This window comes from Rhodamnia argentea, chromosome 4 (genome assembly GCF_020921035.1).
Source record: "Rhodamnia argentea isolate NSW1041297 chromosome 4, ASM2092103v1, whole genome shotgun sequence".
In the NCBI taxonomy this organism is placed as follows: domain Eukaryota; kingdom Viridiplantae; phylum Streptophyta; class Magnoliopsida; order Myrtales; family Myrtaceae; genus Rhodamnia; species Rhodamnia argentea.
The window spans coordinates 14,990,883-15,129,052 of record NC_063153.1 but is presented as its reverse complement, the minus strand read 5'-3'; the positions used below and the strand labels follow the sequence as shown (position 1 = coordinate 15,129,052).

Sequence of the window (138,170 nt, the reverse complement as noted above, 5' to 3'; positions counted from 1 at the left end):
AGTAATCGGTCTAGTAAACAAATGCCTCGTGAGCCCAAATCAAATTAGCTTTATATAAAACTATCAATTTCTTGAAGCAAAAATCAAAGGGAAAAAGTACTAGAAAAGTCATAAACCTATTTGTTGGTACTAATTCGATCATAAACATTTTAGTTGAACTAGTTTAGTTCTAAATCTTTTTTTAATTTTATCAATTCAGTCCATCCGGCTAATTTTGACTAGAAACCTCTAACGTAGACGATGACTGTCTTACATGGCACGACCGGAGCCGGCGTTAGTAATTTTTTAATAATATTTTATTTTATTTTATTAAAATTTTTTTTCTTTCCCTTTTCTTTTTGCCAATATTCAACCGGCAAGGGTCGACCTTGCCGGTCCACGCTTGGGTGAGGATGAGGCCGGATGTGGCGAGGCTGACCCTCGCCAAGGCCTGGGCAGCCTTGCCGAACTTCGCTTGGGTGAGGGTCCACCTTGCTGATTGTGCCTGAATGATTGAGGCCAATTTTATCTTTTTAGAGAAAAGGAGGTGCACTTACTCATATGGTGGTAGAAATGGCACCGTCCTGTGTAAATTGATGGAAAAAGATAGAGAGAGGCACACGGTGCAATGCTTTGTTTGTACCTAATATCTCACATTTTAAGCAGCGCGATGTTAAATAAATTTATTGGACGGAGTTAACGAAGTTACGTTCGATTCGAACTGCTTCGATTTATTTGATGTCGGAGTCCTGATATGTCGTGTGGACTATGGATTCTGTTAAGGCAGATTTTGGACCTCATTGTTCGACGTCTAGCGTGTGAAAACGTTGTTTACTAACTCGAAAGACAAAAAATATGATACAAGTGATGACTCTCCACATGATAACAAGGGGGAAGAGGATCAAACTTGTCTTCAACATTGTGTGGCATGATAAGGATTTGTAGCCGAGCGCTGTATGCATTCTTCCGAGTCCTCTAAAATTTCTCTCTCACACACGATGAATCCCTACCGGCCCATTCCTTTCGCTGCCCATTAAAAAAAAAAGAGCTTTTTGAAAAAAATTAAAAAAAACTACTCATAAGATTTATCAAAAGATATTTTTTTTTTAGATGCTAGCCCGATAGTCCGACAATATTATTAGTTATTTCTGACCATACAATCTCTTAATCAATGATGCTTTATGCAAAATACGCGATGATGATATGTGAGTATACGATTGAGATTGTACCGTTCTTGACGACACTGTTAGAAAAGCATTTTCCTTTTCTTTTTTTTTCTGTCCAAAGAAAAGTTCATTCATTTCCAAAATGGTAGACGAGACACACATAGCAAATTGTAGAAGGCTGCAAAACAAAGCAAAGCTTAGACTCCGTTTGTTTCGCGAAAAATAAATAATTTGTCAAACACCATCCAAAAGATGATCTTTGTATTGCTTAAATTAATAAACCAATGAAAAGATATTTCCATTATCGATAACTATTTATGTCTAGATATTTTTCTTGAGGACAAAAATATTTTTTCCGTCATTTATTTTTCTAAGCGATACAAGTGATTAATTTTAGGAAAATATTATCCCTTATTTTTGGTGAAACAAACGGAGCCTTAGAAAGCTGCAAAACAAAACAAAATCAAGAGATCAAAGAGGATCATCATAGCAAAGTTAATAGGGGTCTCGTCTCATAAGAACAAATCCGAGACCGCATCAAAGGAAAACGGTCGGCGGTCGATCACCGAATATGGCACGCTTAGCAGCGATAGCCACATGCCGGGTACTCCCTCTCCAGCTACGGCTTTGCCAATCGGCGGTGCGTGCCCATGTTAAGCGTCCTCAACACCATCGTCGTAATGAGACAATCAAAATGGGTTGAACAAAAACAGATCTGATTCCTATAAGATCGAGCCCTTTCGCAAATACAAGATGTTAAAGCTTTTGCGATCACTATTGAAACTAAACTTTGTAATGGACGGAGCACAAGGAAATTGAATCCCAGAAAGCATAAAGAAGGAGAGCTCCTAAATCTAGATCGTAAGGAAGATAAGCAAGAACAAAGAGAAAAAACAACAAAAGTAAAATCAACAATAGAGGGAGAGACCTTATTACCATAGCTCAAACCCTCCCCTCCATGACAAAAAGTTGAAGAAAACGAAAAGAGCAGAGAGAGAGAGAGAGAGAGAGAGAGAGAGAGAGAGAGAGAGAGAGAGAGAGAGGATTGCAACTGTTTGACATATTACATATTTATTTTGAGAGGCTTCGCGTATTAATAAGCGGCAACATAACAAAATTCAGCAGACGAGGGCAACACGTCCGTCGAGGACCATCGTGGAGGCAGCCACCGTGCTACGGCAGTGATTTGGCATGTATATGGTAGAGGCGAAGCGGCTAACGGTGGCAGAGTGTTGCCGAGGTGTCGTAGGGTCTAGATAGCCGACACAGGATGGATGGCCAAAAGCTTGAACGAGAATAGCGAGTTGCTAAACGACGGAAACAAGAAATCCGAAAACAGAGGTTGTTGGTCCGGTTCACGGAAATGGACATCAATGGCCGTCCGTGGTCGGACATGGGTTGACGATGATGGTGATGCCATTCCGGAAGGCTTAGCTTAGGACCCCACTACTCATCGTATTTGGTTTGGTATTGCGACCGTGGCGAGCAAACTCAGATTTGAACGACTCTCGCTTTTGTTTTATTTAATTTTTTTTATCTGATTCTACCCTATTTTTATTTTCTTTTTTGTCTAAGTAAACCAATCTCATTTTAGAAAAATGTACTAAATGCCTAAGTAATTTAAAATTGCAAGAACTTGACATTTAATTAATGAAGCATGTTTGGTAGGAAAACAAGCTTCGATTGTTGGAGAATCAACCTTCGAGCAAAGATTTGGGGGTCAATCTAATTCTTACATAGAGCAAGTTTTGTCAATAAATTGTCAAACAGGATCTAGAAAAACTTTAACATAGATGATTTTTCAAACACAGTGACTTGTTTATAAACTTTCTGTGTATATCACCATTAAATCTTGTAGGATGAAACAAAAAAAAAAAAATCAATAAAATCACATTTATGTTCTGAAATGTTAAACTTTAAAAGATAAAATTTAATTAAATTGAAACATTGCATATAATAAGATTTTTTTTAAAGTACCAGTTAAATCTCATCATTATGGATTGAAAAAAATTTAACATCATTCATGAATTGTTTACTAAAAATAGCCTAATTATGGATAACTTTTTAACGTTGATTTTGTTAGTCTATTCGTAGATACTCCCATAAGTCTTAGATAATATGTGTCAACATATCTTGCGAATAGAACAGAAAAAAGACAAATTCTTTGAGGTAGTAAAGTACTATACTCAATATATATTATCTTCAAAATTTGTCTTTTCGCGTTTACAGAAGTTGACTCTAAAAATTTAAAAAGAGAACATAGTGCATTTAACATAAATAAGACACGCAGAAAAAATAAAATAAAATAAAACTATGACAAAAAAAAAAAAACATGTGAAATGCTTAGTTATGACAACTAGATCCTAAATAGAAAAAAAATAAAAAGAAGCAGTCAGGCCATCACTTTAAATTGCGACAGAATGATTGAGGATAAATTTATTTTTTTTAGAGAAAATGAGGTGTACTTTCTCATATGGAGGTAGAAATGGCATTGCCTTGTGAAAATTGCATAAAACTTTATTGCTTTTGATCTGCATAGTCGTAAACTTATTGTACGAATGCCTTTAAGTTCTAAACCTTCTAATCTTGTCAATTTAGTTTTAGACTTTTGTGCAAAACTCAAATGTGCTCTTTTCGGTCAATTTTCTCCAAAAATCACTGCCATGCCGATATGCCGCGTAGGGCGGCTGTCGATGATTGGATCATCATGTTAGCAATCTTCCAGTAAAAATTAATCGGAAGGACCACATTAGAATTTCATTTACAGGTTTAGAAATTAATTGACAAAATAAAAAAAAATTATGATTGAATTGCCATTCGTTTAATCGATTTAGGGTCGATTCGATAATTTTTCCTTCTTATTTTCTAATAGTCTAAACTTCTAAAACTTTCAATAAGTGTTGGTGAGTGTTGACCCGGTCCGACAAGGGCGAGGAATGATTGTTAGGGCTAGAGGGTCTGGACAAGGAACGACTCCTAAAGCAAAACTTACTGTTATGTCAAAAGACTCGAGTTAATTCCAGTTTTTCGTAGTTAGGTGTCAAAAAATAATACTAAAAAAAAAGACTAGTTATGGTAAAAAAAAAAAGACTCGTAATTTTTTTTTTCTCAAAGTAACATATTGGTAGCTTACCAAAATATTTATGAAAATACCAATATCTTTTATAGTACACAAACTAGCAATTTTTGTGCTAGCTTACCTAGCTTAATTTGCATAACTTGCTAATGCTTCAAATCTACTAACTCTTATATGGAGTTACCAACTGAAATTAGATTGATTTATCAAAATTTTTTTATTTTCCTTGGTTAGTAACCATTTACATTTACTAACTCTTTTAAGAGATTACTAACCTAAATTAGCATATCCCACTAACTCTTTTACCATAAAATTAGCACATAATATTTTGTTAGTAGCTCTCACTTAAGAGGCCTTATCCACGTATATGTGGATACTACAATTTGGCACCTTTTCATTGTTTACAAGTTTTAAGGTCATTTCTTAGCGATGCCTTGAATCCTTTAGTTTTAGAATTGACAATCTCAATTATAGTACTTACGAACTTTTCCCTAATTAAGTTACTGACAAATTTTGTATTAGAAAATTTCATTTGATATATTTAATGAGTTTATCTTTCTTTTAAGTAACTATTCCTCTTATTTTGTCACTAACTTTTATTTACCTTTTTAATTATGCCTTAAATTTACAAACTTTTATATGAAATTGTTATTTAATCATTAATTTACTAACTTTTCTCCAGTTAAGTTATCAATCCAAATCTCATTTGACTTAATTACTGTTTTTTTTTTCCAATTTACTGAATTTCTATTTGGATATTTAGTGGGGAATGAAGTTGATAAGTCACCCAAATATAAATTAATAACTTTATTTACTACTTGATAAATTTAAATCATAGGTAAGCATGATAGAATATTTCAATATTGAGCTAGCTTTCATCTAATGGCTTAAGCTTTTAGAACAGTTAGCGATAACCCCATAAAATCTCATAAAAAAATTACCTAAAAATCGATAAATAAAGTAGGTAAGTGACCAACTCGTTTGGATCCTGGAACATCTCTACTCAAAACTTGATACTTAAATCATGATATGAATTTTGTCATCAATTATTGATGCATAACACAACAACTCTTACAATCAATAAACATGAACATCCTAAGAACACATGAGTGTGCGTGTGTGCGTTGGCGGGTGGGGGTTCATCACGATGAGAACAACAAAGCAATGAACCTAAGAAGAACATCCACTGCATTCTGGACAGCCAGGGAGGCGAAGATGGAGGCCTCGTTGGAGAGAGAAGACCCACCACCGGCCAAATCAGAGAGAGACCTGATCGCGATGAACGGCATCTTGTGTTGGCGACAGACCCGAGCAATGGAGGCGCTCTCCATGTCGATGGCGGTCGCGTTGAACTTTGAGTACAAGAACTGCCTGTAAGCACTGTTGTCCACAAGCACATTGGCGCTCACCCCTCTCTCCACTCTCACCACCATTGGTGCCCTTGGCAAGCATGTTGAGTTCACACATTGCCCAAGCTTCAATCCCTAGTTGTGCCAATGAGCAAAGTATTAGCATAGCCAGAGGATTCATCCGGTCCGGTTGGTACCGATTTCCTTGATAGACTTAACTTTGAAAACTAAGATCGACTTAATGACTTTGTGAAACAAGATAGTTTTGAGCTTATGTTAGTGATGAAACCAAATTCATTTCGTTAAGATGAAACAAGAAAAGTCTATCCGTCTCCTTCTCTTCCTCGAGTTGGGTGGTTTGTGAGTGTTTTCCCCTTCAAATTATCCTATCAAATGAGTGGCTCGCGATTTTACCTTGATTTTCTTCGAGACAGCGAAGTAGTGCCTGTTAATGGGGACCCGGAAGGCGTGCTGTCGGACTTCGGGGACACCATCGACCGCGAAGATTTCCTCGGGTTGGTACCAAACATTGTTGAGGAGGTTCGGGTCAACCTCGCCACCGCTGGTGTGATTGTTGAAACCGGAGATGTTGAGGTACCCAATCTTCCGGGTGTAGTCCCCATCTGATTCAAATGCTAGCTCCGTGCCAGGCCCATCTCCAAACCTCTGGTTTCATTCAGGAAACAGGAAAGAGATCATAGGATTGGGGCTTAAAGTGACGAATAGCTATCTCTATATTGAGAATTTACCTGTCCAATTTGAGTAAACCCCACAATGTGTTCAGATCTGCTCCTAACATTTTAAGTGTGTATAAAACATATGCTTTTTTCATAACAACTATTATCGAAGCGATCGTCAAGGATTTACTCTACAAATAGAGGAAACTTTAGATGTCAATAAATTTACTCATCTACTTACTTTTAATTGTTGTTACCTGCATCTCGGTCCTCGATTTCATTGGTGTAAGGCCAAGTTTCTAGGAACGAGAAGAGCGGAATGAAAAATGAGACATAAAGCTCCGTTTATTTCACGAGAAATAAATGTTTTGAAAAATATTTTTCTTAAAAAATAAATGCTTGCTTGGCTCGAAATGATTAGTTAACGAAAAATATTTCATTATCGACAAAAATTATTGTCTAAATATTTTTGTGAATGATGAAGATTATTTTTAAAAAGATATTTTTCAAATAATTTATTTTTCGAATTTTTTTTTCTTCTTGTTGTTTTGGGTGTTGGGTAACTTAAAATAGTTTCATTATGATACTCTTATAATGTTTTTTTTTTTGGGGGCCCGGGGGGGTGGGGGGGAAGGAATAACTAGACTTGATAAAACAGACATCCCATAAACACTATTTACGGCAAAAAGAACAACAAAATCAAGAAATATACCATAATATTCTGTCATTCATTTTTCCATTTTCCTTTCTTTGGTAACTTTTAAAAATAACTTTCTACCACCCCCCCGTTGGTTGTTATGGAAAATTTTGATCATGTCTCCAAATTATTATTTAAAAAAAAAAACCCACATTCCAATTTCAAGATGGTACCAAACTCTACAATTCGATTTTTTTTCTATCATTCCGATTACTCAACATTCATAGCAAATTCCTTCAAATTCGTCACGATTGTTTCATTCCAACTAGTCAAACGGGGTCTAAGCGCATGCATCTACCATCGAACTTACACGACGCATGTGCTTGTGACATAACCTAAATTGCTTACGAGTTTTCTACCAAATTTGTGTCCTCTATATGTAAAGAACTTTGCACTTTCTTCTTCTTCTTTTCATCCAATCTGCTACACCTTCCCCTTCCACTCAGCACCATACATCTAACAATCACTCAATTTCCTATGAGAATTTTGCTTGGCTGACCGTCCCCCAATGTCAGACGGTGGGACGGACATGCTATAGCCACAAATGAGATTTGTGGAGTTTCAGCGCTATCACTCCCCATTCTTTTTTTTTTTTTTTTTATGTATTTTTAGTATAAGCTAAAATTAAAAGATAAAACAATAACAAAGTGATCGCACAACCCGGTATAATCTCAAACATAGACCCACACATCATCACCGTATGTTTTGCATAAACAAACTCATTAATTTGGAGGTCGCGTGGCTATTTGATTTGCAACTTCTAAAATTGATTTTATTTGCAATTAAGAAAGAATCGGATGTTTTTAATCGTTGCTGGTACTTGTTATAATTTTGTCTTCTAATTTTAACTTATAATAAAAACACATAAAAGTAAAAAAAATAGAAAAAAAAATAGGGAAAATTTTGTTTGTGGTCGTAAGCTGACCGTCCCCACCGTCTGACTAGCTTAGCAGATGTAATAAGGACTCAAATGGAAACAATAAAAGGTTGGGAAAGATCAATAGTTGGAAATAGACCTGCCAATTCCAAAGGCCTGTGTGAGCCCAATACCGTGGGATTGTCACATCCCCAATCTGGAGATCTGGATTTGCATTCCCTGCAATTCCATAGTGCACCACACCTTTCACATTGAACAGAGTCAAGAGCAACTCTGTGGTTATACCTGCATTTAGCTTCATACAGCAGCAGCAACTTCTCATCAACCCTCTAAATTTTCCGATATCGAAACAAGAAAAAGGAACATATAGGACAAGCGACGATCGAAATCTTGCCCGCACCATGCTCAACCCCGTCATGACGATGATCACTTTCTCGTTCTGCAGCCGTCCGATCCGAAATCTCCTTCCTGTCGAGCATGATGCAAATCATACCAACTCGTCGCAAGAAGAACGATGTTCCCCGAAGGAGCCGACTAGCGGCAATGTCCTTCGGACTAATGACATTAAGGATTAGAACCAGAGACAAAAAAGAGATGACTCGATCCATGAACAGCAGACACCATATTTTAGTATTCATGGGCTTCAGTTACCAGAAATGTCCAAGTGAGGGAGAGTTCCATTGGGGACAAAGCTTGGAGTTTGGAGAAGAGGGTTCATCTCGAAGGAGTTGGGCACTACGATCCCCAAGAACGGGCCTTCCTTGTTCACTCCATCCACCATTCTCATGGAACCATGGGGAACTGCACCAAAGCTCCTGTTCATCACGCCCATCACCACAGCTAGGAGGAGGACCACCTCCTTCAAAGGTTGAAGATGACCCATCTTAGAGAGAGAGAGAGGAAGCGATGATAACCAAAGATAAGGAAGGGTATCTTGATGTGAAGAGGATCTGAAAAAGAGAAAAACAAGATGAAGTCCGTATAAAAGTTTGGAAAAAATCCAAAAAGGGGTCCGAAATCCTCGTGTTTTCTCAAATAAGGGCCTCCAGTGAACATTGTTTCAAAAAAAGGCCCGAAGTCCTCATGTTTTCTCAAGTAAGGGCCTCAAGTAAACGCTGTTTCAAATAAGGACTTTAATTTTTTTTCTTTTTTATTATACTTTTTATTATCTGTTTTCTTAAATAAAAAAAAAAGGAGAGAAAGTGGACGTTCATAGGCGGAAGGGGTAGCCCTCCAGCCTGTGCATGGTTTTTTTTTTTTAATCAGAAAAAAATGAATAAAAAATTAAAATGTGAAATGACAAAAACGCCCTTTAGGCCATACCCTATTTTGAAACATTATGACCACTTCAGACCTTTAATCGAAACGTCTTATTTCACTTTGAGCCCTTATTCGAAACATAGTTCATTTGGACCCTTATTTGAAAAAAAAAAAAGAACTTTAGGCCCTTTTTCGGATTTTTCCCTAAAAGTTTCTCGGAATTGACTTGACTTGTCTGAGGGAAGTTGCATTAACTAAGATTCCCACCTCGTTCTACCTCTCTCCTCCCCAAAAAAATAAAAAATAAAAACAATGTTCGAACAATTTAATCGACACGTGATGGGCTTAACGACGACTGGACTAAACACTTCTCTAGAGGATGCTAGTAAAGAAACGAAGTCAAGATCCATTGCATGGACATGGAGTCAAACAAGAAGAGTCGACGAGAAGCCAAGGCGTGAACAGATCCACGGAATTGATTGGTCGACTCAATAATGGTATCGCCTAAGATTTCTCCATGAATCGTGGCCCGTTTGTGACTAGAATTTTACGGGCACCGCACACGAATCCCCTAAAGATTCTGGTGCATGTAATTTATTGCGACTGTTAGGGAATTAAAGATCCATTTATATATAGTAATGTTACCCTAAGTAGCACCGACATCGACACGGGACACGACACAACACGACACTCCGACACGTCATTTTTAAAAAATAGAGATTTTTGACATATTAGGGACACGTTGTATATTAAATATATTTTATATAAGTACGATATATTATTATTTTTATAATTTTTTATAAAATAGAAAATTTATCAAAAGAGTTCTTATAATCAAAGAAAGCTCACACCATGAATACTCCAGTAATTTGATCCTAACCAGCCTAGAAAATAAATAAATAATAAAAAAAATCCTGTTATCTGCACACTTCCCCTCCTCTCTCACGTCTCCTCCCCTTCTCTCTTTACTTTTTAAAAAATCTCTGACACCTTTCTCCTCCTCTCTCTCTCTCTCTCTCTCTCTCTCTCTGTCTCCCCTTCTTTTATGTTTTCAAACTTTCACGTTCACCGAAAACCTCTCTCTCCTCTCTGCTGCACCCCCTCTGCCTCTTTACTTCCTGAAAAAATCTCCCCCCCTTTTTCTCTATCAGTCCTCTCTGTCTCGCGAAGCCAACTACGGCATCGACCACCATGATTTGTGCTACTGGCTCTGTCCTCCGGCTCGTTTGCTCTCTCTGCTCCGGCGCACACGAATGCCGTTCTCTGCTTGGGCGCTCGCGTCACCGGCTCCCTCCCTCATCTCTCTCATGGCCCGAAACGCTCCTCCCCCTTCCCCCACTGTTCTCTGCCCTTCGGATCTGCTTTTCCCCGCCCTCTTTCCTCACCGACTCGCGTGTCCCCGGCGTGTCGCTGGCGTTGACTACGTGTCGGACCTCCGACACCCGTTGACCGCGTGTCGAACGCGTGTCGGACCGTATCGGACGCGTGTCCGTGTCCGACACCGACACGCTGAGGGGTTTGGCGTGTCGGTGCTTCATAGATGTTACCTCGAGTCGAGAGCACAACTTGGCCGACAAGGTTATAGAATTGAGATACTTTATGTAGGAAGCTTGTACATCTATGACACTCATTTATGCATGCATATGTATTTAAAGCAAGCTGTTTTTGCCGGCTAACGTCAACGGTCGAGTTACAATTATCAAGACGCGAAATCTCCATGCGGATTGCTAAAGGTTATTTGGTTATAGGGAATGAAGTCGGTGACAGTAGACCTGTCAAAATAGATCTTAAATCCATATGTCTCAATTTTTTTTTTCTTTAAATGGATCGTACATGGATTACTTCAAATTTGAGGAGCCTATCCGGAATCTTTTAAAACCTAAAATAAATGGGTCTCCAAGCCTCTACGGATCATACTCTCTTTTCTCTCCCTCTTTGCTCTATCCTTCTCCCTAGTCATGGTCATCCTATCCAGATGGTCGCTTCCATCGCCATATGGCCTGTCCTCAAGCCAATCGACTCGCATGACCAGGTAGGGCTTCATGCGGAAGACATAAGTGACTCGGAACCGCTCTTGCCCCTTGCAGATGAGGAAGAACCGGTCGTTCGGGAGGCGCTCGCGGTTGACGACCTCCCCGATACCCGTAGTGCTGGAGGTGGATTTGGTGCACAACATGTAAGCCACGAATTTGGCATGCCCAATGATCGCCGTAATGAGAACTAGAAACACAATACATCATAGAGGAGAGTAATTGGCGCACACCTGATTTAAAATCCATCATGACTTGATGTGAAACGACGATGAACTCAAGCGTTTCTCCTATATTCCCTCTTGAAGCGCTGGCCGAATGAGACAGCCCATTTATGAACGAAAAGATATGTTTTGTGTTCTGCTGATTCAACCTCTGAATCTGCTTCCGCTATCGTGGGGTAAAACTATTTGTGTCGAGCCTGGGCCTTCTCATTACGGGCCGAGCCTAACTCGGCCCACACTAGTCAACACATATTAAATTGATTAGGAACCCTTATATTTTATCTTAATATTTTATCTTACTAGACCAGCCCATAAAATGGTAAAGAGAAATTTCAATTAATGTAAACCCACATAGAAAAACTCTTACACACCACATCAAAGTGGCGGTCAGTATGGAGGAGCGTGTGCTGCATCATCCGGTAATGGCACTTGGAGAGGGAGGATCCCGCCAAGGAAGAGGACGAGGGGGAGGGGGGAAGAGCGGGAGCTCGGCGGCATTGGAAGAGGACGCGGACCAAGCATGCAGTTCTCCGGGAAGGAGGAGGCCTAGAATAGAAGAGAGCCCAATTTTCTTCAGCACCGCCGATGGCAGGAGAGGCTGACGTGAGGAGGAGTCAGAGAGGAGAGATTAGGGCTAGGGTTTGGGGAGGAGGAGGAGATGGTGGTGGCCCCGGTGGGTATGGCGAAGGAGGTTTTAAGAGAATGAGAGAGTAACCAAAAAAAAAGAAGTTGTGTGGGTGGATTTGGGTTGGTCCTGGGTTGGGCTGGGTAGGGCAAAATAAATGAGTCAATGTAAGTTAAACGAACGAATTCAGATTGAACCCATTTTATGATCCATCCAAATTCAATTCAATTCACCCATTTGTCACCAACAGCGAAACATGAAAAGAGGACATGATGTTTCCTTTCTCGACACCGGTCTGGCTAATTAGATCGGGACCGATTGAAACGAACACCGGAAAAAGAAAAAAAACTAACTGTACATGGGATGAGAAGGAGTGAGTGTGACGTTAAGTTGTTCAGTGTCCTTGCTCGGATTGTTGGGAACGAGTTAATGAAAAAGACAAGTAGACACGTACGTAGACCCTGAACTTTGCATGTGGTAACTTCTGAATCGAGAAATTTATAATGGTAAGCACCCTGTGCTAATCTTCTTGTATACATTGGAAATTGGAAATACTAAAATCCAAACCATATAAACATAAATTTCCAATTACGATGTGCCGGAAAATTCAGTATGGTAAGCATGAGTCAGATTTACAATCAAAGTGTGTCAAGTTTGCTAAGAAATGCCTATGGCTCTATGAGTTTAGGAAATTACCAAAAAAGTCCTAAATTTCTTATAATTATGCCAATTCATGCCTAAACTTATTTTTTTGACCGATTCAGTTCTAAATATTTGGCAATTATGTCAATTCAGTCCATCCTACTAAATTTAGCCGGCTAGCGCTGATGTGGACGCCGACTAACAACGATAATATTTTAATATTTCTTTGAATTATTTCATTTTATTTTTCCATTGCTTTCTTTTCTTTTCTTCTCCCTTCTTCTTCTTCTTCTTCCTCTAGCTGATCCAACTAGGGGCAACAGCCGACAAGGTCAACCTCGCCGACCTTAGGCAAAGCTTGTCCCCGCTAGCCACCGGCGTGGTTGAGCCTCTCCCGGTGATGGCGAGGTCGGCCCGCATTTGGACCTCACTATCGCCGGGTGAGGCCGGCCGAGACCTTATTAGTGGCCGATAGGGGACGAGCTTCGCTTGAGGCTAGCGAGGTTGATCTCGTCGGCCGGAGGAAGAAGAAGAAGGGAGAAGAAAAAAAGAAAAAGGAAAAAAAAAGGAAAAAAATCAAAAAAATATTAAAATGTTATGTTGTCGGACGGCCGACGTCCATATTAGTGCCGGCCGGCCAAATTTGGCCGGATGGACTGAATTGACACAATTGTAAAATTTTTAAGACCGAATCAACAAAAGAAAAGTTTAGGACCGAATTGTCACAATTACAATAGGTTTAAGATTTTGTTGGTAATTTTTCCTACTCTTATTTGCTTGTTTAAAAAAAAAATTCAATTAAAAGTTTAAGATAGTAGTGGCACAATTAGCCCTTAAACTGTTTCGCGGAATTTAATTGAATCAACTTTGTCATAAACCTTTAAGGAAAAGTGCAGTTAATTCTTTTCAGTCAAGTCGCGTCCGGTTTATTTGACTTGGTAGTCTAGTAATAGCCGACTGTCCAAGGTACAACGGGGGCGTGACGAGGATTATTATTCTAACTACCAATTTTGTTTTTGCTTAGATGAACCGCGTGATCTCTTGGTCGAGCAAATGAATCCCCATTCCCCAAATCAGTCCCTAAAATTCCAATTCTAGTCTTGGCGGAAAAATTTGGCACGAAGATGAAGATGACCGTCGTCAATTTTTTACAGAACGGGAGGATAAAGTCAAAATAATTAGTCAAAGTATTACTGTGATTGTGGTCTCTCCAAGAGTCTGTTGTCTTTTTGTAATCTATTCGTGTTGATTGTGTTGGTTTCTTCGCATGTGCTGTGATGATCCCTCCATGAAAAAGAAAAAAAATTCTACATTGTCCTTTCAAGTAGGGTCAAAATGAACGACAAATTTAGTACAGGTATATGTCAATCCGATCCATCGAGGCTTCATGAGAGAGCTCGAGATTGAGGTAAATCATGAATTCAAAAGTCCGAATTGGAGGGATTGATTTTGAGATTTGGGCATTGTTGCATTGAATATCAGTCCATCTAAGGCCGTCCCCATTACATGTAGATCGGGCCGAGAGGACTTGATTGCGCTTCTTCTCAAAAGCTTCGGACTAAACTGGTTCGATTACAAAGTTCGGGACTCGATTGAATTATATACAATAGGTTTACGACTCTTTGTGTAATTTCCCCTTGTGTAGTCATAAATGGCATATTCAAACGTTGGCTAAGTCATGCATGTTAAACTACACTGAAAGAACCTTCGGGCGAGCAATTTCTGAAGGAAAAAGAAGTTGGATTGAAAAGAGGAAGGAAAGAAAGAAAAGACTTGCTTGATCATGTCATGACAAAGATGGATTGTTCACTAGTACTAATTACTAAGTTACTAATCCCTGCACAGACTTAAACAACTGCAGGTAAAAAGGTTACATGATCCTACATAATTATATCCGAAAATATCATTTTTTCGAAAAAAAAAAAAAAAAGGAAGGAAAGAAAAGAAGAGAAAATCACACCCGAGCATAAGACAGCAGAGACCACACCAAACCAAAGCATGATATACATAGCATCAAGAGCAATCAGCCTTGGGAAATTTTTGCAGCAGAGTGACTGCTCATGATGTTATATAATCACCTAAGATTCATTAATCTCTCCAAATTTGCTGTCACAGGTTCTAAAATTTAGAGACTTCATGTCCAGCTCAATCATCGGAATCCTCCTCCGATGGTAGGAGCCCAGTAGTCGGCTCCGGTTTCGTTTCCTACTTGCATTGTGCAAGAGATCGGCACCAGACACAGCCCTCGACTCCTCAGGTCCTTTGCTTCTTCTTCATGACCAGTGTCCTGACATAAAACATGGACCAAAAGCTTTAGTTTTTGACAGAAGGGTGGTTCTTTTTGTTCCCGTTTGGTACTCAAATGGCAATGAAGCCGGAAGAATGAGAAGGGATAGGACTATTTTCAAAAGAGATTATTACCTGGTCTAAAGCTCCTTTCCTCTTCATGCAGTTGTCATTCAGCAGCTGCTCCATAGCATAAGGAGGAAGAGGCATTAGGAAGAAACAATGTAGATTATGTACATAGATTATCGAATGGATATAGTTGTAGGTTCTTAGGTGAATGTAGTTATATAAGTGTATGAAAATTAACACAAGGGTGGTTTGAAGTTTATTGTCATGTGCTAGAATCATTATCAAATTCAAACGGAAAATGAGGATGAGACTCAAGCTGCAAAATGGTCTAACATTAGATAACAATTACCCAACTAAAGGATTTGTCACACTACCTACCCATGTAACTCGGTCACATGTGCCTTACAATGATAAATCTTCGGCGATTAGGGGCTAAAATTGTGTTTGTTGCCCGAAATCTAATATCACCTCATCTAAAGATGTGCGCCGAAACCTTAAATCTCAACAGTGATGACAGAAGAACACGAGAGAGTCTAAAATCCAAACCCATCGAGGTACATAGGTAAACTTTATTTCGTTCAAAAGCTTAAACAATGTGTTTAGTGTATTTGTTGCTTAGTGTAACTTTTGTTAACCTTGTTAAACTTCATCTGTTCAAAAGCTCAAACTGCAAATCACTTAAATTTTATTATGCTCAAGATCTTGACAAGCACATGTGCATACCTGACCAGGGTCTTCCGGGAATATACAACTCCTCTCTCTTTGAACCTAAATAATTAGAAAAGTAACAGGTTCTCAATTATTCTACTCAGTAAAGATCTGATAACCTATCTGCAAAAACATGCATGTGCATTCACTTCACACTTGCGTGCGCGCGAGAGAGAGAGAGAGAGAGAGAGAGATTATACAGATTGTTGGTGCCTCATGTTGCCTGATCCATTGTCCAAGTACGGTAAACTAAGTGCCTGTTGATGTTCAGAGGGTATGTTCAAATCAGAACTCCAGCACGCCCAAAACCCAAAATAGAATAAATTGAAGAACAAAAAGAGTAAAGAAAATATTGGGAATGATGCTTTCACTTTCACAGTTTGGCCATAGTAGGGTTTTTATTTTTTATTTTTATTTATTTATGTTTTCCCCTTCATAAATCAATTGGAAAAAGGAAAAAAAGAAAAGAAGAACATCACCTCAATCTGATTTTGAAGGAATCTGATGTAGCCAATAGCCTCTGCCAACACAGAAGCTGTGTCAGTCTGCAAAAGAGAGCAAAAATCCCCCCACACCACAACCCTCCAAAGTCATATTTTTGGCCATCTTCAATACTTTAACTCATAAGTAAAAAGTAGCACAATGAGAAAAGGAAGAACAGAAAGAGAGACCCTAAGTTCAAAAGACTTGCAAAGCCATGGACTCATGTAGAAGGAAAAAGAAGAGCTTTCGCTTGCAGAAAGAGTTTCTCTTTCACCGGAGTTTTCCACCACTAAAGATGTGGAGGAATGAATTTGTATGGACTTGATTTCATAAAAGACATTGAAAGAGAGGAAGTATGTGAATTCGAATTTAAAATGCAACCCGCTTCTTTGGACGGCTACTTCGCAATCGACATATGAGACTCTTTGCTTGCTTTCCCAAACCAGCGGCCTACCGCTTTTTCGGTCAAGCGAATGAAGTGCATTATGCTGGTTATTAAACTGAAAAGGCTTGAGCTTTTCACCTTGCCAAATGGAGAAACAAGCTGATGCAGAGCAGTGATTCTGTCACCTAATTTCTCCTTCCTCACCTGGTTCAAATCAAGCCAAATGAGATCAGTTAGCCCCATGATTAGGGCTTGGTGGTATCCCATTTCACCATCTGATATATATATTTTTTTTTTTTGCTGGATTCTTTAATTTCTGTCCCTTTTACTTATGACTTTCATAAAGACAAGGCATAACGGAAGAGGAATAAGGATTTGAACAAGTCGACAACCGAGAAAGACAACAGTCCACTCACACACATGTAAGATAGCTTTGTGTGCTTTTGTGTGTCTGTGGATGTGAGAGAGAGAGAGAGAGAGAGAGAGAGAGCCCATGGCCATTACCTTGAAGGTGGTAGATTGGGCTGAAGATGGTTGAGTCCTGGCTTTCTTCTGTGCCCCACCTGTTGCACTGCTTTTACACTGACCAAAAACAAAAGGAAGAAATTCAACAAACATGATCAGAACTATTTGTGATCATGCCGCTCCGAAGAAACACGGTTAGCGGAAGTTGCCTTCGAAAATCATGTGTGACGAACTGAAAGTGATAAAACAATGTCATGCATTGCGAGCCGCTTAAGTTATTTTCAAGAAAAAAATTTGCTTTCTAATAGGCTCTAGTTTATATAGTAAAGACATAGGAAAAAAGCGAACGATGTATACACCGTCAATTATTCGTTTCAAACCCTTTTTTCGGCCCCTTCATCCAATTACAAGAGGAAAGGTGAAGACAGATCTCAAAACCCATCCCTAATTCGCTAAGTAATGGAAGAAGAATTCAAATATGCTGCAAAAAAGAGTGAGTCGTACCCACTTTAATCCTGTAGCTTTTTAAAATACTTGATGAGGTTCCGTAAATTCATTATAATAAATGACCTTTCGTACGAATTTGTTCTTCGTCGAGGTACGCGTCCATATTCTTGCACGAAATGGCGTCATAATCTCACCTCGGAAGATTGATCCGGCACCGGATGCTTATTGCTGTCGGATTTCTTGTATGAGAAGTCCAGCAAGTTGCTGCTGAAGCTCGTGACGCATGATTTCGGAGATGAAGCCGCAGTGGTTAGAGTAGCGGTAGGCCAAACAGCTGATTTAGATCCATGGAAGTCGTTGCTTGGTGCATGTCCGTACAAGTAGCCGCTCGAGGAATTCTCTTGCTTCACATCAATTGGAGACTGCTCTAGCACCTGTTGATCTCCCCAGTTCTCTAATCTCTTTGCTTGAAAATGGGTCAAGGCACTCTTGTCTTCTTCACTCATCAATCCACCCCTAGATTTGGAAGGGTCAAAAGGAACATAAGAGATCATCCTCATATACTTTTATTGCAAACTCCATGATCAATGGATGCAATCGTGAAATCACTTGTCGTGGAATGGAGTTAATTGACAATGCGGCGAGGTTGAATTTGCATGTCTAAGTTGAAGATCGATGTAGACAAGGACAAAAGCATCGGTTGACAAGCTAGCTTGCTAACATTAAGAAGAGAAGATTTTGTATGGAGAGCTACTATATATGCTGAAAAGTGTGTTTATTAACATGTAAAATCATACAAAAAAGAAGGAAAAATCATGCGAGGTGGAGCATTCGCAGGGACACATGATCTGCATGCATGCGCTTGCCACCAATAAATTCGGTTTAACATCACAACGTTTCGCAAGTCAAGTCAGCTAGTCTTTCGAAACCGACATGCCGGACATAGATCTGCTCATAAGCTATCCTTATGAATAGCAAAAGAAAGGTGTAGAAAAATCCTCAAGAACACAAACACATATGAGAGAGAGAGAGAGAGAGAGAGATGTTTACAGGAGAAGTTGGCTCCAGGACTCAGCTGAGAGCTGCTGATGCTCCTGGCTACTATTCTCAAGCCAAGATGGAACCAGGAGTGAAGAAGGATTGGTGGCCATGTACTGAGGAAAGAGATTTGAATAATGGTAAGGAGGAATGTTTGGGAAGAAACTAGCAGGAGTGGCTTGTTGTGGACTTGGAGCTCTCAAGCTGTTGACGTTCCACCAACTATTAGGGTTTGCCATCATCTGCTGCTGCACTGGTGATGAGCTCTGCAACACTCCTCTATTCATGCCTTTGATCGATCTCTAACACAAACAATCTCTCTTCTCTCTAAACCGAAACTTTTGCCCTAATTATATATGCCCTTGTCTCTTTTCTTTGCCTTTTCTCTCTCTCTTTCTTTCTTTCTTTCTTTCTTTCTGTCTTTTACTTGAAGCTCCTAAACATGGCCTTTGTAGAAGCAGGAGAGAGAGAGAGATGGGGGTCTTTCTCACCACTCTTGATTGAGAGAGAGAGAGAGAGAGAGAGAGAGAACAAGGGGTTGAAGAAGCAAGAGAATTCAAATCATGGAGGTTTGAGAAACTTTTGTCTTTGTGTGGTTCTCTCTCCTTCTTTTCTTTATTGCCTTTTACCATCTTCCCTTCCTTTTTATTGTTTTTCTTTTTCTCTCTTTAGCTTTTTCTCTACTTTTGCTTTTTCTCAAAGTGGGCAGAAAAAGGTGAAGTGGGAATTTTGATTTAATTATTGTAAGGGGGACACAATTTTATTTTTAATTCGGACAGACTATAACCACTCCGAGTTTATGTTTGCTGCACACTATGTGCTCAGGTGTCATGCATGTGGTGATGAGGCGAGCATCCCAGTTACTTACTTACCCCTATTATTATTATTATTATTATTTTTACCCACAACTGATTTTCTTTTTTCAAACATTTGGTAGAATTTGATTTTTCATAATTCCTATACCTATGATTCATTATGTGTGATACGTGTAGCTCGGTTAAGATCTTCTCGAGGGAGTTATCAAAAAGTTCTGTCAATCGAGTTAAAATTCATAAACTTACTGCAACTTCCTCGAGAAAATTCGTAAACCTATTATGTTTATCTCAATTCAGTCCTAAATATTTTAATTGTGCCAATCGTATCATAAACTTCTTCACGTTCCGCCAATTGAGTGCATCTGGTCAATTTTGGCCGAAAATCGCCGACATAGACCCGGCCTTCCTGCATAGCACAATTGGTGTTGCCTAGACCTATCAAATTGGGTCATGAATCCATATCTTAACTTATATGATGAGCTAAGTTGTTATATCATTGAGTTATACTCAATAAATTGGTAATAAATGAGTTCAAACATAATATGAGTGTAAAATGAGTCATGAATAATTCGTAAATGAGTAATAAATGAATTCACAACTTACTTAGATCCAACTCACTTCTAGGACTCTATTCATTCTCTCTTACTCTCATTCAATCTCACGCTCACTCATTCCGCATTCTCATCTCAATTTGCAAACAAGTTTCCTAAATTAGATTAAATATAAAATATTTTATGAATACAGGTCGGTATGGGTTGGGTAAGAGTCCGTCGGGTCACTGGATTGGCATTGTAATAAATGAATCAAAAAGGGGTTAAATGGGTCTATTTGAGTCGAACTATTTATGATCCGACCCACATATTTTGACGGGTCTACGCTAACCTAATAATATTTCGAATTTTTTTATAATTTTTATTTTCTCTACTTTTTTTTTCCTAGACTTGAGGCCGGTGAGCGTCGCTCGCCACGAGCAAGGGCTGAGACGCCCTTGTTGATTCTAGGTGCGAGCCACGACGCCCTCACTAAATCTGGCCGGGCGAGGGTGCTGCGATCCTCTCCATTTTTGGGTGAGGGCGTCGCAGCCCTAGCCAGCCTTTTAGTCCAGGAAAAATTATGAAAAAAGAAAGAAAAGAAAAGAACAACAATTATAAAGAAATAGAAAAATTAGTACAATATTATTAGAAAATGTCAATGTGAGCGCAGGTCGTGCTACATAGGATCGTCGGTATCTACGTCGGTAATTCCTAATCAAAATTGGCCGGATGGACTCAATTAGAAAAATATGAAAATGTTTAGCTATCAATTGGCACAATTGAAATTGACCAAAAAATTTGACACGATTGAAAGATTTAGCACAAATGCAATAGGTTTAGGACTTTTCTTTTCTGATAAGTTTTTCGATTTTCTTGGGCAATAGCAGTAAGAAGGGCTATTAACCACAACCGTGGAATGCATAGTAATGCTCCTCGTATCACTTTTCCAAAGTTTATGTGTGATTTCGCAAAAAAGAAAAGAAAATCGTACGGATTCTACCCAAAATAAAATGCAAGCGAAAATGAAAGAATTGCAGATAAACCTAAAGAGTTTAATTTAGAAGTATGTGAAATGATGCGGGGCACATCAAGGTGTGATTTAGATCTTTTATTTGCATAGACTTTCTGAACTGTGTATTTATTATTTGTATTTTGCTTGATTTTATAGATTACTTTTTTTTACACTTTTATAGTTATCATGATTGGTTTTTAGTATTTCCTAGTTTATCTCATCATGATTTAGTTTCCGAGTTCAAACTTTTAATTTTAAAAATGATCAACTTTTTGTTATCATCGCCATGCAATAGAGTTAATTGTTGAGAGCAGAGCTTGGTCCAATATGAACAGAATTATCGACAACTTAATGAATCACAACTTGAAGGAATCAACAAAAGGTGGAGTCCCAAAATCTCGGATGCAACGATTAAAGAAGTAACCATCAACGTAGTGGAATAAAACAACCGTCAAGATAGTGGAGTTGAAAAAACCATCAAGGTAGTGGAGTCAACGTAACCCTTCGAAAACCGTTTGTAACTTCTCTTTGTAACCTCCATTAATAACCATCGATTGTAGACTTTAAATAGTCATGTCCTACTCTTTAGAGTCCCTGCGCACAAACATCTATGTTATCTTTTAATTATCTTTACTTTCTTGCACAGTAGTTATTGTTTCCGAACTCTCGTCTATTAAATTTTGGTGTGTTTCTTAGCTCTAGTTTCTAGATTTGAGTCATCAATTAAATTCCGAGGTGTATCTTTGATGTATCTCCTGAGTGCTTCATCGTCGACTAAATCCAACGTTGCATCTTTCCGTTGTCAAGCTTTGTCGTTGATCAAATTCCGGCATGGCTTATATACGTACAGTTCTATTTGAAGTGAAGTTATCGATTTTCTTATCTATCTGTGATATTTACTGCCCGGAGTTGCAACAGAACTTGTCTCTTCAATAAAAATCCAAAAATGATTTTCGATCAAAGATGTTCGACGAGATATTTAGAAGACTGATCTAAAATCTCATCGTCCCCTAAAACCTACTGTTTCTAAATTTCGAAGATTTATTGGTAAGTTCAGCGAGAAAATTGGAGCCACGTAGGATTAGGTAACGCTAATTATAGACGGAAGGCCGACGGTGGTAGAATTGGGATAAAAGTAAAGTTGATGATATTTTATGAGACAAAAAAAAGTTTCGGATATAATTGGGACATATGCTAAAGTTGAGGGTTTTTTTTTTTTTTTTTTGTATTAGATCGATAGAATTGGGACAAAAATAAAAGTTAGTGATTTTTTATGAGACAAAAAAATGTTTTAGATATAATTGTCACAAATGCTAAAGTTTGAGTTTTTTTGGGTATTAGGCCAAATTCCATATGTTCCATGAATCTCCATCTTTCCGGTTTTACAGAAATTGTAAGTTCCATTGCGTAAACAGATCATATATTTAACACCATTTAATTCTTTGGCAATTTCAAATGGTGAAAAAAATTTCTCCACGTGTGCTCTTTTTCTAAGTTTATGTTTAGGAATAAACTTTCTCATGCTCCCAAGTATGTACACTTGGAAGATAAAATCGACAATTCAGACAAAGACTTGTCACATTTAAAGTACGTACTACCACTTTCCAACTACAATGACGGGAACGAAAATTAGGAGAAAACGTGAATAACTCTGAAAGCAATTCGAGGAAAACGAGTACTGCCAACCTCCTTTGAAATCAAAACAGCTCACTTCTCTCAGCTTTTTACGTGCTCTTGTTTCTTTTAGGGTTTTTAAAGGGCATTATGGCGACATTTTCTGTTGTCGTGTCTGCTTTATGTTCATGCGAGGTTGTGTAGAAGGCGACGATGAAACGGAATTGTCGAATCACTAATTGGATCTCTTAATGAGGACAAAAGAGGAGGAAAAATTAGTGTTCTAGGACTGACTAAATTATATGTTGGTTTGATTCTAATTGAAACGTACTTGTTCTATAATAATCTTTCTTCGAAACCGCCAATCTACAATTTGTCATAGATGAATTGGTTTCATTGGACACGCCGTATGTATAGAGAAAAGATTTCACCACCAGCGGCTTCAGTAACGAGTAACCACCGACAATGTCTGTTATTTCGTTACCGCACCTTGCTTGTGGCTTATGTTAGTCATTTTGAAGACAGCGAATAAATTATTGAGGGCAGGCAGAGGTGAAAACCATAACTATGATTGTGAAAGTTGTGATCTTGGTCATGTTCTAGTTGTTGCCATCCACGGGACTAGGGAAAGAAGAATATGCGCAGATATGCTATTGACCATATCCGTTTGTTTGCTTATAGCAGTGTACGGCAAGATAAATTGATGCATGAATGATGTAGAGAAATAATTAACTTTCAGGACATGAAAGTGAGACGACTGATATTAGAGATTTGAAGATGACCCACCACATTTGTTGTTTTTCCAAGAGGTGATCATCTAGAATTTGGATGGTACCAAAAGGGACGGAGCGAAAATGACAGTCGGTTTCGTTAGGGCGTTTTAAATATGAAATCGCGCAATAATTTAGAGGGAAATTTCATCAGACGCCGAAGCAGACCGTTTATAGACAGCACATAACGAAAATATTTTTGAAGAAAAGTAATTTCAATTCATGAGTAATGTGAATGTGGTCTATAATGGTCAAAATGTGTATTATATGGTTTTCTAACCTCAACAATTTGTGCCCAAAATCAAAAATAAAAACCTCAACCATCAATCAACTAATCAGCTAGTCATCAATTTCATAATAAGTCATGAAAACAACCGCCAATTCTATATATAATGTTGGTGAGTGGTTTATACTGTCCATCGACAGGAAAGCACAGGGTCCCGCTCATATTGTTTCGTTGATAATTTGGGCTTGCCCTATGAATAGCTACTTATGTATATGCTTTTTTTTACTTGTAATTGAGTGATGTAACAGAGAGATGCGATGTGCTAATTATAGCCTTAGTTTAAAGGTGAACTAGTTTAAATCTTATGTCGATTTTTTTTTTTTTCGTTTTTTACGCGTTACTTGATTTGTAAACCGAATCCTTACATATAATAATTCCAATGAATAGATGAAATAAAACGAAAATTTCACATGGGACAGCAGCAGCTCAGACCTCAAAGAATCAATGGTTTGAAGTCTATGTTGGCAGGCTCGTCGCATTTCACGAGAAACATTCCCTTGTTCTTCCCTAGGGTATTACAAAAAGACAGCTACGAGACAAATAAAAACATTCCTTCTTGAATTGTTTTATCGTTGTAATTAAATAAATAGGGTTGTAGAATTTTGTTTATATTCCCTATGTAGAAAAGAATAAACCGCGTTTCAATACGAGAAAAAAACAAAGAAACCCTTAAAACCCGAGCCACCCAAAATTATATATATATATTTCCATTAAAAAAAAGATGAATGTTTCTTTTTTTAGGGTTTACGTGGATTGGGGGAGGGAGGAATGGGTGGTGTCTGGTCCGTACTGCCAAATCTTTGTCGGAGCCTCCTTGTCTGTTTTGAGAGGGAGATTGGCCTTTTCTATTCGCCCTAAACCCTAATTTAGTTCGCTTGCCTATGGCACATCCTTTCACATGGACAGCTTAGGATGCAGACAAGAACCCTAAGAATCTCTTTCTCCAACACCCAAACATGGGGTCGAATCTTCTCACCATCCTTGGCTTGATTTAGTCCACATATTGTTTTTTTTAATGAAATTATATGTCCCAATAGCTCATCTAACTTCGAAACATATATAAGTGACGAAATGACCAAAAACATCCTAAACCTATTGCAATTGTGTCCATTTAATTTTAAATCTTTTGCATTTGTGTCAATTCAGTCCATTTAACCGGCCGGAGTTGAAGCGGATAATTTGTAATTATTTGTTATATTTTAATAGCTTTTTTCCGGTCTTTTTATTTCTTTGCATTTTTTTTTCTTAAGGCCGGCTGGAGACCATGAGCCACCGACCACTAGGTGAGGGCCAAGCCCTCGTGAACCTCGCCCAATGGCGGCGAGGGAGCGCACAGCCCTTGCCCTGTTTTGAGCAAGGGTCGTCAACCCTCTCCCAACGGCCAATGAGGGCTTGTAGGCCCTCACCCAGTTGCCGACGACCTCCTACTAGCCCTAACATAATAAAAAGAAAAAAAATTATTAGAAAATATAAAAAATTATTCACATTAGCGCCGGCCGGCCAAATGAACAGAATTGGACACAAATGCAAAATGTTATATTTTGATGTGAGCAAAATGTCATCTTGTTTGAATCACTTGTCATTTTTTGAGTAAGATGGTCCCTTCTTTTTATGATGGTTTTTACATCGCATCAGTCCTATTTACTATTGATGGCAATCAGTGCTCAGTCTTCTTCATGGGTATAAGTCGCTCTTTCTCATGTAACTAGTAATCTTGCCTATGCTTTGCATACATATTATCTTTAAATGTTCTGCATAATTGTTAATTATAACGCATTTTACATTCTACAAAGCGTGATTCTGTAAAAGCCATAATAAATGTCATTGCAATTTGTGCAGCAAAATTAATACTAAATTGGTTTATTATATGACGAAGTAATATATTTCACATAAGAATAATCTACGCAATGCACGAGCAATGAGTGTACCTATAATAAACATAGTATCCTATAGCATAGCATTAGGAAAAGTATCAAAAAAGTCATAAACCTGTTGTATTGGTATCAAGTCAATATTAAACATTTTAATCGAACCAACTTAGTCGTAACATTTTCGCATTGGTACCGCTCGGTTTGTCCCGCCAATTTAGGTTGGAGACGCCGACGTGGATGCTAGCAGTTCTACATAATACGATCGACGCCGAAGTAGACATCCGTAATAATTTTATTTTTTGAAATTTTTTCTTTCATTTTCTTTCCCTTCTCTTTCTACTAGTGTCTAGTCACCAGCCACAAGTCATGGCCGGGGTGGCGAGGCAAGGCCCGACAAGGGTCAGGCCTCACCGATGCTCAACCTCACCTAGGCGCGGCCTGGCAAGTCCGGCCATTGCTTGTGAATGGAAAAAATAGGATAAACAATAAAAATTATATAAAAAAATTATCCACATTAGGGTCAGCCATGCCACGTAGTGAACCAAAGTCCACGTCAACAATTTCCAATCAAAATTGGCTGGATGGACTAAATCGACGCCAATATAATACTATTTACGACTAAATTGATCCAATTAAAATGTTTAGGACTAAGTTTGTATCAATGAAATAAGTTTAGAACTTTTTTGGGTACCGATAGAATCGTACTCCATCATCAACAAAACCTCTTAGCCAAAACCTTGAATTCTAATTTCTTGTTGCTACCCAATAAAGCTGGGTCAGTCTATAAGGTAAATACAAATAATCAATAATTATTTTTTTATCTGAATTTAATAAGCTCTGTTGATATTGAAATCGACGAATTTTTCGAACTTGGCATGTCGATTCCTTTTTTTGGTGGGGCGACATGGAATGATGTTTATCCATCAAAGGGCGTGAAGTTTTGTTCCATCTTGGCCATGCATGCTTCGATCTTCGGATTTCTCACCACAAAAACGCTTCCATAATTTCCCCATAAAAGCATGTAATTTATAATTTTTTTACGATCCCTATGCACCATAATTTAAGATCTCTACTTAAGTATACCTTAACCTCGTGTCCTTTGCTTTAGAAACACTTAACATTGTTTTTCTAGTGCCAAAAAGGGGTGGCTATAAAGAGGCGTAGGTAAAAGTCACCTGTCCTACGGGAGAAAACAAAGAGACAGTTCTAGGGTTTTATCGCGTATAATGCGAAATCTATAGGTATATAATAATATAATATCAACCCCTACCTTATAGGTAGCAAAAGAGGGGGGCCACCTATAACGTTTTTATTAAAACTTAGACGCTCCCTCAATGATATCCCTTAACAACGAGTCTTAAAAAAAACCGTGGTTATGTTTCTTATTTCGTGCATTCGAAAGAGTCTGCTCTCGGACGCTTGTTAAGTACTCATAGTGTATGCCAGGACATATACACAGAGTGGAAGTTTAATATCTCGTAACGGGGGATGGATCACAGAAATGAGAGGGGAAGTTTGGGTCTGTCGACCGACCTGATTCAATAAACTTCATCTTGATAACTTAAGTCATCAAGATATGCGTCGGTTGCATTGAATATGTGAATTGCTCATTTTAGCTGTGGACCTCCAATATAGAATTTATGTTTAATATTCAGTCTATCGACATCGTTTAACATTCGAGTTATCCATAAATTGATCAAACTACCATAGATTTGCACAAAATCCTGAAATCTCCATCTCTCTCCTCTCCCTTCTCCCCTTCCTCCACTCCCTCTGACTAACCTTGAAATATCTCTCTCGCTCTCTCTTCGTCCCTCTCGATGATCCTGCCTGGCCGTATTATAAACTTAACATGAACTTGAGTCTTGGCATTAATATTCAAATGCTAAGGATAGATAATTATAGCACAAGAAGTTAATTTCGCTCTAAACGTGCACTTGATAAGTGGTATTTATAAAGTCAAATCATGATTTGCTTTCACATTGCAGCACCAAAACACGGGAATAAAATAACCCCAACTCCTTTTTCTTCCTTTCCTTTCCTTTCCACTGACAATACCACTAACCCTAATCTTCGTTTCATTATTCACCAAATCAAACCAAAAGGTTGAGAGACCACACATCCACTCTAGCTTTTTCCCTAGTTTCCATGTGATAAAAGTCGATTTTGCATCAATACAGAAAAGTCAAAGGGCATGGAATTGTTTAATCAAGCCCATTTTCATTGGCCCTTCAAATTTTTAAGAGGGCATAAAATATAAACAAGCAATAGATTAGGATCTGTCTATTGCTAAAAGTTCATCACACTTGATTTTGCTTGCATTTGTAACTACTACTATTTTGATCACCACTTTACTAGATTGGTCCCCTATACACATCCAATGTCAATTTTTAACAACTAACATTAAGAAAAAAAAAAACAAATTTGTGCACTCAATCTCCACAAGTTGCTTATCACCTAAAATTTGCCACTAAAGAGAGGAAAATGTTATTCTTTTTTTTTTTTCGCGAAAAGGAGTTCTGGGGGGGGGGCGGACCTGAGCCCAAGAGCCTACTAGCTAGTTCATCAAGTTTATTTATTTTTTTGGTCGGAACTAGTTTATCATGTTAGATAATGAAGATAATGACAAACAAAATCATTTCTGCAATTCTAAATAACGTCAAGATTGCGATTGTTGTTGTTAATTATATTTATTGGGTGGTTGGAGAATTTGTGCGGGTCATGTTAATGTAACTGTCACATTCATTGCACTGTCCAGCGGGTGCGTGCCCGATCGGGTTGTGGACGCTCCATTTGTCTCATTACACTAAACTTTCACAGGAAAAAAATAAATGAGATGGACATTGTTGCTGGCTCTGATAGTGATTAGGAAAAGCCTGATCACCTCATGTTTATTTCTTGGAATTTTATTTATTTATCAGAGCATTGTGATGAGATAGCGGCACATGGCTGAACAAAATCATGTCTAGAAAATTGTAGTCTCGAGGTTTCTCTTTCCACATGCTGTTAACCTAATAAATTCCTACCCAAAAAAAATTACCCCACAAATAAAAAAAATGCAATTTTTTACCAGAAAATTAGTGAAATATGTTGCGCGGAACAAGCAATCAAAACAATAGATAGACAGAACTTAAATCGAACATCGGATGTACGTGGTTCGATCGTAGAGACCTACGTCTACAAGGAGAGCGGCAACGAATTTCACTATAGAATAAGTGATACAATTCAGAAATTACAAATCACGCTCGAGTCACATAACATTATCAGCGTTTTCCAGCTCCAATTACATCTAATAACGTACACGGTGTTTAGCCCTCAATTTCTCATAAAATATTCTCTCAATCTTATAAAGTAATTAAATACGTAAATCTTACGGCAATACTTTCAAGGCTTGAACACTGACTTCATGGAATGTTATTCACGAACGCCGGCAATCCAAAAATCAGACAAAACCCAAACTTAGAGTTCGGTCAACGAAGTCCACGCCGTGTAGAATTAGACTTTCTTTCTTTTTTTTATTTGCTTGTTTACTTGACCAACTCTCACACGGAAATCAATTTCTGTAATCTTAAAAAAAAATTGGACTTCTGTTGGTCTTATAATACTGGCAACTTAATATCCAAATATTCACTTTGTACTCCAACGCCAAATAGAAAAGATTTCCATTCCGAATGTCTACAAGATATCCAATGTGGAATGTTTAGATTTTTGCTTCGGGCTCAAATTTGAGACATAATTTCAACAAAATAATTAAACTAAAAAAACAAAATATGATTTATAGAAGGAGATTAAGTAGCATCAACACCGACACGTGACACGACACGTCACTTCTCAAAAAGAAGGTAATCTCGACATGTTAGGACACATGGTATATGAAATATATATTTTTATATGTACATGATAAATCATCATGTATATATAAAAAATCAGCGGTGAGTTTCTTATTTTTCTTCTCCTGTTAGGAATTTACGATTGAATTTTTTTGGGCTGGCTGGTTATATTAATTTTGAGGTGGTCGGGTATATGATTTAAATATATATATTTTTGATAGATTTACATTTTGAATCCTAATTATTAGAAATACTTAATATTAGCCCCGTTCATGTCAAAATAGCATGTCGGGATGGTGGACTTGTGTATTGCCGATATGTCTGGAGCATTGACCACGTGTCGGTCATATGTTGAAGAGTGTCGATAGAGTGTCCAACACGACACGTAGGCTCCCGGAGAGTGTCGGTGCTTCCTAGGAACGAAAGATGAGATATTTGTTGGATATTTGATGATTATTTTGGTTTCAAATTTAGAAGGAAAAAAAATCTGTTTATTACTTGTCAATTGTTTTGACTGTGGTAAGCTACGATTTTGTCCATCTATAGTTATATGAAGTCATATGATATATTAAAAATACGAACAATTTTATAATTATTTGCTTGTAAAAATTTTGTGGTTAAAGTGATTATTGATTTGTACTTAATTAAAGTATAGGTTAAAAATGGCATGAACTTCAAAACGTATCTAGAGGAAAGAAAGTATTAGAAAAAAGTTATACACGACAATTAATGGATATTAATAAGCCTTATTTTCTAACAAATGCCTGGGGACACTATAGTTAAGATTACTAAAAATAAAAACCACGCACAAGGGCCCCAAAATATTTCTAACACTGACAAATGCAAAAAGAAATTGAAGAAAGATATCTACTTCTTAAAGAGAAATTTTCACATCTAGTAAATCAGTCTTAAAAAATATTACAAGTGCAATTTTTAACATTTTTATATTTAACAAAAAAGATAAACCTTGATTTATCTCGGCGATTATTGTCATTTCGAATTTATTCTTTTTTCCCCTTGACCACGTAATTTTGAGTGTTAATGATGAATTTTCTTGCGATGTATAGCTTTATAATATAATTATCAGTTCTTTTCAAATTTCATCAGCTGTCGTAGAGAACTTAGGACATTCATTTGTCAACTTGTCGCCAGAAAAATTTCCACGTGATTTGTTCAGTGGACAGCTTTAAGGTCCTAAATTAATAAGTTTCGATAGGGGAATAAAATGTACGAGAACTGCTCGGAAAAATAAAATAGTGAATGATATCGTACTAGTAATGTCACATGTCCCTTCACATGTCTTTATGACCAAAATAGAGGACTTTTGACTTGTTTCACCTCCACATATCTACGGGTAGGAGAGAGCAAGATGGATTGCTTATATTGGAAATTGCCAGGACCGGACCGGACCAAATCAAGTATGGTTCTTGAGGTCATCGGTCCTGTCCGGTCCTCAGTTTCTCAAGGTAGAATCAATGTCCGGGCGATTCGATTCCCAATTCTAAAGTAGAACCGGACTGATGGACCGCCCACCTAGACCGACAAATTTTTATTTTTATTCTGACTCTGTGAAAAAAAAGAGAGAGGAGAAAATCTAATATTTCAGAAGACTTCTGACTCATGGCAAAGTTAATCCCCCAAACCAAATTGAGGATGCAATTGAAATTGTGGTTGTGTTTTGGAGCATTAGCAAGACCTTTTTATTTTGGGAGCCATTTGATATGATGAAGATGATGACTTTTCAGTAGGGGCATTTGTGGGAGCCAATTTTAGTGCTTTATGGGGCTAATTGATATGCATAGATGACTTTTCATTTTATGTATGTGGTGTTCCCGAAGGCCCAAACTGTCCTATCAAACTCGGGTTTCTTATTTTTGTTTTGATTTTACTTTTTATTTTTATTTTAATGATTCCAGTGGTCGGTCCTAGAGTTGAATTGTTACCATTGGAACCGATATTCGGTCCGGTCCACAGTTCCTAAAATTTAGAATTGGTACCGCCGGTTCGGTTCCCTCAAGGAGGTTCACGACTCTTGAGGGAACCGAACCAACCCAAACCATGTTCACCCATAACCAGTAGTCCATACCCACCCCCGATTCGCAATTTAATGGTGAACCGAGTTTAGGTAAAGCTTGTTTTGCGAAAAATTCATGTTTTGAAAAATATTTTTCTAAGAATGATTGATTATATTATTTAGAATATGTAGGCAACAAAAATTTTGTCATTGTCATAAATAATTTATGTCTAGATTTTTTTTTATGTATGATGAAATTATTTTTTATTCATATATTTTTTCAAACGATATAAATGATCAATTTTAGGAACATATTTTTTAAAACATGGGTTTTCTGCGAAAGAAATGGACATTAAAGGTGCATTTGGTTGGGGGAAAACTCAATGATGAAGGAAAATGGTTTTTTTCCTTCATTTGGTGATATGTGATCAGAAACGTTTATCGATGTGTGGATCACATTCTTAAAATGATTTAAATTTCATGACTTTATCTAGAGTCAAAAAATTAAATAATTATGTACTTTTTATTTTTTTTATTTTGATTTATTTTTCTGTTCTTTTCTTTTTCCTTCTTTCTTGGCAAGTGGCTAGCCACAGCAACGGCTTTCTGCAGATCGTCGTCGACCATCACAGTGGCCAACCACTAGCTGAGGAAGAAGCAAAAAGAAATTAAAAAATAAATATCAATATAGCAATATGTTAAAATACTGAAAAATTCGAGGGATGTAATTTCAGAAAGTGTTTTCACATCTTTAGATTTAGGAATTCACTTTCTTAATTTTATGCATGAATATTCCATTGATCGGAAAGTGTTTTTGGTTGACCAATCATTTTCAGCAAACCAAACGGGAGAAAGTTCGAAAAACTAATTCCCGCAAAACACTTTTCCTCAAACAAACGCACCCTAAGAATGATTCATATCATGCCGAACTTATAGTTCGATAGCATAGAGCTTTCCAAGGTCAAGCCTGGTTAGGATCCAAACAATAAAGAGCAATTAGATGCTGGCATAATCTAGTAGTTGTTCTTTCTACTTACTGAGATGCCCCCGAGCATTTACTTACGGGATTAATTGAGTAGGCTTGCGTTAATTTTCTGCTAGTTGATGGTTATGTGTGTAAAGACTCGAGTACCCATATGTTTATGAAACAACCTACATGCCTCATACACCATGGTCAAGGTAGGTGGCCTAGTCTCGAGACAGTTTGCACGTAATTGATGAGATTCTATGATCATTTCTTGAATCGGAGATCCACTGGCACCCCAATCACCCGTGTCGCTAAGGGTTAAATTCGTCGCTTTCAGCGGATATAAAACACAATGTTATTCTAGCCGATGATGTTAGTCAATCTCTTTTACCCAGTGAAGTATGTTTTCAAGGTCACGGTCGAAAACATTTGATCCCGCTCTAGACGTCGATGTCGATGTCGATGTGGTAGCCGACACTATAAAAAAAAGTGGGAGGAATGGGAAATGGGGGAGAAATTTTCCTAATTTTCCTCCCTTTTATTCCCATTAAAATTTCAAATATTTCCTCACTTTCACTCGATTCTCATCCCTCCCGTTCTCTCCTTCCCCAAAACAAAAGCATAAAGTGGTGTTCACTTGCAAATTTTGCAAAGTGACGGAGGAAGCGTGAGGACAAAAGTCAATAATCACTACATTACAAGCACGAGTGAAGTTAAAAAGTTAAGATTTCACGTGCATAATCTCCCAAACACACACGGGAATTTAAAAGGCAACTTTTTATTTTTGTTTTATTTTTTATATTTTTTGCTTTTTAAGGTTTAATCATATACGTTGACTGACTGATAGACCATGTCAACTAGATGTCTTGCGGGTTCGATCAAGCATTTCATTTACTTTGGGCTAGTCGAGGAATTTAGTCAATGGCACTTTGGATTGCTCATGATTGCGCCAAAGATTCCATTCTTGTCTACGATTTATATAATTTTCCTTTTAAAAAGTTACACCATTCGTCTTTTCGATTACTTTAATCCCTCAAACAGGACCATCGCAAAGCTGATTTTGCAATGGGAAAAGCCGATGGAAATTAAATGAGTAGAAAAAAAAAAACTTAAAACGATCAAAACTATTAAAAACGTATAAAACAATAGGCAAAAAGGAAAATTGCAAAAACTAGGAAAGCCACCAATGAGATGTTCGCCACGTCCCGCCTTTCTTCATCGAGCTAGAGCCACCACTCAGCAGATTTGGGTGAGGGTCTGCACGCCGTCGCTAGCCACTGGCTGGGGCTCGGCGACCTTGGCCGACCCTCGCCCCACCATCACTAGCCCTTCAGGCAATGGTGGAGGCGGCGGCGGCAATGGCAAGGGCCTCGTCGGTTCTATTCTTGGTATATTAAAAAATTAAATTTGAATCAAAACGACATCATTTTGGGCTTATTTTTCTTATTTTAGCCACGTCAGCGTTACGTAGGAGAGAGAAAGTAGTAAAAAAATCCAAGTCAACATTTTTCGTTAGTCAAACTGGACGGCGTTAATGGGAGAACTTGATTGCACTTTCTGAGAGTTTAGGAATCAATTGTATTTTCGTGACAAATTTTAGAATTTTCGGTAAACATATCCCTTAAATTTAAGATGTCTTTTGGAAGTGAAGTACAAACAACTGATTGATTTTAGCCAAAAAAAGGCTGAGTTTCTATGGACGGAGATGGAACATTAGAGAGAGAGATTAATGGTAACCTGGTATCAACAAAATCCGTCAACGAAACGGCATACGGGAAAATAATGGTACATTTAAAAAAAATACAGTGGCAATTTTAAACTAAAAAGATATAGGGATAGTTCTGCATTTTAAGCAAAAATAGAGAGATTAATGGTAACATCGTCTCTTTTATTACATCGTGTCGCGATTGTCTATAATTCGTTCTCTTTTCTACTTTTGCGTTTTGGCGTCGTCTTTCCCTTTTTTTCTCAAAGGGAAATAGGTATGGCTTTATTGATGAAAATCCAATTTCTAAAAATCATATCTTTTTTTTTTGTGTTCTTGGAGGCAAATTCCGATATACTTTATTATGTATTTCTTAAAATTTCATAAGGCGGCTTGGGAACAAAAACATTAGGACGATTTAAGCATGTTTAATATATAGGTGTATTATCATGAGTGTCCGTGTGTGTGAGAGAGAGAGAAGCGATCTACACATGTCATGACTATGACTGAGGATCCAAAATCGCGGATTCTTTTCTATTGGCCATATTGAATTTCATGAAGACAATTCTGCTTGTCCATCTTCCACCTGAACATTATGTATTAAGATGGACCGACATGTGTCTCTTAATATTTGGTTGATGGTTTTGTCAAGATGATATGAAGATGACCGTCTTACGCGTCGTCACGTTAGCAATTTCCGGTGAAAACTGATCGGAAGGAAATATTAAAATTTTGCTTAAAGATCTCGGGCTAAATCGGCAATTTTAAAAGATTCGTCGCTGAATTGACGTCCATAGAAAAATGTTTAGGATTGACCGGACAATTTTCCCCCGGAGCTAGCCGAGAACAGATCACGACGTGTGCGAATTATTTCTAGATCACGATGTTGATGCTTGGCATTATCATGACGAGTAAAAGCTACGGGAACTGAAGTTTGAAACGTAAAGGAGAAGAGAGTGTTTGACGGGTAACCTTCCCGTGAATGAAAGTTTTGAAATTGATGTTTCGATTTGCGTCCGAAGCCAGGTTGCTGCTAATCCAAACGGACCTTTATTCCACGAGTGGGGTTTCATGATAAAGGTTTTTGTCGGTGTAAAAAGATCGTTTCCACAAACATCGTCAACCAAAGTGGTGCGTGTACTCTCGATTGGAATCATCTCCGCTCTTGAATTGCGCTTGGGAAAGAATTTCCATCCTTCGTCACCGCACTTTCACTACTTTTCTAATCGAGTTCCCGTACCTTTTTTTTTTTTTTTTGTAATCGGGTCTTTTTACTTGCACAAAATGTCTAATCGAGTCTCTCCGACACAGGGTCTGACCGAATCCAATTGGTATGGAAGTTTGATAATGTCCGAATGCGACGGAGATCGAATATTGACTGTGTGGCCAACAACAGTGGGCCGTGCATAATGAATGGATTGATATTTTTCCTAGTCTTATTTCCCCACCTTGTCATTGTCCATGTTGGGTGTCCATGGAGGTAATATTTAGTCCATGTCACACCATGGCATCTTATGAGGGACATGTTGGCTGGATTTTGTGCCAGAGGCAATTGGTTTGATATTTAATGTATATAAAAGAACTTGATTGGAAAAATTGTAAGATTTTTAGAAGATGTAGCTAGAGTACCGAGATAATGTGATTTTCCAATGACACAAGTGATCGATGTCGCTTGAATCTTTAGAAGTCTCGGCACTTAATTGCTACTTGAAAAGTGAGTATCGTACGAAAATTGTGCTACTGTTGTTATCCTTCTCTTGTGCTCTTTAGAAAATATGTCCCTTGTCTAGTATATGTGGTGATATGTTTCACCTCTTTTCTATTTCCACCAAGGTGGTTGGTGGTAAAAGGGTTACTAGTCTTCCGCGAGGTCACAAACTAGTAAAATTCACATCGTGAACCAACCTCCCAAGCACTCGTGCTGTTTTGCCCAATTGCGGCGTATCCCTTGCGGATAGACTTTCTAGTTGTCTGTATCTTGGTAAAATTGCAATGATAAACTCTCCAGCCCAGAACTTTATTGCTAAGGGTAGTATGGAGTAGATATCGCTCGAATCGAATATTCCATAACAAGTGCGGGATCCCTCTACTAAAACCATATGGGTTGCCGGCGATGGCCACCCCTCCCCGCCTTCAATTGAAAAAAAAAACAATAATAATAATCTTGAAATGTAGTACTAAATACTAAAGCTAGCTCGAATCTCGTAAAATCATGCACATATATACATTTGAAACATATCCGAGCACTTCTCTTCCATGAAAACCAACCTGGTTTATGCACGATCTCCTGTGACTTTCTAAACACTTTGTCCCCTTCTTCGAGGTCCCCGATGTCACAGGACTCGATCAAATTCTCCCGAGGGGCCGATGTCACCAGAGCCGTCATGATGACGTCAAAATAGTTAACCGAAAAAAAAAAACTGAAAAAAAGAGCCCCGAAAATTTTGGCCGAATGAGAATTCAAGGAATGGGAATGATTACAAGGTGGGGCCGGCCGTTGATCTTAGGCCTGACACAGCATTACGAGAAAAAAACAAAAACAGGAGAGAGAGAGAGAGTCCCCCCAACTTTTGTGAGAGAGAGGAGACAGAGAAATGGCGAGTGGGGACCACCGGCAAGGGAGGGCCCACTTATGTCCGGGTCGCTATCATTCGGCCGGTCCAAAAGCCCGAGAAAAAGAGATGTCCGGCCCTGTAGATCCTACGGCTGTGGTCTCAAAGACGTACGTCACGGACGTCGGAACGGACGACCAGCCTCACACCCCCCCATTTCCCACTGCGGGACGAAATCTCGCGGCGGAGGAATGCGATGCCGTCGCGGCTCGTGTCTCTATCCCTCAGCCACGCCGCGGTGATCGAGTGAGGCCACCCCCCACACCGACCAGCAGTTTTCTTATCGTGAACAATTGCGATTTTTGTAGATATCAATGGATGTCTTGTTTTTAAGTCGGTAATTAACTAACCAATTTATATTGTGTTGACACTCAAAATGATCAATTTTTGTCGTTATTATTGGCAATACTTAGTTAACGAGATTAAAGTTTGGTCACCAATGAACAAAACAATCGACAACTCGAAAGGCAATCGATAACCCACCAAGGAAGTCATCGACAACACCGTGAAAATTATCAATGAGATGCATCATCAAAAATTGAGAAATCGATGACACGAAGACATAATTGTTGGGTGGTAATGTTTATTGCGGCTATTTTAACTTTTTTGTAACTTCTCGTGAGTAATTGTCGCAAAATAATAGGAGATTGGAACTTTTTGTAATCACATTAGGAAGTTATTTATTTTTTCAATTTCAATAATCGTTCTATGTAAACGTCGATAGAGGTTATAAAATACTCCAAATATGTTTTGTAAGCCCCTTTGAATCAATCACAGAACCCAACACGTCCTCGCAAATGCAACTTTTATCTTTACTTTCATGCAATTTACATGACTGAACACGATTGTCACTTGTCTCTGTACCTTTAAATTTTCTTGTCATCTACTTTTATGTCGAAAATCAACGAAGCTCCCTTCACAACCTTTATCGATTCATGTCAATCCATTTACATTTCGTCATTTTCGGCATTGATTGCAACCGCTCTCGCATCGCGACGATAGCGAATAATTAAAACGTTACGGAGCCCACGACTTTAAAGCTGGGCCCTGTGGAATTGGGTCTTCTTGGGTCGGAAGCCCAAATGACTTCAACATTCCGCCAACTTATCTGGCCCAGTCTTCATCTTTTGGGACTTAGAGACATTGATTGGTGCAGTCTTCCCTCGACAATTTTGGAGTAAAGAGATAGCTTGCTTCTAAGGTGCTTGGCACATGCCTAACCGGTAAGTACTTCGCGGCACGATTACAGCTCGAGCACAATCCGACCCGAAGAACTCTAAGGCTGTGTTTGGTCACTAGGAGAAGGATCGAGATAAGATAGGAGAAGCTATTAAGCGGGATAAAAGAAATCCTCGGACGGTAAGGTTGGATATGTCTTATCTTATATCGGTATACTTAAGATATGATTGAAAAACAGTTAAATAATTTTTCAATAAAATGTTGGGAGAAGGAATTAGGATAGAGAATTGCAGAGGTAGTGGCGGCGGTGCCGCCACACAGCCACCACACAGCCACCAGTCAAGTTTTATCTCCGATGGTGACCTCATCGCCAAGCTCAAGGTGATCTCATTGCAGCCCATCACGAAGTCTCCCATCTCCAATATCCACCCAAAAAATTGTCGCCAAGCTCTTCCCCTAAAAAAGTTGATTTAGATCATCGACATTGAAGAACCCGTCAAGCTATGACAAAAATAGAAAGAGAACCCATCAACCCACATGCTCCGAGACCGCCACAGAGAGACGGGGCGAGAAATCTCAGGTAACCGCCAGCTGCACGGTTGTTGTCGCGATGGTCCAACGCTACAAAATTAGAGCGATTGCCAATTCGACACCGATATCGATCCCTACAAGAGATTGGAATACGAGTTTGGCAAACATAAGCCGATCACAGGTATTTTCCTGCCTCTGATTTCGATCAGAAATCGACGTTCGCAATGCAGCCTGATGAGCCGGAGCTATCTCGATGAGCTCTTCCCACTAGCACAACTCGATCACTGGAGGCGTTGTGCTGCGCGCCACCGTGGCTATCAATGGTGGCACCGGTCATCATAAGAGAAAGCAACAGTTTGTTGCTGTCGTTCTTCTTAAATATTTTTTTTAATTAATTTCTTATTCAATTCGGATCTATCCCACCCTCAGTCCGGATTACTTATCCGCCATTTTATCCGTACGTATCTGGGTTTATCTGGTTCAAAGGGCATTTCCAAACACCGGATATGATAATGAATCGTCTTATTCGGACTCAAATTTGAGTTACTCATCACAGCATAAAGCCCTTATGAAATGCTCAAAGATTGATATCGATAAGATTTATGCCTACGTTTGATTTTCCAATCTTGAAATTGAGATCCTGCACGGTCTTTCTGAAAAAGCAACGTTGGAAGTATTGCTCATTCTAATTGAGATTGCAAGTTTTTTTTTTTGTTTTGGCCAAAAGGCCCATTTGGCACCCTTCGCAAAATAAAATAAGATCATGCATAAACTTTGAGTGACTTCAAATTAAATGTCTAACCCTATATATTTGTCCATAGTACGTCTATTTTATAAGGAAAAAGTATCAAAAAAGTCCTAAGCATGTTGTATTGGTACCAATTTAATCCTAAACCTTTCAATTGGACCAATTTAGTTATAAACCTTTTGATGATTTGTCAATGTAGCTCATTCGATCAATTCTAGTAGGAAAACGCTATCATGGACGCCGGTCGTCCTACCCGACACAACCAACGCTAACATAGATAAGTGTTACAATTTTTTAATTTTCTTTTCTTTTTTTTTCTTTTCTTTTCTTTCTTTGTTTTTGCTTTTGTAACTCAGACCAGCGAGGCCAACATCCTCACCTAGTTTAGGCGAGTGGCTGGCGATGGACATTGGCCCTCCCTAGCCCACAATTGAAAAAAAAAAAAAAGAAGGAAAGAAAGGAAGAAAAAAGGTAATAAAAAATTAAAGGAAAATTAGTCATGTCGGTGTCAATTATGCCACGTAGAACGACCGATGTTCATGTCAACGATTTTCGGTTAAAATTGGTTCAATAGACGATAATGACAAACCGTTAAAAAGTTTAAGACTAAATTAGTACGAGGTTTAGGATATGTTCATGACTTTTTTTTTTTTTTTTGCACTTCTCCCAGGATATAGCGATAGCTGACAAAAGTCCTGATTCAAACTACAATTATCAAAGCAAAAGATGAAAACTTAAAGTAACCACCGTCCAAATCGATTCCCATGCACATAAACATAGTTTCAAGTCTCAAAAGTTCACATTTGGTAACCCATGTGAAACAAATTCTATCTAAAAAACAAATATTTCCACCGGCCAAAGATCTCATTACATAAGAAAGAACATTTCAAGGAAATAAGATGTGACTAAGGCTCCGTTTGTTTCGCGGAAAATATTTTCCTCAATTTCCGATGTTTGGAGGGCGGAAAATGAGTGGTTAGCGGAAAATATTTTCCGGTCAACAAAAAAAACTTCTAAAATTAAGGAAAATGATTTCCTCATTTTGAGAAGAAGAAAACATTTTCCACACTTTTCATTCCTCATCTCTTTCAACTATTTTTTCTTTTTAATTGTTTTTTTGCTTTCTTTTCGTTTTTTTATTTATTTTTTCAAAATTCGAAAATTTTATTTTTTATTTTTCGGATAAAATTTATTTTTTAATTACTTTCTTTATTTTTTTTATTTTTTCATCTTTTTTTTTTTAATATTCATTCTTCTCCCTCGGCTGGTTGTCGCCCACGACCGCGGCCGGTGGCTCCGGCCTCAAGCAAGGAAAGCTATTGTGAGGAACAGAGCCATGACGTCCGTCCCGAACTCCTTTTGCTTCACGCGGAGCTCGGCGGTGGACTTGACGTGTAGGACGACAGCGGCCTTCTTGGTCCCGAGGCTCACCGCCCCGACGTAGTTGACGTCGACGAGTGGGTCGGCAAGGCATTCGACGGCCGATTCCGGGTCGCCACCGAGGGTGGCCTCCCGAAGGCGTTGCGAGACCTCCGCAGCGCAATCAACGAGGACCACCCGCTTCCCGATGAACGCCGGTAGCATCATGGGCCGGGGGGGCACCGGAGCTCCGAGCACCGTCGCCTCATGCTTTCTTTGCGCAACGCCTCTCTCCTTTAGGGTTTCTCTCTTTATCTCTAGAAACGCGAGCTAAGAGAGAGGGGACTTCAAATGAAGTGAGCGCCAAAGTCTGTTTGAAGAAAAAAATAAGACGAATTTTCCTTATCAAACGGCGGAAAATATTTTCTAGAACTTTTTCAAGTTTTTGTCAAACATCGGAAAGGAAGTCATTTTCCTGGAAAAGGAAGTCATTTTCATGACTTCCCGGAAAACATTCTCTGAGAATGTCATATTTTCCGCGAAACAAATAGAGCATAAAGATTGAAACGATAACGCGACAATCATTATTGCCCCTTAACTTTTTGTTGCTTTCTTGATTAGTATAAAACCGTATGCCCAAAGTTAGGTGTAACTCTATGCATGTAATGTCGCCGTCTTACCATATTGTATCAGTTGATGAAATTCGAACGAGTAAATTTTGGAGTTCGCGAAGCATCGTAAATCTTCGACATTTTTATAAACTTATCTAGCACATCTTTGTTAATACATATCTTTAACATTGTTGCCAACATCTTAATAATAAAAATTGTAGAAATTAATTTCTTCAATTTTAATCAATTAAAAATTATAAAGCTTAAATTAATCATCCCAAATGACTTCCACGCATTTCTCTCAAAGTTGCATAGTTTAGCAAACGGGCATTTTCCCAAAGCGTTTTCAGCTAAATTCAATTGCATTTCCTTGAAATCTCTTAGAAAAGCTGAACCAAACCTAGTATGGAGGATTCGGCTGCGAATGGGCCAGAACGTAAAGCCCATATGGAAGGTTCGGCCCAAGACCACTGTTCATGCTCGCTCATGAGCGGAGCGAGCGACTCGAGAGAGATTTGGGACGAGACGATGGATATGATCGACCGGGGGGATTGACCCATCTCGCGCTCTTCGAAGTGGTTCGATTCCTCGCTCGAGTCCATGCAAGTCCGAGAGAAGCCACAATTTGCACTCCTGAGTTCGAGATCTTCGCTGTAGGCGCACTGGCCGCCGTCGAATCGTCGATTACCTCCTGTGAGTATCGTTTCGTCCTCTCTTCTCTTTCCCTCCCGCTCTCTCTGTGATTAAGTTGCGTGTGATGGTATGGCTGCGATGGCGAAAAGCGTAGGGCGAGTCGAGATGCGTCGTTTAGGGGGGCTCTTGCTCTGTGGGAGCCATGGGAATGCTGAATAAGATGTCGAAGAAGCAGCGCGTACTACTTCGCTGAGTTCATGTAGGCCTGGCACGCGATTCGTGTTCTTTGTACTGAGCGCGGTGCTCCGGAATTTCTCTTTTAGTCGTCGTCAACGACTTAATTATTCAGAGTGGAGTTCACTTTGTCGACGGCCAAAACAGTTGCTAGGTAGCGATGAATGTGAGATGCCGAGCTGTTCGACTAAGCTACGGGTGGTGAGATGAGTCGGAAGGATATGGTTTGTAGTTTTATTTTCATGTGGCGGGCAAGTTAACGGGTGAAATACGAATGGCGATGATGGGGTTTTTGGTCAGTTCTGCATTGGGTGATAGCATGTCATTAACTCTTCGACAAGTTATATTGCTTTAGCTCACATATTACAGAGATTCAATCTGCCACTCGTGCTCATACGCCATTTGAGTAGGGAAGAAGAGTGATTTTTCACAGTAGTGCATGTTCCGCTCTCCAAGTTAGTGTATAGATTACAATGTGCGGTTAGTTTGTTGTCAATTGATTGCTTATGGACAATCACTTTTTGCCACTGCAATTTCTGGTGATCTGGCGAAGTACCTAAATAAATGATGAGTCCAGGTCGGTCTTCACCTGAGAATACTGTGCCCTAATAGCTCTGACTATTTTGCGGGGTTTATTCATTGAAACTTTTAGACCAGTTTGCTTTTTGTTCTGCATTATGTTGTCCCATGTATGGGTTTGTTGAATTTCTCTGTCTGCTTTACTCAATTCAATTCCATTTTCCTACAGAGATTCTCAATATGAGGATGGCTAAGGAAGAAACTTCATGTAGTGCTGTCCAAGTAAGACTCTTAGCTGCATCTTTGTGTTCCCCCTTCCCAACCCCCCAACACACACGCCCCCATGCATGTGTGCAACTGCAGCCACATGGGTGGGGCTTGGGAGGTCTTTGATGAGCATCAACCAAAAAGTGCACATAATGGCCAATTGGTTCTGTATCTGTGAACAGGCAATTGATATGATTTCAGCTGTTAAGGAGCTGCATGTGCTTAACTCTCAGGAGCTCAATAAATTATTGAGAGACTCTGACAATTTTGTAATCGACTGTTTAACTGTTAAAGGATCATCAATAAAGGTCAGTAGTCAATCTGTAGGATCTCAGCTGCAGTCCTGTTAATTTTTGAACCTGGTCAATTCTTGATTCTATTGTTTCAGGTTGATATGGAAAAACTTGCAGGCTTTCTCCCCTTGCACCTTATTGCTGTGCTCATGTCAGCTGAAAGAGATGAAGTTATGTTCAGATACCTATTATCTGGTGTACGACTCTTGCATTCCTTGTGTGAAGTGGCACCCCGCCATGCTAAACTGGAACAGGTATTTTCTCAGCAGTCTTGTTTAAATAATTGGTTTCTCCAATGATCTTACTTTTGACTCCTTCCTTTTGTCTGTTCCCATCATATGGTTTGAGCTGTTCCACTTACGGGCTTAATAGTATTTGGCATGTGTTAAACGAATTGTCAGGTCTTGAGTTGACTTGTGCCAGACTCTCTTCTTCATATCTCTGGCGAAGTAGTATTATATTTTTTTGTTTCAAATATTAGTGAAGAGCCTACTAATTGATTCGTTGGATTGTTCTTTTGTCATATCATTCGTTGGATTGTACTTTCCTCATGTCATGGTTTACGAAATTTATTCTTTCTATTATGTTTGGCAGATTTTGCTGGACGATGTTAAAGTATCAGAGCAGATGCTTGATCTGGTCATTTTTTTGCTTATCGTCCTCGGTGGATATGAGCAGGTTTCAATTTAATCCTGTTTTTGATGTCTTCCCTGCTGAACGTCCTTATTATGCAAAAGCTTCTCTTATTGGTGTAGGGAAACAATGATCCAAGTCCTCTGCCCCTCCTGCATTCAGCATTAGTAGCTTGCAGTCTGCATCTCCTAACAGGATTTATATCTTCACAGTGGCAAGACCTTGCTCACGTATTGCTTGCACATCCTAAGGTATGATTTTGGCCTGATATTTTATTTTGACAGTTATCCATGGAGTTAGGCTAGCGACAAGCAATTGCTTATGAAAGTTTTTCTTTTGCTTTTATGTTCATCCTGTTTTATATTACATCAATAATTCATGTGCCTTAGGGTTCCGCCTCAACGGCACTGTACTGATTATGAAAGTTTGTTTTGACAGATTGATGTATTTATGGATGTTGCCTTTCGAGCAGTTTGTATGGTGACTAGATCGCTCAGGACCAAGCTGTCACCTCATAGTAATGATTTTTGTGCAAATGTGAATCTGACAGCAGAGCAAATGGTTACCTACCTTTGCCAGCAGTGTGAGGCATCTCTGCAGTTTCTTCATTCATTATGCCAACAGAAGACATTTCGGGAGCGTGTGCTCAGGAATAAGGTCTCTGAGATAGCAGATTCATGTTTTCAAATTTTGATTTTCCTGCAGGATACAATTTATCCTGCAGAAACAAAAGAAGCTTACATGTTTAGCACCTTTAAACAGGCTTAGGTAGGTAGAGGAGAATATGCAAGTTTGTAGTGCTTGGATTTCAGTCAGGGAGAGGAGGCAACAAGCATCCTTATGGATAAAGCATTACCTTGTGAAACACTTGTACGCTAATTTCACATAATCACATGAAGTCTGAGGTTGTACATATCATAAGTCGGTCGTGATTTCTTATCTTCAAAAACAGAGAACCTAGGACATCGGGGTTTCATCAACGACTCATCGCTGTGTTTTACTTTGATGAGATATTTAATGTTCCCCCAGGAACTGTGTGGAAGAGGTGGCGTTCTTCTTCTGGCTCAAACTATTTTCAAGCTAGAGATTGCTCCATCTTTGAAACAGTCCGCTGCTGTTGTAGCTGCAATATCCAGGCTTAAAGCTAAAATGTTATCAATTGTGAGTTGACTGGAAAAATTATTTGTCTAATATTTGCATGATAATTTATTAGTTGCTCAGGCTATGTCTGGAATTCTTTTGGGCAAATGAGCCGAGATTAATCTGGTGGGTGTCAATCTGCAGCTGCTACATCTTTGTGAAGCTGAAAGTATTTCTTACCTGGACGAAGTTGCCAGCTGTCCACAGAGCTTGGATCTTGCAAAATTTGTTGTACTAGAGGTTGGTTTACATATCCGGGTAGATACGGTTTATATAGGACTGATGTTTTACCAAAGAGTTAACTCTGTTAAATATATTTTCAGTGGATGCACAAATGTCCTCGTTTTTTTAATTGGTGGTGAAGGATATAGAGAAATCTAGTACATCATAAATGTACAAGGAAAACAGGAAGAAAAACCTAAACTAAAGCATGAGAAGATTATCCACAAATGTCCTTACATTCTATATTAATGAGTAATGTGTTTATCTATCTCTGTTGCCATGTTAATCACGATCTTTTACTTGCTGATTTCATCTTTTTGAGAAGTCTTTCTAGCTAATCTCATGACATCTCATATCTTTTGCGCTGTCACTTAATAGAGGCTCATTTTGCAGATGCTCCTTGTTGAAAGAGTCCCTACTTTAGATTTTATTTTGACGCTTCAGTTCTTGAGCTGGGAGTCCTTTCACTAATAAGCTTCTTCGTAACAAAGTGATGGTATCTGTGTAGGTTCTCAACTTATTGAAGACTGCACTTGGCAGAAATTCTGAATATTCTGCTGCTCATTCTGAGAGAAAATATCCATCAGGCCTGTTGCAGCTCAATGCAATGCGCTTAGCTGATATCTTTTCCGATGACTCGAACTTTCGAACTTATATCACAACATACTTTGTAAGATGCCTTTATCAGATCTCTACTGATTATTCAGTTTATATTCTTTCATCTTGGTTTCTTCACATCATTGAGAAGAAGTGTCAGTTTTCTTTGTTGGTGCCAAAAAGTTTCATTTTTCTGGCTTTAATGAGTTCAAACACCAAACCAAATTGAAATATGTGACTGCAAAAGTGCTTTTTATTTATTTTTTTGGGGGGGGGGGGGGAGAGATGGAAGTTATTTTTTTCTTTGCTAGGACCTTGGAAGGATATATTTCGACAACCATGTGGTTATTGTTTGTCCATTACATAACTTAAGTATTATATTGATAAGATCTTGAATGTGCCATTTCCATTATTTTGCAGACTGAAGTTCTCTCTGCAATATTTTCCCTCTCTCATGGCGATTTTTTATCCTCTTGGTGTTGTTCTGATCCCCAAGTGAGGGAAGAGGATGCTTCCCTGGAATATGATTTACATGCAGCTACAGGATGGGTTTTGGATGCCTTTTCACCATCAAACACTTTGAACAAGTTGAATATAGAATATGCATTCATCCCTAATAATATTCCTCGATCTTCGTATGCCCACCAGAGGACATCTCTTTTTGTCAAAATAATTGCGAACCTCCATTGCTTTATTCCCAACATCTGTGAAGGTTAAATCTCCAGCCTTGATTGCATAAAGTGCTTCGTACTCAGTTTATGGCATAATCCACAGAAAGCGCATTATTTTACAGAGCAAGAGAGGAATCTTTTCCTTCACAAGTTTCTAGAGTGCTTGAAGGTGGACATGGACTCGGCTAAGCCATCACCTGAATTTTCTTATACTTCTGATGCTCAAAGAGCTGACACTGTCTTCAGAAATCTGCGTGAGTCAACTCAGAGGTTATTTACTTCCATATATAGTTTTTGTTCCTTATGATTTGTTTTAATTGTTCAGGTTCATTGTTAAGTCACGCAGAGTCCTTAATTCCGACCTTCTTGAACGAGGACGATGTCCAATTATTGAGGTGATTTTAATGTCATCACCACCATCATTTCCTTTATTTTTTTCCTGAAAGCTGCAAATTTGTTTGCATGTTTTTCTGAGTCTCGGACTGAGCATAGTGAGCTACGATATTTATTATACCCATAAATCAATTTGGCAGATGATCTGCTGTTATGTGTATTCTGCATGTATTAGCTCATTGCCTGTAAAAATCCTATCTGTGAAGCCTTGGACCTTTGGCCTGATGCCTATTACATGTACCTTCCAGGACAATTACGACATGTTTAATGCTTGTATCCTAATCCTAGTTAGAAGAAGTTAGTTATCTTAACATAGGTACCAAACGGATGGTTAAACAAAAAAGGGAAGTGAATGGACAGGCTCTGTATATAAATAGTCCACCATGACACTAGAGGATGGACGGTTTGGACTTGATGGGCAAAGTCAACCAGAGAAAAATATGGTGCCTCAAAATAAAGCAGCCAGCTAATATAAATGGGGCACATCCTTAATTTTAGTTTGGTCATCACTCCTTGTTTTGGGTGGTCTCAATATATCTTTATTTTTTGAAAACAGGGGCTGTTGATTTTCTTGAATATCCAGAGAAGCTAGATTACTTTCTGAATTGTTCGGAGAAATCTTGTGTGGGTGGAAGTTTGCTCCGTATGATCAGCTTTGCTGAAGATCTTAACCTGACAGTGCATTCTATATTTTCTATCCATGAGCATTCCCAGCCCTTTACTTCCCTATTAATATTCCGACCTAATAGTGCTTCAGCTGCTTACACTCAGCCGAGCAATTTGGTGAAAAGTAATCACATTCATTTACTTCTCAAATGTCAAATACTTGTCGTATTCGTTCATAATACCAAGCATAAAGAGTTCGTGTATATAGACTGAAATGGCAGTATAATATATAAGGAAAGAAATTAAACCGGAAGAGGAGAGTCAGAAAACATAATGCCACATTTCATCCTTTGCTGGTACTTCTCAACTCATTTCTTCTAATATGTACACATGTATCTATACTCATTGTGATAAGCGCTGATACATGTTATGTACATGTATACCAAAGCGTATGAATGTACTGTATCGTATTCTCGCCTATAGTATTATGGTGATAAATCAATTTCAGAAATTTTGTAGTGTTACTTTTTCTCATTGTCTTTTGACCTTGCATCTTTGCATATTTTCGTGTAGAGTATTCTTTAACCAGTTACAACCATTGATCACACCGAGCATGGTTGAAGAGAACGGAGTTCAAGTGAGAATTAGCTTTTGAAAACTATTTCTTCTTGTTCTAACTCATACACCTTTTGGAAAAGTGCAATAAATCCTTGTTATATTGGAAGTTCTGAACTATGCTATTGGAATAATCCAGGAAAGCAAACTGGATGGGTCCAGATCTTGGGACAAGTTTGCTCAAATGAATATGAGTGACAAATATCAGGTAAATTTCAAGAGTTGATTTAATTGCTGTTCATGTTCTGATTGTCACTTTGGTGAAATGGTTTAGAAATGCCTGATAGTAAAATCCTTCAATAGCAATGTACTGTACTACAGTTAGATGGGACTTCTAATTTAGTAGCTAGAATCTTGAGGTCCAGACTCAGAATTGCAACTAAACCTTGTGAACCTAACATATGAAACATGAAGTCAATACTTCTATTAGGTGGTAGTGACTGAATGCCATCCTGCTATTTGAATGAAATGTCTTGGATGATATGTACAAATACTACAACTAAGCTAATTCGAGATAAGTAATTGTGTCTAGCCCTTCTTTTGAACCTGAACCAGAGATGAAGTAATTTTTGTAGGAAGCTCAGAGTTTGGGGAGACGCTTATATCCTATACCCGGAAAAGATCCTCCTAATAATAATGGTAGAAGCAGTAACCTGAGAGAGGGCATGTCTGAAAACTCCTCTTTCAACGACTTGGACCGGCTTCATGTCAGACGCAAGCATGATGAGCGTAGCAACTTTTTGAGGCGAGGTCGGGGGGAACATGGTAAATTTGGTGGGACTGCCTCTAGAGTCTCAAGAGAAGGCGATGGGGATGTCCAGATTGTGGAAACAAGTGGTTCGGATACAAGCTCCATGAAAGGAAGAAACTCCGCAGATCCCACAGAGAATGGCGATCTTGTAAAGCTGGGCAAGCAGGTCACTGAAAGTGGGTCTGGAGCAGGTCAAGAGGATGAGAAGGTTGAAATTCATCACAGTGAAGAAAAGCAGCGAAGAAAACGCAAACGCACTATCATGAATGAGAAACAGATGAAACTCATGGAGAGAGCCCTCGTGGATGAACCCGAAATGCAGCGAAATGCCGCTTCGATTCAATCATGGGCTGATAGATTGAGTTATTATGTATGTTAACTATTCCTTATGAGTTAAATTGATGAACCATAATTTATACTCTTCTTTTCCTTTCACGAACAGCATAGACTCTTCAAGATTGACGAATTTTTCCTTGTCTATTCACCTTTTCCAGGGTTCTGAAGTTACATCTTCACAGTTAAAGAATTGGTAAGAAAAACTTCTCTAGCCTTTTTTTTTTCAAATATCTGATGCTCTTATGATTGAGAAATTTTAATCTTGTTTGTGCCGAAAGCTTGATCTAATAAGCTTGGGACTCTAATTCTAGAAAATGCACTTGTTTTCTGTGTGGAGGCATTTGATGGTGCTAGATTTTCACTCTGTTCTATATTTGGAAACTAAGCATTGTGACATGAAATTTCACAATGGAGTGAAGTGAAAACAATGATACGGATTTCCTTGAATGGATATGCATTCTCATATCAGATTAATGCTGAAGAGCTTGCATGCTTGTGCAGATTTATATGCAAAAAGAAACGAATAAAGCTTCCTCCATTTAATTGTTGCTCTGAAGTAGCATTCAGGAAACTTATGGTGCTTTTTAATTGGATTAACTTGAGGAAAACTGATTGTGCTGTTGCACTGTGTATCAACAGGCTGAACAATCGGAAAGCTAGACTAGCGCGCGCTGCTAAAGATGTCCGACCCCAGCCAGAAGTTGACGATGCTTTGCCCGATAAGCAGGCTGAACAAGGCCAAGTGTTGCAGCCTGACTCACCAGAGAGCCCAGGTAACGAAGTTCCATCAACTTCGAGAGGTACTTGGGGCACATCAAGAAACAGTGCAGAAAAATCTGGGGCTGCTCAATCAGAAGCTGTCAATCTTAGTCCAGCTGAATTAGCTCTTGAGCCTGGCCAACACATTGCCGTTGTAGATGCGACAGGAGAGGAAATCGGCGAAGGGACGGTGCATCAGGTTTATGGGAAGTGGAATGGGAGCATCTTGGAAGAATCGAAAATGTGTGTCGTGAACATTACCGAGCTCAAGGTTCAGAAGTGCTCCCAACTTCCATACCCATCTGAAACCACGGGCAGCTCATTCGAGGAAGCTGAAGCCAAGATTGGCTCGATGAGAGTTTTATGGGATTTGAATAAAATTTCCCCAGTTCGGCCTTAGCGATTTTTGTGACAGTCGACGAGAAATTTCTGTTGTGAATTGTGTTAAAGATAGTTTTGTTCCAGCTCAAGGGCACGCATCACTGTCTTCGTGTAGATTTCCTTTTCTATTCTAACGAATTGAATTTCAGTTCAGTAAAAAGTGAGTTTCCTACAAAGATAGTTTTGAGCCTCTTTGCCCGTTACTTGAAGTTCCGTTGAACCCCGAGACGAGGAAGAGATCGAGAGACTCGAACTCGTGACGGGGAATTTCAGAGTGTATGGAGTAACTCTGGTCGATCCGTCATGGCTTCTGACAATGTCCATTTTAATTGGTTTGATTTCCGTATTCGTACGGGTCCCAGTGTTAAATATGAACCACGGTAATTTCGTTGGACCAATAATTGCCCGGTGGCCCGAAGAGATCGATCGCAACCAATATGCAGCCTTGGTCAGGGAGCTCCGAACACCTTGGGGGCCTATTGGTCTTGTTGAGGCCTAGTCGGTGTCCGAATCGGGCCCACTGGAACAGTTTCGAGGCCCGGCTCTAGCTCGGCCAGCCTGACCGATCAATGTGCAACCGAGGCAAAATTCGCAAGGTAATCTATTTGAAAAAAAGAGAGGGAAAATTACGTAATCCTACAAAGTTCAAGGCAGATTTCGACCCAAAAAAAGGCAGGCCCAACTGCATCCATGTCTCAAAGGCCCATTTAGGCCCAAATCCCCATTATCATCAGGCCCATTATGAGATCGAGCATTCACCTTCAGACGCCAATTTTTGGATCTTCGGTGCGGCTCCTGGCGAAGATGTCCCTGAAAGTGTGAACTCTTGCCGCTCCTGGAAGCCTAAACCCCTACTTCCCGTCGAACGGTCGCCACCTTGCGTCTCCTGCGTCACGTATCTCGGCGAGGAAATGGCGATGTGTCGGATGATTTTCCTGAGAAGGTTCTCGAGCATTTCTTCGAACCCTCTACGTGTCTGCGTGGTCGGAAGCGGACCGGCGGGTTTTTACACTGCCGAGAAGGTAACTCGCTACCATTACGCATCCGTTGATGTTTCGAGTTTGGTTTTCTGCTCGGTGTTGGTGTACTATCAATTGTGATCGGTCGTTCTTCTCTCGGCGTTGTTAGTTCTGCGCCCGAGAGGTTCGAGACGAGCTATTGGAATTATTCAACGACGGTGAACTAGAAATGATTGTGGTGAGATTAGTTATATAGTTGGGTTTGGAAGTAGACGTGTCCTATTAAAGCTGAGAACAAGCTTAAACTTACAGTACATGTGTTCTGGCCCGTAGTTCGTAGTGAGTTCTACTGGAATCTAAAGAATGATTCACATGGATATGTCATGTGCAGTTTTTAGGGATTTTGGAGCCTCAAAGCGTCCATCTTTTGAATCTCAGCAAGTGTGATTAGCCCATATGTAAACATGAATGATTTGGTCTGTGCTATTAGATGCTGAAGAGACACGAAGCTGCACAGGTTGATATAATTGATCGTCTGCCTATGCCTTTTGGGTTAGTCCGCTCTGGTGTGGCGCCGGATCATCCTGAAACAAAGGTAAAGTTTTCTTTTTAGGTTATCTTTGGTTTATGCCGTGTCATATATTTCGAGCGATGACTGTTAAAGGGGTGGCAGAAACTTTCTGTTTTCTTCTTTAATTGTGCTTTTTTGCTGAAAAGAAACTGTGAAGATAAATACCGTGATCTTTAATTGCATCTGTTGATATTTTTTAGATATGGTTTACAATGATATGTCACCTTGCGAATGAAGCTTTTCATTTTCTTAAGTGCCATTAGTTTTTTTTCCTCAAATTACATGCTGAGAGCCACCTGCTCGTGGTTCAGTTATTCATGAATTACTTTTTATGTAATCTGTCAATAAATTGTTTGTTTGGGATGCAAATTTCTCTAGATTGAGCTTATTCACCAGAGACTTGCAACAGATCGTGGTTAATCAATTTTCTCGTGTTTGCCATCACGAGCGTTGCTCTTTCTTTGGCAACGTCATGCTCGGTTCCTCTCTTTCCCTGCCAGAGCTCCGCAGTCTGTACCACGCGGTAATATTCACTTTAGGTCACATCATGATTATCCAACCGGTGGACTTCATTTTTTTATAACTGACTTGTTTGATTGATGATTGAGCAGGTTGTGCTTGCTTATGGTGCTGAAAGTGACAGAAGTCTTGGCATTCCGGGCGAAGTACGTAATGATAAGTGATATTATGTAACATTCTCTTTATTGTGTTCTTGATATTTCGATAGATTTGCTTATCTGTGTTAGCCTGTGAAGAATTGGAAAGGTTTTTTGCCATCGATTATTTATGGGATAAACATACAAGTGATGATTTTACTTCTTTATCTCTTTGTAACTTTTCTAGGACTTGTCTGGGATACATTCAGCTCGAGAATTTGTCTGGTGGTATAATGGCCACCCAGACTGCAGAAATTTGGAGCTGTATTTGAAAAATACTCAGAAAGTTGTGATTCTTGGCCAGGTATTTTCATGATCAGCGGATACCTGATGAAGTTGTTGATTAGACTGATAGTATGACTGTATGCTAAGTCCCCCCTCCCCCTTTCTCTCTCTCTCTCTCCCTCTGACTTGAGCTTTGTCATCATGTTTACCTAGTGACATTAGTTGGATGTTGTAGATAACAGATATTCTTTCTCTGTTTCAGGGCAATGTAGCTCTTGATGTTGCACGTATTCTACTGCGGCCTACGGTTGAATTAGCAACAACAGACATTGCTAACCATGCATTAGCTACTTTGCAGGAAAGCTCGATAAGGTTTCTTGTACATCTCGAGTCTTACTCTACTTTAGGGACCTGACTTTTTCAATCTTGGATGACCTTGATGATATAAAGTTACTTCAGGAAAGTGTATTTGGTTGGAAGACGTGGACCAGCCCAAGCAGCTTGTACCGCAAAGGAGCTACGTGAAGTTCTTGGTGACTACTGGCATCTTTTTAAATGACACATCACATCTCCTGCATTTTTCCTTTCAAAATTTGGTTTGTGTTTTTCAGATAATTAGCGAAAGATGAACCTATTTTTGCCTGTTGGTCCTGGGTCTAAAGGACAAGTTGTGCACCAATTGCTAGGTATCAAAGATCTATATGTTGGCATTTCGGAATCTGACTTGCTCAAAACCCCAGCGGATGAGGTACTTCTACACATATGTTCACTTTCCTTTGCTTGAGCCAACAGGAATTACTTACATTTATTAAATAGAGATTTATTTGTAGCCATGATTGCAAGATGAGATAGAGTAAAGACTTAGAGATTTTCTCATAATAAAATAAAAAAAATAAAAAGACTTGGAGATTTTAATTGACATTGGTAATTCCTGGTGTTTCCCCCTGATCACACCTTGATGGTGTTACTTGGCAAAGGAAGAGCTGAAGAACGACCGGATAAGGAGGAGGGTTTACGAGTTGTTGTCAAAGGCTGCCACCTCAAATCAGTCAAGTCCGAGATCAGATCAACATGAACTCCACTTTGTTTTCTTCCACAAACCAGATAGGTTTCTGGATGATGGCCATGGACATGTGACAGCTGTTCGCTTGGAGAAGACGGCTCTCAGAGGTAACCTTTTACTGTTGCTTTTTTTTATTTATTTTAAATCTCAGTTGGTTCTCACTCCTCTAGGCTCCATTCCACTGTTGAATGTTGATTGCCTTGCTGTCATTGCTGTGGTAACAGTGTGCAATTTTCGATCTAGCATGGCAGCATGGCCCTCTTATATAGTGATCCGAGAATTAAAGAGTTATTTTGGTCATACAATCTCTTTCTGATGTTTTAGCCTCAAAAGATGGATTTGCTTGTAATCTCTTCATTTATACTGCTTGGCTTTCTGCGGTAATGGACTGAATGATGGCCCCTTTTAACACAGGAGACAACAATAAAATGGTCTAATATTATTGACTCCAATTTGGCTGAAACATGCCAGGAGTAATTACTTAGCCTCACTTAGCCTCCTGACTTTGTTTAATAGGTAATGGCTCTGGAAAGCAAATTGCAATTGGCACTGGAGAATTTCAAGACATTGAATGCGAGTATGTTTTCCTCTTGCTCGTGCTTTAACTGTTTTTCTGGCAGACTAGTAAAATGTAAAAGTTGTAAGGCCAGCTTACAATGTGGGTGCTTGCTCTATTGGAGAAAATCATGCAGAGGCTTCAGATGATGTATACATCACTTAATTGACACAATAAAGAATAATCAAGAGCCTACAGCATGGAAAAGATTACAACTTATTGTATTTATCCTTATATGTGGTTAGTTGAAAGAAAAACAATTGCTTAAACTAGTCCATTATACTTATGGATCTCTGGTGGTAATTGACATGGTTCCTCTGTTTCGCTGTGTGTAGGATGGTACTAAAGAGCATTGGTTACAAATCGGTACCAGTTGATGGCTTACCATTTGATCATCAAGCAGGTAATAAATGAATGAAACTACTGTCGCAGAGTAGCTTGGTACCTGATTTTGCGCAGTAGTTCTCTCTGGTGTTTAAATATGAAAAACATGAAAAAATACAAAATCCTTCAGCCTTCTGATGGATCACTGATATTGAGCACAACCTTGCGGGTTTTGAGAATTTTGCGTTAAACAATTGTTCCCAATTTACAGAAGAAAATGGATAATTTGTTTATCATTGCAAAGTGGTTTCGTCTTTTTCGTTGATTTATTTTTCGTCTGACCCATTTGTGATTAGGAGGATAAGGGATGTTAAACGGAGGAAAATAGGCATCAAATTGCTTTCTGATCATGGGATGATGCTTCATCTCCAGGTGTGGTTCCGAATGTAAGGGGCAGAGTTCTGTGTGATACATCTGGTGAGTCAGCAATCGAGGAAGGTCTATATGTCTGTGGATGGTTAAAGAGAGGGCCAACTGGAATTATTGCTACAAACCTTTATTGTGCAGAAGAAACTGTAAGTGGTCTAATTGAGGTAGTTTTGAATTGAAACCCATTCTCAACTACCAGTTGTCCCTAGCATGGACGATGCTTGAAGTATTCTTTTTCGAACTGGAATTTTCTGAAACACATCTCTGGCATCTTCCCGTAATATTTTCTAGGAGGAATGTCTTTCGGTAGCAATGTTTCTAATTTCCAATGTTATCATAGACTGCATCTAATTCTCATGTGAGTGCTATATTCAACATGAGATGTTCGAGTTTTCTAGTTCAGTGAGCGGAAGCCTGTTCATGTCAATGTGTCCTTTAAAGTTTCACCAATTGATGTGGCAGGTTGTGAGTATATCTGAGGACATAGATCGTGGGGTATTGGTGCCGTCATTGCCAAAGCCAGGGAGAGATGGTCTTCTCCAGTTATTAGATGATCGGAATGTCAGAGTTGTGCCATTCAGTAATTGGGAAAAGATAGATTCTGAAGAAAGGAGGCTTGGGAGTTTGAGAAACAAACCCAGGGAAAAGTTGGCCACATGGGATGAACTATTGAGAGCTTCTGATACTAATCAGCTGTGCTAGAAGATTATGTCCATTTGACGCGGTTGGGCCAACAAACGGTACTGAAAGATAATGCTGATCGTGGCTAACTTCTCTTGACGTGCATTGACAATGCATCAATTAATCAATTTCGCTGCATCGCTTCTGGGTGAATTCTGCGATTGGTTTTCAAGAAAAAGCAAATGGTTGTTGCATAACCAAAGCTGTTTTGCCTTCTGTCATAGGAACAGGAGACGAGAAGCAGTATGTTCATTCGATAGTACTCGGATCGAATTGTTTAATGATGCGTCATTGTCGTGAACTTCAACATTGCATTATTTTCACACGCTTCCCTGCTCATACGTTAAAGCAGTAATAACACAGCATTGATGACAAACGGTGATATTAAGTTATATAGAATTATGCGTCGAGGACCTCCTGAGCATGGTTTCCTCGACTTCTTTTCCGCAGCTTTTTGCATTCCAGTTATGGCTTTTTAAGTTGCGGGAGACTTGTGCTACATTTGTGTTTTTGTTGTTTGCAATGAAATGTGCTTCCAACTTCTTAATTTATTTCTATTATGACTTCACTCGGAAATGATACGTGTATGGTGTATATAGGGTAGTAAGTTATATGATGTTAAGATGACGTCACTGGGGAGAGTATGATTGACTTTTTCCTCGAATTTGAGGTTGATGCTGGAAAATCCTACTGTAACAGTGTTGGATTGCATGAGTAGATGACACAACCAAGCTATATACCTATTTGCATTTCAGTTTTTGACATGTTTACCCATGGACATCTAAGCGCAGACAACATGAGCAGAAGAGAGCTGGATGGTTGTGCCTTTTGCTTCCCCTAGGTCGATTCTCTTTCCTGAACTCCATGCGTTGACGAGGTTTTTGCGTTATTGGTTCTAGTTGGAAATGAAGCCTAGAATTTGCATGATTGGTTCCAGGATATTCGGCTTGCGACCTGATTTTCTGGCTGATCTTTCTTCCGATTACTCCCGCACTGGCTTTGTTGGGATCCCGGCCGCAGTTGCGCTTGGGGCCTATGTCACTAACCTCCCGCATGTGGTCCCCAACCCCCAATTCAGCATTGACGCGAACGCATCGGCCCCGGCTGCGAGTGCTGGAAACTGGTCATTCCCTCCATCTTCCACCGTCATAGACTCTCAGTGCACACAAGAAGTCAGCGGAAAAACTTTTTTAGAGTTGAAAATCGCTAACTCCCGCTTCAAAAAGAGGCCAATTGCAGTGCCTTGAAGACGGTAAAACGATGAAGAGGAGGGAGAACAAAACAGATACACGAGCTGAACAGAAGTTAAAGAAGCTGGAGGCCTCTTCCCAAAACCCACAAGGCAAAATCGATGCTAGAAAGAGGGGAAAGCAGAAGTAACTTGTATGCCAAAAACGTGAGACACTACAAAGGTAAAACGACCAAAATACTGTCTAAAAAGGTGTATTAGTGATAGGAGGAGTGGCTAAAAGGGCAGCCTCTTTTAAAAAAAATATTTATTTATTTTTATTCAAATTTTTTACCTTTTTCTTTCTTTAAATTTTTTATTTCCTTTTTAGACTTTTAAATATTTTCATATGTGACGCCACTTGCCTTGAAAATCTAACGATAGAAAATCACTTAAACTTTTTATATTAGTAAAATCAAACGGAGTCAACCAAGGGACCTGATTGCACCCACACGACAAGTTTTAATACATGGTTGCATTGCGTTGTATGTAAGTTTTGAAGCTCGGCTATACTTTCTTCAAAAAATTTTAGGACTACATTCCGGAAAAAAGGGAGCATGCTGCATTAGTAAGATCAGGAGAGTGGGAAAAAAAGAGAGGAAACAGAAACGGAGGAGAATTGGGATGTGGTTGCTGACAACGTCATCAGTTTTAAGCAGCTTGGTTGCCCGGACCTTTATCGGTATGGACTCGTAATACTGATCGACTGTGGCCGAATTTCTTTCCAGGAATTGTGAAGTTTGTGTAAGAACAGTTCTTGATCCTCTTTACTTTTGGGACTCGGAACAGTTTTTGATGCATGGACCACCGAATATGACAGTTTCTCATGAGTATTTAGAATGTCACTCTTGCACTTATACGTAAAGATTCAGCGCACAATCACAACAAGACACAACTTAAAAGTGAGAAAGAAAAATCGAGACACGAGATTTTATCTTAGTTCGATCTTAAGTTAGGGCTAAGTCTAGCAGAGGATTCCACTATAATTAGCATACCGCACCTCTCGTTACATTACTCGATTATAAGCCAAAAAGATTATATAAAGCAGTAGCTATTCATAGGCTCAAACCCAAACTACTAGTGAAAAATTATGGGCTTAAATTGTAAAAGCCTTCCGGTGTCCAGGTGGCACTACCCCCTTGAGACTTCCGGCCGCGGGACCCACGTATTTTTATGTCGCGGGGAAGTATGAACCATGCTCCAACAGTCTGCCACCCTTTAACACCACCATATCTCTCTATTTTTGTTATATATTACTTTTCTTTATGAATGCGCTTTTTTCATTCCATGTGTCCCTGCTCCCTTTGAAGAGAGGCCAATTGCAATGCCTTGAAGAAGGCAAACAATCAAGAGGAGGGAGAACGGGACGGAGGCTCGAGCCGAACCAAAGTTTTCGAAATTTGACCGCAGAAGACGCTTTCTCGACCCGTAATTCAAAATTGATACTTGAGAGAGGGGGAAGCAAAAGTAAAAAAAAAATCCGTAAAACTCACAATAGATAAAATGGTCAAAATAGTAGCAAAAAGGGGCGTCCCTTTTTTTATTTTTATTTTTGATCTCTATTCATTCGTATTCAATTTCTTATATTTTCCTTTCTTAAAGAAAAAAATTCTTCCTTTCTTTTCAAATTTACAAATATTTTCAGACGTGACGCTGCTTGCTTTGAAAACGTAACGAAGAAATCACGTAAACTTTTTATGTTAGTCGACAGAATCAAGCATGGAGGAACTCGATTGCACCAATACGATAATCTTTAATATATGATTATATCGTACGTAAGGTTTTAGACTTAGTTTTACTTTTTTTAAAAAAAAATTTAGGACTTTTTCTTTTTGAGCACAAAAATTTTAAGACTTCAAATATACTTGTTTTTTGGGGGAAAAGAAAGCACACTACATTAGTAAGAAAAAGGAGAGGGAAAAAGGGAAAAAAAAAAAAAACAGAGGATTATTTGGCGGGAAGATTGGGGGCAAATGTGGGATAACAACGGACAAACGTTTAAGCAAGTGCGTAAAAGACAAATCCAATGAACGGCTGATAGTTGGTTGACTCGAACCGACGGTCCAGATCCGCCGTCCGAAACGCTTCCCGGTCCGGCAGTCAGTACATAGTGCACCGACTGTGGTCTCGTCCTCTCCAAGCCCTAGCCCAAGTCTAGTTTCTTCTTCTTCTTCTTCTTCGTCGTCGTCGTCGTCGTCGTCTTCTTCTTCTTCTTCGCCCAAGTGCTGGCTGAAGTGTCGCTGAGCCAAGTCGACAAGCTTCTGGGTCTCCGTCTGCGGTACTCCGCTATCTCGCGGCGGGAATATGGCTCTCTCGGAGGAGGAGATCACGAGGCTGCACAGGATTCGGAGGACGGTGATGCAGATGCTGAGGGACCGGGGATACCTCGTCGCCGACTACGAGATCGACATGCCCAGGCACGAGTTCGTCGAGAAGTTCGGCGAGGGCATGAAGAGGGAGGACCTCGTCATCAACAGGGCGAAGCGGAACGACAGTTCGGACCAGGTAAATTGGCTACGGTCCTCGTGTTTTTGGGTGGGTGATTTTGTCGTGTCCTTTGAAGTTCGGGCCAGGACTCGTTTGGGCTGTTGTGGAAGATGTCGCGGTCGCGGTTGTTTTGGGATGCATGGACTGCTGCGTAGGTTGCTTATCCTTTATGTGCTTGATGAAGGCGTGCACTGCACTTGGCTTGAGAATGGCGAAAGAGACGAGCATATTCCGTTTGTCTGCGTCCCCGTGTTTGTGGGCGATGAATAAATAAGGGAATTTTGGTTTACACTAGATTTTCTAGGTGACAGGAAACAGAAGAAGCTGCAAAATAAACTTTACAGTAGATAATCATGACCTTGGATGTTAACTTTCCAGATTGAGATTGTTACCTAAGAAGTTACAAAATTTATCTGTATAATTTCTATGTAATACCCTTATTATAATTGCAACCAAAGTCGGTCTTTTGTTATTCTTAACTAAGTGATGTATATGGTTGCCGGTGTACTGTGCGTAATGTCGCTGCAACCAAAATCGATGTTTTGTTGTTCTTTACGAAGTGATTTGAGCAGTTTGATTAAGACAATTTGCGTGTTTTGTTTCCCTTTTGCAGATTTTTGTGTTCTTTCCTGATGAGGAAAAGGTCGGGGTCAAGACGATGAAAACCTACACTAATCGAATGAAAGAAGAGAATGTTTTCAGGGCTCTGTTAGTTGTTCAACATAATTTGACGCCCTTTGCACGAACATGTATAAGTGAGATATCTGCCAAATTCCAGCTGGAGGTTTTCCAGGTGATTTGGTTTCTGTATATGAGGTTATAGCGAATGTGAGTGGTTTGCTTGTGCCAAAGCTACCTGTATCTTGTTCTCATTCATTATGTCCTCCTTTCCCTGTTCCTTCTTAGGTACCCTGATGCTAGATAATTCAGTTTTATGCATAATCTCGATTGCAACTGTTCAGTTAAATATGTTTGCTCTTGTAGCTTGTTACATAGCTTACACACTGCTGCATGTTTTTAGAAGAATCTCACATTTCTGAAGTCATATGAAAGTCTTCTTAAATGATACCAATGTGGGAAAAGTCAAAAGGAAAAAGTAAAAGAAAAGGAAAATTGGTGTAGAGATAGTGCAATGCACTTGCTCTATGATCCTCATATGATTTGATCGTCGAATTGCTAAGTGAAGTACAGTAGGACGTTTTTATGAGATGCATAATTACTCCCCCTTTTGGTAGATTAAAATACTGGGATTTTACAAAATAAAAAGGAAAAGAAAGAAAGAAATAAAGAAAGCTTTGGATGTGGTTGCTGACTACATCTTCAGTTTAAGTAGCTATGTTGCGTAAACCTTTACTGGTATAGATTTGTAATAGTGATTGACTGTGGCCAGATTTCTTCACAATTCCTGAAAAGTTCTCGATCCATTTTTATTTTTAGGCCATGAACAGTTTTTGATGCTTAGATCATGAAATATGACAGTATCTCATGAGAATTTAGAATGTCGCTCTTGCATTTATCGAAGCAAGATCAGGCATTCAATGTGGCGATGGAGTTTGGGCGTCTGAATCTATGTTGAGAAATACATTAGGAAATGAATTTGTTGCGATACATAACATATCTACGGGGCATAATGCCCCAGATCAGAAATATTGTTAATAAAAGCTCTTATTGATTTTGTTTAACTGCAATGTGGCAGGAGTCTGAACTGTTGGTCAACATTAAAGAACATGTTCTTGTTCCTGAGCATCAGGTGCTTACGACAGAGGAAAAGAAAACCCTGCTGCAAAGATACACTGTGAAAGAAACTCAGGTGAGGGAGCAATTTTTTTTTGTTTTTTTCTATCTCTACAATTTAATGGCTCTTAAGGTGACATTGGGTAGCATATTCCCGAGTCAAGATGAGCTGGTAAGTTGGTATCTTGACTAAATGGTCCTGTTACTCTGCAAGCATTGTCATAGTCTTGATTAATCTTGCTGCACCTATGTCTCATGTTGGTGGTGTTCAGTTGCCCCGTATTCAGGTGACAGATCCAGTAGCAAGGTATTACGGGCTGAAGCGTGGACAAGTTGTGAAAATAATTCGGCCAAGCGAGACAGCAGGTCGATATGTCACCTACAGATATGTTGTGTGACTTGGCTCCAAGCATGTTCTTGTTCCTGAGCAGCGGGTGGTTACAACCCAGGAAATCAGGACACTAGCTGATCTGATCTGATCTGAAAGCCTTTTGTGCCGCTCATCTACGAAGTGCGACGTTGCCTCTTTTGGTTCTGGTCGCTTTTAGATCCTTAGGTTGTATAAACTAGCTAGGAAATTGCTCCACGGATGTGCTGAAATGCTACCTTCTGTAGAACTGAGTAGACTTAGCTGTTTTTTCAGTCACTGGTGGATTTTAACTCTTGTAGGCTTGTGTAGAATGTTGTTCAGTTAGTTCCCTGGATGTTACCTTCGGTAGGACCGACAAGGTTTAGCTTTCTTAGGCATGAATTTATCAAAACGATGTGGCCTGGGCATAACTATTCGGACAGTCTGGAGTACAGACGGGCTAGGAGGCGGTGGTAAAGAGGGGGCCATGATTTTGATATGTTCGGAGTGATTTTTAATTTCTTTTCTAATCTTGCAACTCATACTTCTTGACTTTTTCTTAATTTAAATGCCGAGAACCTTTAAAATTTGACTTATATTGAAGGGTATGTTCACATATAATTTTTTGAATTTTTTTTCAAAAATTGGGAATTGAGAACGAAAAAAGAGTCACTTTTAAATTTTTTTGAAGTTGATGGTAAAGATTCCAATTTTTTCTCATTCATTTTACAAAAATTAGGCACATGCTGAAAAAGTACCAAAAAAGTTTTAAACATATTGGATTGGTATCAATTCAGTCATAATCTTTTCAATTGGATCAATTGACTCTTAAACCCTTTTATTATTAGTATCCATTCAGTCTATTTGGTTAATTTAGGTTGGAAATTGTAGACGTTGATGCCGGTGCTGATGTGAACATATATATATATATATATATATATATATATATATAATCTTTTAATATTTTTTTCCCTTCCTTTTTTTTTACTCATTTCTGTTGGTCGGTTGTCGGTCAGCCATTGGCTATGATTGGTGAGGGCAAACATAGATGCTAGTCATCCCCTGTAGCGTGACCACGCTGGCAAGAATAATTTTTGTGAATTTTTCCTTTTTTTCTTTCTTTTCCTTTTGGCTATGGCTAGAAATGCGAAACTGGCCTATGTCGGTGTTAATTACGTCACGTTGGATGGTCGGTGTGACCGGTCGACATCTACATCGGTGATCTTCCAACCAAAATTGACCGTAACGACTAATTTTGGCAAATTGTAAAAAATTTAGGACTAAATTAACAAATGTTCAAAAAGATTTAGGATTAATTTGATACAATTGAAAAATTTAGGGTTAAATTGGCAAATTATCAAAAGATTTTGGACTAAATTGACAAAATTGAAAGATTTAAAATTGAATTGGTTATCGTATAATAGGTTTTAGACTTTTTGGACAATTATCCTCTTTAACAACAATTGCCTATATTTTATACTACATGTACTTCTATTCTTGATGCTCTGTAGATACATGCCCTACACTCGGGCTCTGTTAGTTTCATGCAAAATAACTTCCTGAAAGACATTTTTTGAATTTCTCAGTGTTTGGTTCACAAAAAATAATCTAGTCTAGAAAAAAAAAAGTTTCCTCCCATGAAAAAAAAATCCTTCAAAAGTAGGTAAAATATTTTCCTCATATTTCTTTTCTCCTCTCTTGTACATCTTTTTTATTTTTGTTTACTTTCTTTTCATTTTTTATTTATTTTTCAAAATTCAAAAAAAATATTTTTTTCTTTTTTTCTTTTCTATTCTTCTCCTTTGGCGGTTGCCGGCCTCGAGCGAGACCAAGCGAAGCATCCCAACAAACTTGAGCCTTGCTAGGGCTCGAGCTTACTTGAGGCCGGTCCCCAAAATTCGTGGCCGGCAATCGACATAAAACAATAATAGAAAAAAAAAAAAGAAAACATAAAAAAGGAAAAAAAGAAAAGAGAAAAAGGAAATACAAAAACATAAATAATTAAAACATAAAAATAAATAAAAAATAAAAAAATGAAATGAAAAAAAAATTGTTAAATAGAATGCATGGAGGCAAATTGAATTCAATTTTCCATACCAAGCAACAGAAAATATTTTTCATATTACAGCAAAATATAAAAAAATATAGTCATTTTATTGGAAATTGACTTTCTGCAAAACATTTTCCAAAAACGACTTATTTTTCGAGAAACACACAGAGCCTTAAATTATTGAGAATCGTCGTTCATAATTTTTCACCTTGATATATAACTTTATATGCTTCCATGACAAACCAATACCATCCTACAAAAACGACCCCGGCTTTTAATAATTATTGCCGGCGAACGAGTTTGTAAGTGCTTTAGCTTAAAAACACCATACATATAAGTTACAATACTAAACAATTTGGTCACATATCACGGAATAATTGCAATTCGGCCGCATCTCTACCAAATAGGCTAGGATTTGTATGTGAAAGAAGTTTTTTTTTTTTTTAAACCAAGGTTTCCCACGAGCAATGAACTATTCCTCGGGGTGATGGGAGTTTTTGCCAATACTACTAGGTAAGTTCTCCAATACGCGGTCGCTGGGAGTCGAATCTGGGACCTCATCAATTTAACTGTCTAAGACCTAGGCATCTCACCAACTTATCCGACGTCTCATTGGTTGTATGTGAAAGAAGTTCTACGATCCTATTATCCTAAAAGACATAATTTAGTTACATGATGCTACTTTTATGTGGATAAGACCCGTTTGTTTTGGATCAAGCAAAAGTAAAAATTACCTTCCCAATTTCCCAATTCAAAGCAATATCGAAATTCCAAAAAAAATTATGAAAAGCATTATATGCAAGTTTATATGTCGTCAATTTTTACTTTTTGATTTCGGTAGATCGCGCGCGACTCTTTGAACATCCGACTAATCCGCTCCGAATGTGCCCGTCTTTCTCGCCCGACAGATTTCGGGTAATTACTGAAGACACACACGCTATCAATTTCATGTTATGAAGGTTTTTGGGTTTACTAGATTAACAAAAAAAATTTACCTAGTAAAAATAAATAAAATCGAAAAAATAAAAAGGATATCAAACATCTATTCACGAAAGCACAATGGCATTGCTTATATTTTAGCAGGCAGAAAGCCCTTCTGGCCATGGCAAGGCCCTGCATCAGCTGAGAATATGTCTCTTGATCCCTGCTCTTTCCAGTTTCCCCTTCCACTAGATTAGCCCTTTTTGAATCAGAAATCCAGAATCCAAATTAGGGTTTTTTTATAAAGGGCAAAAAGGTGGATTCTGTTCTTCATTCTCTCTCTCTCTCTCTCCTGCTTTCCGCGCGGAGATTCTGCAATGAAACTGAAGCAATTGGAAGGTCTCCTGGGCGATCTTCAACAGTTCTCCAACCCAAAGGTCTCTCACTCTCTCTCTCTCTCTCTAGAGTACTGTCAAAGTTCCACATACGCATGTTGATACCGTACAGAGTAAGCGATTTCTGAGCATCTTCGTGGGCTTTCGTCGTCGTCGTCGTTGTTGCAGGTGGAGCTGGAACAGTACCCAACCGGACCTCACATTGCTTCTCGCATGCTTTACACTGTATTATCTCATCCGCCTCTCTTGTTTTGGTCGTTCATCGCTATGGGCGAGTTCTTGATTGTTGATGCATGGTTCTTTTTCTTTTTTTCGTCCATTGTTAGGCAGAGAATTCGTTCGGAGATGTGAGCGAAAGAGTCGTAGCTGATTTCGGATGTGGTTGTGGTACTTTGGGTATTGCGGCGGCTCTCTTAGGGGCAGAGTGAGTGTCTCGGCTATCCTTTCTTTCGTTGTAATTGTATTGGGACCCATTTCGAGGCGACTCATCCTTTCTATGTTTTGTGTTCTTGAATTGGGCGACTAGTTTAAAGTGAACCCCTGTTGGAGTGATGATCTCATGAGTCGTATGTCGTCCTCTTTTTTCTTAATTATTTGTGGACAGGCATGTCGTCGGGATTGATGTCGATTCTCAGTCTCTTGAAATCGCGTCTATGAATGCACAGGAGCTTGAGGTACCAGTTCTAATCAGTAAGGATAGCTTTTGCTCAGTTAGCATGGTTCATGTGCAGAGTGCAGGTTCTTTACCTTGGCTTCTAAGGACTTTGAATTTTGCTTTGCTTGTCAGTGGAACAGTCCTCTTAACTCTTCACTGATGTACCTAAGAGGAAAGACAAATGTTTTTTTAATAGCTGTTCGCATTTCTTTCTATTGTTTTGGCCTGAGCAGAATGAATTTTAGCTGTGGGTTTTGTTCAATCACAATTAAGAACTTATATGGAACATTGATTAGAACTAGCAACTGGCTAATTAGTCAGTAAGTGATGTAAATTTGCATCTAATGTTTAAATGCTTGTGCAGGTGGAATTGAACTTGGTTCAATGTGATCTCAGGAACTTGGATTTTAGGGGTAAAATACCTTGCTTCATGGAATTTGTTATGTCCTGGCATCACTTTGCTTTTTCTCTTTCATCCTACTCAGTGCACTATCTTTCCGGGTCAACGCATTGCCTTCTCGATTCTCATCATTATCACACTTCACACAGTGATATCTACAAGTCAAATCTGGGATAAAGTGGAAGTGGAATATGAAAGCATTTATCTTTGAAGCAAAGCATGCGAATTCTTGGTAGTTTGCATCGTGCAAATATAGAATAAGAAGAGACTGTACCTCTAGCTCAAATAAGATAAATCAATGAGTCAATCTCTCTCTCTCTCTCTCTCTCTCTCTCTCTCTCTCTCTCTCTCTCTCTCTCTCGCACAATGATCTTTACTGAATATGCAACTCATCAAAAGTAATCGTATATGAGAAGTACCATTTCGATTTGCTGGATCTTTTTCTTTCTTTTACTTCCATTTTTCTTGTCCTACAGCCATACTTTCAAAAGATAGTGAGGTCCTGTATGTGGATACGTATGTGTCAGTTCACGTAATGGTGATTAGGCAGAAAAAGGCAAAGCCCTCGCATGCCCTTTGCTTAGTTCTTGCTTGTCAGTTGACAGGAATTGTTGCCATACTGGATTAATGATAAATGAGATCACATTTCATGTGATATGTACTGGAGATGTATCTAATCTTACTTCCATCCTTTACCACCATAAGGATCGTGGACATTAGGGTTGTATTATCACAATTTAGCAGAGGCATTTTTGCAAAATGTCAGATGTGTGGAAAGTTGTTGGGTTTAGCTGGCAAGTGGAGATGCTATTACTTCATGAAATGAACCATCCATGAATTGATGCATTTCATATATGGCTTGTTGGTCGAAGGTGTTCACGATTTCTTGTGTTGTAAATGTTCGGTATGGAACTTAGCATGCAACGAGGCGCCAAAGTAACTAATTTACCCAGGTGCTATATTTAATCTTCTGTGCCATTGCTTCTTTTTCACTGATCATGTTCTCAATTATATTCTTAATCATTGGTGTCTGGTTCATGCCCTGGAAATATGTGTTTCCCAAACTTGCATAGTGGCTAATCCACATGACTTCAAGCAGTATATAATGACCATCACAATTCTGTTCTTTTTGTAGGCGAGATTGTTGATACTGTCGTAATGAATCCTCCTTTTGGTACCCGGAAAAAAGGGGCGGACATGGAGTTTCTCAGAATGGCTCTTGCGGTAAGCAAACAGATTGTTTCTTGATTATTGCTGTTGTATACAAATATGGATTGATATGTTACTTTTGACACCAGGTTGCCTCTCAAGCAGTTTATTCGTTGCATAAAACATCAACAAGAGAAGTAAGTATCGCCCTTTAATTTTTCTTTGGAAGCTTCCACTTTGCATTCATGTGTTTTTTCATTTACACACTAGCTTTCAACACACTTTTTTTTCACCTCCCTGTATATCCCTGTGTGGATTTATTTGGAGATGTACTGGTCGGAACGGACTTGCAATTAAACTTTCCTTGCTATTTATTCAAGCCTGCCAGTTTTTTATGAAACCAGATATTGGCAGGAATAGCGTCAAAGTCCTGATTCAAGCGTAAATTTCCAATCTGGCCCATTCAACCAGATTGTTGTTCTGGGCTTATCTTGGTAGGCCTGGGTCATTCTAAGAAGCTCCGTAGAATGGCCTTGGAAATTACTGTCTTTCATCAGCATGACATGATCAAGCCATCTCTTGCATGTGGTTGTGGTTTAACTAGTCACATTGCTCGAGAATTTGGTTCCAAAGAATATTCTTCAGCTTTCCTTTCACTGATGATCTTGAAAAAATACTAGTTATGTTGTAGTTTAACATCAATAAACTATTATTAATATTCGGTAATTCCAATTTCCTGTTTATTCTAGTTTGGAAACTAAAGAGAGAACATCATATGTTTTGATAGACTGTTTTCAGTTTTTAAAATTTTGGAGACAAGCCAGGTCTAACAAGTGCAACTCTTGGCCATTTTTCTGTTTTCTTCGATCGGAAACTAGAAATTTTCAGTGAACAGACAAAACTTGAAATGCATTGTTTTTTATGCTTCTTAAATTTCTGAATGGTAGCACCTGAGTATATACAAGGTGTCAGTATTCTCAAAACTAGGAAGTATATGTGGGTATGGGCTTTTATTTTTATTTTTGTCGGCGGATCCAGTGGTGAGGTGAGGGGATGGGCATTATCTTGTACTGCAAGGGATGGGCATCAGCTTGTGCTGCAACAAACTTCTAAACAATTTCCTCATTGTGGGCATAGTGAATGTCTTGACCTTGATTCTCACTATCATGACACGTGAAGTGGGTCAGTAATATTGTCCTGGTTTATTTATATTTGGTGGTCCAGTTATTTAATGGTACCAGGTGCGTGTTGAGGGCCCCATCATGTTTAAAGATTATTGTTTTCCCAGCTTGTGATGGAGAGCTTGTTATGGTTTATTGGTGAGATCTGACTTGTAAGCTCATGAAAACCTGCCGTATATTGTCTATTTTCTGTTAAGGGAGGGCCTGAGGTTTAGCCGCTTTTGTTTTTTTTTTGGTAAGGGTTTAGCCGCTTTTGTTTGTCTATTAATACATCTGTCTTCCATAATGGGGCAATGCTTATCATCTTTTTTACTATGATGGCAGCATGTCAAGAAGGCAGCGCTGCGGGACTTCAATGCTGGCAGTGCTGAAGTTTTGTGTGAGGTATGAATTTGCTTTCGCATTAATTCTGTTCCAAAATTCAATGCCACTCTGTTTTTGTGTTTTGTTTACTTGCGTTCTTGTCTGAGAATGCATCTACTTTGTTTGATGCGGCATTTCATTTCTGGTGTTCTTCATTTCATGTTCCACAGCTTCGGTATGATGTGCCTCAAATGTACAAGTTTCACAAGAAAAGGGAGGTGGACATTGCTGTGGACCTCTGGCGCTTTGTACCACAAGGAGCTTAGGCAAAACCGCGAAAGTGTTTGCACATTTACTTGAAACCATTGTACTTAGAAGCCGAGAAGCAGGATCTTTTTTTTCTTCTGGGCTGTGAGAGGACATTTGGTCTAACACTGAGGAGAATTTCTGTATTATGTCTGTTCAAAACATTGGTAGGTTGTTCGCTTCAGCTGCCGAAAATTAAGCACCTTCTCTTGACATTTGTAATTTATCAAGGTAAGAACTTGTTTCAACCTGTTGCATATGCCATATTGATGAATATTACTCAAAATGTGTGTTGTCGTCACATTCACATGGCTTTTCTGGTGCCGGTCCTTATGGCGGCAAAAGGATTGAGATTCTTCTGATGAGGTATAGATCGATTGCTTTACGAGTCTCTCGAGTAAAACGACACTTTATATTACTTACAAAAGGCGGTGTCGAAGTACATTTTGCAGCTTATGTGCATGATCTGTACTGGTTAATTTAGCCCCATCTACTGAAGAGGATTTCGACAGCTTCGTTGTGTGCCCGCCAAGGAATAAGGTCGATCAGTGTTTCGTCGTTTGCCGAGCACGAGGTTTCGTCCTGGACAATGTAGACCCCGTCCGAGTATCATGTCGTTCAAGCAAAACGGTGAGCTTCTCGCAGCCAAGCAAGCAATGTTGATGGGATTAACTCTAGGCCATTCGTACGATCTGCGGACAAGTGGGCTTCTTGCAGCCAAGCAAGCGATGTTGATGGGATTAACTCTAGGCCATTCGTACGATCAGCGGACATGTCTTCACGTGTCGTTCTTGTTCTTTTCTTTCTTTCTCAAAAGAGAGTTTTAAGTGCTGGCGGTACCTTAGATTGAAATCGACCACGAGTGGATTCAAATAATGGTGAGCATAGGTCGGATGGATAGGGTTCAGATCAAGACCCTGAAACCGATCTTGAAATCAATCTTGTTATAATCGGTTCTCGGTTTTTAAAACCGAGAACCTACTTTGTTTGTCTTGGAACCCGTTTTGAAACCGATCATGTTTTTCGGTTCGATTCCAAAGTCTACTCGGAAATCTGTTTTCCTTTTTTTTTTTTCATTTTTTCCATCAAAATAATATGAGTATCGATGAAATGATCCGATTGTGGCGACAATGAGAGAGAGAGCACAACGTGATGGCCTTGGGAAACACGAAACAAATGAGGTGAGGTAAGGTTGGCAAGCTAGATAAGTTTTTTTTTTTTTTTTTTTCAAAACAGGAGCTACAAACCGGTTCTAAAACCGGGTGGGTCTTCACCTAGAACCGGAAACCGAACCGGTTTCAACCGGTTCCCAAAAATTGAAACCGGTTCTTGGACCGGTTTGAACAAGAACCGATTCTCGATCCTGTTTTTCCGATGGGCCGATCCGGCTACCGAGTAAATCCGGTCCGGTTGCACACCCCTAGATTCAAACCTTTTTTTTTTTTTCCACAAAGAGAAACTAGGGTTTTAGTAGTCAAGACAAGTATAATTCTGATCTAATCTAATCTCCTTTTTATAAGAAAGGCAAAAATTGTCCAAAAGTCTTTAACACGCATTTGGTTAATTGAATTATAACCTTTTGATTTTCCTAATTGAGTTTGAAACCTTTTGATATTTTGCCAATAAAAAATAGTTGATCAATTTTAACTGAAAATCGCTAACTTGGACATCGGTGGTACCACGTATGATGGTTGATGCTAACGTGAATAGTATTTTATATTTTTTTATAATTTATAATTTTTCTTTTATTTTGTTCTTTTTCTTTATTGCCCGTGTCTACGTCGGGAATTTCTAGCAAATATGACTCAATTGGCAAAAAGTGAAAAAGTTTATAATTCAATTGGCAAACGTTTGAGAAAAAAAAATGGCAAACTTATAAAGTTAAGGATTGAATTAACAAAAATGCAATAAGTTTATAATTTTTTGACAATTTTCCATGACGAATATGATGGGGTTTCGAGATTGTCAAAACGCAGTGGAATATAAATCTAAACCGAAACCCTAGACAGGATCCATGCGTATATTGAAATCAATAGGAGTTCAAGATGTACCTTTTTCATATCGAAGTTAAATTGACGATCGGTTGTGTTTGGATTAGCGCCCCAAGTATTGTGCCTCCATCGGTATCCACACACACGAACCGAAATCTCCAACGATCCAAGTGCTAGCTTACAGATCTTGGAGCTCCTCTTCCTTGATTGCCTTTTGATTTTCGACTCTCTTAAAGATCTAAAAACAGAGAACGATTCTCTGTGTTTTATTTATTATCATAGACGTATCTAAGGTTTTTCCACGTCTATATATATAGCCTCAATATTTATGCGTAATAAAAGAACCGAGGCCGGGCGATTCGGGCCCGCCAAACTGTCTATCTCCAATTGTGCGCTTCATCGTTATCTCATAATATGCACGATCATGTAGATATTTAGAATAGGAGAATAAATTAAAATCTACTTCTTAAGTAGATTAAGGCACAGAGAAAATATAAACTCGGTTCGCTATTGTGTGCGACCACGTAGGTTCACTAAATATTAGCAGTATGCTCAAAACCCTTTTTGGCCCACAAATCATAAGCGGTCTCTAACAACACATTATGACTACCTAAGTATAGTGAATGTCGTTTTTTTGACACAACCTAATCCACAACTAATGTTAGAGCATCAACCTTGATTAGTTCCTAGGGCATACCGCTAAAAATCTCTCACTTGCACTAGAACCAATCTTACAAGCTAAGTCCCTTTGTCACTTGATGTCCGAGTTAAGCATAAGGCAGGACAAGTATCATCCTTATATAGCTCAAACTCATTCTCCCCAATACCACAGCTAGACTATCAAACCAAGTAGTTGACTCCTCAACTCACTTGAGCATGGCCATGCATTTCACAGTCTCAACTCTACGGGAGGCCAAGATACCATACTCTCGTTATATGAGAGGGACAAATCCCATCTTGTCTACCCACATCCCTCAGCACGATTCATGACGTGCCCAGCCATTACTTTTATAATCATCGATTACGGCTGACGTTTGGTAATGTTAAAGCATGCCATTCTACGTCTAGGAAACAACGACAGATTCAGGTCAAAGGACTATACTCTATAGTTGTGATGAGAAATACTGCTGACATTATATAACAATCCTACAGTATTCTCATGGCGGGTCTGTCTAATACAATGTTCTCCAACATGTATTCCATGTGATCAACTTTATATCTCTATATTCACGACCCGTGAAACTTGGTCATTAGTTGACTCACATGCTAGTCTCAAACACCATTGGCGTTCCAATGCTCAATGACAATTGACTAGAGACATTTAGAATATTAATATACATTCTATTAATAGAGTTTCATGATCAAATCACGCATTTGATTATCTATTAAGGATATCCAATATTTAGGGGAGTAAGATTTTGCATTTAATCATATACTCAAATTAAATTGAAATCAAATATAACATATATTTTATTAATGAACAATGAAAATGTATATTACATATACTCCCACTCACATGAATGCCAATCACTAATGTGTCTAAGGCCTAAAGTGTTATAATGACGCTCATGCTTAGGTTGTGGAAGAGCCTTCGTCAACGGATCAGCTATATTCAACTCCGTTGCAACTTTGTACATCTTGACATCGCCTTTATCAACGAATTCTTGAATGAGGTGATACTTTCCGAGTATGTGTTTGGTCTTCTGGTGAGACCTAGGCTCTTTAGCCAAAACTATGACCTCATTGTTGTCACAATAAAGGTCTATTGGATTCGAACTAGTGGGACCGATTCCCAGTTCTTCTATGAACTTTCGAATCCAAACAGCTTCCTTTGATGCTTTTGAAGCAGCAATATACTCAGCTTCTGTCATAGAATCTGCAACTATGTTCTGTTTGGAACTCTTCCAGCACATCGCTCCACCATTCACGTAAAAGACAAATCCCGACTACGATCGAAAGTCATCTTTGTCGGTTTGGAAACTAGCATCAGTGTAACCACTTACAATGATCTGTTCCTCACCTTCATAGACTAAGAATAAATCCTTAGTTCTTTTCAAGTACTTAAGGATATTTTTAACAGCTACCCAGGGAGGTTCTCCTAGATCCGATCGGTATCTACTTGTCATGCTCAATGCACAAGCAACATCGGGATGAGTGCACAACATAGCATACATGATGGATCCTACAGCAGATACATAAGAAATCATACTCATGCGGTCTCGCTCATCTTGTGTTGAAGGACACCGAGTCTTGCTAAGACTTATGCCATGTGTCATCGGGAGAAAACCTTTCTTAGAATCTTGCATATTAAACCTATTGATGACTTTGTAAACATATGTACTTTGACTCGGTCTAATAAGTCTCTTTGATATATCTCTATAGATCCCGATTATCAAAATATATTTTGCCTCTCCCATGTCCTTCATGGAGAAAGATTTTCCTAGCCATGTCTTAATCGACTGAAGCATATGAATGTCATTTCCAATTAGTAGTATGTCATCCACATACAACACTAGAAACACAATTACGCTCCCACTAGACTTCTTGTCTACACAAGCTTCTTCTTTGTTTCTGATGAAGCCAAACTCTTTGACAGTTTCATCAAAACGAATATTCCAGCTCCGTGATGCCCGCTTCAATCCATAAATAGAACGTTGAAGCTTACATATCTTCCCAGCGTTATCTAGTGATGTAAAGCCTTCGGGCTGTGTCATATACACATCATTATCTAGGTTTCCGTTAAGGAAAGCTGGCTTTACATCCATTTGCCATATCTCATAGTTATAATATACGGCAAACGCTAGGATAATCCGAATGGACTTAAACATAGCCACTGGTGAATATGTTTCATCATAGTCAACACCATGAGTTTGTTTGAAACCTTTAGCTACCAGCCGTGCTTTATAGATGTGAACCTTTCCATTCATATCGGTTTTCGTCTTGAAAACCCACTTGCACCCTATAGGTTTAACAACTTCAGGTGGATCAACCAAAGTCCAAACTTTATTTTGATGCATTGAGTCCATTTCGGATTTTATGGCCTGAAGCTATTTATCGGAATCTGGGCCCATCATAGCTTATGTATAGGTTGTAGGTTCGTCATTTTCTATTGACAATAGATGATGATGTTCTGTCACACGAAAACTATATCTCATAGGCTCACGATGTGTTCTTTCGGACTTACGAATTATATGTGCCACTGAAGTAGACTCTATAACTTTTTGTAGATCTAATTGAGGTTCGTCACGAACTAGAATACCATCTTGTGGCACAAAAACTTCTTCGAGGTTTACCTTACTCCCACTGGTTCCTTTAGTAAGAAACTCTTTCTCTAAAAAGATACCATTGCGAGCAACAAATACTTTGTTCTCCGATGGGTTGTAAAAGTAATATCCTTTTGTTTTCTTAGGATATCCCACAAAGAAGCATTTATCAGATTTGGGCCTAAGCTTATCGGAGAGTAAACGTTTTACATAAGCTTCGCAACCCCAAATCTTTAGAAAAGACATACTAGGAGCTTTTTTTGTCCATATTTCAAATGGTGTCTTCTCTCTGACTTTTGATGGACTTCTATTTAATGTGAAAGCAGGTGTCTCGAGTGCATATCCTCATAAAGATAATAGAAGATCTACATGACTCATCATTGATCGAACCATGTCTAACAAAGTTCGATTTCTCCTCTCGGAGACACCATTCCACTATGGTGTTCCAGGGAGAGTGAGCTGTGAAACAATTCCACACTCTTTGAGATGGTCATTGAACTCTTGGCTTAGATATTCTCTTCCTCAATCAGATTGAAGAGCCTTGATATTCTTGCTAAGTTGATTTTGTACTTCATTCTAAAATTCCTTGAACTTTTCAAAGGACTCGGATTTATGTTTCATCTAATAAATATATCCATATCTACCGAAATCATCGGTAAATGTAATAAAGTATCGATAATCTCCTCTGGCTGTAGAACTTGGTGGTTCACACACATCGGTATGTATAAGGGCCAACAATTCTTTTGCCCTTTCACTTCGATTAGTAAAATGAGTTTTTGTCATTTTTCCAACTAAACAAGATTTACACGTATCAAATGATTCAAAATCAAATGAATTTAATCGCCCATCACTATGGAGCTTGTGAATTCGTTTCTCGTTTATGTGGCCCAATCGACAATGCCATAAGTAGGTTGGATTCAAATCATTAGATTTAAACCTTTTTGTATCTATATTATAGATTGACACATCAAGATTTAGAATATATATCCCATCCACAATATGGGCGCTACCATAAAACAATCTATTAAGATAAAATGAACAACTATGGTTCTTTATATCAAAATAGAAACCTTCCTTGTCCAAACAAGAAATTGAAATAATATTCCTGCGTATAGCAGGTATATAATAGCAATTGTTCAGTTCTAAAATCATACTATAAGGTAAAGCTACATCATATGTTCCTACGGCTAACACAACAACTTTTGCTCTATTTCCAACGCGTAGTTCCACTTCACCTTTTGTGAGTGTTCTACTTCGTTTTAGTTTTTGCACATTCAAACAAATGTGAGTACCACAACTAGTATCTAATACCCATGAAGTAGAAGTAATAGTAACATTTACTTCTATAACATAAATACCTGAAGTGGAAGTCTCATTTCCCTTCTTCTTTTTCAGATCCTCCAAATATTTCTTGTAGTTCCTCTTCCAATGTCCATGGTCACCACAATGGAAGTAGACATCATCTGCAGTCGGACCTGATTTTATCTTGGATTTAGGTTTGGACTTAGTACCATTGCCCTTACCCTTGACCTTACTTGGCTTCTTAAAGCTTTTCCCCTTTTGAATCATGAGAACATTAGGGGTATGGTCCTTTTTGATATTCTGCTCAGTAGTTTTGAGCATCCCATGTAGTTCAGTCAAAGACTTATTAAGATTATGCATGTTATAGTTCATAACAAACGTGTCATAATCATGAGGCAATGAATGAAAAATAATGTCGGTAGCCAACTCTTGATTAATGGGAGAGCCTAGCCGCTCCAGGTTTTTAATATAATCTATCATTTTTATGACATGTGGGCTAACTAAGCTCCCACTTGCTAGCTTACACTCAATTAAGGCCTTTACCGTCTAGTACCTTTTAGTGCACGACTGCTCCTGAAACAATTTTTTCAAGTTCATGATCATATCATAGGCATCCATGTTCTCAAGCTGCTTCTGAAGGTCCGAGTTCATGGTAGCTAACATTAGACATGATGCATCAAATGCATCATCTTTATGCTTCTAACAAGCATTCCTTTCAGCATGGGGAGTGTTGGAAGGAGGTGCCTTCTGAGGAAGTGGTTTCTCTAGAACATAATCCTTTTTCTCCCGCTTGAGAACAATTCTCAAGCTTCTATACCAGCCCAAAAAGTTTGAACCATTCAATTTGTCCTTCTCAAGGATAGATCGCAGTGAAGAGCTTGATGTAGAGCTATTTGCCATTATTTACAACAAATATGCAAAGTGAATTGTTCATTAATATTATCAATAATAAACTCCAACTATACTTTTATAATATGTGTCCCTATAAGTATAGTGGACCAAGATCCATATTTCACCAAAATTCGAGTAAACTTTGGCTTACCGCTTAAGATTCGGTTATATAGATAGACAACTCTTTGCCAATTGCATCAAATACAACTTTTGGTTATTAGGGTTGACATCTCATGTCTTATCCCCAAACTCTATGCCTCAAGGCCCAAAACTATTTTGATAGCCTCGTTAAGTAAACCAATCTTGACATATGGATAACCATTATTCATCCTATCTTACTCAAATAGTTAAAGACACCTTGCTTTGGCAGACCCATCTTTTGACGATTCAAGTCTTGACGGGTGTATAATTGGAAAGACATCATTTTATCACTTAATTTTATTTGGGACTTTTGATGTTTATTTAGTTATGAATATATGCATCTTATAGACATAAACAAAACATCATTTATCACAACAAGGTACATCAATAATTGAATTTAATAACAATTGAACAAACAATTCAATGCAGGGGTCAAGGGGGTAGCACCCCTAGCGGGGTCGAGAGGCGGTGCCCTCGAAACCTAGACATAATTCTCAATTATGTTTTCACAGGAAACCGACCGTGCCCTTGAACTATCTCTACTAGGGCGGGCGGTTTCAATTAAACCGTCCCTAAGGCCATCCCTATTTCGTTTTTTCTCAACTCCCTAAACAAAATTCGTAATTCTATTTTCTTAACAAAAACACCTTTGGATCAATCACATTAATCCACATCATTGCAGGAATTCAAATTTGTTTCAATGTGAAATTACTCAAATTGATCATATTAATTCATATTTTTCAATTCATCTAACCCTAATCAAGAATCACTTTAGGCATACATCATATGTATCAACAATTAGGGTTTGCAATTCAACTTGAATATATCACAAGGCACTCTGATACCACCGATAGGGTTTCCAGATTGTCAAAATGCAGCGGAATATAAATCTAAACCGAAACTCAAGACATGATCCATGCGTATATTGAAATCAATAGGAGTTCAAGATGTACCTTTTCGGATCGAAGTTAAATGGATGATCGGTTATGTCCGAATTAGCGCCCCAAGTGTTGCGCCTCTACCGGTATTCACACACACGAACCGAAGTCTTCAACGATCCAAGTGCTAGCTTGCGGATCTTGGAGCTCCCATTCCTTGATTGCCTTGCGATCTTCGAGACTCTCTTAAAGATCTAAAAACAGAGAACGATTTTCTGTGTTTTTTTATTCTCATAGACGTCTTTAGGGTTTTTCCACGTCTATATATATAGCCTCAATATTTACGCGTAATAAAAGAAGTGGGCCGGGCGATTCGGGCCCGCCAAACCGTCTATCTCCAATCGTGCGTTTTATCGTTATCTTATAACATGCACGATCACGTAGATATTTAGAATAGGAGAATAAATTAAAATCTACTTCTTAAGTAGATTAAGGCACGAAGAATATATAAACTCGGTGCGCTATCGTGTGCGACCCCGTAGGTTCATTAAACATTAGCAGTGTGCTCAAAATCCTTTTTGGCCCATAAGTCATAAGCGGTCTCTAGCAACACATTATGACTACCTAAGTATAGTGAATGTCGTTTTTTCGACACAACCTAATCCACAACTAATGTTAGAGCATCAACCTTGATTAGTTCCTAGGGCGGACCGCTAACGGAATACACATTAGATATTTCATTATCCTAAATCACCTGAAGAATCAATCTAAAGAAGAATTAGTATGTAACAAAAAGATATTGAGGAAATTCTAATTAGTCACATTATTGGTCGCAGGCATGAGATTTTGCAACCCTTTTCTTGGCACCAAAAATAGACGAAAATTTTGTGGAAACGAGTGTTTGACGGTCCCCGCGTTTAAGTCATGCCCTTGCTCTATAAACCTGAGATTTCGATAATTAGGGCGAAATCTACCGGTAGCAACTATTTCCAATTTGAATCTAACGACGGCCTCACGAAATGGTGCAATATGAAAACATCGCGTCTTCTCTTTCGGCGACGGAAATCTTCGACTTTTTCGAGCTCTCCCTTCGCTCAAATAGCAAAGCCTAGGGCAAGATCTCCCCTTTTATTTTCGTATTCATGTTTGAAATGGATTATCGTATCCAAAGGAAGAGATTAAGGAACTCTGCACAAACAAAGCAGGAATAATCAGCTAAAGCACTCGTAACATTCCGTAAACTGCTTTTCTGGCCAGATATTGCATAGTTTTGAAGCTCTTTCGCGAGATTAATCAAATCTAGACGGGGCCTAATTGATCATTATTCGCGACTAATTATCGCGAATCATGGCTTTAGAAAACATTCTTTTCGAGGTCCGACGTGAAGGGTACTATGTCCAAAGACGGGGACCATTTACTCCCGATGAAAATAGAGTCTCTTCACGTCACTGCCGGTAAAGGGCAGAACATGTCGTGCGACAGTCAACGAGTTGACCTCCACGTTATTTTGGTCGTGTAAGAAAGGAGGTTTCAAAAAAAAAAAAACTAAATAAACTAACCCGTCAAATGCCCATCATAGAAAACACGTGGCGTTACGTTTGAGGACAGAGAGGCCCCAAAACGTTCCGAGAAAAAACACCAGCGGTTAATTTAGCTGCCTCCGGAACAAAATCGACCAGAACAGGAAAGAGGGGGGGAACGAATTCGGTTAATCGCGTGCGCGACCGGTGAGAAACCTCGGCCGTTCGCACGTGCGAGAATCGAACGATAAGAAGCCCAGTCCACACGATCGATTTGGTCCCTCCAATTGAGGAAGGACCGGTAGTACCGGCCCCCCAACCCACCGCCCGACGACGTCATTAAAAAGCCGCGGCCCCGATGAGCCAACATTGCAGACGTACCACGTCCCCCTCCCCCCATCTTCCTTCTCTCTCTCATCAATGGCAATGCTGCTCCCACCCAAGGCCCTGTGCCTCCTCCTCCTCCCGCTGCTGTTCCTCTCCTCCGCCCGCTCGCAGCTCCTCCCGTTCCGGGGCGGCCTCTTCGACCGGCTCTTCAACCCGGAGAAGCTGGTCGGCGGGTCCCAGCTCGTCCGGGACGCGACCGTGGGCAACGACGGAGGGGTCGTGGGCGACGAGGGGGAACGGACGGCGGCGATCGACGAGGACCCCGGCTTTAGGTTCTCCCTGTTCGGCAGCCATGGCGGCGACGACGCGGAGGATGCGAGCGAGACCGAGTTCGAGGGGAAATGGGAGCTCGTGTCCAAGAGCTCCGGCGTCTCGGCCATGCACTTGCAGCTGCTGCCGAACAACAAGGCCTTGATCTTCGACTCGACGGTGCTCGGGCCGTCCAAGATCAGGCTGGCCAAGAACATGGTCTGCCCCGTGAGGCCGCAGGCCAAGGCACCCGACTGCTGGGCTCATGCCGTCATCTACGACATCGAGACCCGGGCGCTCCGGCCGCTCAGTGTACCTCCTCTCTCTAACTCTCCTTCTCATTCTCTCTCTCGATTTCGGGATTATCCAACTATTACACGACCCTTAACTCAAAATACGATTTCCCACTACGCAAATTTTCCTCTCCATGTGATAGCAGTTGCATGAAACAATTAAACTTCTTGCCCTTGTACATATAATTACAATTTGCATGCATGCCTAACGTAATCTTTCAAAATTTGCACTATATGAAATGTGTGATTTTTATATTTTTCCCACTAAACATATATGTTACGAAATTACCTAAATGTCCCGAAATAAATATGGGACAGTGCCATTTTTGAGAAAGGCTGCCGACAACTTTTCCATGCAAAAATACACGAGGTCATTTCAGTGCCTATTCGTCCATCATAACTGGGTTGATCATTAGGCTTAAAGTACAGACAATAACCAAAGCCCTAATTAATAATTATTGCTTGACACAATTGATTTTGGTTTTGGATACCGTATTAGAGCACAATTTATTCTTAACATGATGGACGCGTGGATGCATTTAAGGAAGTAGCAACCATAATTAATCCAAAATTGTACTAGATTTCTGTCCATGCTTCGTTTCAATTATAGGATCTGAAAGTTTTGGAAGAATGTATCTAGTTTCTTAACAAATTTTTCTCATTGATCTATAAATAGATAATTACGGACCCATGGTGCTCCTCCGGGGGGCTCGGAGCCGACGGAAACTTCGTCAGCACCGGAGGGTTCGACGCCGGCAGCCAATCGGTTCGATTTCTCGGTCTATGTGATAACTGCAATTGGCGAGATACCCCCAATGTGCTTGGCAACGGAAGATGGTAAGATAATCTCCCAATTCATATTCCCAATTATACGATACACTCAAGTGACCATAGTTTGTAAGTTGTGATTAACCTAATTTTATGATCACCAATTAACAGGTACTCAACTCAGACCAAGCTTGAAGACGGGGCCTTCATCGTCATGGGCGGCCGCCGCTCCTATAGCTATGAGTTCGTCACTGTCAACAACAAGATCTCCGCCAAGACGACCTTCTTCCCCTTCCTGGAAGAGACGACCGACCTCGACGAGAACAATCTCTACCCCTTCGTCAACCTCCTCCCCGACGGCAACCTCTTCGTCTTCGCCAACAGCCGCTCCATCATTCTCGACGCCCGCAGGAACAAGATCATCCGCGAGTTCCCCCGCCTCATCGGCGGATCCCGCAACTACCCGGCCTCAGGGATGTCGGCGCTCCTCCCCATGGTCCTCAAGAACCACGTGGACTCGAGGATGGTCAAGGCGGAGGTCATTGTGTGCGGCGGAGCGAAGTCAACGGCATACCGGGCGGTAGAGAAGAACAACATGTTCATGCCAGCGCTCCAGGACTGCGCCCGGCTCGTGGTGACCGACCCGAACGCACAGTGGCAGAAGGAGGCGATGCCGTCGCGGAGGGTCATGGGGGATATGCTCATCCTGCCCACCGGAGATCTCCTCATGCTTAATGGAGCAACCAAAGGTACACATACGCACGTACATATTGACTTTGATGAGGCAAAATTCTACATGAAAATTATGTCCCATTTGTTTGAAATTTGATGTTACATTGCTAAGTTTTCTAACAATCTCTATTAATTTCTATCGAACAGGCACGGCTGCATGGAACTTCGCGGAAGACCCGAACTACGTCCCGGTCCTCTACTCGCCCCAGAAGCCTGCCGGTGAGCGTTTCCGGGAGCTGAAGGCCGCCACCATCCCCCGCATGTACCACTCCACCTCCATGGTCCTCCCCGACGGCAGGATTCTCGTCGCAGGCAGCAACACCAACCCGACCTACCAATTCACCAACGTCCCGTACCCGACCGAGCTGCGCATGGAGAAGTTCTCTCCCCCTTACCTCAACCCGGCCCTCCAGAAATACCGCCCCGAGATCGTCGCCGAACTCACCGACAAGAAGATGGGATACAACAGGAGCTTCTACATCAAGTTCAGGGTCAACTCGGACGGCCGGAGGGTGCGCAAGAGGGACGTGAAGGTGACCATGTACGCGCCGCCCTTCACCACGCACGGGTATTCCATGAACCAGAGGCTCTTGCAGCTCGCCAACACCGTGCTGAGGAACGAGGGCGGCATCTACCACCTCGACACCAAGTCGCCCCCGTCCGGGACGATCGCGCCGCCGGGTCATTACCTGGTATTCGTGGTGTACAAGGGCGTCCCAAGCGTGGGAGCCTGGGTTCAGATCCAGTAAAAGTGACTGGGTTTGATTGGGTTTGGAGATCGGCCATGGATCGATTGATTCTTGTGTGTTCCTTCGTACTGGTCACATGTGTTTTGTGCTGTGGAAAGCCAATTTCTTATCTCGAATTTGATGTTCTCCTGTTTTAGTATTCAGTGCCCAAACATACAAATTCTTTTCCCATGCCTGAAAATTACAATAAACATTGGCAATTGTCAAAAATCATTGATAAACAAAATGAAAGGCAACCTTTTTTTTTTTTTCTCCTAGGTAATTTCACTTGTAATGTACTAATACTTAATCATGAAATTACCAATTCTTTTTGACAGTTTTTGCAAATTCCAAACTTTCGTACCAATTTTACCAACTTAATTGCATAACTTACTACCCCTTCGAATTCACTAATTTCTACATGAAATTACCAAAACTAGACTATGAATGAGTTATCAACTTTTCTAGAGGAGATATCCCCTTGACGGTGATCATGGGGTGGACCTGTGCCGAGCCGGTCACGGAGGTCGGGCCAAGATTCGGCGAGCCGAGACTTCTCATGTGAGGATGTTGCCCGAAGCCCGTTCATTCGCCTTTTCGGGCCTCGACGGGCTTCTTGCCTATTGATCACCGGTCGATATGGTAGTCCCTAGAATCGATGGTCCACCATTACGTGAACTTCGGCGTTATCACAAGAAAAAGGAAAAAAAAGTAGAGCAAGGTCTCTCGGCTTCGAATCAATGTCAACACAGTAGGTCGGTGCCTGGTCATCAAAAGAACCATTCATCGAAAATTACAAATCTTCCATATAGAGATGGTCTATTTACACTATTGAGTCTGGTTTAAGAATTTTTTTGATAATTTTCCTAATGAATATTGGCCCGAGATGATCTAGGTCCAAACTAAGCGCATTATGAACTTGAACATATGTTAATTGAAGTGTGCACGTCTAGGAAGTTGTTAGCTGAGGTTGTCGATTGATGACATTTACAACTGGCAATTCCTTCCTCTTGCATTGTTAGTCTCGGCCACGACACACTCTTCTCTGGGTAGCCTCCGAGACCTAGTCATCCCAAAATTTTATGCCCCCTTCCCTCCTCCCCCCAAATACTCTTCTTTGGGCAACCCTCGCCGGCCCACAATAAAAAAAATAAATAAAAATACAGAAAAAATAAAAAAATATTAGAAATATATAAATAAATAAATAAATAAAATCCACGTCAACGTCGGTCGTGTCACGTGGGACAAACGATTTCTGGCTAAAATTGATCGGATGGACTTAATTGGTATAAATGTAGATGGTTTAGAACTAAATTGGTATAAATGCAATAGGTTTACAACTTTTTTTGACACTTTTTCCCGTGGACGTACAAAGGAATGATTTTCATAGATTCATCAAAAGATGCGATGGATATCTTTAATTTAGTGTCGCGATAAACAATATCTGGATTCTAACAGCATCTACATCAGCGATTTACGGCTAAAATTGATCGGATGGACTTAATTGGTATAAATGCGGATGGTTTATGACCGAATTGACACAAACGTAATAGGTTTACAACTTTTTTTTGACACTTTTTCCCGTGGACGTACAAAGGAACGATTTTCGTAGATTCACCAAAAGATGCAACGGATATATTTAATTTGTGATAAACAACATCTCATGCCGACACCTAAGAGTTTAAATGAGTGGTTCGGATGTGGCTGATTTCGTGTTCGAATCGCAACGAATCCCATTCGAGTTCATCGTAGTCAAGGTGACAAAGGAGAGGATCGAGCATGATTTCTCAAACAGTTCTGCTCAATTCAGGATTAAGATTTCATCCTTACTTCGTAGCTTAAAATTGTTAATCATTGTAAAGGGGAGCTGGACAGGAGGACAGCATAAGTAGTCCTAGAAAGGGTCAGAATCCAGAGCCCCTGACAGGCTCAACACATTCTAGGACAACATGTAATATATTCATCGGTGGAAGTTCTTTCCTAGATCGGCCATATGTGCTAGTCCCTGGTTATATAAAGGCCTCAGAACCAAGGCAAAGCAGACTACCCACCGCACTACGCAAGCACAGGAGTTCTCTGATACATTGTGAGAAAGAAGCAGAGAGAAGAAAACATGGCGAGGCTTCCTGTTTTATTGATAGCTCTCTTCTTCTCCTCCGCCTTCGTGGATCGATGCCGGGTTGAGGCCTCGTTCTGGGACAGCGCGTTCTTCACGTGGGGCGCTCGGCAGTCCTCGGTCCTCAACAACGGCAACGATGTTCAACTCGTGTTGGACAAGATCTCTGGTATAACGGTTTCTAATCTTGACAAAGCATTCCCGTTATGACCTATATAAACTCAACGCGCATTGAATTAGCATTGCAAAAAGCGCTTCAAGATCAAGGCATTCATATTGACTAGAAAAATGTATATGGTAGTCATATTGCAGGCTGAATGGACAGATTTTTTTAAGTTGCCGGATCTAGGATCTGACTATTATGCCAGTATAACACTAATCAAAGCCGACGGTCTGACTGCAAATGAATTTCGATGTGGAGCGAATTATAACACATTCTCTAAGCGGGATAATGGTGTTGGATTTGCAGGTTCAGCCTTTCAATCCAAGAGCGCTTACCTGTTTGGAAGCATTGAAATGCTAATCAAGTTAGTCCCTGGAAATTCAGCTGGGACAGTCACTGCATACTATGTAAGATCAAATCAAATCTTACCTATGTAGAAACGCCCCTAAACTTACAAATCTTAAGGATTCGATCGCGTTTATGGACATTTATATGCAGCTATCTTCCACGGGGTCAAACCACGACGAGATCGACTTCGAATTCTTGGGCAACGTTTCCGGACAACCTTACACCATCCACACAAACATCTTCACTCAAGGAATCGGTAATAGAGAACAGCAATTCTACCTGTGGTTCGACCCCGCGGCCGATTTTCACAACTACACCATTCACTGGAACCCCACCGAAGTTGTGTAAGTTACACATAGCTCTCGCCAAATCTCTTAATTTCCTCGAGTACTGGATGACCTAATAGTCTTCGTATTGTGATTTCATGTCAAGAGCAGCTGGTACATCGACAGTATACCAATTCGAGTGTTCAGGAACTACCAGAGCCAGGGCGTCGGGTACCCAAACCAGCAAGGCATGAGGGTGTACTCAAGCCTGTGGAATGCAGATGACTGGGCCACAAGGGGCGGGCTCGTGAAGACCGACTGGCGGCACGCGCCCTTCGTGGCCCGGTTCCGCAACTTCCAGGCTAGGGCCTGCAAGTGGTTTGGGCCCGCCAGCATCTGGCAGTGCGCGGCCAAGACACCGGCAAACTGGTACACGTCGCCGGCGTACGGCCAGCTCACCAGTGCCAAGCAGGGACAGATGAAGTGGGCGAGGGACAAGTACATGGTCTATGACTATTGCAAGGACACCAGGAGGTTCAACTGGAAGATGCCTCCTGAGTGTTCCAAGCCTCAGTATTGATTGACGTAGTAGCATTTGCCTGTTCTTTGCGAGATTGATGAGTCTTACACATCTCCGTCTACTTGCATGTTCAATTTGTTTTCCAAGGGTTCAATAATAAACATACTTGATGTCTACTTGTACGGATCATATCACTTGATTAACGTCTATTTATTGTGCGAATCGTATCGCTCGAATCTTCTTCTCCTTTTCTCTCTTTTCTTTCTCATTATTTTCGATGCATCTACTTTCATAAAAAGTGCCCACATGATCGGCCGGCCACGGTAATGACTTTGACAATGCAACGTTACTTCGTTGTTAGCAAGTCGATTTGCACGAACGTTCGAGATGGTTGGTCTGTTTAGATCCATCCTTTGATTTTTTAATTTTGAAATTTTCCATTCAACGTCTCAATCTCGATATCGGATAATTCACTTTGAATTTTTTGTAATTTTTGTTTTGTTTCTCTCGTATTCATACTTTAAAAAGGGAGAATTCAACCCCTTTTGGTGGTTAGACGTGACAAAATTTGTTTTTCCCTCAGCTTTGCAAATGACAAAAGTCTAATTTGGACAACGAGGAAATTAATATAAATTTGCGCCAGGATTTCCTGTCGTCCATTGCCACGCTTCCTTCTTCTGCGTGTGGTCTGAGTTTCTCAGTTGAAACAAGAACTACCTCAAAAAGTCGCTCTCTTTCCATCCCCTCTCTCTCTCTCTCTTTGATCATTCATTTCATCCTCAACCCTCTCCTTCTCCCTCTCTCTCTAAACCAGAATCAGAAGCTTCGACGTGATCAAAAGAGCTTCTTGACGAACCCCAGAGCTCGACCAGTCCGATGGAGCGCGTTGTCGGCGGCAAGTACAAGCTCGGCCGCAAGATCGGCAGTGGGTCGTTCGGCGAAATCTTCCTCGGTCAGTCCACGTGCTCAAGCTCGATCGTGTGTCGTGTCTCTTCCATCGTACAACTGTTCAGTTAGTTTCTTGTTGGGACGCAGCAGCGGAAACCTGTGTCAATTCGATTGACCCTTGTGAATTTTCATTTTTTTTTTCTCCCTTTGCAGCTACGGACGTGGATACGTTTGAGATGGTCGCAGTTAAGATTGTAAGTATCGGGATGAATTAGCTTCTGGGTCGTTTTGTTTGAGCTCGGACGGACGTGATCCGATGGCGAGCTTAGAGAGTTTCTCGTTCTTTTTGGCCGAGCTTGCCTCTTCTTTTCAGCTTGTGTAGCGTCGAATGAATGTCTTTCGATAATTCAATCTGTTTCAGCAGAATTTCGCTAGCCCTGAGCTGACTGTGTATTGAGAGGGCCTCAGATGGGCAGTGAACGAGTGACATTCTTCTGTATCCTTACTTTGCAGGAGAATAATCGGACAAAGCATCCTCAGCTTCTATATGAAGCAAAATTGTACAGCATTCTTCAAGGAGGGAGTATGTACCACATCACATGTGCAGCTCATGGATTTGAGGCCTTGCATAATTAGCTACTTATCTGCTCTCTCTCTCTCTCTCTCTCTCTCTCTCTCTCTGCTCTTTATTCCAGGTGGTATTTCTAGCATAAAATGGTCCGGCGTAGATGGAGAGGATAATGTAGCCGTTCTTGAGCTTCTTGGACCAAGTCTTGAAGATTTATTCGTTTACTGTGGGAGGAAGTTTTCTCTGAAAACAGTCTTGATGCTTGCAGATCAAATGGTAAGTAGAAATCTTGAATTTCCTTTGAATCATCAAGCAGCGGCAGGTTTGCTTTTGAAAGTGACGTGTATGGTTACATTTGTTTATCTGCACCTTTCTTTTTTACAGATAACGAGGATAGAGTACATGCACTCAAAAGGATTTCTGCACAGAGACATTAAACCTGATAACTATCTGATGGGTCTGGGTAGAAAAGCAAATCAGGTGATGAATGTGTTGCTTTACGTGATGTCTGCCACCACCAGCTAGTTGTCGTGTTTAATACCTTTGATCATTCTGTTCCAATATCCTTCTTGCCAGGTTTATATTATTGACTTTGGGCTTGCAAAGAGATATCGGGACTCCACAACTAATCGCCATATCCCATACAGGTTTTCCAATTAGTTTATTTCGGTGAATTTTACTTCATATTGAATACATCAAGTTTAAGATCTCCCATGATGCCACATAATATCTTTTTACTATGTTGGAGGTTCACAAAAATCTGTCTGGGTGCTTTCTCATCGATATATCGAAGGATAAATCTGAAGAATTATTTATTTGTGAAGAGAGCATGAGTTCTTGTCGTGACTGAAATTTATTGTGCGTTCAGGGAAAACAAAAATTTAACTGGCACAGCACGTTACGCAAGTTGCAATACTCATCTTGGGATTGGTAAGCCGGATCATGTCATTTTGCTTTTCCTTTTGCGAGTGCATGTTCTGTGACATGAGCATCCAGTGTTAACTAGTTTTATTTTCAGAACAAAGCCGAAGAGATGATTTGGAGTCACTTGGCTATGTACTTCTGTATTTCCTCAGGGGAAGGTATATGATATTTATGAGGCATCTTTTGGCTTGAAGTTACTATCCCGAAAATATAGATCATAGACATTACAACTAGAGGACATGACTTAAAATCTTTTTTTTCCCAGAATTTTCGTTGCATTTCTCTTGTGCTGAACTAATATAGTGATATCTCAATTCACAGCCTTCCTTGGCAGGGACTGAAAGCAGCTACAAAGAAACAAAAGTATGATAAGATTTGTGAGAAGAAGTTATCTACGCCTATTGAGGTGTGTCAAATGATGTGTATGCCTATTGCTTTGCTTTCTACAAGTTGGTTTGCTCTAACTTGAGTTGGCTCTCTTTTTGAAGGTTCTTTGCAAATCTTATCCTGTAGAGTTTGCTTCATATTTCCATTACTGCCATTCCTTGACTTTTGATCAACGACCAGATTATGGATTTTTGAAGCGTCTATTTCGTGAACTATTTACTCGTGAAGGTATTGTATATACAATCGGGACAGTCAATTTCAAAATGTAAAGCAATCACAATTCTTGGCACGCTAGCAGTTATGTGCATCACTTTTCTTCTTAAATCTTCGATTTTCTGTATGCCAAAGCACATGCTCTACTTTTCTTTTAATGGCCTTATCTATTAGTTATGGCTATTTCTCTATCAAGTGCCTTATAGTTGCAGTATAATTACGCGATTTGGCTCAACTTTTGTGGTCCTGATCTCTCCCAGCTTTGCCCTGTTTTATTTGTCTGAAATTAGATGTGGTCTGGCACGTGACAGGATGATCCTTTCTCTTAAGCATTTACAGAGATTTAGAAAAAAACTATGTAGGATTAATTTTTGTCAAGGGCAAACCAAGAGGAAAGCGCGAATATTATATGCTTTCTTGAAACTGTCTTATGTAAAAGTACTTCATGTAACAGAATGTCAACTGGAAGTATCAAATGAAAATGAAACCTCAAGAAATTGTAGATTGGGATTTCCTCTTTTTCTTCTCTTAGATAACAGAATGTATCACTTTGGCATCACTATTCATGGGAGGCAGGATAAGTTCTTTCTATATCGTTTGATCTCAATATATGATAAATTCGCTGAAATGCGGCATGTAACTTTTAACAATATGTGTTACAGGATATCCATTTGATTATGTATTTGATTGGACGATCCTGAAATACCAACAAGCACAAAAGAGCAAAACTCAGCCTCGATTTTCTGTGGGTAATCTTGACTTTAAATTACTTTATGAGAAGTTTCTGTAACATAAGTGCTTTGCAGTGTGATCATTTGGCATCGCTCCTTTGATAACACTACTTGTTGTGGTCTGATAATTCCTTCCTTTCCTCTATTATGCTGATAAGTTGATGGAATATTGTTTGTTACAGCCAGCTCTTGAAGAGAGTAGACGTGCTATGCCAATGGATGTCAACCTCCTTCAAGGTCAGTTACTGCTCATGTATTTGGTCTGTTGCTGATGTTTAGTAGTGATAGTTGACTGGATACTGTATGTTAATTTTTGAAAATTTTTGTCAGTTTAGGATAATCTTTAGTGATCTTTGTACACCTTCCTGCTACTGGTAAACACTCATGACCATTAATTAGACCATTAAAATGGTCATCCCTCTGAAATTCCTTCTGGAGTTAGAGGACCCTTAAACACTAATGTTGTTAATACTGGTTTTCTAGGACACAAGAAGTGATGGAGAGGATGAATGAGAACTTGGAAAAGAAAGAGGAGTATTCTTCATTGGGAGATGTAATTGACTCTTGCTTATGAATGGACTAAAATTTCCGTATGTTTGATGACAGGTGGCACAAATGCTGCTCATGCAAGTGATGTGGCAGAGCCTGGTGGATCGAGCAATACTGCCGGCACCGTCACTTGCCCACAACATCCATCTGCAATGGACAAGAATCTGAGTTCTGACCGCGCTGTTAACAAGAATGTGAGTATTAGCCCCATTTCTGACCAGCATTTACTTGGGAAAAAAAGGATAGAGAATGCACATCAGCCTATCCAATCGGTTGGATAGAGGGCATATGAGAACACCGGATGCGGGTTTTAATTGACAAAATAGTTGGATAATTCTAATAATCTATGTAACAGTTTCGTGCCAAATTGCCAAGGCTCCTGTTTGTTATTTCATCATTTATAAGTCTGTTCAGGTAAGCCACCCACCAATGATAAAAGCGATTATATCTTGTAGATTGTGAGCAATGTGAACATGCCGCCTACTTCATTTTCTCTAAATGGAGTCTCAAAAAAGAATATTCCAAAGTCCCAACTGCTGACGAACAATGCAAACTCCACTCATGGGCATGGCAACAAAAATAGACCTTCTAGTAGCTGGATCTCATCATTCCAGAGAATTTCCTCTGCAAAATAGATGATGCGGTACGATTTCTATATTTTGCTTTAGGATTGAATTATCTTGTTTCTCATCTTAATGTATCATGTATTTCCTTAAGTTAATGGAGTGTTTTCCACCATGTTTTCCTTTCCACATAGAAAAGTCGCAGATATTTGTTTTATAAACACTATGTGGCTTTATTTTTAACTTGGATTACCTAATATTTTTTTTGGCCGAAGGATTACCTAATATGGAAATTTGTTTTTACCAACTATGACCTACTGACAAATACTCAAACTGATGTCTCGAGCAGAGCGTTTGGCTAAGTGTTTGCTTTAGCAATCCATGTGTGCACAAATATATGAACTTGGTGTGCCCGACACTCTTGATGCGCATCTGTGGAAGCTGCTCCTTATGCGAGGCCTGCTCTGGATAACTGTTTTACGATAAACGACTTGAAGTTCGGATGCTGCACATTTGCTGTTGAGTTGGCGGATTGCATTGTTTTCTCTGTAAAAGCCTGGTGGCATTGTTTATGTTCAAGGTGACTATAACTGATTGTTGGCCAAGAGAAATAGTGTACAGAGCTTACGTTTTGTTCTTTTTACATAGCAGTCACGTGTTTCTCAGTTCTATAGACATTTTCCTTGTAACTTGATTGCAATCCGACTTTTCTCCAACTTATTCAAAATCTGGTTTTGTTAATGGGAGAGAAATACTCCTTTGCCCTTTTCTCCTTCTCCTTGTGCAGCAATCTGACATTGTTGATTGTGATTGTAACTTTGCTTGACTTGCTGTGCCAGTTATTCTGCTATGATCAGGAAGGGACCCTCACGAACTCTCCTGGAGCTTGTGCTTTTAAGATTTGATGATCACCTTGGCAACTATATTCATGGATTACCAGGCATCTATATTCGTTTAAGATTTGCAGCTTTTCTCATATTGGTTATTAAGAATTCCTGCAAAATTTGAAGTTTCGTTCAGTGATATCTAGGCAGCGAAGATGGCACATCCTTTAGAATTTCTCTCATGTGACGTGAAAATATATGCCCCATTCATATCTTCATTTTCAGAACACCGTGCTTGAAATAAGAAAATGGAGCCATGGTTGACATTTGTGTGATGGAATAGGGTCTATCATTGGTCAATCATCAAATTCGTGGTTTTGTCATTGCAGGATTCTGTTCATCTTCCATTGAGAGGAAAAATATGATGCCTGAAGGCATAGGGCCTCTGCAATTTGCCCCTGGATCCGCAATGATTTTACAAATCGGCAACTGCTACACGGCCTCACAACTTACTTTGTGGTGAAAGAGGACAGGTCTTTGCTTATGATATGCAGTTGGCCTGATTGGAAGATCATCCTTCAAGAACTGTTATCCAACAGTTATTCTAAGTGGAATACTCTAGCAAAGTCAGAAGACAGCGTCGCTTCCAAGTAAAGATTTGTGGTGGAAAAGGACCGGTCTTTGCTTATGATATGCAGTTGGCCCGATTGGAAGATCATCCTTCAAGAACTGTTATCCAACTGTTATTCTAAGTGGAATACTAGCAAAGTCACAAGACAGCGTCGCTTCCAAGTAAAGAAGGTATGAAAGTGGAGGAGTGCTCAGAGATGGGAATTCCTCAAACCTAGTCGAGAAAACGAGGTTATAGACTGACAATTGCGCCATGTACACAATAGTAGCACGGCAGCATGCACATCTTCATCTTCAGAACATAACGTTACTAATCCTGCAAACTGGTTGTCTGTCTCTTCAACGTACGAAATCCATTGAACCAACCCAAATATCATAAAAGGTGACGTTTAATCTCCCATGGAGGCGGGGAGAGAGATAAGAGAGAGAAGAGTCCTGACCTAACGGATTTCGCTTGCCCGAGCATATGATGAGGCAAGAAATTTCAAGTTATGACCACGGGAATGGGAAGAATATTAGAAAAATTTCTGCACAAGAAATTCTGTTGACAGCTCTCTTTTCCATTAAGCTAAGTATATGTTCCCATAAATAGGGTTGGGCTATCCCCAATAAGGCCTAATGCTGCCATTAACATATTCGAAACCACAATCTGCATGGGAACTTGGAGATCCCCTCGCCGCTCTCATGTTTGTAGGCATGTACTTACAACGTCACTTATCCCGGACAGAGGTTGCATGAAGACGTACTACTGTATGCCAGAACAATATCATTCCAGAATGCTTTGTGTCCCCGCTTTGCACGCACCTAATGTCTGTCCCTTCAAAAACATCTCACCCGTGAGATGGACTTCACCGCAAGTATCAAACTTCAGTGCACAATTGCAGCTTTCCCCCATTTAGTTATTTCCGGAATGCCAATACTGGTCTATTGAATCCGGCTTTGGTCCCCGACAAACCGGAGGTAAGGTCCTCTACTGTCCTAAAGCCTATCTGCAAAAGCAACAATAGTCAGTTACACATCATGGATATATTTGATGAGAAACAACAAGAGTGATGCTGTTTGGTTATAAATATGGAAACGAGGACTCAACCTAACCTTATCAAGAAGTATATCCTGAAAAATCTCCGGTGGATACATGATCTTGTCATAATTTGCCGCTGTTGTCTGCAGAAACAGAAAAAGAAAAGAAAAAATTGAACCTAAGCATATCTGGAACAGTATCAATCAAACAGGTTCAAAAGCTATGGCATAGACATCAGTTTCCACTAAACAAAAAGTAAAACTGGAATCAAGGACTTTAAAGGCAGTTTCCAGATCCATCAAATTCATCATCATACCTCAGACACCAGACGATTTTGTTCATATGAACGCCAAGGTTGAGGCTCCAAGATAAGGATGCCACCCTGTTCACAGGAGATGCAGTAGGACAAGTTTCAACAGTTACCCCAAATCATGTGAGATGGACAAAGGTCACGAAAAATTACACAGACAAAGCTAGTCACAAACTTGTGATCTATAAGTTCAGATGGAAAGGACTCCTCTAGTGCCATCTATGCTTAACCTTCCTTTTCCCTATATCCCATGGCTTACATTTAGTAATACAGCAAATTTAGGCTAGTAAAATCAAACTTCCATAGTAAGCAATTACAGAAATTATTGCCCAAGAAAACATTAGAAATGGATGTTTCTTCCATGAAATCCATAAAATCGCCTCTTATTATCAATTCAAGATCTCTCTATCCGGTAATCCATGAAGCACATAAGACAGTAAACCAGGATGCTCTACCACTATGATGGGCAAGCCATGCAAAAATATCAAAATCTTAAAAAGTGAACTGTGTAGTGGTGTTCCATGACTTCAAGCGACAAACGAAATCACTGTAAGGAGTACTAGTAAAAGGAATCTAGAGAGATTCTGGCCACATACACTGGCGCTTCTGAAGCCCAGAAGGAAAGGCGAGTTATGACAGCCAGTAAAGCGATCGAGATAAGAAATCATCTCACAGGTGATGACCAGCAAAGGAAACAGGAAAGGATAAAGACTCATCTGAAGACATTTTTCAGTGCAGTTTCACCAATTTAGTTTTAAGTGCTCACGGAAAATTCACCGATATTGGAACAGTTAAATGAAAGATACCAAGGACAGCTCCACTTAATAGCTCCTCCACATTTCCAATATGAAGATCGCAAAGAATCATGCTACATGAATCTTTTGCAGAAAAGATGCATCGACTAAATAACATGTGCAGGTTTTACCTGTCGAAGAAGTCGCCAGATCTTTGAAAACAAAGTAATTAGCCCCTCATCACCCCAGTTCAGATGAATCCACTTTGTCACGCTTAAACTGCAGCAAGGAGGGAAGATATCTTCTTGTTAATAACATAAAAGCAAATGAACCCAAAAATGAAAGGTCATGGGCATAAAACATGTGGTAAATCACTTTAATCCACTTAAGTAAGGTAACCTGAGTTAGTTAAATACACAAGAAAAAAACCTAACTTCTTTGACATATTTCAAGCAACTAGATGCAGAGAAAGAAATTCCGCTCCAGTGGAGGAAGAGTGAGATTTAACTTCATAGCAACCGTCTACTATTCTAAGATAAACAATCAACTTTTAGTACTGGCAAGTAGAATGCAGTATACACAATAATATCTCCAGCTTTAATTTGGATTAACTTAGACATATTTCCCCTGAGACAATTCTTTTTGATGGGTTTCACTTATCAAAAACCTTGGCCATGATATAAGAGCTAATTGTTTATTAAAACGAGAATGAAATGGAAAATCAAGCTGTAAACATCAAATTGCAACAAAAGCTTGATCAAGAATGATGAACAAGTATACCTCCTTACATGAGATTTAAAAATGCATTACAGACCTAATGTTCTAGTTCTGTTAAGCATCCATAATTGTCCTTTTCTTTAAAAACATTTACTTTAAGACTCCGCTACCCTAGTTTTGCTAAAGGTGCTCAAACTACAATTCCTCATTTCTTATAATAGCTACTAAAGCGTCACTTACCAAAGAATGGTATCATAACTTTCATGAGCATCAGCCCGAGCTAGAACAAAATTTTCCTTCCGGAAAGATACGATCTCATCGAGATCTCTCTTCTCTGAAAGACACTGGTTCTTTGTACTTTTCCCTGTTTCCCCATATTTTGACATGCTAAGGTTTTGTGCATCATCATCTGGTCTCTCTTCAGGCCCTGATTGGCAAGTCTTTGAATGGCTCTTACCGGCAGATTGCATTCTTACAGTTTTCCTGAGGTTCCAATAAGCATCCTCAATTCGGTCTAAAAACAAAGAAACATTAATCCACCACAAATAAAAAATCTGTCATCAATAAATACACGTTATCATTCCAAGAGCACCACCATGAGGCAAATTAGTTTGACATGACTGAGATTATGTCAGGTATGTCATTTTTGAGAATTGAAATGGCAAATAGACCAATTTAATACTGTTAATCTTACAATCTCAACAGTCAACACTCCCTACTGACCTCAAATTCCTCATCAATCAAACTGACCGACGACAAATGCAACAGCATAGCTTTCTTTCGTTTTTTCCTGGTAAGTACCAATTTATTAAGGAAAAAAAACAATACACATAAGTTACATGTAAAACTGGAAGTGCACACAACCCTTTCAACTATTCTATTTGCAAATTGACTTTCAATCTTGAAATAGGATACGCATCATAAAAACAAATATTTAAAACATTAAGAGGAAGCTACACAACCCATTGAACTGTTCTATTTGCAAATTGATTTTCTATTTTGAACTAGATATGCATCGTAAGGAGAATATTTAAGATATCTAGAGGGAAGCACAAGATAGCTAGCGATCTGACAAGCAAAATGAACCTCAACTATCAGAAACAGGTGATAGTTGACAGTATATGAAAACATTAAGCATATTCATTTCTCACCGACAAAGAAAGACGTCATCATCGTTTCTTTGTTTGTAGGCATAGTCATTCGATCAGACTTGATAACAATCTATCTCCTCCCCTCAAACATGAAAAGCTTACTAATCCCAGTTGTAATAAAAAACCTCACATCTTCGACCAAAGGGACAGGCCCAAGGGGAGGTAATGATGGCCGCTCCCCCTTCCCCCCTCCAGGGAAAAAAAAATGCTGGTTCATATTTTGTTGATAATTACTAAATTCATTAAAATTTTCATGTAAAATCCTATATCTCGACCTCGTCAACTGATGTTTTTCCAAATTTCTTGGCTCACCCACTAAAGGTAAGGCTCAATGTCCAGCCATAAAATACGGGGTATGCTATTGGTAAGCCAATCGCAATCTAACAAACACAATGGGAACTGACACTTGCTTAAAAGGTCAAGCACAAGTTTGATATGCTTCTCAATTTACAATCAGCTGAGATTACTTCATATCAAGGTTTCTATCATCCATCATCAAGAGGCATCATAACAGACCTTATTATCATTACCAAGCCACTCATGTTTCTGGCCTCCTTCTTCTTAATACATAATCCGTTAACTGTAGGGCATATGAATTGGAAAACATACGTTCTCCCTACAAAAAAAGAGACTCGTCACCTATATGATACTAAATTGCTTCCTACAGAAGAGCATCTAGGAAAACCAAAAAAGACGATCGGCCGGTTGTTCAACTAGTCAGATCCGCTTCTATCACCAAAAGGGGGAGGGGAAAACTGTCAACAAGAAACTTCTCAAGATGGACAAAAGGCGATCATATATGTAGAGTGTGGAAATGCTACAATACTTCAACTATTTAACAAATCTTAATGATATGCTGTTAACTTGATATGAGCTAAGTGACCGATCCCAGCATTGTCAAATGAGTCCGAGAAAATCTTTTTGCTGTCTTTGCATGTGAATATTGTTGTGCTAATTACTCAAAGTAAAAAAACCTAGACTTTTATCGTCACGGTAATTTAATAAAAACAGAGAATAAAAGAGAACTCCTTGTTCAAATTCACGTAAACCTCTTCAAGGAGGGATTTGAATTCATAGAATCGTACTTGAGTCGATGTCAATTCCCAAAATGCTCCGGCAGCAAAACTTTTTTGCTGTAGAAGATTGAAAAATATTACGTTATAATAAGTGCTAAATTAGATCCATAACTCAGATATCATACAATGTAGACAAATATGATTACTCGTAGACAGCATCAAGCAAAAAAACCACTGGTCGAAGCAACAAGTGCACGCAAAATACTGAATCCCGCATCCCCCCCCAACCCCCCACACCCCCACCCCCCCGCCCCCCAACCAAAAAAAAAAAAAAAAGAAAACATAACTAGACCACTTAAAAGTAATAAACAATGAAAGAGAGGAGAAAATATCAGAACCTAAACTGCAGAAGAAGTCTCAAAATATTAATGAGGTAAATGACTGAACCATAAAATGCGGATTTGCTCATTCTTAGTCATACCCACCATCCTTTTGTTAAAGTCACTTTATTTCTTCTTCTTTTTTTTCAATTTTAGATAAAATATCTCCCTATCACAACCAAAACAAGTAATAAATCTTACAGCTCTGATATGTCATCATCGAGCACTGGAAGTGTGTTGCAGTAAGTAAACATCAGAAAGTTTTCCAAGAAAATAACATGTAATTTGTAAGACAAACCACAGTCTTCATAAAACAAGTATTGGAAGGATCTCATGTACGGTTCTGTAGAGTGGCATTGAAGGGAATATCAAATACCAAATGGAGTCATCTTCCTTCAAAAACTACGCGAGATATCTTTTAGGGACTAGAGACCTAGTACCTGCTAATAAGAACAGGGCCAGACAGCATATGTAGCTTCCAAGCAACTCACTCAGCCTACAAAGATCCACTAGTCACTGGGTTTCGTAAGTCCTAGAGCTGAAGTGAGTGAATGCCACACAAAACGCAAACAGTCACTGGAGAAGCAAACAATCTCAATATGGACATCCAAGTCAAGAATCGTCAGAAACAAAGCATAGACGAGTAAAGCAGCAAACTTTAAGCTGAGACTCAGAAAGGCACAAAGGAACCATAAACCTATGAGGACTGTGAACAATCCACTCACCAATGTAGATAGCGACAAGCCCAATGTTGCAGCCAACGTCGAGACAGTCCTTGCCTTCGAACCACTCCTTCTTCAAGACTTTCAACCGCGGATCTTCATCCAATTCCTGACCTACCTGCGGCACGAAGGAGAAAGAGAGATGGGCGTCGAAACAAGTGGAGAGCAAAGCCGAATTCCAAGAAACCAAAGCGAGCACCAAACGGTGCGAAGGTGGAAAATCACGCCCGGACAGACAAGAGGGCGCATAGAGAATTACGCGATAGCCGTAGTAGCTTCTGTAGTTGCCGAAGGGAGCGAATTCCTTGCGGTTTCGCTTCTGCGTTCTCTTCTTCGGCTGCCCCCGCTCCTCCTCTGCGATTTCTCCGTCCATCTTTTCCGCTTCAATCGCTTCCCCCCTAGAGAGAGAGAGAGTGGGGTGGCGAATGTCAATGGAGGACGATCAGTTTAGGGTTTTTGCGTCGGAAACGGTCCCGCCGTAGAGAGACTTCTGAGGCTTGACGAGAACGCTGTGGAGAGAACCGAGAAGCAGCCCGGCGAGCCCTTTCTGGTGCTCCACACTGTGGAACCGACGGTGGGAAGCTTTGGACTCGCTGCGGTCTCGACAGGGCAAATCGATTTCGGGCCGGAATTTAACTTTTTCTTTAAAAAAAATCTTCAACTTTTAAGTTCAGTTTCGAACCTATTTCGAATTTTTCTAATCTCAGAAAAAGTTCCCAACTTTATATCCATTCTTAAACCTATTCAAATATTTTTTATCTAAAAAAAAAAAACCGACTTGAAATTCAATCACAAATTTGCCTCGAATTTTGTTTTCCTAGAAAAATTCAATTGATTCCCAATTCTACTCCCATGATCCAATCCCAATTCGACATAGAATTTCTACATCTATAAAAAAAAAATCGCATCAATAAATTAATGAGTCGATAGGTACGGATCGACGCTGCATTTTCCACGTCGATAAAAAATCTAACCAAATAAAAAATATTAAAATTCTGCAAAATGATATTGTTATGAGATACGAAAATTAGGGAAGACTAACGATGATTTTTTAATAGAGAGATAATGAGGGAAGATTGGAGATTAAAATAACAATTGGTAATTCAATTTTTCTCTTTAGAAAAAAAAGTTTGGGATAAAATTGGAATTGCACCCAAAATTTGGAGTTTTTTCAAAGACAAAGAAAAAGTTCGGGACAAATTTGAGACTAGATTTAAAGTATAGAATTTTTTTAGATAAAAAAAATTCGAGGCGGATTTAAGACTGTACCTGATTTTTTTATTAGGAAATTGGCCCTCAAAAAAAAAAACGAGTAAAGATTTGATATTTTAATAGGCGGGCCTGGGGAAGCAATTTTTCTTGGGCCAGCTAGCCCACAAGGTCCTCTTGGGCCAGCCCAGCCCAAGACAGGTTGTTTTTCAAGTAAAAAATTAATTTTTTTAAAGTAATGCAAGGGCTTAATACGGACATTATTTAGGTCCGATCAAATATCGTTTTCACCGTTTCGGACCTGTGAATACAAATCCCAGTAGAATTAGAGAATTTATCTCCTAAGAGCCTGCTTATATATATATCGCAGCTGTAACATTCTAAGACACATCAAACAACACAGTCACACACATCGAGCATGGGAACGGACAGAGATTTCGGTGCAGAACCGTCGTTTTGCGCGGCGGGTTGCGGTTTCTATGGAGTCCGAGAGCAGCACGATCTCTGCTCCAAGTGCTACGCCACTTTCCTCAGAGACCAAGTCGCGAAATCAGCCGCCGAGGCGCCCACAGGACAAGCATCGAACTCGGCTTCCGAGGTTGCCGTTTCTTTGGATGATCTGACCGCTTTAGTGAGCGATCTGACTATCGACGGTTCGACCCCAAGAACGATCAAGAAGCAGAATAGGTGCTCCGCGTGCAACAAGCGTGTCGGTTTACTAGGGTTCGAGTGCCGCTGCGGCGACGTGTTCTGCGGGGCACATCGGTATCCAGAAGAACACGACTGCAATGTCGATTTCAAGGTGGCCGCGAGGAGGAGAATTGCCGAGGAGGATCCTCTTTGCAAGGCCGATAAGATGGGTTTTAGTATTTGATATTCATAAGTTGTTGTTTCTTTCTCTTTATTTCCCTTAATTTTTAGGAACTCTTTTGTTGGATCAGAAAGTTGTGTCCTGAGAATTCTTGTTCTTTAACAAGTTCTTTAACAAGTTCTTTCTCTTTATTATTATTGTTCATCAAAATCAGGTATTGTATATCTAAATAAGACTTTATTTTATGATTTAAGTCTAAATTCTCATTGGCTGATTATTCATATAGTCAAGAACAGATAAAGAGTCAGATTCCACTCTCCATGATCCTTCGCCAATGTCAACTACCGTTTAGGACGCTTGGTAGCTCTGCCAAATTACCGACGTGGTGTTGCTGACGTGGCACGAAATCGACACGTGGCTTTCGTAATTTTTTTTCCAAAATGTAAGTATCCATGCTAAAATATTAAATGGGAAAAGGTTAAATCAAAAGTAGTTGATGAGGAATTGTTGAATTTAGTATGAATCTGAATCTTCAAAAAGTCCTAAAATCCATTGTAATTGTATCAATTTAATTATAGACCCTTCAATTGTATCAATTTAATTTTGAACCCTTTCATAATTTGTCAATTGAGTCCTTCTAATTAATTTTGTTCGGAAATCGCTGATATGGGAACGCTAGCCATCTTATGTGGCACGGCCGAAGATGACGTGCGCATTTTTTTTTTAAATTTTCTTCTTTTAAAAAATTGAATCATTATTATCTTTTCTATCTTTTTCCCCTTTTGTTTTTAGTCGGCGAGGGTTGCGGCCCTTGACCAGGGCCTTTAGGGTCCTACCGGCCTAGTTACTGGCTAGTTCGAATCTACCGAGGGCCCGAGCAAAGTCGCCGGTTGTACCACATATGATGATCGACATCTATGATTTCCGACTAAATTAACTGGATGGACTCAATTAATTTGGCATGTTTGAAGATATTTTGGAATAATAAGTAATTTTACCTTATCTTTGGCAATACGCAGTCGAGTCAAGAGTGCGTGCCACTTTCGTTTTCTTTAAACGTCCATCTTCCATAAGATTATAATCACTCTGTACCGTAATATAGTTCTCTTAGAAAATAAATATGTCACGTTGCTTTAGTCTTATCCCCAAAGAGAAGAGAAGGGGGGATTCTTAGAGGGGGCCGGTTCAACGGAACCGCCGGTTCCGGTTCAGGAACCGGCGGTTCCGGTTCCAAAAAAAGGTGGAACCGGAACCGGCCCTTGAAGAGCCGGTTCCGGTTCCGGGTTTGGAACCGCCGGTTCCGGGCCGGTTCCGGTTCCGGTTCGGAACCGCCGGTTCCAAAGCCCAATTACTCTTTTTATCAAACCTACTCCTCTTTTTTTTTTTAAAAAAAAAACCGGGTTGGAACCGGCCCGGAACCGGCGGTTCCGGGCCGGTTCCGGGCCGGTCAACGGGCCGGTTCCGGGCCCACGGGTCCATTTGGCACCCCCTAGGGATTCTCCTCCATCAATCTCTCCTCCGCAGCCGTCTCGAAATCGACCATGCACGCGTGCTCCTCCGGATACCGGGGCATCCCGCGGGGGACACATTGCCTTGTCGGCACTCGAACCCCAGCAACCCGACGTGCATCTATTTTTGTTCTTCTTCTTGATGGCCGGAGCATAGGGAGTTGGTCCACCGACGGAAGCCATCATACCATCCGATGAAACAGCAACAGTTCGCCCCGTGCCCGCATCAGCGGCAGTGGATCTCACGACTTGGTCTTTGAGAAAAGCAGCGCAGCACCTGGCGCCGAGATTTTGGAGCTCTCCGACTCCATAAAAAGCCGCTACCTCTGGCGCAAATTGGTGATTTCTAAGTTCAAAGTTTGTGTCTGATTCCAAGTTCAATGTGCTTGACTGGGTCTGCTTTTTATGAGTCTGGTGTGATAAATTTTGCAGGAATCACTTTGGAGGGAATTCATAGGGCATACATAAGCATACCCTTTGGATAAAGATCTTTGAATCCCAGTAGATTCGTCTTCAGGAGTCCAAAGAAGTGATCTCTTTTTGGAATCACAGTTTACAGTTGGAAAACAGAGACCACTGAGAATTGGGAAACACTTGCTTGTCGGGCAATTCCTATAACCACAAAGAAGTTGCTATGATACATGCTTTAGCTATCACTGTTGATGCTTACATTCTGTGGGTGGTCAAGTAGAGATATCTGCAAAAACAATCCCCTCCAGAAACAGCCTAAAAAGAAAAAGAATGATCAACAGGAGTTTCCAGCTAACTATTTCTACGCATGTGGGAAGGAAAAACAATTTTCGCGATCACACACTAACTACAAAATGGGAATTTTTGTTCCTTTTTATATAAAACCCCACCGGGAACTGTTATAACGATTCATCCTGCTCGATTATCTTATTTGATTGTTACAAGCTTCGAGTGGTTATCCCATGTCTCATTCCAATTCTTTGAGAAAGTCGATGTTATCAACAAAGACCTGCAAATTAACAGAAAGAGACCTGCATAAGTTATCCAGATGAGAAGATGCTTCAATCCAGACAGAGAGAGTGCAGAAAACTGACGAATGCGTAGAAAACCAACAACATGCATGTGTCGAAGTTACTGCAAGATACAAATATTTGAAGAGGAAGAAATTGGACAGTATGACTGTTCCGCTCGCCCAATGTTTAAAGTCTAGACTCCAGGAAGTAGTGTTTCAGACAACTCTATCATGTTCAAACGCTAAGCCCAGTAAAAAACATCAGGTAAGGTACGGCTTTTCTAATCTACCATCAACCCTTCAAAGGAAGTTTGGGAGAGCGACCCTAAACCAATACGCCTCTAAATATGTTTTCCATGATGACAGCTATGCCAGTGTCAAAACTCTCAGACCAGGGACTGGGCTTGTCGCATCTTGTCGCAGCAAATAACCAATAAAAGTCATTTGAGTCCGTATCTCCTCCTATACTGACAGTTCAACCAATCGAGTGCATAAGTTAGAGACATCATGAAGTGTCACGTACTGTTTTCCAACCATCAGGATCTAGGCATGCTGTAATTTTTGTACTGATGCCAGGTAATGGTCCAGGTTCCCGGGTAATCTTGCCACCACAGAGCTTAATTGCCTCCGCTGTTTTGTAAACATCATCAGTGCCTATTGCAATCTGCCAGAGACGAATACATTAGTCTCAGCTTATAAACTTGATTATGCACGTAAAGGAGAAATTATTCAATTTCCGTAGTCCCAAGCATACTTCAACAAAAAACTGAATACAGAGACAGTAATAAACCTTGAAATATATTCTAAGAGAACTAAGACTGTATATTAAGCCAGTTAAAGGAAGGGAGACTCTGACCTGAGCATAGGCATTGCCTTTGTCATATTCAGTGACGCCATAATTATATGTCAACTCCAACACAGCATTCTTATCTTCAGGGCCATATCCCATCATTGCTACGGTATACTACGATAGAAGAATTCAATGTCAGGAAGGCAGAGGAGGAGACACCCATGAAAGATAGAAACAAACACATTTCCAACAGTTTGAGGACTTCAGACAACTTACAGCTCTTCGAGAAACAAGGAGACATGACTATACAGGTCAGACATCATTGATCTTCAAATTTGATGGATGGCAAACAGATTGTAAGATGATACTGGAAATAAAAGGACATTGAATTACCTTATACTCGGGATTATCTCTAGTGCGAAGAAGCTCCATACCAAAAGCCTGGTAGACATGACATATTTTATATAAAAAGTACATACCGGGAACTCGAAGTGAATAGAAACAACCTAAAGAAAGATTGCATGAAAGCAATGAGACCCCTATCATCCAAAATATAGCGTCTACTTATCTCACCTTCTCATAGAAACTTATTGATCGATCAAGATCACCTACGCGCAGCATTACTTGACAAAGTGGCTCCGGAGTGGGACCTCTCTCCAAAAGTTCAAACTTATAACCATCAGGATCTTCAATAAATGCAATGACTGTGCTGCCTCCTTTGACTGGACCTGGTTCTCGAGTTACCTTACCACCTTTGGCCTTTATGAGTTCCACAGTCTTGGCAATCTAATCAAGATATCACAATTTAAGCAACTATCCAACTCATAGTTGTACCAGGCATCTGACAAGCATTATGAGCTGTCCACATGACTTTTAGAAGGCATGACACACGTTCTTTCTGTATGAAATTCGACAGGCACAAGCTAGTCCGAAGCACCTCAAGTCCTACATATTGCCATCATGTTTAAATGAATGCCCTATATGACACAATACATAGTCAAAAATTGCAGAGAAGGGGCTCATGTCATAATGCAACTGTCATTTTGGTGTCTAGCACAGAGCCTGCCTCTGAAGTTTGTATAAGATTGTCCAACCACACCACCAAAAAAAAATTACCGGAAGAGGTCTTTGCTAGAACTTACATCATCGACCGCGATGCCAAAATGGCCAAAACCAGTCCCAATGTCATACTTGTCGACTCCATAATCTGGCCATACCATAAATCAGGTAAAATCGAAGACCACCAAAATGGTCAGTGAATTACGATGCAAAGCTCACCAAAGAAGAGTAATCAGCAATTTACAGGCCATAATTCAATGTGTGTGTGTGTGTAAATGGAGCAACTATTCATGTGGTCAGTTATCATACTATAAGTGAGTTCAATCACAAAGTGGGAATCTTCTGGTCCATAACCGAGGAATGCATTTGTATATTTTTCTTCTGGTATGTCACGTTTACGCAACAGCTTCATTCCCAGGCATTCTGTGTAAAATCTGCACGAAACAGACATATCGTTGGATCCAAGTTTCATGTTGTGAATTTAAAAAGGAAGGGAACATAGAGGAAAGTGACATGGATCTGCATCAAGAATGAGAATACGCACTTTATGGTTCTGTCCATGTCCCCCACACGGTAGACCACATGAAGCAGTCTCCTTTTGTCTTGTTTAACCCAATCCAGAATATTCTCTTGGGTGGCAGTTGTGCTTGCTTGTGCCATATTACCAGGAGTACTGGCAGCTGTGACACTGCTCTCTCGTCTTAACACCCTAGAGGCTCTCATACCAAACGATTGAGACTGGGATACCACTGAGCAAGAATTCAGAATCAGCAAAGATTCGGGTTGCTATAACAGTTATAAACTCATGGAAACAGGTAATTGATCTTTTTACTGGTTTACAATGTGGGAGAACGTAAATAACCATTTCCTTATCTCAGCAAATTCTACAAGCGAAAGGAATTCATGGCATTGCAGACTGCAATGTGGTTTCAACCTGTGATAATGAATGAACAGACTTATCCGAAAACACTATAGTACTCTGCCACATGTGATGGAAGTTCAACAAAATGAAATTCATGCTTTGATGGTCATGGACATTCCTGCACTTAAAACTCACGAATTCAAATAAAGAAGAAGATAAATATTCCACACACCCGAATTCAAAATGATAGCGGCTAGTTGAATGTGTACTCAACGAGTAATTGCTTCCTTTTTCTAATTATTCATTCGTCCCGCGACGGGTCATTGCTTTCAAAGAATCAAGTTACCCTTTTTAAAACATTCATTCTAGAGGACACACCTCTTAAGTTACCTTTTAATCAACAACTGCACGAATACTCATTGGAACTGCAGAGTCAAAATCCAAGTTTTTTTCAACCAGCAAAAGCAAGTCTTTATCAAGAACATCCACCGAGAGAGTTACACGCGGAATCTAACCCATACCCACAATCATATAAATCTAGGCGAACCACCAATTGCCCCGGAAAACTACAAAAATAAACCAATCCAATTCGCGAGCAAACAAACGGAAGCCGAACAGGGGCTAAAAGAAACCGAGGAAAGCCAGAGAAGACCTACCGCTCCCGAGGTGAGAGAAAGCGAGCCGCCGGGAAGGCACGTGACAGGGGGAGAGGGAGAGTCCCAGCCGGGAAGTGGCGGAGAAGCGGAAGGAGGAGAGAGAAGGGCGAATCGAGGAAGCCATGGGGATTATCCTCACCATTCACTCCGGCTATCTGTGTCGGAAGAGGCAATCGATAGCTCCGTCGGCCTCTGTAATCCGTTCGTTTCTGGGACTATAGGAATGGAAGCACTGAACCATTCAGTGTTCGAAGCAGAAGCGGAAGAAGACTGGAGAGAGAGAGAGAGAGAGAGAGTGCAAGCGAAGGTGGTGATAAGTTTTTGTGAGAAAAGAACAAGGGTTTTTGGTTTTTTTGTCTTTTTGGTTTTATTTTTTCGTTCCATTCTTGATTAAATGGTTTTTTTTTTTTTTTTGTGAGTTCGATTTATAATCCCATGAGAAAGAGAATAAATACGAGCAACTGCCGGCGAAAACAATCATATGAAATTGAGTATTCAAGATGAGTAATTGATGATTAATCGATAAGTTGCCCGAACAAACTTATTTTACACACTCAAATCTCTAAAGAGGTTTTTCGATGTGTTGTCTTTTCGATTTTGTTCTGCATTATGTTATGATCGAACGATTTTTATCTATGGGTTCGATTTATACGAGCAACAATCAACGAAAATACTTAATCCATTTTAATAATAATTAATTATTAAGTGCATCGACTGTCCATACTTCTTTCGCACGTCCCCGATCTCTAGGTACGAAGTACCTTATTACTCGCTAAAAATTATGAGGAAAAATTACATGATTATCTATCTAATTTGGGGTGTCAAAAATTTTGTAAATAATAAGGGAAAAGAATGAATGGAAAAGGGAATAAAAAGAAAAGAAAAGGAGGTGGAGCGAGCGAGGGAGGGAGGGGGAATTTGATTCGTTTTTGTGCTGTGTCTGCAATAATGTTTAAAGAATCGTCGCTCTCCTTAACGAGGTTCACGAGGACCAACGCCGAGGAATATCCGCCAACTTGGCCGACAATTTTAACCGAATTTTCATCTCGCGCTCTATACTTTTCCCGCACCTTTTTTTTTTTTTTTTTTGCCGATCACGCTTGGTACTTTTAAAATTTTACTTCGGCTCCAATTTTTTCCGTAGGAATATGACAATTTCTAAAAAAAATAATTTTTCAATAAATAATTTTTCACAAAATATATATATATGGGTTCGGCGTCCTCAGCACCGTAGCCATTCAAAGTAACAAGATTAGACAAGCACGGATGCAACTAGACGTGGTTGGTTCCGTCGTGGAACCGCCGGTTCCGGTTACGGTTCGAAATCGCCGGTTCCTAGGCCCAACGGTTCTTTTCCCCCGGGTCTCTTCTCTTTTAAAAAAAAAAACGGGTCAGAACCGGCCCGGAACCATAGGCCCAGTCAACGAAACTCGAGAGAAGTGGAACCCCAAAATCATAAATGCAAAAAAAACCTCAAATCTAAACTAGATCAAGATAGAACCTTCTCGAAACGGAAGTGAGGGGCTTCTCGGTCTAGACTAAATCAGAATAAAACAGTTCCTCAGGATAGGAGGAAAGCGAGAAAAAGTAAATAGAGAATCAAATCAGCCAAAGAAAAATAAAGAGGAGGAAGAGCTCTAGGCCAAACCGAGAGAGCAATGCCTTTGCAATTGTGACATCTTTTTGCCTTGGGCACGCTGTGGAGGGAAATTCTCTGTTCTGACTCTATTTAGTTGCAAAAAGCCAATGTCCTCAAAATAAGCGATTTTGTTTGTTTGTTTGTAAGGGGTGCGTTCGATAAGTTTCTGATTATCTCTTTTTCTGTTCTTTTGTTCTCCGAAATAATAAAAAAATAAAAATAGAAAACCCTTTAGAAATATAAATTGATTTTTTGTTCTCGGAAACAAAAACAATAAGTAAAAAATGGTAAATTTTTTTTGTTTCTGAAAATAAAAAGAGAAATAATGTCATTTTAGAAAAACAAGTTCGTTGCAACTTAATACTTATCTTTACAATCACGAGTCCACCGCTCCCGCCGCTAGTCGCCACCACCTCAACTGATATTTTTATTATTAAATAGAAAAAATTGGGAATAGATATTTTTTAGGGTCGTACCAAACGCATTTATGTTTTTTTTTTCTATTTTGGAAATATAAATTTCGTGTAGTTATTAAATGCATTCTTCCGATCAGAAACTATTTTCAGGAACATAATAAAAAAAAATCATTTCTACTTAGAAATTGTTCCCAGTATTAGAAACGTTGCCAAACGCGTTCTAAGTGAATTTCTATAGGCATAAACGTATGTTTAGCTTAAAACTAGTGGTTCTTCACAGACTAGTTAGCACCTTATTGGTTGAGAAATTGATACTAATGTGGCTATGGATACCTGCAAACTCCTTTTTCACGTGCGATGTGTGAGTATTTTGTCCAATCCAAATGATGAGATTTCGCTAAACTTGTAGCTATATACACACTTGCAGTCTAGCGGGGAATAGAAAATAAACAAAAACAAAAAAAAAGGGAATCGCGCTGGTTCCTGGACCTACTAGGAATCGGACAGAACTAGTCGGGCTCCAGGACTAGGTTGGCCAATTCCTAGTTCCACAAACTAGGAACCGGCCCTGCTGATTCGGTTCTCGGCTCCATGATGGGAATCAGACCGCCTTGGAATCAATCACCCATACTTAAACGCTATATCGAGAGCTATTGCAGCTACAATCAATGCCAAACATCTTATAAAACTTTCAATAAATCTTCTCAGAATTGTGAATGTTGTGAGAAAGTAGTGACTAGGGTTCGAAACACAGTTCTGTTTAGAGTGATTTTTATTTGAACATTTTCAAGTTTCAAGTGGAGAACATGTTTAGGATTCGTGCATAAACAATTATTTAAATAGAGAAAAGTCAATAAGTCACCCGGATCAAGGTTGGTAATTCTGTGCAAAAGTTGGTAACCTCAAGATGCTGATAAACTGCTCAATATATTACAAACGTTGGTTAATTGGAAACAATCGATTCCCCATTGGTAATTCAATCAAATAAGTGTCGAAACCTTAAAAATTAGTTGCTAATTTTATCCAAGAAAAGTTGGTAAGTCTTTCAAATTAAGATAGATAATTTCTTGTAAGAGTCATTTATCTTTGAAATTACAGTAGATTAGTAAAATAGATGGTAATTTGGAAACTTACCAATAAGTTCTTGGACAAAAGATTTACCTGTCACATTTTTCGACCACCAATATTTGAAACTTACTGTTGTGTATCGAAATCCTTCGACGGGGCCTTCGTAGTTATGAGTTCTTGGCCCAAAATGACTAAAGCCCAAAAGGGGTTGCTAACGCGAGAATCTTTTATCGAACTTAATCCGTTCGTTTTCCGAAAAGGAGTTCTGGGTCAATTTTGGACAGAGAGTGTCAAATGCGATAGATGTCTTTGTTAACACAAAAGGCGTGTTACGGACTCTCAATAACTTTGACAGCCCAACACATGCAATAGTCAAGGTGTGTAGCAAGCTTCGACACGACTCTAGAATTAAATCGACAGGGTCGGACATAAATGTAGGACACAATGCTGGAATTCAATCGACAGCACTGGACGGTGGATTGTATGACACAATGCCGAAATTGAATCGACGGTCTTGGACAAGATGGAGGAAAGGTACAACATCGGAATTGAATCAACGGTACTTATCCTAGTGAGCGGACGTCGAAATCTAATCGACGACACCTAACTCTGGATATGAAACTCGCCGGAATTGAATCGACGACGGGAATCTAGAAAGCTATGGCTAGGCTAGACTAAAGGCTAAGAGCTAGTTGAAAAGATAAGTGTTTTGTGTTTGTTGTGTCTTGTTACTACGGGGTATTTATAGGCAGACTTTTTAGTAACCGTCGAGCGGTTTCTTCCTTTGGCCCCACGTTCTATCATTTTCCATAAGCCACGTGGATGACTCTTTCGACGGTTTCTTGGTCTTCACACATTTTCTTTTTACCTCGTGGGGATTACCGCCAATCTTTTGGTAACCGTTCTGATCGTGGCTCTTCTCCGCGTGCTTTTCTTGTTACGGAAAGAAATGACACTAGAATTTACCCCGACACGTGGCATCTGTTTGATCGATACGTACCTTGCGTCGGTGGTCTTTCCTATAGGCGATTGTCGCTCCCTCACGTGCTTGTCACGAGTCTTCTTGGATTATTTTTAGGTGTCAACACTTACCTGAAAATTTTTCTTTTTCTTTTTACTCTTAAATATGGATGCACACATGATAACATTTCTGAAATAGAATTTTTGCTCCAAAGGTGCTTATAGAGCAGAAGTTTATTTGGTAACGCAATTTACGGAGCAGAAATTCATTTGGTCACGCAACTTAACTTTTCTATTTCTTGAGCATTTTTTTGCTCCAAAAATAGTTTTGGAGCCAATTGAAAAAGTACAAAAAAATTACTTTCCTCCAGAAGTAGTAAAAAAAAATCAACTTCTAGCCAAAGGTTGATTTCTAAAGTAGGAAGTGTTGCCATGCTCACCCTTAGACGCATAAGTTTCAAATGGGCCTACTTCGTTCTCTATGAGATATTCATGAAACATGTTACAAAAAGAAAAAGGAAAAAAAATTAAGGAAAGAAGAGCACAGAAAATCAAAATTAATACAGAAGTCAAACCTATAAATTGTCCCCAAAAAAAAAAAAAAACAGCAGGAAAAAAAAAAGAAAACTATACTTCTTCTTGTGTCTGATTCTGAGAGTCTTGAGATCTCCTCTCTCTGTTAGCAAACCATTGAGCTGTTCTTCTGGCAATTGGCAACCACAGCCTTCTCATTCTCTCCTCCTTTGACCCGCCATTGTCATGTGAGGAAGCCTCTTGGTACCTGTTCTTCATGTTCAAGCCCCCGAGCCTTGACACCCCTGTGATCTCGGACATGGATCTCTTGTCGTCCGGCACCAGATACTTCGACCCGCGTGTCACCGTCGGAGGAGGAAGGCCCGCGGTCGGGACCAAGCTAGTCAAGCTCTTGGGGCTGAGCTTGCTCTCGAACAGTCTCTTCAACTCCATCTCTTCCCTGATCTTCCCAACTTGGTCCTCTTTATTGGCTCTGCTTGTTTTGGACTGGCCAGGATCGGCCTCCAGGGAAGAGAACCTGTTGCTTGACACGGAGCTCAGCATTTCCGAATTCAGGAACATCAGGTCTGAAGAGCTTACATTGCTCCACCTGTTATTGAAGAACACATCAGACATGAAAATCCTGTGATTGAACTTGTGCAGGTCCGCTCTTGGGTCCCGATCAGCATTTCTAGGCTCGTCCCGGATCGAGATCTCGTCTTCTCTATCGGCCTTGAACATCCTCCGTAAGCTACTCCCGATGCCGAACCTGGAGGACCCGCGATTTTCCTCCTCCCTCTGGATGAAGAGTGGCTCCGGATTCGAGTCCTCGTGTCGGCTCGATTGGTTCCACAGCCTCATGCTACTCGAGTAGGTGAAGCTCGCTGGGTCCTCCAAGCTCAGCCTGTGCCTGCAGAGGGGGCAGCTGGAGTGGCTCTCGAGCCAGCGGTCAATGCACTCGATGTGGAAGGCGTGCTTGCATTGAGGCAGCAGCCGGAGGATCTCGATATCCTCGAACTTGGCGAGGCACACCGCGCACTCAAGCCCTTCTTTTGATCCCCTGAGCGAGGAAAACCTGAAGAAAGGGAGCGACTCGATCACTGTCTTGTCGATGCCCGATAACTGGGATCTCGACCTCGTGAGCCCAAAACGAGCTTCCAGGTCTCCATGGATGGCCGGCGAACGGGAAATACAAAACTTCGCATAACAAAGAAGGACGCAAGCGAGAAAGAACATCAGGGAGAGTAATCCCATGACAACGCCGAGGCTCGGCTGGAAATTCGACACATCCTGCTGGAAAATCGGATCCTGGCTAGGCGAAATTTGCGCTTCGACATGGAAGAAGACCACCGAACAGAAGATCAAGACGTAGACGCCGGCTCGATTCATGTGAGTATCGAGAGCTGACCCTTCGGCCTCGAATCTCGAGATGCGCGGAAACTCTATCCGTTTTGGTTTGGCCTTAGGAAGAAGTTGGTCCACTTCTAAATAGAGAATCCCTCCTCTGGTTCATGAGATTTCTTCATCTGTTCTCAGGCTGTTCATGCCTGTCCAAACTCATTGGGCTAATTTATACTCCAAAGGAAGCTTTTTTAAGTTGGAAAATTCATGTTAGTGATGGAGAGATGGAGAGACTTGTTTATTAAAAGAAATTCATCGCCTGATGCGGTATTAACCGTACTGAGTTCATCTTCATGTGAAAAGAGCTATTCAGACAGCAACTTGATGAGGTCATTCACCGGAGTGGCAACTGTTCCGAGTCCTAATGCGGTTTTACCATTCTTTAATTCTATGGTTTGCTCTTAATCCTATAAATTAAGCTCCGATCATCAACCACCCCTCTTAACACGACACCAAGTGACGATCGAGAAAGCGACTTCATCTTGCTCGACACGTTTTCGGAACCGATAAAAGGGTTCATTCGGGTTACTCGACGCGCGGTGAAAAATCATGCATTGTCCGCCCGTAAAAAGGTTCGGACGACTTATCAAATTACTTTGTGGTTGACCAAATTTATCCGGAAATTGATTGGTTTAGAAGCATTGCGAAGAAGAAATTGTCTTCCTTTTAGTCCAGAAAAAAGAAATGTAAATGATGCAAATAACAAAAGTCAATGTTTGGGGGGTGCGTGTGGAATCCAGCAAAGAGGTAAACAATTTGAAGAAGTCCACCCTTTTTGGGTTCAAGCAAGGTGAGATCACTGCATAGGCCATCATCATAGTCCAGGCAAGACAACGAAGACCATAAAAGAAACGCCGACAATAAATTATAAAAAAAATAATCTAAATCTATTATAATTATATCAATTCAATTTTAATGTTTTTTAACCAATTGAGTCCTTAACCTTTTACATTTGTGTCAATCCATTTCATTCTCGCCAACTTTGGTGAAGCGCCGACGTGGCAATTCTTTATTTGTATTTGAATATATATTTTTTCAAATGTTTTATTTTTGGCCTACCAAAGTTTATCGGATGAACTGAATTGGCATAAATGCAAAAGGTTTATAACTCAATTGGCTTAAAAATAAAAAGGTTTAGGATTAAATTGGTAAAATTGCAATAGATTTAGGGCTTTTTTGGTAATTTTCCCGAAATGCCAACCTTAATCTAACCTTAGTTGTCGTGGATGCTAATTATCAAATTTGAACAAGCAACAAGCAATTCAAACGACTGACTTTTGGAGCCTACTAAAATAAGCAATTCAAGTCAAGGACGCTAAATTAAGCTAATGAGGCCGCGTTTTCGTTACATTTTCGGTATCCGCATGTCGTATGTTCGATCGATTCCTTAAACCCATGTCAACCTATCTTCATGAGAGTAGAAAGAAATTAGCAACTTGAAAGTTATGCTAAGACATTTGAGATTCAAGATTCTTTCCGTAACATGTTTTGATGTATTTGTTTTGTTTTAATACTAACATGCTCTGCCCAGCTTGTTCAGAATTGCTTTTTTAGGTGTTGAGGGATCCGGTGTATCTTAGATGACGGACATGTTGGCCTTGAAGAACAAGAAACAGAGTTGGGGGATATGACTTCGATGTGAATTCGGTGATCCGAATGACTATAAAATTATGTCGATTTGTGGATCCGATCATTCTGATCTAGTGAAATTCATATGGGACCCATCAAATTGACTAAGTTTGGAATAGATGCATTAAGGACACATACATCTCATGTTCTTATTAGAAATGTTCCCGCACTGTGGTACCCTCGTCCGATCGCTCGGTTTTACTATTCTCGATGCTTGGTTCTTTGGTGCTGTTACGACAAATTGCGATTTGCATTAGATATTCCGAAAAGATAGCGCTTTATTCTGGGAAACCCTTATTTTTTCTGTCTATTACTTTGGCCGTGTTTCTATGTCTAATTATGAAACCAAACTTTAGCCCTTTTTATCTTCTAATGTCAACGCATAATGACATCCTTAGTTAATAAAATTAGTTCGACCAAAAAAAATAATAATAAAATCAGAGAAACTTGTGCAAGGAATCACAAGGATAATGTTTGCGCATTAATATAGTTTATAACGGTATCCGTATCAATAATCATAATCATCGCTTACGCGATGACATTTAACTGATGATATGAGGGTCGTTTTACATACAAATTACGCGACGATTAGCTTGACTATTAGAAAATAATAGATAAAATGCGTGCTAATGCCTATCTTAAAAGATGTAATTTTAAATTACCAAATTATTTCATTATCTCATTATTCTAGGGCGTGCGTGCCATACACGGATCAATTAAAGAAAGGCAAAACAGCAAATTTTGTCTACTTGTCTTAATCATTGGTCTATGATTAGACTACACTTTATTAAAAAGAACAATCAGGGAGGTATCAACACAAACACAAACATGCGGCGATACTTTCTCTGGACTCACATGAGCAATGAATGAAGGAAATAACAGAGGAAGGTCGTCAAGGCATTGTGATGCAAGGATGACGGATGAATTCATGGTGGATTCGACCATCTTTTGTCCATGCTGAGAATTAATGGGGAGGATTTATTTTTGTACCGTGTTTTCGGGTCAAATAAAGTCAGAACAATCATGAATTCGCTTGCAAAATCTGCAATAATAAAATAAGGAACAAGTAGATCACAATCTATGTCCGTGATTAGTAAGAATTCACCGCATCACTTAACATGTCAATTTTTGTAAACCAGTTTCAACTACCTTTCATGTGTAGTTGTAATTTCATCCTCGATATTTTGGTGTTTCTACGATCGATATCTGCCCGTCTATATCACGACCGCCACGAAGGAGTCAAATTATAAGTAGCAACTGTCAATAACTGAAATCTCCAATTGCTGCCGGCTAATGTCTTGCCATTCAACTAGTTTTTGTCATTTGCCTCAGCACCTTCACCAGTAGGCAGTAACTGAGACCGAGTTTTTGAATCCTTTTCTGCTTAGGTGACAGTAAAAAGATTATTCGGTCCCAAGGAGCCCCTATCATTAACTGCTAGCAAATCAATTCCTACAAGAACTATACACTCACTAACAAGGGCTATCATCATCCCTACATATGCTTTTGGGACACGATGCTTAATATAGTAGATGGAAGAGCAGCTCCGAACCTCTTCACACATTAAGAAGCCAAGCGAACTTGGTTTTTCTCAAGCCTCAAGCATATGAAGCAGCTGTTGCGTGCACATACAGAAAGCGGCCAGTCGCAGCGCCAGCATTGAGATTCAACGCCGTAGCCTGGAAAAGAGTTCAACTGCATTCTAGCATTATGTTGTTAACAGATCTTTCGATAGATGAAATCAATTCGAAATACATAATGCAAAATCCGAACAATTAAATAGCACTATTTGACAAAGAGAACGATTCTAGATTCTAGGACATTAATACATACAGAAACTAGGGAAGCGGGTTACTGCAGAAATTAATGAAGCAGGCCAAAAAGTACACCGCCGAAGAGGTAAATTAGTCAGGAAGTGAGGGGATCTCACTAATATACAAAGCCACATCCTGTTCCATTGATCAGAGGCCAGCCATATCAGCCAACAGGGGCTCTCTGGTACAGCATCAGCTCTGGGCAGAGGCTGCGGGATTGTTGTTTGGTAACGTTGACAAACCGGCACCACCATCTGGATTAGCAGGCTCCTCTGCTGCATGCCGGACAAACTCGTCAGGGGACATGTGGGTACCATGACAAGCACAAACGATCTTGATTTGATTTGGACTGTATCTGTAAGTAACGCCTGAAATTGTCCTGCCATTTGGGCCAGGTCCAGTAGTAGAAACCCAAGGGAGATTCGGATAGGAACCACATCCACCAAATTTCAGATCCGCAGCAATACCTGGCTTGATAGCAGAGAAGTCTATGGAAAAGCCTTCAGCTGTTCCCTTCGCATCTTCTTCTGTCCGAGTAGAGGAACCTTCTTCAGACCTGTGCTGTTTCTCCTCACTTTTGACCAGTTCGGGCATCCTCCCACCATATTGGGTGACCTCAGGTGAAGTACAAGAAACCACTTGATTGGAGGCTGCAACAAACAGGGATGCATTATCATATGCTAACTTATTAATAAAGGCAGACATGAATCACGAGAAGCAGAGAAAGAGAAAACCTTCCATGTCACATATTATGCATAATGAAAACAGATAGTCACAGCACCCATCATCAATATCATACGCTATAGATGCTCATAACAACTATGAATGGTTCTAATATTTGTGGTAGCAATAACTCTTTAAGTCATTTATATTAGTGCTTGAGCAGCAACAAAATACAGCTGAAAGATTTCTAAATCTTAAGTGAAAAGGATAGGTAATCTCACCACAAAAGGTACACAGGTCATACAAACCTTCTATACTAGGCGACGCTAATCACTTGACTACCTGTCATGATTATAAGGTAAAAAGACGCAATTTTGGAATAGGTACACGTATACTCAAAGCAACACTCCATATTGAAGACACCACAATAATGTAACCTTGAAATACTCCGGCCTAGCATTAATTTTACCTAAGTTAGGCAGAACTTTGCCTGCGTATGAAGAATGCGGCTGTTGAGCATGAGGAACCAACCCCCATGGGTGATCCTTATCCATTGTCGGAAGTTGAACTGGTGAGTACCCAAACATCATTGGCAAATTAGCTGGACTCACTGGCTGTATAGCTCCGGCAGGTGGATAACAAGGTGTGCCTGGTGTAGAGTTAGAGTCCCTTGGGGTGACTGATTGGGACACATTTACCATGTTCATCGGTTGGATAGAGAATGGAATGCCATAACCTGAGTTCCCAAGTTTGAACTCATTTTCTGGTGGAGTATGAAATCTCTTCTGGTTTTGCAATTCCGCAGGCCTACGGTCAGAGAACCCATGAGCTTCTTTTGCAAGCTCTGGATTGAACCGTTTAGAGCTGTCATCATGGTGTTGGGCCAATCTTGAGGTTGAACCCTCCACTTCTGAATCTGCCACGTCTTCGTTATCAGCAGCTGAACCATCTTCTGTTGTTATGGAGATGTACGAACTTTTAGGCTTGTCATGCACATCACGATAATTAACTTCTCTTCCATGCTTATTTTGATAATTTATCTCATCAAAAGGCATTCTCCTTTTATTGCTCATCTCTGCCTGGTTTTCTCCATTGGTTTCAGAAGGCCTGTAAATCCCAGCAACCCATGGTCCTTTTCCACTCAAATTCACAGAAGCATCTGCATCATTGGATGCCTTTGAAAGATCTCTGAAGAAGTTTTCTGGAGGTTTTACTGAATCACTTTGAGATCCAGCTCCAGAGTCCTGCTTTTGTGAACCACCATGTAGAAAATCATTGAAGTCACCAACTATTCTGCTCCCCTTATCATCTTCTGCCGTCAAGTCCGAGGTACCAGTACCACTTTTTCCCTTAAGTTTGCCACCAGATCCGCCACAAGAGAGACCCAAACCAAGGTCAAGGCCATTCTCGTCCTCCATCGTATCAGGGAGGAAGTGCTTTTCTAGGGCGATGGGGATCAGAATCCTTCAGTTAATCTTTGTTATCCCAACATCACGATGCAGGATTCAATATTTGGGGCCTGAACAACACCATCTAACCACAATCAAGGTGTGAGATATAAGAAGGGTGAAAAGAAAAGGACACTTGGTCCAGAGAAGATATGCACCAAAACAGATGGGCAGAAGCTAAAAGCAAGAATTCATTTCATATGAAGAGATCAAGAACTCATGCACCCACATGAGGATATACACATGTAAGCATGTCCAGGCAGGTACATGCGTACATGCACTCGCAACATGCATTTCTATTAGTGAAGATACCAATGGTAAGGATTTTAGCGAGACCGACATGCTTTGAACCAAAGATACCACCTTGTTTATGATCTAGTCATGGTGTTCCCGCCACCACGTAGGACAAGAAGCTGACTCACTCAAAGCAACTTGTTTCTTTTCCTTATAGATGGAACCAAACCCATGTTCCAGTAGGCTCAAAGAGCACGTTCTACAAACAAACAACACTCCAAATCTATATAAATCAGGTACAGAATCAGCTCCATCTTCCCCAATCCCAACTCCCAGGCTATTTCCCAGCTAAGTAATCTGACACAGATGCGAACCTTTCCATTGTCAGGAAAGGAAATATCTACAACATACAAAGCAAAAAGGGCAATAACATAATAATTCGAACACAAGAATAGAAATGCTTGCACTTCAACCAAACCGTCCCCCTCAAAACAATTTGATAAGCACGCCACATGCTAAGCCTGGGGGATCTGACCACAAGCCATTGGTTTCACCAAACTTCTCTCGGCAACAACTCCCTGAATCTGAGATCCCTCCACGATCGCCCTTGAACCAAGCGCAAGAATAGCCAGAACAGTGGAAACCCAACAAAAAAAAAAAAAGAAGAAGAAGAAGATCACAGAACAACAATGCAATAACCGAAAACCACCAGACAAGCATGACATACATCGATCGAGCTCGTCTCAATCAAAGTTCAAGATACCGTCAAAAAATAGAACGTGAGGCCGCAAATCAACAGCTTTCTCTCCCATTCAGATGAGCCTCGTCAACATGCACACCGATCTTTCTCTCTTTTTTCCTCTTCTTTCGTCCATTAATCTAAAGCAAATAGTGGAAGAGATTCACAACAGAGCTAGGAAGAGATAGAGGAAGACCTCGAATCGGAGGAAGACGCGATCCAAATCCGAACCCTAGGTCCAACTGGTGCGATTCACACAGGGAGAGAGAGAGAGAGAGAGAGAGCAAGTCTCGATTGTGGGAACTGCAGCAGTAGAGAGAATGGCTGGAAACCCCAGCTTTTCTTCTGCAATTTTTCTCTCGTTCTATTTTCAGCATGTGTTTTTCATGAACATTATCCCTTTTTTCCTTTTCTTTTTTTTTTATAACTTAAATCAATCATTTAACTCCGACCTTTTAGTGCTCCAAAAAAAAAAAAAAAAAAAAAAACACACCTGCAAAAACGATCCCAAGAGATTAAAAAAAAAAATTTTGGACACGGCCGATAGCCTCTAAATTTTAGCCCGTTATGCCATGTCATTCGTGAATTCTTTTATTTGTTCAAATCAATTCCTAATTTATTTCTAAATATTCAATTTAGTCTTGCGAGAAAGAGGAGGAGAAGATCACCACAGCTCAATCCGCGATCGCGAAATGTAACGGTATAGTCCCTCGACTTACTGTATAACAAAAGGAAATCAATTTTTCGTTATCGTTCGCAAGTTTTCGTTATTAAATTATAGCGCCGATACCTCCAAAAAAAAAAAATCCTCACACCAAAACATCTGTACCGCATTTACATTAAAATGATTTTTCTATCACAAAAACTTCCAAACCGCCATATTTACCTCAAACTAACACATTCATGCGGGATTTACCCAAAATGATATTCTCGTAACATATTTATTCCAAACTAACTTCTCTGTCACAAAAAAATCATGAATCAGTCGGTACACATGTGTCATATATGCTCTTGCCACATTTGGCCCAATTTGTATTAAACTTATGATTTTTTTTTTTTTTGGGTAATTGAGGCGCGGATGCACTAACTTTGGGTAAATATGGGATGAGTGTACTGACGTAAAAATTAATTTGAGGTAAATATGACATCAGTACATCAGTTTGGGGCAAATACGACAGTTAGAGAGTGTTTGTACCACGGAAATTGATTTTGGGTATACGTGACATGGATATGAGCACGAGAATATTTATCTGCAACCAACCTTTCTAGGTCGAGCTTCATGCGTTGCTTCGGCCCATGAACGGGGTAAAGGAAATGCAGATCCGGACAGAGAGAGGAAAGACCATATGCAAAATGGGCAATACGACCCGGATCCGGATCCGGATTCAAGTTCGGATTCTTCGGGGTTTGGAATCACAACTCTGAGAAGATTTTCCGTTGGTGGAAATCCGAAATGATTTCATCGTTAAATAAGTTTCTCTACGCTCAGTGTGTAATTTACTATTATCTATTGCAATGTATTTTCACAACTAAGCAATTTTGTCACGGATTGAGATTCTCACGATTGATTGACTTAATTTACATGAGGTCTTTCTTGATGCGTCATCGGTCATTTTGTTTTTCCAATTGCATGTCGTGCCCGCAAAAGATTAAATTCGATAAACATACCTAAGGATTCTTCTTTTCGTCTAAACCACATCCGATCGATATTATTCGCCTGAGGTATAGCTCAACTTGGCTCATGAAAAATTTATTGGCGTGATTGAATATTAGATCGAGCATCATGAACCTCACCAAGCTTGTGAACCGCGTGAAAAAAAAAATCACGATATTCTCGTGTGTGTGTGTGTGTGTGTGTGTATCAACTTAGACAATCCAAAACAAAATAGACTAAGTCACCTGCCTAAGCCTGTAAACAAACTTTAATCCGATCAGGTTTATTTCGACAAGCTCAATCTACTATCCAAATGACCAAGTTCATTCCAGAACGATGATTAGACCCCTTTGGACAATCAAGTCTACCAGAAAAAACATGCTTTCCAGCCAATTTTTCGATCTCGTCAATAGCGAAAAATGCGAGAAATATTTAGGCAAGGATCAGAAGTTTCTTGGTGAACAGGAAAGGCTCAACACTACCCACCAATTCAATTGCATCAAAATCTCACACGACATCCATACGTGTTCATGGGGTGGTCTCAATGATTGAAGTTCAATATGGAAATTAATTATAAAAGATGGGTTAATTAATTTAATGCATTATCTTTTTTTATATTCAATTAATAATGGAGACAATAGATTCCTTTTTCTTGGGCCCCCTTCTTGATTTTTCTAATCCAATAAAACAACGTCTAACACCTCAGATCGAGGCGTCGGTCAAACCACTATATGTTTGTTTAATATAAACAATATTTTATAGAAACTATAGGATGAAAAATGTTCAACATGACTTATTATAATCATACGTCTCATTTCGAGGCGTTGAAACTCATATATTATATTATCAGGTAAACCCAATCGTAATACACGATAAGTTTATAAAACTTCATAATTCGAAATGGGCACAGTCCTCCGAATTAATCGGATCGGGATGCATCCGCGATTGAACTCATCAGCGGCAACCGGCGAACTTTAACGTCGAACGAAACGAATAAAAACGATGTTTATAATCGAAGCTATTAGATGAATCCGGGACGCCGCTCCACGCACGTGCTTTGACCACGTGCCCCGAGCCCAAGAATTTATCGTCGCGACACTATCGTTTTTGCGTGGTCCAGATTCGACGTAACCATAAATTGAGGAGGCGATTAGCTGGATCCGCCAAAATGGCGAGGAAAGTGAAAAACCGGATCTCCGACAAACTCCCCTATTTTCTCCAGATTTAATCTAATAAATACGATCAGGTCATTGGCTATCATTATCCATTATCCATCATTCAATTTTTTTCCCCATTTTTCTTGGATGGAAAATAATAAATCCTGTCTTTTTTTTTTCCCCTTACAGTCTTACCTTAAAAGACAAAAGATGATTAATCACGTGAACAAATCGGATAAGAAGCAAGTTAAATCGAGAAAAAACGACATGAATGGTCAATACATTTTTGGTACGTGTCCGATTTCAATCGATAGACTATATGAGAATGTTCGGTATTGCTCTTGATCTCGAATGAATGAAAGGATATCATCGAATATTTTAACATATAAGTTTAGAGATTATATTAAACATATATCAAAAGTTCAACAATTATATTATATAATGGGTTAAAATTCAAGAACCGGTTATATTGCATCAGAGATTAATAAATCGTTTGTGTCATTATCCCTCGAGTCAACCGGTGAGTCGTCTTGAGGGTGAGATCAGACAGATAATGTATGAAACATGTAAATGGGACTAAAAGGGAATATTTTTATACACGTCACTGCCCATATCCAACTCTTCAAACTTATCGTTGGCTGCGTTTATATACCGTGGTGTGCCGTCGTCTCTCCATCGGCTGCCCTCTTGTTTTGTCCCTTCTGGTTTTAAATTTCTTCGGAGTGACATCATTGGCGTTGACCCTCGCGAGGCTTTCGCTAGTTGATCCTCCGCAACTCTCGCTGCCCCCCTTCCGCGACGCTTCAGCGGATAATATCAGAGACTGAGAGGTCTGGGCAGAGTGCGGTCGCTTGCTGTAATCGACAGAGAGAGACAGAGAGACAGAGAGTGAAAATGGCGGGTGGAGGATTTGTAGAAGCAGGGCAACTGAAAAGGGCCCATCTTTACGAGTACAGGATCACTGGGTATTTCGTATTTACTTGCATTGTTGCAGCTCTTGGAGGATCTCTTTTTGGGTATGATCTGGGTGTCTCGGGTGAGTTTTTTTTCCCCCTTCTTGCCATGCTTTTTCATTGGAATTTTGAATTTATCTGCTGTGTTTGTTTTGCGATTGAGAAGCTTGAGCATGCTATCCAATCTGGGGATGATAGTTTTCGTCTGTGAACCTTTCTTGTTTGTTGAATTTCTTGGCTCATGGAGTCTTATGGTGATCAGATTTGAGCGCCTCTTGCGTGGGTGTTACTGTTGTTTTCAAGATCATCAATGAATCTTGTTGCTACCATTGAGAAGAGATCACTATGGTGAAGAAATCTACTCATCACTGGTTTAAGTGTTGGTCCTCCTTTCCCACTTGGCATCTTCATAAAGAGTCAGTAGATTTAGCGCTGAATAGGCAAAGATGTTTGTAATGAGATTGGTAGACGAAAGTTTTTGTCATCACACAAGTAGAGTGATTCAACGATGCAGACGCAACTGATGGGGTCATCACACACACTTTTTGTGCAAGAATTTTTCTAGGCATCTCTTTAACATCACTCAGAAGGCATGGTAAGTATATTTAATTGTATTTGTTATCAAAACGATGGTTTGTGGAAGACAAAAGCAGAATTTTGATGGAAGGGTGATGCAAAAGGGTTGCTTTTTGTCCCAAAAGCAGTTACCGAAAATGCGGAGAAGCGGAGGAATTTCTGAAAGTGCCGATTTAACTGGTTTTTTTGTTAGCCAGTATTGTTCTTAGTCGAGTATTTGTTATCATTCTGGATTCCGCAACGTATGCGTTTCATTTTTCTTAATTCCTCTTATCTGAAACAGAACGAATTTAGGAAGAGAATCGCTCTCTAAATTTATCCAGAAATGAACAATCTTGAAATTAGCTGATGCCAATGGTTCAATATCTGGTATATGTTCCACTTGTGGTGCCAGAAAGAAGAGAATCCCTTCTTCAATCCCCGTTCTTTAAAAATCGACAACAATGATCTTAATTCTTACATTCGTTTCAGGTGGAGTGACTTCCATGGACGATTTCCTGAAGCATTTCTTCCCAAAAGTGTACCGAAGGAAGCACGAGCATCTGAAAGAGACCGATTACTGCAAATACGACAACCAGGTTCTAACACTCTTCACTTCTTCTCTATACTTTGCGGGCCTGGTCTCTACATTCGCCGCCTCCTACGTGACCAGAAGCAAAGGCAGAAGAGGTAGTATCATTGTGGGATCGCTCAGTTTCTTCGTCGGAGCGGTCCTTAACGCAGCTGCTGTTAACATATGGATGTTGATCTTCGGTCGCATATTTCTCGGCATTGGCATTGGATTTGGCAACCAAGTAAGGGAACTAAAAGATCTAGCTTAATGAGTTTAGTTTCCTTGTGACAAAATGACATAGTCCTGACAATCCGACTCTTACTATGTCTTGGAACCAAAAGAGCCTAAGATTGCAATGTTTGACACGCATTTTCGATACCGATTGTTGCAGGCGGTTCCTCTGTATCTCTCAGAAATGGCACCAGCGAAGATCCGAGGGGCGGTGAACCAGTTGTTCCAACTAACGACGTGCCTGGGGATATTGATCGCGAACCTGATAAATTATGGGACCAATAAGATTCACCCTTGGGGTTGGAGACTGTCTCTTGGCCTTGCGACAGTCCCCGCGGTGCTCATGTTCATCGGCGGCCTGTTCCTCCCTGAGACTCCAAACAGCCTCATCGAGCAAGGCAGGTTGGACGAGGGGAGGAAAGTGTTGGAGAAAGTGCGGGGCACCAAGAATGTGGATGCGGAGCTTGAGGACCTCATTGAGGCGAGCGAGGCTGCACGGGCCATCAAGCATCCGTTCAGGAACCTCCTGCAGCGCAAGAACCGGCCCCAGTTGGTCATCGGAGCCCTTGGGATCCCAGCCTTCCAGCAGCTCACCGGCATGAACTCCATCCTCTTCTACGCTCCTGTGATCTTCCAAAGCCTGGGGTTTGGCTCGGGGGCTTCTCTGTACTCATCCGTGCTGACCAGCTCAGCATTGGTCCTTGCTGCCCTGATCTCGATGGCCTTCGTCGATAAGTTCGGCAGGAGGGCTTTCTTCCTAGAAGCCGGCACCGAAATGATATGTTACTTGGTGAGTGAGTACTTAGTATCAACTATTGAACGACCCAAAAAATATGTTAGATTTTTCCCGGATCATGCTTCATTAATTCTGATTGATCAATGAGAGATGTTTTTCGATGACTTTTTCCCCTGTCAGGTTATTGTGGCCATAACCTTGGCGCTGAAATTTGGGCAAGGAGTGGTGCTGCCCAAGGGGATTGGAGCCTTCCTCGTGGTCATCATCTGCCTCTTCGTGCTGGCCTATGGTAGGTCATGGGGGCCGCTGGGGTGGCTCGTGCCAAGCGAACTCTTTCCCCTAGAGACGAGGTCGGCAGGCCAGAGTGTGGTTGTGTGTGTTAACCTCTTATTCACGGCGTTGATCGCCCAGTGCTTCCTCGCTGCGCTCTGCCACCTCAAGTACGGGATCTTCTTGCTGTTCGCGGCATTGATCGTGATCATGAGCAGCTTCATCTTCTTCCTCTTGCCTGAGACGAAGCAAGTCCCGATAGAGGAGGTGTACCTGCTTTGGAAGAATCATTGGTTCTGGAAGAAGTACGTCGGCGATGAGCGAAATGGCACGCCAGTGGAGTTGGAAAACAAAGCACCATGAATTTGGTGTGTCCCAAAGGAATTGTCTAATATCTATAGTTTCATTATAATGTTTGACGTGGTAAAGGATTCTTGGTACTTCTAGTTCTTCGCGATTTTATACTTTAAGCTTTTCAAAGTCTTCCTGGATAGTGCATTGTTTTCATTCATACTTGAACAAACTGTGTGCACATGGCTTTGGAAAAATGAAATGGCAAGTTCAAACCCTTGAGTTATGTTGGTTGCTGATTGAAGAATGAATTGATGGCAGATTGGCAGGACAGCTAAAGTTAAGAAGCATTAGCTCATATTTGATTCGTCCCAATGAAGTTCCCAATATGTGAGGGACGTGCCGATGGCCGGTGAATTTACTGAAATTTTCTGAGAAATGTTTAGTACCTTAAGTAAGACCAGTATAAAGAGGACGGAAGCTGTAGAAATTCCATAACTATGGTGCGCTTCTGTAAAATAAGCAGACAAAATCTGTTCTTCTTCTGAAGTATTTTGCTGATGCTTCAAATATGCACTCTTTGAACTTGGAAGGCGCGGAAATCGCTCGTCTGATGGCGGGTCTGGTTTGGTTGGAGCCATGGAATCATTCATTACTCGGCTGGTTTCCACAAGACCCGTTAAGTGCGTGCGCAAGAATACCATTCTCACAGCAGGCGCATCCGCCGACACAGACTCTGAAGCGGGATCAGAAGTAAGCGGACTATAAGATTACATACAGTATCCATTGAACTAGACTTTCAGAACTGATCAATAAATCCGGCAGCGGCTCAATTAATAGTGCGAGGGACTGTTCACGGCGATCGAGAAGTGGAGGGCTTGGCTCTTCGCAGCTGCAACTCCATGACCTCGCTCGATGCGCGGAGATAGGACGATTGGCACGAGCCCACCGTTTCCAGTTTCGCCGGCCAGTAGACCTTGAGTGTTTCAGTACCCTCTTGGAGGTCATGGAGGAGGGAAAAAGAAAGATTTGAATCCTGCAATTTGAGATGATATCACGAACTTGACATGTCAAAAGTGGTGCTCTGTCTCGCAGTAGAAGGCCATTTGCGCTCACTTGAGGATCTGATCGTGATTTTCCCTTAAACCATAGGCTTAAGCCATCTCTGCTTTGAGTTGGTTCTTGGCTGAGGTGCGGTGGAATCTGATCTCCCTTTTTTTAAGTGTATGGCATCACGTGTAGGAGAGAGCATGCATGGCCACGTGGCACACCGATCTCTTTTCGTGAAACCTGATTCATAAATCTCGAGATTTCGGCTTATATCATGGGTGACACATAATAAGAGAAGCGGTCTCAAAAGCGGGTTCGAATTTTAATCAAGTTCAAGTTCTCGAAGCGCCATGCAATGTAGGGGCCTTTTCGATTATATTTGGGCCGAAAATCGGGCCAATATGGATCTCGGGGTTTTTCAAAAGAGATGCATATTAGTTTTGTGAATTTTGAAATGTTAAGATTCTTTCGGATCGGTGATTCTGGCGTCCAACACGAATCGGGCTCATCCCTACTCTCAACGGTCAAGTCGGACGGCCGATCGAACGGCGTGCGGCATACGCTCGGCCCGGGAAAGTGGCGAAGAGGCTACGACGAGATCATGGGCATCGGCCGTACATGTCATGGCCCACCTAAGATCCAATGCAATCAACGGGGTAGGCCCAATTCGTGTGGCGGCCCATATCATACGGTGACTCGACGTTGACTGAACCTTTTAGCGCGCACATGGGGAGCCACAGCATCCGATCCTCGGGGGACTCCGTGTCTTCACGGTCTATTGACGTTGGATTAAAATGCAACAGATCTCAGCCGTTCAATAAACCCCGACCTGGACGTTTGTGATTTTCTCGCTTTTCAATTAGATGGGGGAAAAGGCTCCGTTGACACAGTGGCTCAGGGGGGGACCATAGGTTCGCACCCCCATTAGGTTGGCCTATCCGTCTTGGAGCCTGACTCGCGAAATCTGAAAATGTATCTTTAGCACGTTCGTATTTAATATGCGAAGAATGTGTTGGGTTTATCTCACATTAATTGTGAAAGTGAAAGGAGCTGTTGGTCGGTTTATAATTGTAAATCTGTGATAGAAAGTCTCATCATTTGAACAAGTTTTTGAGACGAAAGAGGTTTGTGACAACCCGACATAATATTTAAAGCTAAATAGAAGTCGAGGAATTCGCCGTTTAGATAGATAGTTAGTATGATTCGTACAAGAGGTACGCGTACCAAACTCAATGTAGCTATCTTTACAATTGAGCTCGGTGGACATAAACTATTGTGGTCTAGACAGTGACCGATCACATAATGTCACGTGCCCGTAATTAATTTTAAGTTACAACGCCGAAAACCCTAACGCCTCAACATCTCTCTCTCTCTTACCACCACCACCATAGTCCTTCACCACTTTTTTTCTGTGAAAATTATCCAAAAAGTCCTAAACCTATTGCAGTTTTGCCCATTTAATCTTAAACATTTTAATTTTCTCAATCTAGTTCTAAACATTTTCATGTTTTTTCAATTGAGTCGATCCGACCGATTTTAGTTGGAATTACCGACGTGGACTCCGGCCGTCCTACGTGGCACCTCCGCCATAACTGTCCGAAAGCGAATGACCGTTTGTTGAACTTCGGCCGAAACCTTAGTTATGTTTGAAGTCGATGATGGTCTTGAACTTCGGATCGAGTTGAATCTAAGGTCCTCCATATGTACGTATTACGGTATATGATAATCCAAAAGCAGTTTTATCCATCACTGGTTACGTGGAGAAAGAGAGAGGGAGAAGGGAATTTTGATAAGCGAGTGGAAACGGACCGCCGATGTCAGCGACCGCCCTGACATTACCTTAAAAATTCCACAGCAGCGGTCGGATTGTCTGGCAAGCCGAGAGTTATCCCATACCCAATGCGCAAGTCTGACTAACGCCTATTAATAAGGATGAGCAAAAGAACCGTCCGAATTGGCTGGTTTTGATTCCGTGCAATTCTCGGTTCCTAAAATTTGAAACCGGTGAGTATCGATCCAGTTTTCAATTTTAGGTGTGGATCTATCAACTCGAACCATTTGGGCCGGACCAATTTTTTTTTTTTTTGTTCTTATTATTTCAAATTTCCAAAACCCTAATTCTCATTCTTTTCACGCTCAGACCAAGTCGCACATGCTCGTCGCTCATACATCTCACTCTCACTTCTCTTAGTTTTAGTCACTCAACGCTCCCGCCTTCCTCGTGGCTCGACGCCTCTCGCTCGACACTTCACGAGCTTGTTCTATTAACTACACTTTTGCAGTAGTTTACACTATGCAATAACACTTGCAGTGTTGTAGGGAATAGAGAGAAAAAAGAAGAAGAAGAGAGATACGAGTAGTTCCTCAACTACTCTACGCTATACCAATTCTCCGATGTGAGATTTATTTAACACAACTCAGGCGTGAAATATAATAATCTCCCCCTCACACGTGAGCTCGGTGTTACACCAATTTTTCGATATGAGATATTTTTAACATAACTCACACGTACAACCCAATGACACATATAAGTTTTAGAAAATAATTAACGAAGGTATATTATTTTGCAATGCCACAGCATGATGTGATTATAGAATCCGATCATGAAACGTGAACACGATTATGCTATTGGGGTAAAGATGCTAGAGGTCCGTGACAAAAAAAAAAATTGCAACAATCTTGGTCACTTCAATGCATCTAAGTTTCCATTAAAAAAAAAATAATGTAATGAACTGCATGAGTATTTAATAAGTGAATCTTCTATCTACACAATCAACAAAAATCCGTCGCATCAATCTCGTAAAATAATTTTATCACGAAATGCTAAATTTTACAAACTCACCTCTCCCATAATTTTTTTTACAACAACTATATCCGTCGCATGAATTTCGAGTATAATAAATTCGTGGAAAATATTAGTTTTATTAAAGTGGATTCACAAGATTAATTTGCCAAACGACGTGTCAAATTGTTATTGATTCTTGACTATGACCCACTTATTTTTAAGGACTATTCGCAATTGAAAATGCAATTTTCTAAACCACTTGTGTCAAACCAGTCTTCAGATTCGTACTAAGTCCCACTAATACATTCCTGTATGAACGACATGATTTAAAGGGACAAGCTCCTGTTTCTCCCATTGAAGTATCTCTGGCCCATCCTCGTACATGATTTCCAAAAGGCTGAGGCTTTTCATGAAAGGCAAAGGCGCACATCGAAAGTGGATGAAACCTCAGCCTCGGGACACAAAAGAAAATCATGAGAAAGCGAACGAATGAGACAAGATCCTAGGATTAGTTTTTCATGTTCTTTGGCGCCAAAACCAGGAGCCTCCCACTAATCCCATCTTTCACTGCTGGTTGTAGGTCACCCAATGATGATTAAAGATAGTAAAGAGCACCAAACCACGCGAACCTTATAAAGTCCATAAAAAAAAATTCATTTTTCACATGGGTTATTTTCATAATATGGGCTTAATAGTCACGATTCAATATTAAGATTGGTCTGGTGCAAAAAAAAAAATATTATGATTGGTGATTAGGGTTTGGGTATCTTTGGCCTTGACCAGTTCTAGCTCAACCAAGATATAATACTTCATCAATTATCATGGATAATCAAATTTTCAATTTAAAGGTTCATTATATCAAGATTTGAACCTAATATCTTGCGTTGATATGAGTGCATAATTCCCAAGGGATTTTGGAGCTCTAAATTCCCATGGGCAAATGCAATGACTTTGGTTCATTTTTCAGAGAATTTTGGAAAAATGCAATTGCCTTTCCAAAGGCCTTTGGCCTAAGATAGGTCCGGAGGTTCTTTGGAATATTGTATTTTAGGAATACAAATATAGTTTTTTCCTTCCGACTCTACCCTCGCTCAAGTTTCATAATTTCGGAAATGTCATCGAAAACCTAACTTTACCGACAAAGGCCTCCATGAGCAGCTAGCGGCTAGATCAAGTTGCCACTAGCCTCCCCTGAGGCGAGGCTGGTTGGTGGCGACTTAGTTTCATCGGCAAATAGTTTAAGAGTTTTTCTTAAAGTAAAAATAGCAAAAGTTCTTTACAAAGAGTAGTTTTTATCAAATGATATTTAAGTCAAAGTTGCTTCCCAATGCGTTATTAAAATCGAGTTTATCAAACACTATTTGCATTTCAAAAAATCCCTTTAACGCAAAGGGTCTTTGTATTTTTCCAAAGGAATTCCCCCAAAGCCAAACTAAACACACCCATAACCCACGTGAAACGATATATTTTTTTTTTACCCTTCAAACTTATCGGACTTGAAGCCAAATCTATAAATTTCATTAACTTAAATTAATTGAGAAACAATATTGGATATTTTCACATAACTCAGGAACTAAATTGAACATTTACCAAATATTCATAGGCCATATTGAACAAATAAAAAATCCAGGGACGATATTGCATTTCGAGTTAAGGTTTAGAGACCATCCGTCTTATTCTTTGGACCTTTATGCGTATAGGATCCCCAGCCATGCCAGACAGAAGTAGCCTTTGTCATTCGAGCACCTCTCCAAAACTTCATCTTTCCCTAAATAATTGCACACTCGAACGGTACAAAAGATCCACGTCCTGGCTCGCCCCCACACCCTCAGGACCACATCATTTCGCCCTTCCCACATCGTACCCGATTTTATCAGACGGGATAAAAAAAAAACGATTCTCAAATTATTTGCAGGCCAAATTCCATAACTGGAGAGGCCCATGCTAACGTATGGTTCGCGAGGCCACGACAGCAGCACTTCCACCCCCCAATCGCAGGACGTGGGCTCGAAACGAAGCTAGATCATCCATGCAAAAATCACTGTTCGACAGCTCATGTCGGACGTACCGGTCCGACGTTATGCTTCGGAGTTCTTCCCTGGACCGAGAACACCTTCGCAAAACAGAACTTGCCCGGAAATCGTCTACCGGGGTGAGTCGTCTCTCGAGATCTTCCCTTTGCTTTGAATCTTTAGACGCTCCGAACATGAAAACAGCCTTCGAATCAGGGTATTTTCCAGCCCCATTCCATGGGATATCATCATTTTTTTTTTTTTTTTGCGGAGGTTTTTATTTTTCCTATCTTTTCGATATTGTGGGGAGATTTATCAAAAAAGTCCTAAACCCATTGCAATTTTATCAATTCATTCCATTTGGCCCATCAGCCAACGCAGACATGATGCTGCCGAGCCGACATGACAAATTTTAAATAACATTTTAATAATTTTGAATTTTTTTATTTCTATTTTTTATTTCTTTTTCTTTTTCTTGTTGGAGTGTAGTTCATACTCTCCAATCACACGTAAGCACATGGGTCCTGTTGAGAGGGCGAGGGTCCGAAAGAAGCGCCTCGGCATGGGTTCTCAAGGGGGTAGAGCCTCTTGGACACCATATGATTTTTATATTTTAAGTCCATATTTTTTCATTGATAGTTTGGAATAACTACTATTATATATACTGTTTTTCTCTTGTAATTGAGTGATGTAATAAGAGGTGCTGATTATAATGAAAACCTCTGTTGGACATAGCCCTAGTTTAAAAGTGAATTAAGATAAAACATCTTGTCTCGATTTCTCTTTCTCGTTTTGCACTTTACTTCATTGTGATTGTGCGCCGAATCTTAACATTTCTTTTGTTTTCTCCCTTCTTCCTCCAGGTGGACGCTAGGTTTGGCGACTGGCTGGAGGAAGAAGGAAGAAAAAAAAAAAAAAAGAGAAAAAAGAAAAAAATAAAAAAAAATGTGAAAAAAAATATATTATTAAATTGGCCACGTTAGCGCCGGCCTAAATGGACTGAATTGACACAATTACAAAAGATTTATATCTAATTAGCATAATTATAATATATTTATGATTTTTTTGGTAATTTTTTCTGATATTGTGTATCACTCCAGAGAATGAAAGTAGAGGCCCAGTGAGACAGACATGTACGATCATGTGTCGTCTTTGATGTAAGAAATCGGAATATTGCACATGACAAGAGATAAAAATGAAAAAAACAAGGACAGAAACTGTCTTCATCGCCCCCCTAGGACATCTATGCCTTTTCCTTAGTGACGACGAAGGGGTATCTGAACTTCTGGCGAGCGAGTCATCTCTTATTGATACGCAAAAATGGCTCCGCCGACTTGCATTGGATACGACTCCGTACGGAGATTGGCCGGCTTGACCCTCGGAGTTACTCTTCTTCCGAGCCGGAAACTCCGTGAAAACGCGAAGCTTTTGTTTGATCGAACAAACATGGGGTTCACTTAAATTGAGACCTCCATAATAGTACTAGTATTTGTTTCGGTACAGGAGGATCGTGCTGTATCGCTGTCGCCGGTGGTTGGCCGTGCGCTTTCACGAGAGTGGGGGAAAGCAATCAATGCAACAGAACAGGGAGTGAATTGAGTGATCTTGGGCTTTCATTGTGGAATAGGAAAACGGAAAAAGAAGGTAAGATTTTGAAGAATTTCTTCCTTAGTGGACTCGGTCGGATTGCAACCGTTGATTTTGTGAGATTCACGCGAGCCTCACAAGTAGCTCGGACAAGATTGCCGGTTGTTATGCTCCGAATCTAGATGGGATCACTCTCGGTCGGGGCGACAATGGTTGTTTCATCGCGTAAAACTGTGCATGTTCTCAAGATATGGGTGGAAACAAAGAGAAGGATTTGTTAACAATGGACATCATTGTGAATCTGAAGAAGATGAGATCCTTCGTCTGTCTCGGCGTTTGCATTCGATGATCCATCCATCGCAAATCACTATTGCACGAGAAAAAGGGTTTTATATTATAATTACATAAATGGCTCATAAACTTTAGCTCAATATGTAATGTGATCCCTAAATTTTACTTTGTTCAATTAAGTCCCCGAAGTTTAGTCCAATGTGCAACGTTACTATGAAACTTTTGGTAAATGTTCAATCTAATCCATATAATATTATCCATGAATTCAATCTAGTCCGTGGATAATCTTTTCAAGGGACTAAATTAAATATGTACCAAAAGTTCGCATAACACATTACACAAATTAAAAGTTTAGAAAGGGCATTACATATTGGGCTAAAGTTTATGAACTACATTGAATAAATGAAAAGTTCATGGAACTCGTAGGCAAAGGTCATAGACGATTTGTGTCATCTTTCCCTTTTTATGTGGGTGAAATTTATAATTGATGCAATGACGACGTAGACCTGTCGAGTCAGCACCGAAGAAAACATCGAGCACAGTAGAGGATCTTCATCCCCTGCGTAGGTTTTGCTAGATCCCAGAGCCATCGATGCACTAGGTCGCCCCAGTAACCTCGCAACCAATCACAGTTGCGCCGTCAGTCGAACTTAGGAGGACTAGAGCTCCAATGAAATGGTGAATGGCGATGAGGAGTAGCGGCAGCGGCGCGGTGGCTTCACGGCCTTCGGTCCACACGTTCGACCGGAACAGAGGCGCGGATCAAGAAACGGGAGTCTTTTTGGGCACTTACGTTGGGGTATATCTCGATCAAAAGTCTCGATTAACATGGGCACTATATTTGCATTTTCATGCATGCATGATTATAAAAGGAATAGTATGAGCGTCACGTGATGCTGACGCGAAGCCAAAAATGAACACGTTTTATCGGACGAGGAGGTCCCCATCACCATCGTTGGCGTACCGTTCGCATAAGAAGCTGCGCCATCCTCTCCCCCTTCTCATCGCTTTAATTCTCCCTCGCCATCTCAAACCTATCGCAAGGTTCTTATGAGCCTGATTCGCTTCCCACCATGCCAATTTGAACCCCATGGCCGGTCCAAGCGATAGTTCACACTCGCCCGGGTCGACCGTTCTGTGCCCCGCCAGGCCTAAGACGCCCGACCTGACCCAGCCGAGGCCCAAGAGAGCCCGGGACGATGGCAATCACCCGGTCTACAGGGGCGTCCGGATGCGGGCCTGGGGCAAGTGGGTGTCCGAGATCCGCGAGCCTAAGAAGAAGAACCGGATCTGGCTGGGCACTTTCCCCACACCGGAGATGGCCGCGCGCGCGCACGATGTCGCCGCGCTGAGTATCAAGGGCAGCGCGGCGGCGGCAGTGCTCAACTTCCCCGAGCTCGCCGAATTGCTGCCCCGGCCGGCCTCCAACTCGGCGCGTGACGTCCAGGCTGCTGCAGCTAAAGCTGCTTCCATGGCTTGTCCGCATCCGATGCAGTCGCCATCGCCATTGTCGTCGTCGACATCATCAATGCCGATGCCATCGTCGATGATGGATACGTTATGGCTGCCGGCGGCAGACGAGCAGACGACGGAGGAACTGAGCGAGATAGTCGAGCTGCCGAGTCTCAGCACGAGCTACGAGTTGCGCGAGCCGGGGACCGAGATCGTGTTTGCAGACTCGATGGATGGTTGGGGGTATCCGCAATGTCACGACGAGGATTTTGGTCTCTTTAGCGATCAAATGTCAATGGCAGAGCCTGCGATCGAGGCTGATTTTGAGGCCTCTTTGTGGGATTACTAGTGTCAGCAGCTGGTCTATCGCTCCGTGTGCATCTGTCTTTGCCCCCTCCATTGTTTTCCTTTTTCACTCTTTAAGTTCTTACATGTTTCCACTTTTGTTCTTCATGTTCAAACACGACCAACTGTATATTTCATGTGGAATTTGCTGTTGCACTTTATTAAACGACTTGCTGTATATCTCGGTCGTCGTCGTCGTCGTCATCATCATCATCATGTTCTTTCGGGTCGGAAACTTGGTGTTTTATCAGAGAAAGGAAACAGACGACCTAGTCAACATCTTCCGCACGTGTTCTTGCTCATGAAATTCCATGGTAACAGGTAAGTTCATGATATTTCTCTAAAAATGATCGCTTGTAGCGTATACAAAAATAAACAAACGAATATTTTTATCGGTCACAAAAATATTGTAACATAAATTGCTGTCGATAATGAAAACATTTCTCGTTGATTAATTATTTTAACGGACAACAAGCGATTATTTTTGAATATTTTCCAAATCATCTATTTTCCGCGAAACAAATGGACCATTTGTACTGTTTGTTTCAACATGACTTTGATGTAAGGCCAATGGGAATATTCTATCCCTTAGTTTGCTAATCTGTCTTTCTCTTTTACAAATAATCATGAATTAATCAACTTAGCATTCAATCGCGAGTCGAATTTCAATCAACTTGCCGATCCTAAGCAATATCTAGATGTTAGATCCCCGTATGAACATCAGATTAGTGGACATAACTAAACTTTTAGCTTATCGAACAAGGGACGAACAAGGGACGCAAGTTTAACTCTTATTGGGATCGAGAATGTGCCGCTTTATTTATTTATACTAGGGTTTGACGAGGAACAAGACCTTGCCAACCGGAATGGAGACCCGATTATGAGAAGAAAACTGTGTTAAGAACTCGTACGAGGTTGTGGCGACTCTCTATATGCTAGAAACGAAAATTGTAACCTCAGTTGCCAGTTGCAATTGTCAAACCTTATATGACAAGGAATAAGGTAGAAGTTTTCCATTAGCGCCACCTCATGCAATGGGAGAAATCTTAGATTCTTAGGTGACCCTTTTCCGTTGAAAAGACTAAAGGTGACATAATTAACATTAATTGTAACTTTATTGTCAACTGAAAATTTAGTGATTAGTGACCTGTTCCCTTGTAGAAAAACATAGTTAGACCATGATAATTGAGAGCGTAGTACTGTTGTTCACATCATCGTGTCCAGAATCCTAGATTGAAACAAAGGTGTAGTACGACATATTTGAAAGGAAGATATTGCCCCTTTGAAACAAAAGAACACAAAAACAGGACATGGGCCCAGCAAAAGGTGATCCGTCCGATTTTCCGGGCTTCGCATGAGACCCACACGATCCAACGGATAAGATACATTGCTCTCAACTGCAGCCGGTGCGTCCAATAACTTCACGTCCTAGAAAAAGTAAAGGTAAATGGTTTTTTTTTTCTTTTGGATGATGCCAAAAGGCAAACGAACTTTTATTAGGTGGTAAATATGACTTAATTTTGATTAGTACATGAATTGATAGAATCATTTTTATTATAGATAGCCATTTGTAATTCATCGTGTTATTTGAGAAGTCAATTTTATAAATGACATCTCTATTAGTTTTTTTTTTTAAAAAGAACATCTCTATTAGTTAAAGTTTTGCCTTTTCTTCGTGGTTTTGTCTCAAGGGGAAAAAAAAGGGACGGTGAAGGAGATTGCCCAATCAGTCCTAACCCCATTGTACGATTGTCAATTCTATCCTTGACCTTTTATTTTTTGCCAATTTAGTATTAAAACTTCACGTAAAATTCCAATATAATCCTTCCAATTGATTTTCTTGCTAGCGTGATTAAAAAGTTGGCCGGAATGACTCTATTGAAATGTCAAGCAAATGTTTAAGACTAGAATGAGAAAAAATTACAAAAAAAAAAAGAAAGACTGAATTAGCATCTATATAATAGATGTATCATCGATGGCATAATTAAAATAAATAAAAAAATTTCCATCAACGTGTTTCATGAAAGCTTTCTTTCTTTCTTTCTTTTTTTTTTTGGCAAAAGATTCATGAAAGCTTGAAAGGCGGTCTTCCACGTGAAAGGTCACGGCATAAATCTCAACTCGGTGGACGACCTAATGATTCGAGTTTCATTGCAGCGTCAACTATCACAACCAAGGAAAAGTTGGCGTGATCCCCTGATCCCCATGCTTGTCAAAGCTCAGTGCAAGCGACCAAACACTCCTTTCCGTTCTCTTCTGTAATCTCTCCATTGGCAACAAACGCATTGTAAACATGATATAAATTGAGAAGAAAAAAACATGTGTAGCATCGGGCAAGTTTTTTCTTTACATCAACATTGCCGATGAGGACGAGAGACGCGCACTCCACGTGCTAATGAGTCATCACTTACATGTATCACGCGTAATGACTGTCCGAACGAATCTCACGCTACGATTTCTAACGCGGTTCACTGTCGGCTTGGTGAGACATCGCGACTGTACTTATAAGTTCTAACGAGCATTAATTTTTGAAAGATAAAATCCCCCATCAGGAGCCCTTCTACTTTTTTAAGGGGGGGACCGTGTGATGGAACCCTATGAATTTAGTACTAGGGACCATTGGATGGTCATTGACATGGACATAGCTACTGAGGTAACGTTAGGGGACGCTTGTTTATGTCTCCATTAGTTACAGGTGGGAAATGTCCCACTATATGTATGACAATTTCCATAGCGATAGACAGGATATGACGACCAATCGAAAACTATCATAAACTAACAAGATTAGGGTTTGCCGTATTCGCACGTTCTCACTACAGAGTAAAAATCATTTTCTGATCTTTTTGTTTCTTTTCACGAACCAAACAATGCACGTGTGAGTTGTGTTAGAAAAATTCAATATTAGAGAATTGGTGTAGTGTAGAGCAATTAATATATTATAGTCGACCTCATGACTCGTTAGCTTAAGCCTTTGAATGAACGTGAGTCCAACTGGATGTGTTGATGGGTTCGGACTTAGGCTCTCCCTGGCGATCTCCTTATCTAAAAGTATCGGACTTTTGCTACGCACTTTCAATAATATGCGTTTTCTGTGTGGTGATAGACTAGTTCGGACAAAACGTTTGGCACGAGACAAGCAATTTCAAAGGGCACAATAATCAGGGGCTCGCTCTCACCCTTTGTTCTTTTCGAAAAGAAAAAGGGAAGAAAGAGAGATTGATGCAGATGTTATGTTGCAAATAGCGGATCACTTGTGCATGAGTACATCCTTGGGTTCTACCAACAGATCGCCCACCAGCAACAGGAGACAATCAGCTATTCGTATGCCCTCCAAAAGGCAAACGAACTTTTATTAGCTGGTAAATGTGACTTAATTTTGATTAGTACATGAATTGATAGAATCGTTTTTATTATAGATAGCCATTTGTAATTCATCGTGTTATTTTGAGAAGTCAATTTTATAAATGACATCTCTATTAAGTCACCTCGGTCCAACGACTTCTCATGTGTGTTCTGAGATTCAATTGAGGTTCAGAGAAGAGTTAGACCGTCGTCGGCTGTGATGCACTCGTCCGCGCGGCTAAAATTGGCTAAACCTAATCCCGAATTCGGAAGCCGATCAGCCGCTACAGCATTCCTGTTGATTAGATGCAAGTAAACAATATTCTTGTCATTTGGGGTGTGAACGTATGACCCCATGTGCTCGGCAAATTGTCCGAAAAGTTGTAAACTTCTTGTACATCAGTCAATCCAGTCTTAATCTTTTCAATTTTGCCAATTTAGTTGTAAAATTATTGTTGATTTGCCAATGTAGTTCTTTCGGCTAATTTTGGCTGGAAATGGCTAACATGAATGCTGGTCGTCCTACATGACACGGTTGGTGCCGACATGGATGATTTTTTTTTTTTTTTGCATTTTTTACAATATGTTTATGACTGTTTTGGTAATTTCACGCATGCGCCCTAACACAATGCATGCGACATAAATTCCTTTCTCCCTAAGAACTTGATTTTTTGGCGGAAGGTTCCCTCTACAATTCAAGCTTCTTTTGTCCTCATGGAGTATCTTTCCATAGACAGTGATCACCATCTCGTCTCTTTTCTCATCAGGTTTAGCAACCTCCATGGGTGTTGTTCTGCATAAAAGGGTTTCTCTAGAAAACCCTATTTGACATGAAGGTGTTAGAGAAGTCAATGAGCATCGAGGCACATCTTCGCTCGACAGTTTATGTTTTAGATAATATTAGCAGTAGTTTTCCAATTTTTCCGAACGATAGCGTGACAACATTCGAATCCATCTCGACCCTTCGAAAGACATTAGTGTGCCTTAT

At 40.1% G+C, this 138,170-nt stretch overlaps 15 protein-coding genes, 1 long non-coding RNA gene and 1 pseudogene across 34 annotated transcripts; 10 read left to right on the top strand and 7 right to left on the bottom strand.

Annotated features, from left to right (window-relative positions):
- Positions 1-5,248: 5,248 nt before the first annotated feature.
- On the bottom strand, positions 5,249-8,799 carry LOC115749180 (bark storage protein A-like). Its single transcript, XM_030685888.2, has 5 exons — positions 8,473-8,799; positions 8,222-8,289; positions 7,961-8,116; positions 5,985-6,236; positions 5,249-5,705 (listed from the first exon to the last, which is right to left on the bottom strand). The coding sequence occupies exons 1-5, from the start codon at positions 8,702-8,704 to the stop codon at positions 5,364-5,366; spliced, it is 1,050 nt and encodes a 349-aa protein (XP_030541748.2). The 5' UTR covers positions 8,705-8,799; the 3' UTR covers positions 5,249-5,363.
- Positions 8,800-14,375: 5,576 nt separating this feature from the next.
- Positions 14,376-19,039, bottom strand: LOC115749181 (transcription factor bHLH68-like). Its single transcript, XM_030685889.2, has 9 exons — positions 18,496-19,039; positions 17,640-17,961; positions 17,038-17,115; positions 16,672-16,737; positions 16,145-16,210; positions 15,866-15,922; positions 15,681-15,725; positions 15,024-15,068; positions 14,376-14,889 (listed from the first exon to the last, which is right to left on the bottom strand). The coding sequence occupies exons 1-9, from the start codon at positions 18,768-18,770 to the stop codon at positions 14,752-14,754; spliced, it is 1,092 nt and encodes a 363-aa protein (XP_030541749.1). The 5' UTR covers positions 18,771-19,039; the 3' UTR covers positions 14,376-14,751.
- Positions 19,040-41,493: 22,454 nt separating this feature from the next.
- Positions 41,494-50,166, top strand: LOC115749144 (nodulin homeobox). 2 transcript variants are annotated; one of them, XM_048277244.1, is made up of 18 exons: positions 41,494-41,633; positions 42,556-42,608; positions 42,776-42,901; positions 42,982-43,140; positions 43,481-43,564; positions 43,642-43,770; positions 43,958-44,176; positions 44,549-44,680; positions 44,804-44,899; positions 45,390-45,551; positions 45,899-46,190; positions 46,272-46,403; positions 46,475-46,544; positions 47,722-47,785; positions 47,903-47,971; positions 48,339-48,884; positions 49,009-49,043; positions 49,490-50,166. In XM_048277244.1, exons 2-18 carry the CDS (start codon positions 42,567-42,569, stop codon positions 50,007-50,009), a joined length of 2,877 nt encoding a protein of 958 aa, XP_048133201.1. In that variant the 5' UTR covers positions 41,494-41,633; positions 42,556-42,566; the 3' UTR covers positions 50,010-50,166. The 2 variants fall into 2 exon arrangements, with proteins under 2 accessions (XP_048133201.1, XP_048133202.1); XM_048277245.1 differs by lacking the exon at positions 41,494-41,633 and having other exon boundaries at positions 42,593-42,608; positions 43,004-43,140.
- A 618-nt stretch (positions 50,167-50,784) lies between these two features.
- LOC115749142 (NADPH:adrenodoxin oxidoreductase, mitochondrial) lies at positions 50,785-56,005 on the top strand. Of its 3 annotated transcripts, none has more exons than XM_030685844.2 (13): positions 50,785-51,012; positions 51,440-51,544; positions 51,930-52,043; positions 52,132-52,185; positions 52,364-52,480; positions 52,664-52,773; positions 52,861-52,934; positions 53,088-53,149; positions 53,379-53,571; positions 53,981-54,041; positions 54,356-54,423; positions 54,777-54,919; positions 55,236-56,005. In XM_030685844.2, the coding sequence occupies exons 1-13, from the start codon at positions 50,902-50,904 to the stop codon at positions 55,473-55,475; spliced, it is 1,452 nt and encodes a 483-aa protein (XP_030541704.1). In that variant the 5' UTR covers positions 50,785-50,901; the 3' UTR covers positions 55,476-56,005. The 3 variants fall into 3 exon arrangements, with proteins under 3 accessions (XP_030541704.1, XP_048133204.1, XP_048133205.1); XM_048277247.1 differs by having other exon boundaries at positions 52,852-52,934; XM_048277248.1 differs by having other exon boundaries at positions 50,978-51,012; positions 51,917-52,043; positions 52,852-52,934.
- Positions 56,006-58,721: 2,716 nt separating this feature from the next.
- On the top strand, positions 58,722-61,477 carry LOC115749188 (annotated as a pseudogene).
- A 2,914-nt stretch (positions 61,478-64,391) lies between these two features.
- LOC115749171 (rRNA N6-adenosine-methyltransferase METTL5) lies at positions 64,392-68,898 on the top strand. 2 transcript variants are annotated; one of them, XR_007198239.1, is made up of 10 exons: positions 64,392-64,660; positions 64,787-64,843; positions 64,945-65,042; positions 65,223-65,292; positions 65,638-65,686; positions 66,809-66,897; positions 66,972-67,019; positions 68,328-68,387; positions 68,537-68,690; positions 68,755-68,898. XR_007198239.1 is itself a non-coding variant. In XM_030685877.2 (9 exons), the coding sequence occupies exons 1-9, from the start codon at positions 64,601-64,603 to the stop codon at positions 68,630-68,632; spliced, it is 627 nt and encodes a 208-aa protein (XP_030541737.1). In that variant the 5' UTR covers positions 64,392-64,600; the 3' UTR covers positions 68,633-68,747. The 2 variants fall into 2 exon arrangements, 1 of the variants encoding a protein (XP_030541737.1); XM_030685877.2 differs by lacking the exon at positions 68,755-68,898 and having other exon boundaries at positions 68,537-68,747.
- LOC125314896 lies at positions 65,977-86,088 on the bottom strand. The gene is made up of 3 exons (XR_007198240.1): positions 85,980-86,088; positions 73,158-73,160; positions 65,977-66,031 (listed from the first exon to the last, which is right to left on the bottom strand). It is a non-coding gene; the product is annotated as an uncharacterized LOC125314896 (long non-coding RNA).
- Positions 78,981-82,030, top strand: LOC115749162 (aldehyde oxidase GLOX1-like). The gene is made up of 4 exons (XM_030685865.2): positions 78,981-79,546; positions 80,204-80,364; positions 80,467-81,044; positions 81,175-82,030. The coding sequence occupies exons 1-4, from the start codon at positions 79,019-79,021 to the stop codon at positions 81,774-81,776; spliced, it is 1,869 nt and encodes a 622-aa protein (XP_030541725.2). The 5' UTR covers positions 78,981-79,018; the 3' UTR covers positions 81,777-82,030.
- LOC115749170 (probable xyloglucan endotransglucosylase/hydrolase protein 26) lies at positions 83,761-85,303 on the top strand. Its single transcript, XM_030685876.2, has 4 exons — positions 83,761-84,040; positions 84,341-84,441; positions 84,533-84,726; positions 84,820-85,303. The coding sequence occupies exons 1-4, from the start codon at positions 83,869-83,871 to the stop codon at positions 85,226-85,228; spliced, it is 876 nt and encodes a 291-aa protein (XP_030541736.1). The 5' UTR covers positions 83,761-83,868; the 3' UTR covers positions 85,229-85,303.
- LOC115749166 (casein kinase 1-like protein 3) lies at positions 85,840-91,445 on the top strand. Of its 6 annotated transcripts, none has more exons than XM_048278197.1 (15): positions 85,843-86,120; positions 86,270-86,310; positions 86,570-86,639; positions 86,752-86,900; positions 87,009-87,104; positions 87,201-87,271; positions 87,493-87,554; positions 87,643-87,706; positions 87,870-87,954; positions 88,037-88,163; positions 88,811-88,893; positions 89,062-89,116; positions 89,486-89,622; positions 89,884-90,071; positions 91,205-91,445. In XM_048278197.1, the coding sequence occupies exons 1-14, from the start codon at positions 86,045-86,047 to the stop codon at positions 90,061-90,063; spliced, it is 1,296 nt and encodes a 431-aa protein (XP_048134154.1). In that variant the 5' UTR covers positions 85,843-86,044; the 3' UTR covers positions 90,064-90,071; positions 91,205-91,445. The 6 variants fall into 6 exon arrangements, with proteins under 6 accessions (XP_048134156.1, XP_048134155.1, XP_048134154.1 ...); XM_048278196.1 differs by lacking the exon at positions 91,205-91,445 and adding an exon at positions 90,831-91,014; XM_030685869.2 differs by lacking the exon at positions 91,205-91,445 and adding an exon at positions 90,328-90,755.
- Positions 91,446-91,963: 518 nt separating this feature from the next.
- On the bottom strand, positions 91,964-105,676 carry LOC115749169 (probable RNA methyltransferase At5g51130). 6 transcript variants are annotated; one of them, XM_048278200.1, is made up of 9 exons: positions 105,647-105,676; positions 97,756-97,909; positions 97,500-97,614; positions 96,464-96,511; positions 94,468-94,741; positions 93,702-93,789; positions 92,783-92,848; positions 92,541-92,609; positions 91,964-92,434 (listed from the first exon to the last, which is right to left on the bottom strand). In XM_048278200.1, the coding sequence occupies exons 2-9, from the start codon at positions 97,867-97,869 to the stop codon at positions 92,345-92,347; spliced, it is 864 nt and encodes a 287-aa protein (XP_048134157.1). In that variant the 5' UTR covers positions 97,870-97,909; positions 105,647-105,676; the 3' UTR covers positions 91,964-92,344. The 6 variants fall into 6 exon arrangements, with proteins under 6 accessions (XP_048134157.1, XP_048134158.1, XP_030541735.1 ...); XM_048278201.1 differs by having other exon boundaries at positions 97,756-97,894; positions 105,645-105,669; XM_030685875.2 differs by lacking the exon at positions 105,647-105,676 and having other exon boundaries at positions 91,964-92,430; positions 97,756-98,086.
- Positions 99,104-99,681, top strand: LOC115749172 (putative zinc finger A20 and AN1 domain-containing stress-associated protein 8). The gene has a single exon (XM_030685878.2). It carries the CDS (start codon positions 99,124-99,126, stop codon positions 99,577-99,579), a length of 456 nt encoding a protein of 151 aa, XP_030541738.1. The 5' UTR covers positions 99,104-99,123; the 3' UTR covers positions 99,580-99,681.
- Positions 101,608-105,710, bottom strand: LOC115749168 (probable lactoylglutathione lyase, chloroplastic). 2 transcript variants are annotated; one of them, XR_007198238.1, is made up of 10 exons: positions 105,374-105,710; positions 104,400-104,604; positions 104,165-104,289; positions 103,939-104,003; positions 103,370-103,582; positions 103,190-103,237; positions 102,863-102,970; positions 102,530-102,670; positions 101,885-102,003; positions 101,608-101,750 (listed from the first exon to the last, which is right to left on the bottom strand). XR_007198238.1 is itself a non-coding variant. In XM_030685873.2 (9 exons), the coding sequence occupies exons 1-9, from the start codon at positions 105,513-105,515 to the stop codon at positions 101,962-101,964; spliced, it is 1,089 nt and encodes a 362-aa protein (XP_030541733.1). In that variant the 5' UTR covers positions 105,516-105,710; the 3' UTR covers positions 101,608-101,961. The 2 variants fall into 2 exon arrangements, 1 of the variants encoding a protein (XP_030541733.1); XM_030685873.2 differs by having other exon boundaries at positions 101,608-102,003.
- Positions 105,711-109,909: 4,199 nt separating this feature from the next.
- On the bottom strand, positions 109,910-111,551 carry LOC115749167 (E3 ubiquitin-protein ligase ATL42). The gene has a single exon (XM_030685872.2). It carries the CDS (start codon positions 111,356-111,358, stop codon positions 110,084-110,086), a length of 1,275 nt encoding a protein of 424 aa, XP_030541732.1. The 5' UTR covers positions 111,359-111,551; the 3' UTR covers positions 109,910-110,083.
- Positions 111,552-114,689: 3,138 nt separating this feature from the next.
- Positions 114,690-118,249, bottom strand: LOC115749165 (ninja-family protein mc410). 4 transcript variants are annotated; one of them, XM_048277232.1, is made up of 4 exons: positions 118,094-118,229; positions 117,347-117,515; positions 115,946-116,995; positions 114,690-115,463 (listed from the first exon to the last, which is right to left on the bottom strand). In XM_048277232.1, exons 3-4 carry the CDS (start codon positions 116,892-116,894, stop codon positions 115,006-115,008), a joined length of 1,407 nt encoding a protein of 468 aa, XP_048133189.1. In that variant the 5' UTR covers positions 116,895-116,995; positions 117,347-117,515; positions 118,094-118,229; the 3' UTR covers positions 114,690-115,005. The 4 variants fall into 4 exon arrangements, with proteins under 4 accessions (XP_048133189.1, XP_030541727.1, XP_048133188.1 ...); XM_030685867.2 differs by lacking the exon at positions 117,347-117,515 and having other exon boundaries at positions 118,094-118,249; XM_048277231.1 differs by lacking the exon at positions 117,347-117,515 and having other exon boundaries at positions 115,946-117,009; positions 118,094-118,230.
- A 3,143-nt stretch (positions 118,250-121,392) lies between these two features.
- LOC115749163 (sugar transport protein 14) lies at positions 121,393-124,600 on the top strand. Its single transcript, XM_030685866.2, has 4 exons — positions 121,393-121,744; positions 122,709-123,031; positions 123,182-123,811; positions 123,938-124,600. Exons 1-4 carry the CDS (start codon positions 121,603-121,605, stop codon positions 124,388-124,390), a joined length of 1,548 nt encoding a protein of 515 aa, XP_030541726.1. The 5' UTR covers positions 121,393-121,602; the 3' UTR covers positions 124,391-124,600.
- An 8,398-nt stretch (positions 124,601-132,998) lies between these two features.
- LOC115749187 (ethylene-responsive transcription factor TINY-like) lies at positions 132,999-133,946 on the top strand. The gene has a single exon (XM_030685897.2). The coding sequence runs from the start codon at positions 133,134-133,136 to the stop codon at positions 133,842-133,844; it is 711 nt and encodes a 236-aa protein (XP_030541757.2). The 5' UTR covers positions 132,999-133,133; the 3' UTR covers positions 133,845-133,946.
- Positions 133,947-138,170: the final 4,224 nt, after the last annotated feature.

What these genes read in the sequence shown, in the direction of transcription:
- LOC115749162 (XM_030685865.2), top strand. Translation starts at nt 79,019, where the DNA reads ATGGCAATGCTGCTCCCACCCAAGGCCCTGTGCCTCCTCCTCCTCCCG. An exon ending in GTGCTTGGCAACGGAAGATG is followed by an intron (nt 80,365 to 80,466) that starts GTAAGATAATCT and finishes ACCAATTAACAG; the next exon opens with GTACTCAACTCAGACCAAGC. An exon ending in GCTTAATGGAGCAACCAAAG is followed by an intron (nt 81,045 to 81,174) that starts GTACACATACGC and finishes TCTATCGAACAG; the next exon opens with GCACGGCTGCATGGAACTTC.
- LOC115749169 (XM_048278200.1), bottom strand. Translation starts at nt 97,869, where the DNA reads ATGGACGGAGAAATCGCAGAGGAGGAGCGGGGGCAGCCGAAGAAGAGA. An exon ending in GAAGCTACTACGGCTATCGC is followed by an intron (nt 97,615 to 97,755) that starts GTAATTCTCTAT and finishes TTCGTGCCGCAG; the next exon opens with GTAGGTCAGGAATTGGATGA. An exon ending in AGTTATGATACCATTCTTTG is followed by an intron (nt 93,790 to 94,467) that starts GTAAGTGACGCT and finishes TCCTTGCTGCAG; the next exon opens with TTTAAGCGTGACAAAGTGGA.
- LOC115749187 (XM_030685897.2), top strand. Translation starts at nt 133,134, where the DNA reads ATGGCCGGTCCAAGCGATAGTTCACACTCGCCCGGGTCGACCGTTCTG.
- LOC115749163 (XM_030685866.2), top strand. Translation starts at nt 121,603, where the DNA reads ATGGCGGGTGGAGGATTTGTAGAAGCAGGGCAACTGAAAAGGGCCCAT. An exon ending in GCATTGGATTTGGCAACCAA is followed by an intron (nt 123,032 to 123,181) that starts GTAAGGGAACTA and finishes CGATTGTTGCAG; the next exon opens with GCGGTTCCTCTGTATCTCTC. An exon ending in CCGAAATGATATGTTACTTG is followed by an intron (nt 123,812 to 123,937) that starts GTGAGTGAGTAC and finishes TTCCCCTGTCAG; the next exon opens with GTTATTGTGGCCATAACCTT.
- LOC115749180 (XM_030685888.2), bottom strand. Translation starts at nt 8,704, where the DNA reads ATGGGTCATCTTCAACCTTTGAAGGAGGTGGTCCTCCTCCTAGCTGTG. An exon ending in TCATGACGGGGTTGAGCATG is followed by an intron (nt 8,117 to 8,221) that starts GTGCGGGCAAGA and finishes TGCTGTATGAAG; the next exon opens with CTAAATGCAGGTATAACCAC. An exon ending in CAGGCCTTTGGAATTGGCAG is followed by an intron (nt 6,237 to 7,960) that starts GTCTATTTCCAA and finishes GAATGAAACCAG; the next exon opens with AGGTTTGGAGATGGGCCTGG.
- LOC115749167 (XM_030685872.2), bottom strand. Translation starts at nt 111,358, where the DNA reads ATGAATCGAGCCGGCGTCTACGTCTTGATCTTCTGTTCGGTGGTCTTC.
- LOC115749170 (XM_030685876.2), top strand. Translation starts at nt 83,869, where the DNA reads ATGGCGAGGCTTCCTGTTTTATTGATAGCTCTCTTCTTCTCCTCCGCC. An exon ending in GGACAGTCACTGCATACTAT is followed by an intron (nt 84,442 to 84,532) that starts GTAAGATCAAAT and finishes ATTTATATGCAG; the next exon opens with CTATCTTCCACGGGGTCAAA. An exon ending in TGGAACCCCACCGAAGTTGT is followed by an intron (nt 84,727 to 84,819) that starts GTAAGTTACACA and finishes TGTCAAGAGCAG; the next exon opens with CTGGTACATCGACAGTATAC.
- LOC115749144 (XM_048277244.1), top strand. Translation starts at nt 42,567, where the DNA reads ATGAGGATGGCTAAGGAAGAAACTTCATGTAGTGCTGTCCAA. An exon ending in AGCGTGTGCTCAGGAATAAG is followed by an intron (nt 44,177 to 44,548) that starts GTCTCTGAGATA and finishes ATGTTCCCCCAG; the next exon opens with GAACTGTGTGGAAGAGGTGG. An exon ending in TATTCCCAACATCTGTGAAG is followed by an intron (nt 46,191 to 46,271) that starts GTTAAATCTCCA and finishes ATTATTTTACAG; the next exon opens with AGCAAGAGAGGAATCTTTTC.
- LOC115749166 (XM_048278197.1), top strand. Translation starts at nt 86,045, where the DNA reads ATGGAGCGCGTTGTCGGCGGCAAGTACAAGCTCGGCCGCAAGATCGGC. An exon ending in GGATGTCAACCTCCTTCAAG is followed by an intron (nt 89,117 to 89,485) that starts GTCAGTTACTGC and finishes GTTTGATGACAG; the next exon opens with GTGGCACAAATGCTGCTCAT. An exon ending in ACCGCGCTGTTAACAAGAAT is followed by an intron (nt 89,623 to 89,883) that starts GTGAGTATTAGC and finishes TATATCTTGTAG; the next exon opens with ATTGTGAGCAATGTGAACAT.
- LOC115749142 (XM_048277247.1), top strand. Translation starts at nt 50,902, where the DNA reads ATGGCGATGTGTCGGATGATTTTCCTGAGAAGGTTCTCGAGCATTTCT. An exon ending in TTGCAGGAAAGCTCGATAAG is followed by an intron (nt 52,774 to 52,851) that starts GTTTCTTGTACA and finishes GATGATATAAAG; the next exon opens with TTACTTCAGGAAAGTGTATT. An exon ending in TCAAAACCCCAGCGGATGAG is followed by an intron (nt 53,150 to 53,378) that starts GTACTTCTACAC and finishes TACTTGGCAAAG; the next exon opens with GAAGAGCTGAAGAACGACCG.
- LOC115749171 (XM_030685877.2), top strand. Translation starts at nt 64,601, where the DNA reads ATGAAACTGAAGCAATTGGAAGGTCTCCTGGGCGATCTTCAACAGTTC. An exon ending in GCGGCTCTCTTAGGGGCAGA is followed by an intron (nt 65,043 to 65,222) that starts GTGAGTGTCTCG and finishes ATTTGTGGACAG; the next exon opens with GCATGTCGTCGGGATTGATG. An exon ending in GTGCTGAAGTTTTGTGTGAG is followed by an intron (nt 68,388 to 68,536) that starts GTATGAATTTGC and finishes CATGTTCCACAG; the next exon opens with CTTCGGTATGATGTGCCTCA.
- LOC115749181 (XM_030685889.2), bottom strand. Translation starts at nt 18,770, where the DNA reads ATGAATAGAGGAGTGTTGCAGAGCTCATCACCAGTGCAGCAGCAGATG. An exon ending in TCCTGGAGCCAACTTCTCCT is followed by an intron (nt 17,962 to 18,495) that starts GTAAACATCTCT and finishes TTCCAAATCTAG; the next exon opens with GGGTGGATTGATGAGTGAAG. An exon ending in CCCAATCTACCACCTTCAAG is followed by an intron (nt 16,738 to 17,037) that starts GTAATGGCCATG and finishes GATTTGAACCAG; the next exon opens with GTGAGGAAGGAGAAATTAGG.
- LOC115749165 (XM_030685867.2), bottom strand. Translation starts at nt 116,894, where the DNA reads ATGGAGGACGAGAATGGCCTTGACCTTGGTTTGGGTCTCTCTTGTGGC. An exon ending in CAAAGTTCTGCCTAACTTAG is followed by an intron (nt 115,464 to 115,945) that starts GTAAAATTAATG and finishes TGTTTGTTGCAG; the next exon opens with CCTCCAATCAAGTGGTTTCT.
- LOC115749172 (XM_030685878.2), top strand. Translation starts at nt 99,124, where the DNA reads ATGGGAACGGACAGAGATTTCGGTGCAGAACCGTCGTTTTGCGCGGCG.
- LOC115749168 (XM_030685873.2), bottom strand. Translation starts at nt 105,515, where the DNA reads ATGGTGAGGATAATCCCCATGGCTTCCTCGATTCGCCCTTCTCTCTCC. An exon ending in TTGGCATCGCGGTCGATGAT is followed by an intron (nt 103,583 to 103,938) that starts GTAAGTTCTAGC and finishes TATCTTGATTAG; the next exon opens with ATTGCCAAGACTGTGGAACT. An exon ending in GAGATAATCCCGAGTATAAG is followed by an intron (nt 102,971 to 103,189) that starts GTAATTCAATGT and finishes CTTCTATCGTAG; the next exon opens with TATACCGTAGCAATGATGGG.